This window comes from Culex pipiens, chromosome 1 (genome assembly GCF_016801865.2).
Source record: "Culex pipiens pallens isolate TS chromosome 1, TS_CPP_V2, whole genome shotgun sequence".
Taxonomy (NCBI): Eukaryota; Metazoa; Arthropoda; class Insecta; order Diptera; family Culicidae; genus Culex; species Culex pipiens.
In genome coordinates, this window is record NC_068937.1 from 17,590,853 (window position 1) to 17,735,031 (window position 144,179).

Below are 144,179 nucleotides of genomic sequence, written 5' to 3' on the forward strand. Positions count from 1 at the left end.
GTTTTGCGGCACGACTGTGAGTAGGCGACGCCACTGGTGAGATTACTTGCCTCAAATTGAATACCTTTTTGCTGGGTTGAAGAACAAAATTGTATATTTCTCACGATGTTCTACATAAATCGTTGCAAAAGATGAGACAAACTTTTTGGTTTAAAATAACGAATATCAAATTACGGGCGCTCAAAAGTTTGTGAACTTTTTTTTATAACTTGTTTGTGAACACTAAAAATATTGTTTTCTCTCATATATCAATCAAGTTTGTTAACGGTAAAATTATCGAGGTTCGATAACGATAACGATATCGTTACCGTTATTTCGATAATTCTATCGGCGATAATTTTATGGACAATAGCGGACAATAACTTATTTTTAATATATTTCTAAATTTACTCAATCCAACCAAATTCTGTTGAATTTTAAAGCCCCTCAAAAATATTTTTTTGGTAATATGATAAAATGATATACTAAAAATAAATCAGAAAATACCATATTTTCTCGAACATAACAAAATTTTTATAATTCGCAATATGGGTATCAATCGATTCGCATGCATTTACACTGTTTTAGAATTTATTTTTTGAATGAAATACTCAAATTTTCACAAAATACCGTATTTTTTTAAAAAGTTCTCCAATTTTCATAATTTGCAATATCGGTATCAAACGAAGCGAAATTTGGTTTGCTTTTTAACTTTTATTACAGTTTTTTTTTGTAAATTTTTCAAATTTAAATATTTTTAAAAATTTAGAATTTAGCATTTTACAAAAAAAACTTTAATAAAACTGAAAAAAAGCATACCAAATTTTACTTCGTTAAATACTCATATTGCAAATCATAAAAATTTGAGTATTTTCGAAAATACAGTATTTTGTGATAATACTAATTGAAGTACAAGCATACCAAATTTTGCATCGTTTGATGCTAATATTGATAAGCCGAGCTACCGTGGCCGTGAGATTACAGGTTTCGCCTTGTAAGCGGAAGGTGATGGGTTCAATTCCTGTCTGGCTCGGCAAAGTCAGATCCCTTAAAAGATTAATTCTGCTCACTGGGAATACTGACCGGTAGGGGATGGGTTTCGACTTGCGGCGTACTGGGTTTCTAAACCAGAGGTCGTGAGTTTGATTCTCGTACCGGGATGATGAAGTTATTGTTTTAAAAAAAAGCTAAAAAAAAATAATTAGGCTGGTACAAATGTTATGTAAAGTTTTTGTCAATTTCCTTGAAATTTGGCCCGAAAAATCAGGAGCAAAAAAATGTTTTTTCAAAAAGGTTAAAATTTTCAATGGAAATTCAAATGTTATCTACTGAAATCAATTTGAAATGCATTTAGTATCATTCTGGAGCAACCCGAGAAAAGGGCAGATAAGCATTTTGACAGTTTGAACTATTTTGTTATTCTTACAATTTTAGGTCACTTTTCCTCCAAATTTGAAGTGGGAAACAATAGCTGGTCTCCCCAGCTAGCATTTAACACTATGGGCTTTGTCTAATAATTGCCTACTGCCTGTGAAATTGCAAAATAGTTGCAGCTGTCAAAATGCTTGTGCGCCCTTTTCAAATGTTTCTCCAGAATTGTTTCATGTTTGGGTCGATTCAAAAATTATTTGAAATTTGGTAGAAGTTTTCATGTACAAACATTAGCATTAGCATTTGGCGAAATAATTAAATAATGAAAAAAATAAATTACTTCCTTTTTCTTAATTTACAGTTTTTTCCTAGAACAATCCAGAAAATATAGGAAAATTATACAGCTAAATGTTGGAAGTTATGTTTCTTCTCCGATCACAGCATAACTTTTTACAAAATATTAAAAAAAAACACATTATTTTTTCCAAAAATCATTGGATTAAACTACTTGTTTATATGTGGTGACATGTGTTTTTTAGCTTTGCTGCTAAACCTAAAAGGATTTTTTTTTCAACGGGGAATAAACTTCTGAATAAATCATGTTTTTTTCATAAATATCTCAAATGCTTCCTTATAAAATCAAAGTCAAATTTGCAAACGAAAAAAAAAAAAACATTACATTTCAATCAAGAACAATTTTTAGGTAAAAAGTTTGTTCTCTTGTTTATTTTTGTTATTTTGAAATAAAAAATGTTCAAAGCTGAAAAATAATCGATTCTCAGTTTCTGACATTGCATTGCATAAAAAAAATGCAAAAATAGTTTTTTTCTAAGCGTTTTCCAATTTGCATGCAGTTTCCATTAGACGATAGCTCGGTAACTATTGGTCCGATTTCCATCAACGTTAGAGATGAAAATATTGTTCCGATTAAAAATATTTTATAAATTAAAAATTAAGCCTCACATTTTAAATGAGTTCAAATTTTGTGTTTTGATTTTTAAGGGTGATATTTCAATATTTTTGAAACATTTTTTCTCAAACATTCAAAATAATTAAAAATTACTGAAAAAATATGTTATTAGTTCATCCCTTATTTTGTAGGCCGTTAACTCCGAAGATCTGGCAACCCTGTTGGTTGATTGCAAATTTGCACCTTTAATTTAACCCGATTTTATCAAAACAGGGATGAGATATCGTTTGAATCGGTTAGCACAATACCTTCCCGTTCTTGACAAACTTTTTTTGGAAATATGTTTCCCTGAGTTTGACAACACTGTTTTTGTTTCTTCTTTTGTTATGATTATTAGTTATATAACTAGACCTTACTCTTCAGATAGTAAACTATTTTGAGATTTTTTGTTTGAAAAAAAAAAAGCTAAAGCTAAATATGCTGTATAAACTGATAATATTTTTGGGACTAAAATGTTTTTCGGGATTTCTTAAAAGATTGGAAAAGATTGTCTACACTGCCCAGCATTGTAGAAACGGCTATTTACAGCTCGACATGTTTAAAGTTTATGTCAGTAAACACTTCAGTTTATCAAGTTATGGTAGATGTGAGCTCCTTGAACGCACTGCCATTGAATTGAATTGTAATGAATTTCCTGCCAATAAATACAATTGTAAATTTCGGTATAAATGCTATGGAATCATCTTAAGCAACCACGTTTACCCTTTTGAAAGCAACCATGCGCACCCCCTTTTTTTTAGATACCACCATAGATTATCGTGGGTGCGCATGGTTGCCTAAGATGATTCCATAGCATTTATACCGAAATTTACAATTGTATTTATTGGCAGGGAATTCATTACCATTCATTTCTATCAATTGGAGCGTGTTCAGGGAACTCAAATCTACCATACCTTGAAGAAACTGAAGCGTTTACTGACATCAACTCAAAAAGGTCGAGTTGTTTTATCCATTTTTGTCAAAATTGAGGTTATTGCTATACTGCCCATGATCGCATAAATGTCCCATATGCATTTTCGGCACTTTTGAGTTATTGATGCAGTTTGGTTCAAAATCGTGTGCTCTTTCAAAAGAGCCTATAACATCCAGTACTTTGTTCTAGAAATCAGGAGGAAATCCTGTTTTTTCGTGAAAACTTAACACGTAGCCTTATGTGTGGGACAAACTTGTTTTGCGTTTTTCTCAGCTTGCTGTTTTTGCATATGGGACATTTATGCGAACATGGGCAGTATAAGAGGAGATGTTCCATCCCATTTTATGAAACTTGAATTTCACTAAAATAGCGAAAAACCAAACGACTAATATCCCATTCCCCTTGAAAAATTGCATTGGCAAAGATTTGATGAAGAACACTAAAACGCGTTTTTCTCGGAATACTTGATTTGGCATAATACTAGAATCTTCAACTATGGGCAGTACAGTTGAAACTTGGAGGAAAGTTCCAAACCAAGCATGCTTCGGTGTAGTCACGGGTCTGCAGTTGAACTCGCAATCTCTTGGTCGTCAGTTCGAATTCCAGGGGGAGAAAGCACTTGGTGTAAAAAGAGGTTTGCGGTACTCACCATTTAAGCCTTTGGACGCCTGAATCTGACTAGAAATCTTGCAATAGAGCCCGTCAAGGTACAAAGATTTAGAACGAATGGTTTTTTCGTTTTGATATCCAAGGAACTCTGCCAAAGCATCCGGATAATGTTTCGGAAGAAAAACCAATAAAATCACATTATGTTTCAACAATTTAAAACAAATATAAATTTGTAAATTTGATTTACCAAATAACCATAATGACATTATAGTAAAAATTACATTTTAGCAAATGAATTAATTATGAGTTTTCCTTAATTGCTGGTTATAAATATTAAAGCCACCAAAAGAGATCTTTTTCATAGCCTGACTGCTCATTTCCATGAAAATGTGAAACCCCAAGCAAAAAACGATGCATCACACTGACCAATATTGCGCGCGAAAAGCTCCCCTGAACGTCGTTCTGGGAAGCAATATCAATACAATCGCCCCAGCTCCCAAGGGGAGTGGAAAAATCAAAGTCATCCAACGGGGCGTAAATTTCCACAAACAGTGGCGTGGCTGGCTTGCTGTGGTCAACGTCGATGCTGCTGCGTTTGACGTTTGAGGGAAACTCTTTTTCTTTTTCAAATGTCAAATAAAAACATGGAGACAAAAAAGATTTGGTCTACATTATTTTTTTCAGTGTCACAAAATACGGAATGTCAACAAAAATCTTCCCTCTCTGACAACATCAAACAAAACCTCCGGCGGCAAAACTGGCAACGCTGCTGGCTGCCATGACACCTCCCGAAGGGCAGAAAATAACAACGCGCCTGCTGAGCTGGGTGGGTTGTTGTTTTCATCGCGATGATGGAAGGTGAAAATTCATACCAGCCACTACCGTCGGAGCCTGTGGCACGATGCAGGACGGAACAATTTCCTCACTTGTCACTGGCAGCTTTTGCCTCAGATTTCCATGCAAGCCAGCGTAGAGCAAACAATTAAAAACTGATTGCGAAAGGTTGTGCACGGTGGGAGTGGTTTTGTTATAGAGTGTAAAGATTTTTTTTTTCAATGTGCAGAATTAAATTATTTAGTTTTTTTTATAGCAAAATTGGAGCAAAATTCAGAACCCAGCGTATAAAGCGTCTTTTTTATTATCAATATCATTTGAAAAGAGAACAAGTTTAGTGAAACGTAATTTTTTTTTGTGTATTAAAATATTGATTTCTACTGAAAATTTCATAGAAACGTAAATGTGATATTTTCCTCAATACAAAATAAAATCGAAAGAAACAACAAACAACCAAAATACAAATAAAACACGCTCAACTAAATGTACAATTTTCTTCCATATATATATTTCATCTATACTTCTTAACTCTGATATACATCGTTTTACATAGTTCTGGATCTGTTTTTTTGTTGATTTTCTGGGCGACCTAATTTTCCTCCCTTTTCTTCTTTTGAATGATTCAATTCCTGAACTTTTCCAGGATCCAAATTCCACACTATCTTTCACATCGTCTCATGAGGATTTTTTCGGGGTTTGTTTTTGCTAGGAATATATTTGTTGCTGTGTGTTTGTGTCATACAATTTATGATTTTTGTGTTATATAAGTCTATATCAAATCGATTGATTTATTACCTTGAAAAGTTCAATTCATGTCGAGTATTTTTTGCTCTCTCTCTCTCTCTTTTTCTCTCTCTCTCTCTCTCTCTCAAAAGTATCATCATGCTTTTCCATTGCAAGCTCACTCACCAGGTTGGGAAAGAGTGAATTCTGCACACTACAAATTTCCGCTACAGTTACAGATGCTACGACTACGAACTTTGGTTTGGTTCGGGTTTCAGGTTGAGGATTTTTTTTTCGGGGTAGGGATTACACTCGATATTTTTTGTTTTTGCTGGGAGGGGGAAGTCTATTCCTACCACCAACCGCACCGTCTGGCAAATTGGTAATGCGCTGTATAAAGCATCAGCATCTTCGAACGGATTCTCCATTACACTATAGTTAATTGGGACTTTTTCATCTGATATCGGGGATCGCGCAATTCTCTTACAGACTAGCTTTCGCGAACGCTTGGATGTTGGAACTCTTCGGTTTTGCCCTTAATTCTCTGCTTCTTAGCTAGACGATTCATCTGTTCGCTGCCGATAATATCGTGTTTTCGTGACTGTCTGAAGAGTTTTATACATCTTATTCCTTGTTATGTGATAATTGTTTTTTTCGTCTGCAAAATGTAATTTGATCTGAGTTGTATTTTTTTCAGTTGGGTCCACGTTGTTATTGCATCTCGTTTTCTTACTTCCATTTTTTGTTTGCCAAGTCGAGAATATTAATCAATTGGTTTCTTTTTTCATGTAATTTTTACAAATTTAAAAAAAAAATCTAAAAAGAAGTCAGACTAAAAAAACGAAGCATTACTAACACCTCATAGACAACATCTAGAATTTTGCAATTCTTGTCAAAGTAATTCTTAAAATTTTCACAGAGAATAATTTTGCATCATTAGATTATCTATACGAGGTTCCATACAGTTTTGCGGGCTTGTCATATAAAATTCGTATGTCGAAAATATGTTTCTTCGGAAGGGATTTTCTGATCTATTGATGTCTTGGGAAAAATTGTACGTTGAGATTTGATTTTTTAAATAAAACTAAAAAAGGCATGTTATGGGCTTGAGTAATAAAATTTGAAAAAAATATATTTTTTTGAAATTTATTTTTATTTTTTTAAGGCTAAAAGGAAAAGAACCTTTTTTCGAGGAGCTTATAAAATTTTCTGCAGTTTGCTTTTAAAGACTTTGTTGGATTTCTCATTTTCAAATTTCAACTAATGATATTTCCGAAACCATAAGATCGATTTTTAATGTTAAAAAATTAAACTTTGTTAAACTTTCGAATGTATGACAAACGGTCGAAAGACATAAGGTCGAATGGACAAAAGGTCTAAAGGACTAAAAGTCTATTTTATTTGTGGCCAGAATTAAAAACACGTTTGATGTCGCCATTTTTCCTGAGAATACTTTTACTTATCGCTGCTTTACGTCTTTTTTTGTGAAAAATGTAGAACGAAAATGATTTTTCATCTGACCTTCTGCTTTGATTAAACTTCAAATCGATTAAAATTCCAATTCAGTAAAAGAGTGAAAAAATTCAAAAATGTTATAAAAATTTAAATATAAAATGAAAAAATATAGAAGATAAAAAATATTTAAAAGTACTTTTCATGTTTGAAAGAATGGAACACACACAAAAATGTCACATTATTATTTATGTATTAAAAAAAACATAATTTTCTAAAACATGTTGTTCATTCGACCTTTTGTCCACATTCGCCCTTCTGTCCTTTCGACCTTTTGTCCATTCGACCTTTTGTCCTTTCGACATTCGATAAGACGATTGATCATTCGACCTTTTGTTCATTCGATCTTTTGACCATTCAACCTTTTGTCCATTCTACATACATTGTCTATTCGACCTTTTGTCCGTTCAACCATTTTTTTGACCTTTTTTACTTTTGACAATTTTAAAACAAAAAAAAACTCCTTTGAAGTAAAAACGGATACATATTTTCACTTTGTTTGATACCCATATTGCAAATTTTAAAAATTTGAGTATTTTTTGAAAAAACGGCATTTTTCGTAAATTTTAGTGTTTTCCTAAAAAAATATATTAAAAAGTGAAAAAGCAGGCGGAGCAATTTATGGCCCTCGGGGAGCTGATGATCAAGCACATCTATAATTGATGATTTTTGTCTGTGATCTAGTTTTAAGCTTTCTCTTTATCTATCCTTTTCACATTGCACTTTCTGTAAGTTTTTTGAAAACTTTTTCTTACTCTTTTCTATTCCATAGTTATAAGTAATACTTTTTCGATTGAATTACGGTGTAAAGCACAGCTGAAAGGAACACCAAAACTCTGTTGTGTACCTAAATGAACTCATTGTAACTTGATTATTCACAAATAAAACCAAATTGAATTGAAAAAAAGTGAAAAAGCAAAAAAAAAATCGCTTCGTTTTATACCATTATTTCAAATTATTAAAATTTGAGTAGTTTCGAAAAAATATGGTATTTTGTAAAATTTTTAGTATTTTCCAAAAGAGACTCCAGTCATTGAAATCGAACCCTGGTGACGAGTACGTTAGCAAACTCTGTTTGCTTTTGAACCTTCTTTCGTGTTTGACCTTGAACACTGTTCTTTTTCAAACAGGGTTCGTCGGGTTCGCCGAACAATTGTTTGAACCCGTGTTTAAACATTTGTCTTAAAAAAAAGGGTTCAGCAACACACGAACTTTGTTTTAGCTTTTACAAGTTGCTTTATTAAAATCCATGTCATTTTTCAGACTAAAAAACGTTTTTTGCGCAGAAAACCGTGAAAACCAAACAATTGTTGTCACCAGAGTTCAAACCCAAGTTTGAAACTCCGCGTGAACTTAGGCTTGTGTTCGAACATCCGCACAAAACGGAATCTGAAAAGGGTTGCTGTTTGGACGCGGGTGACAAAATTTTGACAGAAGTTCAAACAATGAACGGTTTGACCAATGACTGAGAGACTCTAATAATTTGAAAATGCATAATAATTTTTGCTTCGTTTGATACCCGTATTTAAAATTATTAAAATTTGAGTAGTTTCAATAAAATATGATATTTTGTGAAAATTTTGGTATTTTCCAAAAAAAACTCTAATAATTTGAAAATGCATAACAAATTTTGTTCGTTTGATACCCATATTGCAAATTTTAAAAATTTCAGTATTTTCGAAAAAATACGGCATTTTGCAAAAAAAAAAATCGGCAATAAAAACTGTACTAAAGTGAAAAGTATGCAAAATTTCGCTTCGTTGATACCCATATTGTAAATTTAGAAAATTTGAGTATTTTCGAAAAAAATACGGTATTTTGTGAAAATTTTAGTTTTCAACAATAAAAACTATAATAAAGTGAAAAGCATACAAAATTTCGCTTTTCTGAATACCCATATTGCAATTATTGAAAATTTTAGTATTTTCGAAAAAATACGGTATTTTGTAAAAAAATGCGTAATTTCGGAAAAATACGATATTTTGAAAAAATTTAGTAATGACAAAAACTATAAAAATGTAAAAAAAAACACAATTTCGTTTCGTTTGATTATGAAAATTTGAGTACTTTCGAAAAAATACGGTATTTTGTGAACAATTTTGAGTATTTATACTTTGAAACTTATTACATTTTCTAAAAATATATTTTAAGTGAATGCATTGAAAATATAAAATTACAAAAATGAGTTATCGTCCATTATCGGCGATAAGATTATCGCCGATAGAATTATTGAAATGACGATATTGATGGATTATCGTTATCGTCCCGAGCCTCGATAATTTTATCTTTAACAACCTTGGATATCAAAGGTAAACAAACAACTGTTTAGCAACGTATAACTGCCCAGCAAGTATTCCAAGTTGACCGCACTAAGTTACGATTTTTTTTCTGCCCAGCTTATATATTTTAAAGAGGCAAGTTTCATCTGAATAAAAAAATCAAAGAAAAGTCGTTTTGCGAAAATGTTAAGAATTACTTTGTTGTCTTATAGATATTAATTTAAAGTCATTTTAAATGTAGTAAAAATACGGTGATTGAACAAGTTATTTTTTAAGAAATTTTTTGAATAACATAAATTACATTTGAAGACATGGCTTTTGCATATTTATAACGAAAACATGTTATACCCATAAAAAAACTGCTACGTAATTTTTGGATGGTTAAATTTCTCAAAGCTCGAAATAATTAATTTTGAGGAAATAAATCTTGAGAAAAGGACCTTTTTACTCTAAATACCAATAAGTAAATTTTGAAAATGTCTTAACAGTTACTTTTCTCTCAATCAAACCCAAACCCAGGAAGCTCCTCCAAACTCAAATCGATTCCAGTCGATCTCTTTTTCTTTCTCAATTGTGTTCCACACTACCAAAAAAAATGTCACCCCCTCTCCTCTTCCTCCTTAAAGCAACCGCTCCAGATCCTCACTCTCGGCGTCGCTCGTGCCCGTCTCCGTGTCCGTGTACTCGTCGTCCCGCCGGTTCCGCCTGCAGCACGGCAACCGGCCATCGTCCTCAAAGTCACTCCAGTGCTCGAACTCCTCCTTGTGGTGCTCGAGCAGCATCAGCGACGGGAACAGACTGTCGCAGCCGCTGCAACTGTAAGAAAGGAAGAAAAAGATGAAATCAAAAAGAAAGCCGAATTAGTCCAGGGGAAACTTTTTGATGAATAATTTAATGACACAAATTACGGTTTCGCTTTAGGATCGTTTTTATTTCTTTTTTTGTTTCGCCTTCAGTTTCAGCGATTTATATCCTTTTTATTTTAAGCCTGTTTTCTACCTAATGTAATCTGTTCAAAGGGATTCGATTGATTTCATCGAGAGGAGAAAAAAAACGATTTCTAACTTATCCCATCTTGCTTCGCGACATCACTTAAGCTTTACCAGAAATGCTATCAATGAATGCTGGAAAGTGCTGAGTAATCCTCCCAGAAGTCATTTGTTTATAATATTGTACATTGTGAAAAAAATATAACAACTTTCAAATTAAATAAAAAAAATGGTCACAAAAATTTAAAAAAAATTGAAACAAAAAATTCTAAAAAAAAAATCAACATTACATTTGATATTTTACAATTATTTTCAAGTTCAATTGAGCTTAGGCTGTTGCAAATATTTTTCAAAGTTTTTGTCTTCTCCCCCTTCAAAACCGGTCCGTAAAATCAGGGGTAAAAAAAAACAAAACAAAAAATTAAACAACTTCAAAAGTTCAATGTATTTTTTAGTAAAATTAGCTGAAAACGATTCAAAATGCATTCTCCTGAATGTTTTTACATGTTTGTGTTAGTTTTGAAATATTTTGTAGATTTAGTGAATTTTCGATGTTTTCCCCCTTAAAACAATATTTTGCATTGAAATGGTGAAATTCTATCGTTATATCAATTTTAATATCGAACTTGCCTGAAAAAGTGTAACATTTTGTCAAAAGTTTATTTTTTTTGCTGAAACTTTATGAGTACTTTTTTTGCGACCAAATAAACCATTTAACAATTTTTTTGTCAAAAAGTCAAAGCACAGAAGGTCGCATGGACAAGATTTAATAGTATTAAAATGTTACAGACATATTTCTGAAATAAGAATCCTTTTTCGAGACAAAATACATAAAATTCTTTAAAACATGTTTGATTTTAGACGTTTTACAAATTTCTCAAAATGACTGCTAACATTTCAAAGATTGTACAAATTTTAAACAACTTAAATTCCACAACTATATTAAAACATTTTTTTGAACGTTTGAAAATTTGTTCTAAAAACTTGATTTGAACTTTTAATCTAAAAATATTTGACTCGTTTCCAAATAAGATATTTTTTGCCACATTTTGCTTTTTGTCATTTTGACCTTTTGTTTTTCAATCTTAGGTTTTTCGACCATTATTTGACATCCCATGAGAATGGTATTTGAATAGATAGATTTTATTTATAACCTTTTTGAAAATCATAAATTTTTAGAGGTTGCAAATCAGTCAAGTTAATTATTTGGTTATTTCAATTGATTACTTGATTAAAAATGGACAACCGGCTAAATTAAAAGTAACTATTTTTGTCTGAATTATTGAATTATTCATAATTACCCTAAACTTTTTCAATGAGATAATATCGATGAGGAAACCCGTCCAGTTTTTTTTCAGATTCCAATTTTAGCAGCTATTCATACAAGAATGGTTTGTAAATATTCGAAAATTTGTATCTTTTGAAGGAATTTTCTGATCAATTTGGTCTCTTTGGAAAAGTTGTATTGATGAGGACTATTCAGATAAAATAGGTACAAGGAAAATGTGCTTATTTAATTTTTTTTAAACAAAAATCCGTATTTTTTATTTTTGAATTTTGTTGATAAGATATGATGAAATTTGGATTTTTTTTTTCATTTTCAAAGGAAAAATTACACATTTTTTCTGACATAAAAGATGTACCCCTTCCCAGATGTAATATAATCATGATTTTTTTTACTGTTTAGGAGACAAAAAATCGTAACTTTTGAAAAACATGTATTTTTCTTGTAAAAATAGAAATTTAAGCTTAAAAAATAAAATTTTAGTTAAGAAATATTATTGACCTAGGTTTTTAAATGAATGAATCATGTTTGCGATCGAAAATTACTTTACTGATTTTTTTTTATGAAGTGCACAGTATTCAAAATATAACCACGTATAATTTAATTTTAACTGAAAAAATCCCATTTTGCGATATTTTTAAATAGTGTCCAAGATTGTCAATTCCATAAAATATTTTTTTCAAATAGTTCCTAAAACTTCCAATTAAATTGCCTAAGAGAAAAAAATAATCAAGAAAGTTGAAGATTTTTAAGTATCATCTAAACATTCCCACATTTTCTAATGCCAATATCGCAGCAACTAATGTTCCTATTTGCAATGTTAAAAAATGAAAAAAATGTGAAATTTCATGATCTTTTCTAAAAAAATATTTTCAAACATTTTGAATCAAGACCAGTGTTGCAAATGAGTGATAGAAAAGCTATCAATTGATTATCTCTGCACCAAAAACATCCGAGAGTATAGCGGCCGTCACTATAGCTCGTGAGATCTCTTCTTGTGTCTCGTGATTCCCAGCGATGTCATTCCTCGACTATGCGCTCTCACCACTGAGTCTCTCAATCTCTCCGAAAACTGCAATGAGAGAACGCGAGATGGCGATTAGGAGCCGACCACGCATGACGTCCCGTTAAACTGCGTTTGCGAAATTGGTTTTGTGGCGGCTTTTGTGGTTAAACGCTGTTGCGGTAGTATGATCGTGGAAGCAGGAATGAGAGAGAAAAGGAAAATGTCAATCGCGAGTGTGTAAACACGAAAACGTGTTCGGCTATGTTCGGCGCTGAGAGTTTCAATAAGGATAGAAGAGCAGTTGTATTTGAGGCATGATTATTCAGGCGGGATAGTTGTAGTTGCTGAGAGTTGATATTTTGATATTTTAACAACCCTGATCAAGACTAATATTTAAAATGGTCTTAATATTGAATGTTTGGACATTTCGAAATGTTTGTCTTGATTCCGAAATTTTCAAAATATGTTTTTCGAATAGATCATAAAATTTCACGAATATTTAATTTTTCAACAAAATGCTAAAATAATTTTAAACAGAAAGAAAAAAAGAAGCATTAAATACATGTGATTTTCGTCTATTATATATATATTTGGGTGAGAAGAATCACCAGGGGTCTAAAATCTATTTATAATCAACTTTTTTAAAAAGGAATAACAGCTTGAAACCATTTTTACAACATCTTAGTGAAAATGGGTTGTAAAATGCATGATCCACGTTTTCAGTTTTTTTTTTGCAATGAATTTATCAATATTCGTTAAACAGGAAATCATTAACATGTTTGCCATTGATATAGTATAATAATAATTTATAAATAAATTTGATAACGATATTTGTTATCAAACCAATAATTGATATTTTTTTAAATTAGCTTTTTTGAAAATTTATTGAGTGCTGAAACAATTGAGTTTTCATTTTTTTATGCAAAACCAATAAAAACGGATGAGTGTGCAAAGTTCATCTTATCTGAACGAAAAAAATACCTTCATGAATTTTTAAGCACTTTCATTTTGAGTTTTAAAAAGTCCAGAAGAATAAAAATGACTTTTCGTAATTAAGTTTTATTTTATTTTAGCGTTCATCATACATTTTTTTTTTCAAATGAATGCAAAGAATTCAGACACCCTAACAGACATTACCAGTTGAAAAAAAAAGAAAAGAAAAAAGACAACCAGCCAACGTCTCTCTTATACTTAATTGATGTCGCAGCATCGAAATCGGATGTTCCACCTCTTTTGTTTTTTTTGTTTGGTCGGTCCAATCCTTTCAGTCGTCTTCATCTGACGACGTGAGACGAACAGTATTTTCCATGTTCAGCAGTTTTTTTTCTTTTCTTATTCCATTAGCGTTTCAATAAGCTCGTTGTTTTATTTGGACTCCGATTCTAGTCACTCTGGTTTTGTGAGTCTGCTGCCTCCAAAGACATGGTGGTTTATTGTAGGGAGAGAAATTCAAAATAAAATAAATGACGAGGTTGGTGAACTTTTCAAACAGGAGAAAAAATACTGAATTTATCGTCAAATGAAAAAAGTGCAAAGAGAGTGGGAAAATGTTTATCAGCAAAGACAGACGCCATAATCAACTTATGATTTGCTTTGTTCAATTGGAAAAAAAATATCTGTTTCGATTGATTCTTCTTACGGGATAATCATCACAGGATGATTGTAAATTCCATCAAATGATTGCTCTTCAAATATTGTCTTATTTTGTTTGGTTTAAAAAATCCGAAATTTTTAGTTGGCTTCACCCACTCTCGCAAAACTTCTTTCATTAGAAATACCGAAACAATTTCAGAACTTGGCAGAAAATTCCGCATGCTCAAAACCCGTCCAACCACATGCAATTTTGTGGTGAGATTTTTTGCATTTTCCTCCGCAGGTTCACTTTTCACCACCCTCTTTTGCATGCAGGAAACGCCAGCAAAATGCTAATCCCACGCCTTTTTCGCTTTTTCCCCCTTCCCCAACCCAGTAAAAAATGTTGCTAAACTGATGTGAGGTGCTGTAGCAGTTGGAACGTGGGAGAGCATAAGCTAACTGCTGGGCTGAGCTGTGCTTCTTCCGGAGAAAGCTTTTCCGGCTTGGGCGAGCTTTTGACTGCAGATGGTTGTGTGGGCTCGAAAAGAGTGGGAGAAGGTATTTCCGGAACCATTTTTGTGAGTTCCGGGGAAATTTGAGTTAAATGTTGCTTCTAATCGACTTTGCGTATTTTGAGATTTGTATGAACAAAAAAAAATCATGCTCAAAGAATTCAAATTTAATCAAAACAAACCGTCTGCTAAAATAGAAAAAAAAAAGATTTATTTAACGGTGCACATCCACCAGAGCTTTTGCTCCAAGATTATTGTTACAGATATTTTAGTATTTTCGAAACTACGGGAACTATCGATATATTTTTTTTATTCAACCCCTTAAGTAATGTCTACTAAGCGATTTACAACAAAATTTACCTATTTTAACAGTCAGATTGTTGCAGGATTGGGTCCGTAAGTTTGTCAATTTAGGAATAAGAAGACAACAACTTCCTTGGTTGCTGTGCACCCTTAAGTTTTAATAAAAGTGTAGAAGATATAAAAGTTTAAGAAACCTATAAATACTGATTTTTCCAGCAGGTTATTGATACACTTATTTGGGACACGCGTGGAACAACGATTTTCACAACATTGAGTTTAAATTAATAAAAAAAATGTTTTTGTAGTATTGTATTTTATTTAGCTGCAATATTTCACAACACAATAATTGGTACATTAATTAAATTTTCACCGTAACATCGTATTTTTAATAGTGCCTGAATAATCATATATTCCAATATCCAAAAAGATGGAAAAATTGCATTTCTTTTGTAAAAATCAAGGTTGTTAACGATAAAATTATCGAGGATCAATAACGATAACGATAATTCTATTGTAATCGTTATTTCGATAATTTTGTCGGCGCTAAACTTATCGACGATAATGGACGATAACGATTTCTAAAATTTACTCGATCCAACTATATCATGTTAAACTTTCAAGCTTTCACTTAGAGTTTATTTGATAATATCTGGAGCAACATTTGAAAAGGGCGTATAAGCATTTTGACAGCTAGAACTTTTTTGCAATTTCAGATACAACAGGTAATTATTTCACAAAAACCGTAGTGTTAAAAGGTAGCCGTGGAGGCCAGCTATTGATGTACATTTCGAGTTTTGTGAAAAAGTTGCCAATTGTATCGGAATTTGCGAAATGGTTCCAGCTGTCAAAATGCTTATCCGCCCTTTTCTCGTGTTGCTCCAGATATGCTTAATTTAAAGTATAAATACGCATTTTTTTTCAGCTGGGTACCGTTATTCCCCAATTCTCAAACATTCATAATTTGCAATATGGGTATCAAACGAAGCGAAATGTTGTATGGATTTTCACTTTGTTTAAGTGTTTTCTTTGTAAAATACAAAATACCATATTCTTCGAAAATACTCGAATTGTCATAATTTGCAAAATGGGCATCAAATGAAGTGAATTTTTGTTATGAATTTCCACTTCAAAATTTTGTAAGTAAAATACTAAAATTACCATAATAACGTATTTTTAACAACATTACTTAAATTTTCATGAATGATACGGTATTTTAAAATATGATATTTTGTGAACGCTTTATTATTTTACAATAAACTCTTATTGGAAATATGAGTATTTTTTCAATATTTGCGCTTTTTGAAAATTTGAGCATTTTACAAAAAACTTATATAAATTGAAAATGCATACAACATTTCGCTTCACTTTATACTCATATTGCAAATTATGATTATTTGAATATTTTCGAAAGGATACGGTATTTTGAGAAAATTTTAGAATTAAAAAAAAAAACTCTGAAACTCAACTTAAAGTGAAAAAGCATACAACATTTTGCTTCGTTTCAATAATGATAACGATTGATTACCGTTACCGAAGATAACTATAAACATTTTCGTTCTCGTCAGACGCTAATGGTATCGTCGATAATTTTATCGATTAACAACCTTGGTAAAAATACTTAAACTTTTAGAAAACTTCAAATTTATTGAAATAACTTGGGTTTGTTTGAATTAAATTATGTTTGCAAAAGAAACTCATTTACTTTTTCAAACTTTTTTACAAGTATTTTATTTTGATTCGGTTTTTTGAAAATAAAGTATAAATGATTCCATTTTTTTTTCAAATTCTGAATTTTATTACAAAATTAAATTTCATTTGAAAAAAAAATCCAAAGCCTTTAAAATTGTATCCTATTTCGTTGTTTTTGACCTAAATTTTTTAAATTTATCAAAATTTCAATTTAGTAAAAAAATTGCACAATTACCTTTAAAAATATTGCAAAATTTTGATTACTCTGACTATTTTTTTTCACCATCTTTTTTGTATTTTCAAATTTCAAAGGAATGTTTCAATCGAAATATCATGGTTTCCTGCAATTTTTTTCTAAACAAGTGCTTTTCAACCATTTTTTTAGCTTTATTGTGGACTTTTGATTTTTGATATGGCTGTTTGAAATCTTTATATTGAAACATCATGAAAATTTCCTGTAGAAGAAACAAACAAATAGTTTGAAGCGATGCATTTTCTTCTGCAACTTATTTGCTAAGAAAGCAGGGTTTCTTGAAAAACATCTTCTTATTACAAATTGTCTATCATCAACATGAGCAAAATATCAATGATTTTTTGAAAATATTTTCATTAAGTCTTCCTTTTTTCCGATCTGTAGTCCCAAAATTCAAAATAAAATAAGTAAAAGATTCAAAGATTTATAATGCATAAATAATCGTAATAAAATGTAATCTTTATAGGATGCAATCGAATTTACATGTTTATGAAGAAAAATATGTTTGGCAAGAAAAATTAGTTTTTTGCCCTATGATTTTTTAAGGAAATTGTGGTAAGTATTGAACAAAAAAATTGAAGAAAAATTGCATTGGCCTTTTTGAATCTTAAAAATTTTCACTTGATTTTTTATTATGAAACATTAAACCAATGCAAATTTTATTTCTAGATTTTGCCCCAGCCTTCCCCAATTCCCCAAAAGTCAAAGATACTATTTGTTTCATAATTTTAAAATTATGCTTGAAGTTCAAAGTTGACTTTGGCTTTAGCTTTAACTTGCCTTAAGGACGAAAATTTCAAATAAAATTACAATTTTTACTAACTCAATCTAACATTTGGCTTTAAGTGAAACAAAATTGATGGTTATTATAAAATTTCAAAGGTTTTTACATTTTTACAAAAAATCAGGAATTTTTGCAAGTCTTTGTTTTACTTAAAAGATTAAATTTTGATTTTGCTTTTTGATTTTGATCGTGGTTACTAGCTCTCCTTCTCTATGTTTTAAATAGTTAGTTTTTAATCATAATTCATTAATACTGAATAAAAATTTTGAAACATTTTACTGAAAATCGTTTCCGAATTGATATTCAGGCGATTTAGATTAGTGTTTTAATAATAGTTTTGTATTTATTTATTGTTTAAAAACTCAAACATCGATAAAAATTATAAAAAAAAACACATACTGCCATTCACTGCATACAATCACAAAAAAATCAGTCATTTTTTATTATTCATTAATAAAAACTAACAAAGGAATCAAAATAACTCTAAATTGTGTTGAAAAAATTGAATTTAAAATATCAATTTTAATAATATTTAAGCAAAAAGTTTCCTGAAATGCTGAGGATTTATTAATGTATTTTAGTTTATAAAGTTTAGCGTTTTTTTTGTGACCAAAACTAACCGTTTGCCAACCAACAAATCTAGGCCACCTCTCGAAATGCAACCCGTGCGCGCGAGCCCGAAATTGAAATCTCAAGAAAGTAACTGCATTCCGGTGCAATTGCAGATTTTGCGGAGCAAGAAAAAAAAAGCATGCAAATTTACGATTGCCACGAACCAAGGTGGAAAAATGGATTTCGTTCGGTTGACCTGGTTTCACCATACACCTGATGTCGTGGAATCGCGAAATTATGGCTAAACTGGGGGGTGATAAATTTTTGTAGCTTTTCGAGGGGGAAAAGGTTTGGATATAAATTTACCGAAAGAGGATGGGTATTATTGGTGCTTTCGAGGGGTGGTTTGAAAAATGTCGGACCCTTATTGGATTTCTAAGGATCGATGGTAGTGGCAATCTTAACTTTTGCTGGTTTGATTGGACAGAATTGTGTTGGAAAGTCAACAGGAAGAAGATTTTCTTCCTGGTGAGTAGTTACAAGGGAAGCCATTAGCCATTAATTGAACAAAGTTATCCTAACCGGAATCAGTAATTACAACAAGGTTTCATGTTACAGATTGCAACAAACCTTGCAAATGCCTTATCTGATGTACTTTGCACAATCTAAATTTGTATTACAGATTGGTCCAAGTAAAATTTGGTACAAAATTAATTAGTTTAGAAAATGTTCTTAATTTTCTTAATTTGAGCAATGAAAATTTTGTGTTTCACAAAAACATTAAATTTTGTTCAAATTTCACGACAATCAATCTTTACATAAAATTGCTACACATGTAAACTAAGCTTTCCACCTAGAAGATCAAGTCAGGCCATAAGCAGATTACAGCAGGGATCGTTTCTCGATTGGGTAAATGAATTTGCCTGGTTGTGGCTTCTGGTTGAAGCGTACAGATTGGTTTACCCGGCCCAGTCTGCCCACAGTCCACACAGGTATTTATTGTTCAGAATTATTTCCGAGAATTGTGTTTTATGTCGAAAGCAGCACCGGCAACAAGTCGGATCAAATGTTGTACCATGCCGATGTGTAGCTTTGTGGGGAGCTTTTCAGAACGTTAAGGAATCTTTAAATTATGATTATGTTTGCTCAAGAAAGATAACACTTCCCGAGCAGACGAAAATAACGTGGGAATAACATTTTTTGTTATTTGAAAATACTAGGTCAATAACATTTTATGTTATTTATAACAAGATTTGTTATTCGCCGTTATGATTTTTTTTGTTATTGGATTGTTATTGTAATAACAGACTAATAACATTTTGCGTTATTCTTCGAACAAATCTTTGTTATTCTTTTTTGTTATTTCAACAACTAATCCGATCATCCCAATAACGGTTGGAGTTATTCTTCCATAACAAAAAATGATATTCCCAAGTTGTTTTGACTTTCAACCAATATCAGTCCAATAACAAATTTGGTTATGATAACATAAACTGTTATTAAACTCTTATGCAAAAATTGATTTTGCAAGAATATTCCATAACATTTTTTGTTATTTTAACATTATTTGTTATTGAAATGGCATGAATTTTGTTATTACCGTCTGCCCGGGTTCTGTTTTTCCTATATTTGGGGTATTTGAGCTGTTAAAATGTAAATCAGGAATTCATTATTTGCCATGTTAATCATTTTGAGGAATTTTAAAGTTTTCTCTTGACCCCTTACAAAATCTATTCGAATTCCAACCTCTTCCCTACCATCTTGATCCACAAAATTGCCCCAGAACGTAACCTTTTTTCGGCGAATATCGTACCCATGGCAGCGCAATGTTATGTAAGTTATGAAATTATTGCCAAAGTTACGGAGCGCGCGAGCTTATGCGTTGGTATGTTTGTGGTTGTGTTTTATGAAAAGCTCCCAGCTGTCATCATCTGGCACGCGCGCGGAAAGCTTCTTAGTGCAAAGCTAGCTGGGGTTATACAATTTGACGTGGGTTGTAATGTAGAGGTGTTTTTCAAGAATATATTTTGTTATGGAAAGTAAACTGTTCAAAATTTAAACGATTTATTTACAAATAGGCTTTCACATGATTCTTTTTTTTAAATTATCACTATGCGTAGTTTTTTTTTTAAATAAAATTGTACTAACCTAAAACAATCCGATGAAAAAAAAAAAACATAAAATGCTCCGTTCGTTGTTATATCCATTGCATTAAGTTATGACGTTTTTTTTTAACAATGTATAAATATCATCGATTTTTTCAGATTTTTGTTAATCGGATTAGGCTAGTACATTTTTTTTAAAGTTTTTGTCTTTCAACTCTGACCGAGGTCGAGGGGAGGGGACAAAAATATCTAATTTTCAAAACTTTTAAGTTAAAATTGTCACAAAATGCTTATCACATTATTACAGGTGCTACTGTCACAAATAAGCAAAATATTAACCCTCTACAACCCAACCTCGCCTTTAAACGGGCTTCAATTTTTCAATCAATTTTTGATCTTTAAAAAGCATTGGAAAGAAGAACTCTTAAAATTTTAGAAAATTAATGGGTTGGAAGTTTTACTTGTTTCATGTGACTTTGACAATGTTTAAAAAAAATATTTTTTTAGGGTTCAACTTTGGCTGTGTTTTTTACTAACATTTCCTATATTTTAAGTAAAAAGAAGTATGCAGTAATTTTTCTAGTGCCCCAGACTATGCCCCAATGCATTTATCTACAATATAAACGATAATGGTGCCATTTTATAGCAGAAAATGTGAGAAACATGCAAAAAATTGAAAAAGTTGCTGTTAAAACATGCAAAAATTAGCAAGGCAAAATGTAATGATAGGAAGTGGCAGATTCGGTTAAATACTATCAAAAACAATCATAAACTGAGCAAGATAAATGCAGATTAAAATACTAAAAATGAAACAACAAAAACATAAAACAAGAGAAGTTAAGTTTTTCGTAGAACAAAAGTTGCTCGAAATGACCTCTTAAACACGGGAAAAATAAAAAATTGAAAAAATAGCGGTGGAGGGTTAATGATTTTATAAAAAACCTTTATTTCCAATAGTTTTACGCCTTTTTCCGATCTGTTGAAATTGTATAAGTAAACATTATGAAATGCATTCAAAACAGTTTACAATCGATTTAATAAGTTTTCCAACGAAAATTTAATTTTTTAGCGACAATTTATTTATGCCCCCTGATTTTTTTTGGGGGAAAACTTGAAAACATTATTCAAAAGTTTGAAAATAATCCACGTTGTTTGAAAACTTGTTTTTTAAACCCACGTTTTAATAACAGTGTAAATTTTTTATAAATTATTTTTAATGTTAAATTCTGAAATGTCTACAAAATATTGAAGTTATTTAAAATATTGGTATTGAACAAATTTTGGCATTGATTTTCTCTAGTCTTCAACATGAATAAATTATGTTTTTTTTTTACTAATACTTTATTTTTAAAGTACTCAGATTTTTATAGTTTGAAATGTAACAACGTGTAACAAAAGATTTTCAATAGATTAGAGTTTACAGTTAAAAAATACTTAAATTTTCACATGATACCGTAATTTTCCTGAAATACTCAAAATTCAAAATTAAAAAAATAAGAAAATCAAATGATGAAAGTTTGAGTATTTAAAAAATACGTTATTTTATGAAAATTCGATAATATTAAACGTGACTCTAATATAGTGATAATCTTCACAAAATTTAGCGTTGTTTGAAACCAATATTGTAAATGATAATTAAAAAAGTATATAAAAAAGCATTTTGTGAATTAATTAGAAATTAAAGGTTTGGAGTACCTACATAGATACAATGTTTTATTAACAACATTTTCAAAAAAAGTTTTCTTCTAAGCTTAAGAAAAAATAATATGTTTGAGATAAATTTTTTTTTGGTTATTATGTATATGTAGCAATTTTTTGTTGAAATATTATGTTGGAATAGTAGAGCATTAGAATGCAAATATTTTGAAACATCATTTTATTTGTTTAATGCATTCTAAAACTTTTGAAAATGCAGACTGCTTGCTTGTTGTTTTTTTTTCAAATTTCTTTTGCATTTGGTTTTTTAGAATGCTTTTACAATTCATCGACAATTTCAAATTTTCTTTTTTTTCAAAAATATTTGGACTGTTCTATAATATTTAACGTTTTATAATTTTCCAGCCTTTTTTAAGTTATTTTGACAAAATTGTGGAAAGTCGAAAGGCTGAAACAATTTTCTAACCTATTATTTTAAGTTATTTTGACAAAAGGGCCGAAAAAGTTTAATTTAAGCTGAACATTTTGTCTCCGTTCCACTAGCGTCAAATGGTACATTCAACAGAGTCTTTTGAACGAATCTGCAAATAATTCTACTTATGTTTCTGAAATACAAATAAATTATTTTAAAAAGTATATAAAAATATGCCTGAATTAAAATAGTCTTTCAAGTATTCAAAGAAATATTCATGTTTAAAAGAAAGATAAAAAAAACTCACAAAAAATCTGAAGCAGAAACCAACTATTTTGAATGATTGAAAAAAAAAGAAATATAACAAAAACAAGAATTTATTATCTATCCATGAAAACTTTTTTGACAGCTGCTCAATTTTTGAACTCTCAAAAATGATAGAATAAAAAATATAAAAGATTAGGGGAAATATGCCCATTTTAATCACTCTAAGCCGTTCGACCAATTCTCATCACTTATGCAGTTTTCCGCTATTAAATCAACATTTTCAGATGTATCAACAATGGAGAGTTGCTTACTCACTTTTATTTGAGCTATTTATTACTTTGGAAAAGCCAAAAATACTTTATAAAAGCTGTAATTCATGTTCAAAGTGCTGATAGGCCGATAATAGAAATAGGCTGAGAAAGGGTATAGTTCCCCTATTTTGAAATAAAGTATAATATGTTTGATACAAAAAGTATAAAAGTATAATTTGTTTGATGCCTTCTGACTTATGTCTTTTGACCTTTTGGTATTCGACTATTTGTCAATATTTTTTTTCGAGTGACACACGATTAAGTAAAACAACCGAATACATTCTTTAATATAATACACAATTGAAAATATGATCTGAATCATCCATCTTGGAGATCGTTAATAACATTTAGGAAACGCTTGTCCTAATGTAAAAACACTTTTGCATGGAATGCCAAAAATTCAGGTGAAAAATTCGAAACTGGCGATAAGTTCTTGAAAAAATGCCCAAATTTGTTTTAAATTGTAAAAAAATATTTGTGTTTGTATTTTTTTCCATCTCGGCTTTGAAAGAACTTTTTTTTTTTTAATTAATTGATTATTTTTTAAATTAATTTGTTAAATCACAGTTTATTTTAAAAATTTAAATTAAATTTTTCAATTTTTTTCTTAACTTAACTTAACCGCTCAACCACTTTCCTTTCTCTTGCTCGCAAAAAAGAAAAATCTTTCCGGGAAAATCCACCACCTTACCCGGACAAAGCGCACACGCAGGCAGTACAAAAAGGGTGACAGAGTAGCATGCTTATATCTGTCCCACCATCGTGTCAACATCCAAAAAAGACTTCCTTTTTTGTCTTCTTCTTAGTTGAGGATCTCCGAGGATCTCCAACGTGGAAAAAAAAAATACTCTGACTTTGTGGCACTCCACAAAAGTCAGTCTGCACGCCAAGGTGTGCTTTCCTTGTGGGGAGGGGGAGAGGGAAAATCGCGCATAACATCACGAATTTTCTTGCGCGAAGAACTTTAAGTTGGTGGGAAATTTGTTGGGGAACAGTTGGACTTAGGAGAATTTCAAAGCAGGATTTTTGAATAAAAAGTAAAAATGTTGATGAGTGAAATGATTTAAAAAAGTAAAAAAAAAATTTAACTTATTTAAATTTTGACCAAAACTAATCCCATTTTATCCCACTATCCAAAAGCGTGTGAAAATGGTTTGCAGAAGTCATCCTCTCCAGGATATCATCGGGGTAAGTTTTTTTTTAAACTCCCTCTAACCCCGTCAGTCTGGTGATGCACCAAAACGAGAACCAAGAAGACGGGGTTTGTGAAATTGAAATACTTTGGGAACTATTTTCATTACGCAGCCCCAGCAGAGAGAGAGAGTGAGATTCGCAAGCATCGCTGAGTTACGTGTCACATAAGATTTCATGATATTGGAGGTGTGCTGAAGTGAAAAAGTGATTAAAAAATTGTGGAGAGAGGGAACAGCTTACGTGGGATCACGTTCTGAGGGTTGGAATTTGAGTTGAGTTCCAGGTGATTTGGAGGAGATTAGAGATCGTCTTTAAAGTGGATTGAAGAATGAGTTGCAAAACGATCAACTTCGCAGCATACAAGACACATTTGTTTAAAAGGATCTTCCGAGTTGAATTGATATGAAGATTTAAAAAAACTTCAAATTTTGTAACATACTGAAGAAATAAACATTTTTACAAACCACCAAATTGATAAAAAAAGTTGCAAATTTATAAAATTTGAAAAAGTTAAATTTTTAAGTAAAATTACATACTAGGGCGTCCAAATTTCCCGGGTTTTGAATTTCCCGGGAAACGGGAAAAATATTTTTGGAATCCCGGGAATTCCCGGGATCCCGGGATTTTTTTTAAACAGTAATAAATTTCAAGTTTTCATAATATTTGTTATGTTTTCAAGCTTAAAATCATAGAATAAGCTCAATCATATAAATTGCTGATAGATTACACTTCAATCTTAACCCTCTACTGCCCAAATTTTTTTTTCGAAATTTTTTATTTTTCTCGTGTTCCGGAGGTCATTTTGAGCAACTTTTGTTCTACGAAAAACTTTACTTCTCTTGTTTTATGTTTTTCTTGTTTTATTTTTAGTATTTTAATTTGCATTTATCTTGTTTAGTTTATGTTTGTTATTGGTAGTAATTGGCCTACTTTTCTACCTCCTATCATTACATTTTGCCTATCTAATTTTTTCATATTTTTACAGTAACTTTTTAAATTTTTTGTATGTTTTTCACATTTTCTGCTTTAAAATGGCACCATTATCATTTCAATCGTAAATAAATGCGTAGAGGAATAGTCTGGGGCACTAGAAAAATTACTGTAAAAAAAAAAGAAATAACAAGCCTAGATTTCAACATTTGGATGAACTTTTTGTGGGACTGTACATTGGTATTTCATGAAAATTTAAAATGTCTTCAAATGAGTTCAAACATTCTAAACGTTAAGAAACACAGGAAAGTTCATTTTAACTGTTTTTCAGATGATTAAACATTAATTTTCATTAAAATTTTGAAGTTTTTCGAAAAAAAATGTTTGCCCCCTGATTATTCAGGTCGATTTTGAAGGGGGAGGGGCGACATAAACATTGAAAATAATTGCAACGGCCTTATAATTTTTTGAAATTATTATCGATTATGAGGTGTTCAACTCTTCATATATTTCCACAACCAAATCTGAATTTTCAGACAAAAATAAGTTTTTTTTTTAATTTCGGGAATTCCCGGGACAAATTTTAAAAAATCCCGGGATTCGGGAATTCCCGGTTTTGGAAAAATCCCGGGAATTTTGTCCCGGGAATTCCCGGGATGGACGCACTAATTACATACAATTTTTTGTTAGTTAACATTGCTTTTTCACATAACAAATAAGCCCATTATAATTTCAATGTTCACAGTAAAAACGTTTTATGTTTGATGTTTGAAAAAAATATGGATGAATTTTACCTTTTTTTTGCATAATTTTACCTTAATTTACACATTAATTAAGGTAAAATTATACAAAAAAGGAAAAATTCATCCATTATTCCATTAACATAAAAGCATAATTTATCAGAAACTGATGAGAATTTCATCACATCCATTTGAATTCAAAATCTAAGTTTTAACGACAGATCAATAATCAATAAAATTGACATAAAAAATGCACTTTTATTTCGAATGATTGCACTCGAATTCTACTTGAAATTTTTAGTTTATTTATTTTTTTCACGATTTGAAAATTTTTGAAGGGACAGCAGAAACTTTGAAAATATTAATGGCCTTATTTTTTTTAATCACTCAAATAAGGCTAGTAAAAATAACTTTTGAAAGATTTTGTTGAGGGAGGCCAACAGGTTTGTTTGGTGAAATTCAATTCTATCATTAGCATATTTATGTCTTGAAATGCCTTAAAACTCAAAAATGAAATGACGCCAAATTATAAAATTAAAAAATCTCAGGTTTATTATTTTCTAATTTGTGATTGTGAGTCGAACTACTAAAAATTTACTAATTTTACTTATTTCCATAAAAAAATATTTTAAATATATGATTATTTTCAATTCATTGTGCCAACATTTTAAATGATGTTTATATAAAATATAAAATAAAATTCATAAAAATAATATTTCGCTTACAAAAATCACTTTCACAAAATACTGAATTGTAACAGAAACCATATATTTTGAAATTAATATTTTTTGTATAATTTACAATTGTGTGTGAGATGACATAAAATTTTGGATTTTCACAACCTTGATTTTTTCTACTCAAATTTCCATAATTTGCAATATAAGGTGCTGTTTGTGGTATAAATAAAATTAAAAAAAAAAATAAACTAAATTGTTTTAACATGTAAATATGTTTATCAATTTTAAATAGATTTTCACAGAACTCTAGTTTTTTTATAATTAGTTTCATAATGCTCTTATTTTCATAAAATATCTTATTTTCATGACAATGCTCGATTAATTAATTAACAATATTCATATTGTTTGAAAAATGCTAAAAGTTAAATGCTAAAAGTTTAATTATATGAAATTATAAGCGATGAAAATTTTATTTATCTCTTTACTTTGGAGCATTTCAAAGTGAAAAAAATAACAAATCTTTTCTTAGAAAAACTATTGAATTATGTGAAAAATTCAGAATTTTATGCCAAAACTTTGTGATCAGGGTTGTTAAAATATCAAAATATCAGCTCTCAGCAACTACAATTATCTCGCATGAATATTCATGCCTCAAATACAACTGCTCTTCTCTCCTCATTGAAACATTCAGCGCCGAACATAGCCGAACACGTTTTCGTGTTAACCCACTCGCGATTGACATTTTTCTTTTCTCTCTCATTCCCGCTTCCACGATCATCCTACCGCAACAGCGTTTAACCACAAAAGCCGCCACAAAACCAATTTCGCAAACGCAGTTTAACGGGACGTCATGCGTGGTCGGCTCCTAATCGCCATCTCGCGTTCTCTCATTGCAGTTTTCGGAGAGATTGAGAGACTCAGCGGTGAGTGCGCATAGTCGAGGAAAAGGGGAAGGGTGATAGAGAGAGAATGACATCGCTGGGAATCACGAGACACAAGAAGAGATCTCACAAGCTATAGTGACGGCCGCTATACTCTCGGATATTTTTGGTGCAGAGATAATCTATTGATAGCTTTTTTATCACTCATTTGCAACACTGTTTGTGATAGTAATTATTTATTCAAAAACTTGGTGACGTTTAATATTTATACAAGGTATATCAAATGATTACAACTTTAGTATTTTAAAAACGAAATTTGTGAATTTATGAGTATGAACAAAAAAAAAATCAACAATTGTGAAAATTCATTCAAATGTTGGTTCGCTCAGTTTGAATGTACAATTGCATAAATTGAATATTGGGGTGTTAATTTTCAAATCCAATATTTTGCGATAATTTCAAAATTTTATGATATTTAAAATATTTTAAATATTACGAAAAAATTACTGTCGTATTTTTTGAAACAATATGTTTTTTATTTGTAATAGTCATAGTTTGTAAAATATTTGCAACGTCTTAAACTGGTTCGTAAATTTATGATTCAGGGTTAAAAATTCTTTAATAGCATAAAAATTCTAATTTTCCCTGCTTTACTGAAATATTGAGAGTTAAATTAAGCAAAAAAGAAATTAAATTGGAAAGGAAAAAATAAAATAAAAAAGGAAATCGCAAATCCCTCTCGACTGACAATGAATTTCCAATTAAGTTCCAAGCGCAAATTGTAATTAAGCTCTCGAAATCGAACAAAACTGCGCCACCTCGGAAACGAAGCAATTTCCCAACTTGTCACTGGCCACGTCCTCATTTCCCCGGAAAAACGAACCAGCACCAAACTATTCGAAAACGAAGCTGCGCTTTTTTTTTCTTCCCAACCGGGCAACAATTAAAAACTAATTGGAAGCTTTGTTGTTTTTTAAGCTGGCGTTAAAAAAGCAGGACGCGCGCTTAATTTCAAGCTGCGGTGAAACGTGACCAAAAGTTTCTCGAACGTTAAAAAAGCTCCAAACAAATTAAGAAAAAACAAAGTCGTTGAAGTTTTCGTCACGTTTCGGGCTTCGAGAAAAACGGGGCATCAGAAACCATTTTTTTGGTGATATTTTTAACGATGAAGGACACCTGCAGATCGATGATCAAATTTTCGTCAAATTCCGGGAAAAGCTACGGAACGTGACTTTCCCGTGAAATACCGCGAGCCTGAAGGGAGAGCAGGAAAATGGGCGTGGTGTTGGAGGATTTGGTTTTGGCATCGGTGCTACTTGAGGAATTTCCATTTCGAAGAATTTCGATCTCAAAAATCCACTCCCCCTCGAAAAACATTTGTACATTTTGATCTGCTGAATCTGTGTTTGAAGTGGTTCAAAGAGTCTAGTGTGTGTGTGTGGATCTCGTCTCTTTGATGGTAAGCAAAGCTCCGCACTCATCTCTTACCACATAAGTTGCGAAATTGAAAAGAGATGTCTGGAATGGAATTGGAAATCTTCCTTGAAGTGGGTTTGGCAAGCTTTGCTTGAGCTTGTAGATTGTGGCTTAGTGGAATTCATCTTCCAACTAGGATAAAAAATGTTTTTTTAAAAATATTTTAGACTTTTCTTATTTTTATAATATTTTTTCCACGACTTTGGATTGATTTTTGATCAAAGTTATAGAAAAAGTTAAACATCCGAATATAAATAAGATTTATTTAAAGGCAGTGTTGCCAAACAGTGGAACTTTTCAGAAAGTGTTCCCAGTTTTTTTTTGTCAATTTGGCAAATTATGTCAATTTTGTCAATTTTGTCAATTTTGTCAATTTTGTCAATTTTGTCAATTTTGTCAATTTTGTCAATTTTGTCAATTTTGTCAATTTTGTCAATTTTGTCAATTTTGTCAATTTTGTCAATTTTGTAATTTTTGTCAATTTTGTCAATTTTGTCAATTTTGTCAATTTTGTAATTTTTGTCATTTTTGTCATTTTTGTAATTTTTGTCATTTTTGTCATGTTTGTCATTTTTGTCATTTTTGTCAATTTTGTCATTTTTGTCATTTTTGTCATTTTTGTCATTTTTGTAATTTTTGTCATTTTTGTCATTTTTGTCATTTTTGTCATTTTAGTATTTTAGTATTTTGGTATTTTAGTATTTTAGTATTTTAGTATTTAAGTATTTTAGTATTTTAGTATTTTAGTATTTGAGTATTTTAGTATTTTAGTATTTTAGTATTTTAGTTTTTTAGTATTTTAGTATTTTAGTATTTTAGTATTTTAGTATTTGAGTATTTTAGTATTTTAGTATTTTAGTATTTTAGTATTTTAGTATTTTAGTATTTTAGTATTTTAGTATTTTAGTATTTTAGTATTTTAGTATTTTAGTATTTTAGTATTTTAGTATTTTAGTATTTTAGTATTTTAGTATTTTAGTATTTTAGTATTTTAGTATTTTAGTATTTTAGTATTTTAGTATTTTAGTATTTTAGTATTTTAGTATTTTAGTATTTTAGTATTTTAGTATTTTAGTATTTTAGTATTTTAGTATTTTAGTATTTTAGTATTTTAGTATTTTAGTATTTTAGTATTTTAGTATTTTAGTATTTTAGTATTTTAGTATTTTAGTATTTTAGTATTTGAGTATTTTAGTATTTTAGTATTTTAGTATTTTAGTATTTTAGTATTTTAGTATTTTAGTATTTTAGTATTTTAGTATTTTAGTATTTTAGTATTTTAGTATTTTAGTATTTTAGTATTTTAGTATTTTAGTATTTTAGTATTTTAGTATTTTAGTATTTTAGTATTTTAGTATTTTAGTATTTTAGTATTTTAGTATTTTAGTATTTTAGTATTTTAGTATTTTAGTATTTTAGTATTTTAGTATTTTAGTATTTTAGTATTTTAGTATTTTAGTATTTTAGTATTTTAGTATTTTAGTATTTTAGTATTTTAGTATTTTAGTATTTTAGTATTTTAGTATTTTAGTATTTTAGTATTTTAGTATTTTAGTATTTTAGTATTTTAGTATTTTAGTATTTTAGTATTTTAGTATTTTAGTATTTTAGTATTTTAGTATTTTAGTATTTTAGTATTTTAGTATTTTAGTATTTTAGTATTTTAGTATTTTAGTATTTTAGTATTTTAGTATTTTAGTATTTTAGTATTTTAGTATTTTAGTATTTTAGTATTTTAGTATTTTAGTATTTTAGTTTTTAAATATTTCAGCATTTTAGTTTTTTTTTGTATTTTTGTATTCGAAGTTTAATTTTACTTTCAGATAGATCTTTTAATTTGTTTTTTCAAACATTTTAATACAGCTTGTCAATTAATGCTTATTTTGTTGATTTTTTTTAAACTGATTTGGGCGACAATTAAAAGTCAAGATTTACACATATTTTCACAAATTTTCAAATATTTTAGCTCATTAGCTCAGCAAATTGGACATCAAATTAATGCACACCCCAAACCAAACAAATCGACCAACTGCCAGTGACTGCAGACTTACGTAACTTACCCAAAATGTCGCTTCTTTTGCTGGTGGGACGCCAGCTGTCGGTGACAGTGGAAGGCCCGGTCGCACACGTTGCAGGTGAGGGACTCATCTGAAAATTAGGAGTAGAAGGAGGGGAAAATGTGTTAATTGCTAACCCAATATTTGCATATCTCGCGAGAATGATGATGGTGCACAGTTTGCATCAATTAAGTGCATCCATCACACATACATTCACACTCACACATACGTTTACAATTCTGAAATAATAATTTAAACCGATGGTGGCGCCATCTGTTGAAAATGAATCGAATTTCGATCGATAATGCCACAGACAATCAGACAAAGCATTTTTTCCGTTTTTGTTTGCGCTAGCACCCACTAGATGTCGCTAGTGCGAAACGTCACTTTTAGGACGCTAATGCGGCTTCCTTCCGAATTTGTCCGCCGATTTTGCCGTACGTGGTATCATGTGTCATGCCGGCGAGGAACGTGATTTATTTCATGCCATTTTCACCTCCCGAAATTGGTTTCCCCGGATGGAATCTAATCGCATTGACTTTGGTTATCTTTATTAGATGTAAGATTACACCGCGTCTCTAGAAAGCGATGAGAGTGATCGATAGCCGAATCATTGGATTATGTACGGCGAAAAGGGATTTCTCTGCAAACTGTCAAATTATTAATTATGGCGGCCATTATGGAGAAAACTAATCGCCATTATGGCAAACTCAAAGCCACAACAAATAATCGAAAAACAAGCACAAAACCCACAACTTTGCATGTTTCCAGTGTTTTCAAACAATAAAGTAAGCACCGCCAGTGTTGCCAGACGCAGGATTTATCGAGAAAAACTTGAAGAAAACTTCGTCATCGAAGCTTGTGCTGCACACTTGATTGACTTTCTCGTTGCCGGTTATTTTGGGGGCACAAGGGGACTTGAACTTTTGCAAGTGGTCCGTGAAATTACGACCGAAATGCTTCGGTTATTGGAAGTTCATGGAGGAGGAGGGGCGCAAAACTTGGAAGGAACATCGCGAGAGCTTTGGAATGATGGAAAGCGGATTATTTTTGGGGTAAAGATGAATAGACGTCAAGTTGATACTTTGGCTGATGTCAGTTATTTCAAATCACTCAAAATTAACAATCAATATTACACAAAAAAAAACAAGTTAAGCGAATAGCATTTTAACAGGTCATTTAACTCATATTGGCAAACTATAGTTTCCAATTTTCACAACTATTTGAACTAGTTTGAAGGGCTTGATTTTAAATTGGTTGTTGTTTTTATATTTTTTAAAATAATTTCTCGATTTAAAAAAAAGTTTTTTTTTTGTAAATTTCTTCCTATGTCTTAAATTTGCTTAATGTTTTTAAAATATTTTTAAAATTTTCAAACATTTCTTAAAGTTTTCTAAATTTTCATAAATTTTTATACAGTTTCGTTCTTACTGGAAATTTCTTAGATGTTTTTTTATTGATTGCATTTTCCTTATTTTTTATAATTTATTTGTAAATTACAGATTTTTTTTATTTCTTGAAATTTCTTCAAATGTCTGTTTTAATTTTTGTTTTTTTTTTATTTCTACAAATTAAATTACCTTTATATAATTTATTTAAAAAGTTTTATATTCCTTTATTTTTTTAAATGTTCGATCAAAATCAAATTGAGAAAAAAAATTATATGATTTTTAATTATTGAAAAAATTAAGACATTTTATCAATACCTTCAAATGCCAATATATATAATAAAATATTTTTAATATTTTTTTCAAATTGATTTATTAAATGTCATTTTAATGAAAAAAAACTAATGTCTTTTATTTTCTTACTATTTAAATTTTCTTCTAAATTTCATCAATTCTTTTTTTTATTTGGTTCACTTTTGTATTTTGTTCAAATTTGCTAATTTTTTGATTTTTTTTGAATCCTAATAAATTTTAAAACGCTGTTTAAATTTGTTAAAAATTGTATATTTGTTTAATTTTGTTCAGATCAGTTTAAAAAAATTTAAATTTGTTTTAAATTAGTTTAAATTAGTTTAAAATATTTTAAAATATTTTAAAATAAGTTTAAATTAGTATAAATTAGTTTAAATTAGTTTAAACTAGTTTAAATTGGTTTAATTAGTTTTAAATTTGTTTAAATTTGTTTTAATTTGCTTAAATTTGTTTAAATTTGTTTAAATTTGTTTAAATTTGTTTAAATTTGTTTAAATTTGTTTAAATTTGTTGAAATTTGTTTAAATTTGTTTAAATTTGTTTAAATTAGTTTAAATTAGTTTAAATTAGTTTAAATTAGTTTAAATTAGTTTAAATTAGTTTAAATTAGTTTAAATTAGTTTAAATTAGTTTAAATTAGTTTAAATTAGTTTAAATTAGTTTAAATTAGTTTAAATTAGTTTAGATTTGTTAAAATTTAATTGAATTTGTTGAAATTTGTTTAATTTTTTTTTAATTTGCTTAAATTTGTTTAAATTTACTTATTTTTTTTATAAAATTGTTTAAATTTGTTTAAATTCGTTTAAATTTGTTTAAATTTGTTTAAATTTGTTTAAATTTGTTTAAATTTGTTTAAATTTGTTTAAATTTGTTTAAATTTGTTTAAATTTGTTTAAATTTGTTTAATTTGTTTAATTTTGTTTAAATTTGTTTAAATTTGTTTAAATTTGTTTAAATTTGTTTAAATTTGTTTAAATTTGTTTAAATTTGTTTAAATTTGTTTTAATTTGTTTAAATTTGTTTAAATTTGTTTAAATTTGTTTAAATTTGTTTAAATTTGTTTAAATTTGCTTAAATTTGTTTAAATTTGTTTAAATTTGTTTAAATTTGTCTAAATTGTTTGAATTTGTTAAAATTTATTTTTATTAATTTTAATTTGTTTAATTCGTTTAAATTTGTTTAAATAAATTATCTTGAATTTGTTGAATTTTTTTTCAATTTGTTCAAATTTGTTTAAATTTCTTAAACTTGTTAAAATTTGTTCAAAGTTGTTCAAATTTGCGACATTTTCATTATTATTTTGAAAAATTCTTTAAACTAAATTATATTTTATGATTTTTGAAATTTCTTTAGCTTTTTTAAATTTTGTTAAATTAATTAAAATACTTTATATCTGTTGTTTTTAAAATATTTTTTTAATCTGGTTTTTTTTTCTGATTTCTTATTTTTTTCCGAAAAATTTAGTTTTTTTGAATGTTTTTAAAATTATTATTTTTTCAGATTTCTTCATAACCACCTTAAAAAAAACTCTCAGCAGTTTCAAGCAATTTCTGTATTTTTTTTTAAATATCCCATAAATTTCTTGAAAAATAATCATTTCCTGATATTTCACAAGCTTCTTAAAACATGTATTAAATATTCCTAAACATAAAAAACTGTCAGAAAAAAAAGTAAGCTACTATCAATAAAAAAATCATCTTTTAAACATCGAAGCAAGATATTTATTTAAAAAACACTTAATTTAATCATAATCATCTCAAATTTTACCAAATACAAAAAATCGTTGCCCGGTTTGATATTTTACCGGACTTGGACTGACTTGATCCTAGCTGTCCCTCCTCGCTCCGCAAAAAAATAACTAAAATTTTATGAAATAAAAAAAATCGATGCCTTAAATTTTGTGACTTATCTTTTGATACTTCTACTTTTTGATACTTATCTTTAAAAAAAATAATATGCTGAATGTGATTAGATTTATAAAAAAAATCAAAGAAAAAAAAAATACAAAAATGACTAAAAAAGTTCCAATAAAATCTAATAGATCGTTTTTTCAAAACTTTTGAACATCTGCCAAAATTTTGCAAAATTTCTAAAAAAATGATATATTTCTACAAATTTCTAAACATTTCTGAAAATTCATGACCATACAAAACAGTTTCTTGTGTTCACAACTCGATTATAAAAATTTCGGCACTGCTAATTGCTTTATTTTAACGAAAATTCGTCTGTTTGTCTGTATTGCCAAAGGCTCTCAACCCAAACAGCGAAAGCATCATTTGATTGGTCTTTCTCGGGAGTTTTCGATGGTAAGTTTTGGGATTGTTTTGGGGCAGAAAGTTCGAGCGAAAGTCACGGCCATAATTTTGAACTTTTGGGTTGCTCTAAGCTTGTGAAGCAGAGATTATTACGGGGTTGATAATCTGAGCAATAAATTATCAAATTGACTTGGCAAGTTGAAAAGGGGAAGTTTCAAAGCAAAAATGTTGAATTTGCTGAAAGTCATCCTAAAATCCTGTCTGAAAAGATTTAATAAAATCATATCAATTTGCCAAAAAAAAAATCCTTTTCAGTTGGCTCCCCTTCTACAACGTTAATCCGCTCCACGTGTCCAACATTGTGACAATCCCTGCCGGAGCAATTGAAATGGATGTCCAATTGAAAAAGTTTCAACACAAAAAAAAACAAATCCCGCTTTCAACTTGAGCCATTTCTGCCCATTTTGTGAGCGCACCTCGCCCTTAAAACCCACTTGAGGAGATAAGCTCGAGCGATAGTTGACAACTTGGCAGTAACAACAACGACAACAGCAAAAAAAACAACAAAATGACAACATCAGCGCACTGACAGCGACTAAAAAAGGGCTTTAGAAATGTGTCCCCCTCGAGGGTCCAATGACACTTTGGGGATGGCCCTCGACTTTTTAATTACAATTGAGCGTGGCACGGTGAAAAAAGTTTCTTGCTTCACTCCTCACTAGTGCCATCTAGTTGTGATTATGCGCAGCTATCGCGCAACTGTCAAACGCTTGGAAATGAGCTGTGGTGAGTTTAAATTTTCTGTGGTGAGTTTCTGATTTGAATTGAACTTTTCAAGAGAAAATTACATATATTAATATTAGTATTGAATTGAATTAGGAATAAACACAAAAAACTTAAAGATTTTTCTCAGTGTTCCCATAAATCCTGTCACGAAAGCCCCCCCACCAAAGGAAATGTTCCCAAATCCGTCAACTGGCAGTGCTGCCACCTGTCGTGCTCATTCTCATTCGCCAACTAGCCCAACAATAGCCACGGGGGAAGGTTTTGTGCCCCGTCACCGGAGTTTAGTATTAAATCGTACAACAACCTTTTGGTACGTTCGTTTGATGGCTAGTGCCACACTGAGTGCCGCACTCAAAGCTGTCAAAGTGTTTCTTTGAAGAAACTCGCGCTAGTTCCGCACGAGTTTCGCCGCCATCTTGGAACTGAAACTCTAGTGCCGCACTCGATATTTTTTCAGTTTCATGCGAGTTCCACGCGCACTGACAAATGACGTTCGATTGAACCAAAACTGACACCGACGAGTGCGGCACTCAGTGCCGCACCGGCTCTTCAAACGAACGTACCATTTGTGTGCGGGACTCACAATAACGGCGATAACACCCAACGAAGCTGATTTTCAATGCCGGGCCTCCCCCTGGAGGGCACTCACGAGGAAAAGCGTTTTCACTCCTTAATCGTCTCACCTTTCACCAAACAACAAAGGACTATTTTTGAAAGAGGGGGAGGAGGGAAAAGGGCGCACCTGGGTGCTGGGAATATGTATGGTTTCATTGTATAGTGGGAAATTGCTTGTGGAGTTTGAACATTTAAAAAAATATTGATCAGTAATTTTTCACAAACCAGCAGACGAAAATCTCACTTGATCAACAATTTAACCGTCAATTTAGATTATTGAAATCGTCACAGCAATTTTGAACTGACAGAAGGAGTTTTATGAAAATTTGCGTTCAGAAACTGTCAAATGAGCTGTGGTGAATTACAAATCGCTGAGGTGAGTTTCCAATTATTGAAATTGACCGTTCAATTTTTTTGTTTGTACTTTGACAACTAGATCGCGCATGTTAGGAGTCACAATATTTTTGAAGATTTTAAAAGCCAACGATTTTCATCAAAATTTAACGCGCTAATTAAGTTCTCTACATAAATTACATGTAAATAGTATATTACAAAAAATTCTCGAGATCTCTTGTTGGCATATCTGGGGAAGCAAATTAAACCAAGAAGACGTTCATGAATGCTTAATTAAGGTGCCAATAATAATAATTTTAAATTGCACTGGCTGGCGTTGTGCACTGGTCGAGCTTTCCACAGACTTAACTTTATGAAGCGGTAAAGTTTCGGGACCGGAACAAACGTTTTCATTAACTTTGGATGCGGAATTGCTAATCACAATCAAATGAAAGGTGGACAATGCTAGGTGAAAGAATGTTGGTTAATTTACAAAGTAATTGCTTTTCTCTGTGGTCATTTAAAATGAACAACTTGATCTGAACTCTGAGTTCTTTAAACATCATCTGGAAAGTTGTGTTTTTGTTTTGATTGTTTTCAAAAAAACAATGGCTCTGAAGCCATTTTTGACCTTATAATTTTCCATACAAATTTGACAGCAATCCATACTAAAATGGTTTGTGAAAACTCAAAAAATCTGTAACTTTTAAAAGAAATGATCGATTCGGTGTCTTCGGCAAAGTTGTAGGTATAAACAAATTATACACGGAAAATGTCACTTTTTGTCACCAAAAATTGATTTCCAAATTAAAACATTTGTTTTTAATTTAACGATTTGTATTATTCTTTTTAATTTTTGACCAAACTATAAAAAATTAAAAAAAAAAACCAAAAAAGGTCAAACAAATTTTCGACTTTATTTTTTATGTAAAATCGATTTTGCAATTAAAGTTTCGCCTAAAGTACTTTAGATGCAACTTTAACGCCGAATCCAAGTTTCAAGGTAATTGTTTAAAAAAAAATCACAATCAATTTTAGAAAAAAGTGCGCTTGTAAAAAAATACACTTTTTAAAAGCTGAGAAAAATACTTCTATTTGCTTTCTAGGCATAATTTGATTTCCTCAGTGTTGCTCAATTGGCCCTCGTTTTTTATCATCGTTATCTCGGAAACAAATGGTCCGATTTTCAATGTAAATAAATTATTTTTTTTTGCGATTTTCAGCTCTTTTCAATAAAAAAAATATATCGAAATTTTATAAACAACAATAACTTTTTGAAAGGCATCAAAACATTAATTTTGTAAAATTTTGCGAACGTTAGGCTAGGAGGTAATTTTTTTAAATAACTTTCATTAAAAAGAGCTGAAAATTGGACAATATTTTAATTTAATTTCCATTCAAATTGGACCATTAGTTTCAGATAAGGTGTCCAATTTTCCCGGGAAACGGGAAAACATATTTTTTTTTTAATCCTGAGAATTTCCAGGATTCCAGGAATTTTGTGAAAATAAAATTAAAACTGGCGTAAAAACTTTTTTTCATTATATTTAAAATGTTTTTAAAGTTTAAAATCCTACAATTACTCAATACCCTTAATTTGTGATAATCTATAATTCAATCGAAACAAGATCAGCAGTTTTTAGATAGCTTAAAAGAAATTAAAAATAGTTTTTTTTGTTCTTCTGTATGCCTTGGTTTTTTAAAAATGAAACCATTTTTTAATCCATTATGATTAAAATAAATTAGCCTGTTATAATAATATATTATAATTTTTTTTATATGACATCTAGTCATGCAAAAAAACTATAAAAAAATCGTTTAAATGTAAAAAAAAGCAATAACTTTGATAAATTTAGAATTTCATGATTTCTTTAAAAAATACTTTACAAATGCAAACTAAAATTTTAACAATTTTCACTAATAAACCAAATTAATGTTGATATATGCCGAATACAAATTTTAATGCTTTAAAATTCTTATCGATTACTATGTAATTGACTATTCATATATTTCCACAACCAAATTTGAATTTCCAGACCAAAATTTTATTTTTTCCATTTTCGGGAATTTTCGGGACAATATTTTAGAAAATCAGCCCTTATTTCCGTGTATATTTTTTTTCGGTGTAGTACTCTTCCATATCTACTACTTTACCGAAAACATCAAATCGATAAAAAAATCCTTCTTAAGATATTTTTTTAATTTTCACATGCAATTTTTGTATGGACTGCTGCTAAATTTGTATAAAAAATGATATGGACACACTGATGATGCAAAATGGCTTCTTTGGTCATATAAAAGCTACCCAAAAAGTTCCAGTCAAATTAATAAATGCAACGAAAAAATCGCCAAAATCGCAAATAATTGCTTAGCTGTGGTGAATTCAAAATTGCTGTGGTGAGTTTTCGGAAAATTCAATTTGACCGTTAATCTGTTGATTGTGGGATTTTAACAGTGATTTATATGTTTTTGTCTTTAGTTTTTTAAGGGTCATTTGTGCCAGTCTCATTTTTTTAAACCACGGCCAGAGTAGAATTACACATATTAGAAAAATGATTTGCAACGTTGCTGAACCACACAAAAAAGTTGATTTTTGGAAGGTTGAAACTTTGGTTGAATTTCACCTCTCTTGTGTAACTTTACTTTTAAAAAATTGTAAAAATGTGAATCTGATTAATATTAATCAAAATTGATGAAATCTTTTTTATTTGACACAATTGAGGTTTTGCAGCGCGACTGCGTTTCAAATGTAGGTGGCGCCAAAATGAGGTTACTTGCCTAAAATCGTATGCCTTTCTGCCGATTAAAGAGCAAAATCGATTATTTCTCATGATTCTTTGCATCAATCTTCATGAAACTGGTTGCAAAAGACGAGAAAAATTTTTTGCTTGAAAATAATGAACATCAATTTTTGGGCGCGCAAAAATTTGTGAACTTTTTCTTTAAAAAACATGTTTTGGAACACGAAAAAATGAGTTTCCCGATATATATCAATGAAATAAATAGTTAAATAGTTGATAACAAGTGTTTAACGTATATTCAACCATTTTTATTGATTTTTGACAGACTTTCTTGCCAAATAGTTCAAATTACTATCTTTTACTAAATTTACAATTTTCTCATAGTAAAATCAAACAAATATTGGAAAGTTATACACCAAACTGTTGGAAATAATTTTTCTCATCCGAATCCGGCATAAGTTTTGTAAAAATGTTGAATCTGAAGGAAAAAACACGTTTTTTCAAAAAATCATAGGTTTACGCTATTTGTTCATAGGTGGCGACATGTGTCTTCTTGCTTTGCTGCAAATTCTCTATATCTGTCATCATTTTCTAATGAATACTACCATCCTTTTTTGTGTAGTGAACAGTTTATGAGAATTTGAGAACATTTCGATGCCTCTGGGATCGCTTATGCTAACTAGATAGAAATCCTAGAAAGCTTAGTACAGGAAAGCACAGATGCATGGATTTGTCTTCGGTGAAGACTCTTCACTTTTGTTTGTTTAATTAAATTTATTAATTCGTATTTATTACACTAAAAGAAATGTTCTGAGTGAAAAGCAAGATTGAATGTTTATTTTCTTTGCTGTTTAATTAACCAAATGGCTTTGTTCCTCTCTTTCTTCAATTATACACCGGAATCATGCGCTGGGTACACAATTTAGGAAATAATTTATCAAACTTTTTCTCGTAAATCATGTTTGTTCCTCTCCGGTATTTTTTTTCACTTCCCAAAACAACCATTACCACCATAAGCATTGAAGCACCAGCTCGTGAAGGAGTGCGCAACGTAATTTCTTCAAAATTTATGTAAATTACACGTCTGCTTTGGCTGGCAGTGCGGCCAGCCAGGTACTTGGAGCAACGCATGAATTTATGTAACATCTCGCGAAGCTGGAACGGTGGAGGTCCTTTAGAAAATGGTGCGCTCTCCGGTATTCACCGCTTCGGGCAAGGAAAATTGCTTCGCTAGGTGATTTAGGTACGAGAGGATAACATTTTTGCTTTTAACACTGCTGAAAAAAGTGTCATTATGGAAGCAGTTTTTTGGGTACGAAATATCATTACAATTCTACACAGCAAAAAATTGTGTCAATTTGGAAGGTGTAATTTTGGAAAGTTGAATATTACCTCATTTATTATGTAATTTTACCTCAATTCAAACTAAAAATGTGACATTACACCAGCTATATTACACATTTTCAGAGGTAAAATTACACATTTTTTCTGACATAAAAGATGTACCCCTTCCCAGATGCAATATTACCATGATTTTTTTTCTGTGTATCAATGTAACAATTGAATAAGATCGCAAAACATTACATTTTGGAATATATTTTTTTCACAACTTTATTTATATCATAATCTAATTAAATTAAAACTTTGGCAACACTGCTTATATTTATAATTTTAGTACATTTTTTCAAATTAATGTTATGAATGTTTTTAACTTGGCTTTCAGAGCAGTATTTTTGTAAATTGTTTGGAATATATTTTAATGACGATTTGTTTTTAGATCTGGCAACATTGCCATTAATGGATCAACAACAATTAAGTTAAAGTAGCTCACGATTGGTTGCGCGCTGACGATTCAATGATCTTTAAATCGAACTCTTGATTGAATTCCAAGCAAACAATCGCCAATAACTCCTCTTTGTTCGTCTAATAGAGTGCGCATAACATTTTTCACGAGCGCATTAACGATTACGTGCCATTTTAACGATCGTTCCGTTGCATCAGTACCATTAATCGCGCACCGCAAAGCAATTCACTCCCACTCAAAGGTGAAGAAGAAAAAACAGCCAAATTTTCCATTAACGACCAGCCACCCCCAAGACTCGTTCGATTTTGTAGGTTAAGTGGAATGTATTGAAAGTAATTTTACGTGATTTACCTGCTTTGAAATTGACAGAAGCAATTTGTTTAGAAAAAGTAAAATCACACAATATTCATGTAAAATTTTACATGAATATTAAGCGACCTTAGACCTTCCGATTTGTTACCCTCCAAAATTTCTCAAAATTCTCAAACATCTTCGTCATCATAGCCATATACCAAAATAGCAACACGGTTTCAACAAACCTCCAACTTTGGCCAACTAAGCGCCGATTAGCGTGTATCTTCTAATTCTCCCATCCTAGTATGCCACATTAGCCTTAGCGCGGCGGTACAAGCGAATCATTACCGCCCTCAGGGCGTTCAGCGCGGTGGAAAATCCTGCCACTTTGCAAAAAGCTCTCGCTCTCGAAAAGAGGCAATCCCGTGTAAAGAAATGCCATTTGGTGACTATAGCAGATTATTAAATTACTCTTTGAGATATGGTAACCGTTTTTTTACTTATAATTCCATTTACTTAAATTGAAATTGGACTAAACTTTTTGTGAACTGTTCACTTTGAGGTAACTGTTTGTCAAATAGTGCTAGGATTATTAAACAACTACAAGATAAATGGTACTAAACCATCTCAAATGGTAGTCATAGCACAGACAAACGGACAAAAATTGTTGAATAGTTTTTATCATTCATTTATCTAGCTGTGAACGGTCGCTACGCTCAAAGTGTTTGACAATGTGATTGAGGTTTTGCAGCGCGACTGTGTTTCAAATGTAGGTGGCGCCAAAATGAGGTTACTTGCCAAAAATCGCATTCCTTTCTGCTGGATTGAAGAACAAAATCGCTTATTTCTCATGATTCCCTGCATCAATCTTAATAAAACTGGTTGCAAAAGACGAGAAAAATTGTTTGCTTTAAAATAATGAACATCAATTTTTGGGCGCGCAAAAATTTGTGACCTTTTTCTTTAAAAAACATGTTTTGGAACACGAAAAAATGAGTTTCCCTGTATATATCAAGGAAATAAACAGTTATATAGTTGATAACAGATGTGTTAACGTATATTCAACAATTTTTATTGATTTTTGACAGACTTTCTTGTCAAATAGTCAAAATTACTATCTTTTTCTAAATTTACAGTTTTCTCATAGAAAAATCAAACAAATATTGGAAAGTTATACACCAAATTGTTGGAAATAATTTTTCTCATCCGAATCCAGCATAAGTTTTATAAAAATGTTGATTATGAAGGAAAAAACACATTTTTTCAAAAAATCATAGGTTTACGCTATTTGTTCATAGGTGGCGACATGTGTCTTTTAGCTTTGCTGCAAATTCTCTATAGAGGATTTGCAGCAAAGCTAAAAGACACATGTCGCCAACTATGAACAAATAGCGTAAACCTATGATTTTTTGAAAAAAAAAAAATGTTTTTTTCCTTCATAATCAACCTTTTTACAAAACGTATGCCGGATTCGGATGAGAAAAATTATTTCCAACAATTTGGTGTACAACTTTCCAATATTTGTTTGATTTTTCTATGAGAAAACTGTAAATTAAGAAAAAGATAGTAATTTTGACTATTTGACAAGAAAGTCTGTCAAAAATAAAAAAAAATTGTTGAATATACGTTAACACATCTGTTACCAACTATAAAACTGTTTATTTTATTGCTTTATACCGGGAACCTCAATTTTTCGTGCTCCAAAACATGTTTTAAGAAAAAGTTCACAAATTTTTGCGCGCCCAAAAATTTATGTTCATTATTTTAAAGCAAAAAAAATTTCTCGTCTTTTGCAACCAGTTTCATTATGATTGATGGATTATTTCATGAGAAATAATCGATTTTGTTCTTCAATCGGGCAGAAAGGCATACGATTTTAGACAAGTAACCTCATTTTGGCGCCACCTACATTTGAAACACAGTCGCGCTGCAAAACCTCAATAGAGAATTTGCAGCAAAGCTTAAAGACACCTATGAACAAATAGCGTAAACCTATATTTTTTGAAAAAAACGTGTTTTTTCCTTCAGATTCAACATTTTTACAAAACTTATGCCGGATTCGGATGAGAAAAATTATTTCCAACAGTTTGGTGTATAAATTAAAAATATTTGTTTGATTTTACTATGAGAAAACTGTAAATTTAGTAAAAGATAGTAATTTGAACTATTTGGCAAGAAAGTCTGTCAAAAATCAATAAAAAATGTTGAATATACGTCAACACACTTGTTATCAACTATTTAACTATTTTTTTATTTTTATATATCGGGAAACTCATTTTTTCGTGTTCCAAAACATGTTTTTTAAAGAAAAAATTCACAAATTTTTGCGCGCCCAAAAATTGATGTTAATTTTTTTCAAGCAAAAAATTTTTCTCGTCTTTTGCAACCAGTTTCATGAAGATTGATGCAGGGAATCATGAGAAATAATCGATTTTGCTCTTTAATCGGCAGAAAGGCATACGATTTTAGGCAAGTAACCTCATTTTGGCGCCACCTACATTTGAAACGCAGTCGTGCTGCAAAACCTCAATTGCGAACAGTTTCATACTACTGTCAAAAGTGTGTAGGTAAGCGGTGGTGAATTTTAAATTGCCGCGGTGAGTTTTCAATCCATTCAAATTAACCGTTAAATTGCTGATTGATGGAAATAGAAGTGACGAAATGGCATAAAGTTCAATAACCATACAATAAATAGTACTCAATTGGTCGCCTCAGTTCTGCCAGAGGGGTCGCGTCAGCACGAATTCTTTCCAGCATCCTTGCTTAGCGTTACATTACTCTGCCCCTCTATGCATGCAACCACTAGCGTGGTACAGCTTAAGTGAGAATCGATAAGAAGATTATTGACAGGAGGTAGGGTAGGTGGATCCATTTTGGATTTGAAATTACAAATTTGAAATAATTGTTTTAAATTTTTTTTAAAATATTTTGAAGAGTTGCAAAAATTTCCAATTTAGTAAAAATCATCAAAATGGAAAATATTACTAAATAAAAAGGTTACATTTTGGTCCATTATTTGCCAGCTTACCCTTATTAGGGAGCCCTTTAAAACGTTCTTCATACAGTTTTATCAGAAAGCGTTCACCCAAGGGTTGATTTTTTTGCTCGTGAGTGAATTGTGTTTTTAAAAACCGTTCGACTCACAAGTGCATTTTGCATTAATGTTGAACGAGAAGTGCCGCATTAATGTGCATCGCTCGTTTCGCGCGTGGTAATTGAAAAACTACTCCACTACTCAGATTATTCATATCGACGATGATGATGATGTCGAGTGGTACTTGCACGCTGAAAGGAGGTTATTTCATCGTAATTAAAATTAAAGGTTAGAGGGTGCTTGAATTGTTTAATCAATTTGAAATCGTATTTTTTACATTTTTTTTATTTTCAATTCTGAAACGAAATTTATCAGAAAAATAAACATGAATAATTAAAGAATTTTATCAAATATGAATCAATTTCTTCTTAGTAGAACTCTTTCTAAGTCAATCAAAGCATTTAAATAAGCTGAGGTGAATACAACATTTTCGTGGTGAGTTTAGGATTATTCAAATTGACCGTTAAATTCCTGATGGATAGATATTGAAATAGGTTAACTTCTGTTTGTCTGTGGTATCAATATTTCGTAAACCACAAAACTAAATTTCTGTTACAAAAATTAAACACCAAAAAAGCACTGAAACAAATCGCCACGTTAAATTCACGCGATAAACGCCACACAATGATCGGATCATAATCATATTTTACAAGAGGAATTTGCGCTCCTAAACTGCCTCCAGCAAACTTCCAAAAAATTATGTCAACCTGATCTGTATTACCACCACACAGATTATGACTCCCGGGCATTATCTGATCCATTACCGACGTGTCAGCATCGGTTTACGACCATCATAAATCTCACTTATGAGCGCGCGAAACAAGTCCACCGTCGTTGTGGTTTTTGTGTTGATCGTCAATGCTAGTACCTTCTACTACCGGGAGCTGCCACAAGTCATTTTTCATTCAAATCACACCCAAGTCTGGTGCGTTCCGTTTCGGGCGGGGGAAAAATCCCACCGGAAAAGTGTATTAGCCAAAATGTTTCTGGGGGAGCGCTTTTTTGGTCGGTGGTTTTGTTGCGATAACTTTATCACCATGTGATGCCAGATTTTTTTGTTGTGGGGGATTTGACGAAAGATAACCCTGAAATATTCGTCTTTTTGAAATCCTAATATTTGTAGGATTTCAAAAAGACGAAAAAAAAATTAATAAATTTGAAAATTCAAATTGTAAAATAAAATTGTAAAATTCAACTGAGAGTAAAATGCTCTCAATGTCACCTTTATTCTCTTAATTCAAATTGAGACCGCTTTACTCTCAACTTGTTTGTGGTTATGTCAATTACCAGTTAATTTTGGACTTAATTATAAAAATGGCTCAAATTTCCATGGAAAATAAAAAAAAAACAGGCACTTCAGGGATAAGGGGTTAACCCCCTCGAATCGTCGTCGACAGTCAGTCAGCCAGTCAGTCACTCACTCAGCCGTTATATTGCCAAATCTGCGAGTGCGGAATTTATGACCAGAAATCCTCATGATTTCGAGCAGTGAGAAGGGGGCGCTTTCGGCGGAATTTTTTCGTTTTTTTTTCTTGTGCACGCCAGACTCTTGTGGGAATTGAAGTTTCCAGCCTGATTGGAGACGACCTTGGATAAGAAGTTTTTGTTATGTCTGTTTGTTGATGTTTGGAAAACTTCTTGACTTTATAAATGTGTATTTTGATGTTTTTTTTAAAATAAATTTTACAGTTTTTTAGTTTAGTCAGTCATTTTTTTGTGACAGAGTTGCCAGAATCATCAAACTAGATTTATTCGGAAACTCAGAATTCCGAAAAAAACGTATTTTTCATTGAAAAAAACACTTAAAAAAGTTTAAAAAATTCTCCCATTTTACGATACTCGACTGTAATTTTTTTTTTTGAACATGTCATTTTATGGGAAATTTAATGTACTTTTCGAATCTACATTGACCCAGAAGGGTCATTTTTTCATTTAAACAAAAATTTTCATTTTAAAATTTCGTGTTTTTTCTAACTTTGCAGGGTTATTTTTTAGAGTGTAACAATATTTTACAAAGTTGTGGAGCAGATAATTACAAAAAAAATATATTTAGACATAAGGGGTTTGCTTATAAACATCACGAGTTATCGCGATTTTACGCAAAAAAGTTTTGAAAAAGTTACTTTTTGCGTTTCTCTTTGTTTTGTCGTCCGTGTCTGTCGCGAGTGACCATGAACGGCCAAGATCGACGACGACCAACTTTTTCTAAACTTTTTTTCGTAAAATCGCAATAACTCGTGATGTTTATAAGCAAACCCCTTATGTCTATATATCAAAATTTTTGTAATTGTCTGCTCTACAACTTTGTAAAACATTGTAACACTCTAAAAACTAACCCTGCCAAGTTAGAAAAAACACTTAATTTAAAAATGAAAAATTTTGTTCTAAATGAAAAAATGACCCTTCTGGGTCAATGTAGACTCGAAAAGTACATTAAATTTCCCATAAAATGACATGTTCCAAAATTTTTTATAGTCAAGTAACGGAAAATGGGAGAATATTTAAAACTTTTTTAGTGTTTTTTTCGATGAAAAATACGTTTTTTCGGAATTCTGAGTACGCCATCAAATCGGGCGTCTAATTTTACATAAAAGTCCCTTTGACACCAAATTTCTATCTCATCACCGTTTCAGGTTGAAAATTATTGAAAAACGCCTCTTTTTTCGCATGTTCAAAAATGGAAGGGGTCGTACCGCCCCTCCGTCACGAGATATCAAAAAACGTGATCAGGGACAAAAGTTACCCCTTAGGACAAAGTTTCACGCAAATCGAAAAGGGGTCGGGGCAACTGCTGTGTGAGTTGGCGGAGAATTACCCATATCTTTTGTCAGGGTTGCCAGTTTTTCAAAAAAAAAGTCTCTCCGGCAAATTGATAAATTTTTATCCAGCAATTCACAGGAAGCCGGTTTTGAAATTCTTTTCAATTAAAAATTTACACTATCCTGTATGGAAAAAAAATCGGAGTTAAGTAGCCTTAAATCATGGCAGAGTTGACAGTTTCTTCTTAAAATTGTGACTTTTCTGAGGGGACTTTGATGATTAGAAGGTCAGTGGCAGTGTTGCCAATGATCATTAATGATTATGTGGGCGAAGATCTTTCGAATGCTTGTTTGAATACTTTGACGATCCGATAGTTATCCAATATCATGTCATAAACAAATTTAAAATCTTACTTACTTAAGTATCCATATTTCTTTACAGGGTTGCCAGGTTATCAAAAAACATAAAATATTTTTAAATTCTTATCTAAAAATGCATGGAAGATTGTTCCGAAACGTATATTAATTATAATCGATTTAATTCCTTTCCTGAAACGATCGAATAATTTTTACTTAAGTAGCCTTATGTGAAGTAAGGGTTGCCAGTTTGAAAAAGTTGTGACTGTTCAAATGACGTTTTTTTTTTATTATCCATTTATGTACAGCAAAGCAGTTCCAAAAGTTTTTTTCATCTAAGTTTATCAGACAATAAACTTTGGTCAAGTATCAATATTTTACAAAAGCCAAATCTTTAACGAGTGAATTTGGGAAGAATCTCCTCTGTGATATTTCAAATGCATGTTTCAAAATTATCCAATATCCTGCCTTAAAAATAAAAAAAATATCCCTTAAGTGGCGACATTTTTAACAAAGTTGCCAGTTTTTCAAATCAATTACTCATCGGAAAAGTTTTAAAAATTTATATCTAACGATGTAAAGTAAGGTGTTACGTCCTGTCATGAAATGTTATATAAATCATACAGAAGTAGCTGTAAAGGTTGCTTGTTCGACAAAGTCTCAACAAAATTTTAAAATTAGCTCTAAGAATATGTAAATTTTTTTTTTTTAATGTGTAGTTTCATATATTCCACACACATTGAGGTAAAACTATATCGAATAAGAGGAAATATAAAGTATAAAGTATAAATATATATCACATCCAAAATTTAAACTTTGTGATTTTATTAACTTATTAACCGGTTTAAAAAAGAAGAAAAACTTATTTAACGATGTATTACATTCAGGGATGCCACATTTTTTTTCAAATGTCTGTAAAAAAGTCTCTGTTTGTCTGTGCATTTGTTAAAAATTCAAATATATCAATTTACAGTCATAGAAATTCATCAGAAATTGCGTTTCTGAGCATTTGAAGACTGACAAAATAAGTTTCGGTTGATATTTTTACAAAATGTGGATTTAATGAAGTTTTTTTTTTAAATCTGGGCACATCAAAAAATGTCTGACACAAGCTCATATGTCTGTGAACCACAGACAAATCTGTGCATCCTTGATTCCATTGCACAGTTAAACAATGTTAAATTTTGGAATGTTTAACATTTGATTCATTGAATATAACCTATTTTTTGAGTAATTTTACCTGAAATAAAAATGTAAAAATTTGAAACTAAATATCGGATTATAAGGGTTGCCGGTTTCTCCAAAATAATGTCTCATCGAAATGTTTTTAATCTGATGTTGATCTTATGTTACAGTTAGACGGACCTGAGAATATGTTGATATTCTAAAACAAATACCTAGTCAAGAAAAAACAATTAAGTTGCCAGTTTGCCAAAATTGTGGGATTACTCCAAAAAGGTCTATTATTTAACTATCGAACCCTTTACAGTATACAGGAATCATAATGTGCCAAAAAATCCCAAAATTCTATACTTAATCTGACAACAGCAGTGTTGCCAAATTTTCATCAAATACCAACAGATTTGTGTTCGAATTCTTCATATAAAAACTAACTTAATCCACCTATGTGGTTGGAGCCTTCCTCACTTATTACCAACAATGGCTGATACGATGGAATTGTACAAAAATTTCATCTATTTTATAGATCCGGAATAAAAAAGTACATAAATATCACTTAAGTGGCCATACCTCGAGACAGGGTTGCCAGATCTTCAATGTTTTGGAGTCGTTGGAAAGGTCTTTTGATAACCTAACCAACGATTGGTGGGATGGTTGATCCGGACATAGTTTACAAACATTTAAGTGAGATCCGGCTTCAAAAAAGTACATAAATGTCACTTAAGTGGCCATATCTCGAGACAGGGTTGCCAGTTCAGGCTCATTGGAAAGGTCTTTTGATAACCTATCCAACGATGGGTCGGATGATGGACCCGGACGTAGTTTACTTACATTTAAGTGAGATCCGGATATATGTGAAAACACATTTTTTAACATAACTTTTGAACTACTTATCGAAACTTCAATCTGTATAAAACTCGATCTATGGGACCCTAAACAAAGTCGAATGCAACAGGTTCGGGTCAAATCGGTTCAGCCAGTGCCGAGAAACATGAGCTAGTTTGTTGGTCACATACATACATACACACACACATACACACACACATACACACACACATACACACAGACATTTGTTCAGTTTTCGATTCTGAGTCGATATGTATACATGAAGGTGGGTCTACGACGTTTTTATACAAAGTTCATTTTTAAAGCAGGATTATAGCCTTACCTCAGTGAGGAAGGCAAAAGATGTTTAAAAAAAAAATCGAAATAACTGATTTGCAATTTTTTCCTACACAACTGTAAATGGCCACAGATTTTCCTTTAAAAAAAATGTAATTTTACATTGGGAACTAGTGAAATTTCCATCAGTTCAGAATTTCACATTCGACACAACATTTTAGGTAAACTTACTCAAAGAAAAAGTAACATTCATTTAACCAAATTTTCCAAAATTAATCATTTTTTAGTGTGTAGAAGCGACATCTTTCGACAGTGTTGAGGGGTTTTCAAAAAATCTGCATTTTTTTACAATTTTTTACATGCCGATAAAAATTAATAAAATCGTTGTGAACATTAACATCAGCAATATAACCTTCCTTAAATTTAATTGCAAATTCCATGATTTCATGACCTTTTCATGTTCATGAAAAAATCGATAAATCCACCCAAAGATGCCAGATTATTTTATGGGAGATTTGCATTTTCTTAAAAATAAATCTGTATTAAATCTGTATCATGTCAAATTCGAAGCCATAGAAGACACTTTTGAATTTTTAACAGCAGATTTAAGCTTTATAATCATATTGAAGCATAACTCAATTACTAAATTGTTGAATTGTTTTGAAATAAAACATTTTAAAAAAATCTGTGTACACAGACTTTTGTGATTTTTGGGATCGAAAAATCTGTAAAATACAAATTTATCTGTATATCTGGCATGGCTGACCTAAATGGCCAGGGTAGTCAATACCTGACTTCCAGTCTGACATTTTTTTAAATCTTCTGATAGTGCTTTTAAAACAAACTTAGGAACAACAAATCCACACTTTTTTACAGTCATATCTGGTACTGAATCTGAATAAAGTGTCGATATCTAACAGAAGTGTTGCCAAATTGAAAAATTCAAATTGTTAAAATTCAAAATGTGCTCAGAGATGACTAACAAATCTAATCTGTAAATTTTATTTCTCACCAAATCGATTCTGAACTAAACAGAAAAATTGCAGCAAACCCTAATCCAGCTTTCATCCCGGATCCCCTGTTTTCAATTCCAACCTTGTTAATTGCAAACTTTGGTTGCGTCCATCCGACTATTCACGTGCGTTCCACGACCGACTCGTCCCACTCGAGAGCTCCACTTTGGTCACGTAACACAAATGGTCGCGGTCAGGCCCCTGGCCGGCGGATGTGGCTCTCACGCTGAGATTTGCACTTGCCAAAAACCGCCACCTCTGATTAAATCACGTTGAATGGAAGTGAAGCTGAATCAATGCAATGAGGAGGTCGGTTTTGGAGGTGAAATTAGAGTACACTTTGAAAGGTAACTAGTGAAATTTTGTGTTTTTAACTAAAATTCATGTTGTCAAATTTGAAGTAAACAATAATTTTGACAGCTTGATCAAAATGGCGTCCAACTGTCAAATTCATCAAAATGGCGACCCCAAACAACACCCCCAAATTGCAAGTCCCACTCACCGTACTCATCCTCGTCCTCCATGGCCATGGCCTGCAGCCGGGAGATGGCCTGCTCCTCCAGCCGCTGCTCCTTGATGGTCGCGTCCAGCTCCAGGTCCGAGTCGGTTTCGTTGCAGTTGGACTGGTTCCGGTTCACGTCCTCCCCACCGCCATAATCTCCCCCCTCCGCATCCTCGTCCTCATCGTCCAGGTCCCGGTCCCGGTACACGACGACACCGCGCCCATTAATCAGCTTTTGGCTCGGGCTGGTCAACGTGGTCGTGGCATTGTTTTGATTTTTCACCAACACATTGTTGTTGTTGTTATTGTTGTTTTTGTGGTTCAGGTTCAGCAGATCGGTGCCGGGACCGCCGCCACCGTCATCGTCGTCCACATCAATCAGATTGTCGTTAAGCTCCGGATCACGTCGCAACGATTGGGCATCGTCGGACTCGACGCTGAGCCGGCCGTAGGCCCGCCGCGGTGGCCGGGAACTGTGTTTGTCTGAAAGAGGAGGAAGGGGAAACATTGAGGTTAGGTTTGCGGCAAGACCGTGAAATAGAGGTTGAAATTCTCCGTCAAAACAACCAAAATGTGTGAAATTTGACGTTTCGTCGCTGTTTGTTTACATTTTTGAAGTACGTTTTCATTGTTTTGACAGATTGTGTTGTTGCCAACCTTTGAAATTGTATTCCCCCTGAACAGATCGTTCGGGGTGAGTGTTAACATCGAAAAGGTGTGAATTTGGGGAAAACGGCCCCGGGAGGGTTGTTTTTTGAGGTCGTACAAAATGGAGCTGGTGGTTCAGAGAGTGTATCGCCATTTGAATGGCAGCAGGAGGAGTTTAACGCCGAGAATGACACATGGATTTGGGTGACTTAATAACGTGGGCTACGTGTCTGGCGGGCCAGGAATGTTGTTGGCGGAAGTGGACCTGGACACAATCGTGGGATTGGTGTCCTCGGGGCACTGATTGTTACACGATGGAAGGAATTATCGAGGTGATTATTACTGATAGTGTGTGAGAATGTGTGTGTGGAAAGCTGTGAATGGTGCTTATGGGGTTATCAGGTTAATTGAACAATGTATATTGATTAATAGACGATATCATATGAATTCCAGATAGATTATCCTAAGTTCGATTATCAGAAGATTTGAATTAGACTTCGGAAAATCAAATCATGAACACAAAAAATGTTTTTCCTTGTTTTTTTCTTTTTATTTTCTTACTTTTAATATCAAATTCTGCGACTCATTTTACTCAAATTTGAAGGATTGTTTGCCTTTTAAATTACCAAATGCATTTTCTCATTATTTCATCACTACCATTTTGGCCGCCATCTTGGATTTAAACAATCTGAATCACTCTTTTTTGTAGTGTACGTAACTACAAAATGAAAAATAAGACAACATAATAAAAAAGACTCTTTAAAAAACTTGTTTCATTTCCTCAAAAAAAAAAGTAAAATTACTCTTTATTTTGTGTAATTACTGTTGTTAAACTTCATAAAAAATCTCTGAAATTTGTATGGACATTTTGTTACGAGGGTGGGGAGGGGGTAAAAAAATCCGTTTTTTGCGTTACGTAATAAAAGAACGCTCCCTTATAAGCTGTTGTGAATTCGAAAATGCCATGATAAATTTCAGATCGTTCAAGTTGACACTATATTTTGCTGATTGATGAAAATTCCAAATTTACACTCTTTTACTATTTAAATGTAAAACTATCATCCAAAAATCTATGCAAAATCGGAAAACGGTTTTGCGAATGGCATCTCAGCAAAAAAGTATATATACACTCAACATCAGAAGTATCCCTCAAAAAGGTACTTTCAATCCTCAAAAAGAATACTATCTATCCTTTTTTTAAGTTCACCAGGCGTCACCCTTTTAAAAGGGTATGTCAAAATCAGTACATTTTCGATACCCTTTTAAAGGGTGACGCAAGTGAACTTGAAAAAAGGATACTTTTTACTTTGAGTGTATGGTGCAAATTTACCACAAAGAAAATGATGTAAATTTACTCACATTTGAGGCGAAATTATTTTGTCAGAGACCGTTTCACATTGTTTTATATTCTATTACCTACCATGATTTTGATAACAGTCTCTTTTTAACAAGAAAATGCTCCGCAAAAAAGGGTTTGCTCAAATATTACGTCCTGAGATTTTCCGGATTCCAAAAATAAAGACTTACTTTTAAATGTTTTGTGAATTTGTCCATTATTTAAAAACAAACTATTCATGATGGAATATTTTTGAGACTATCTCCATTTTTTCAAACATAAAACGAAGTTGACTTTATAGCTGTCGGCCACCATTGCTAGTACCAACCACTAGTGTCTTCCTTTTTATCTACAAGGACTTCGCCGCCCTGGGCTCCTAAGTGTATGAAAGTATGGCACGGAGCGACAGCGCCGAATACCCATATTTACACAAAGAATTTTAGAGCGCCCGCCGCGGGATTCGAACCGTCGACCTCTGGATTGTGAGTCCAGTGCGCGGTCCGATTGATCCACACGGGTGGGTCAGACAATGATGTTAATTTACTCACATTTGAGGCGAAATAATTTTTTCAGAGATCGTTCCGCATTGTTTAATTTTTTTTTTCTTTCTATAAAACATAACTACTATTGTTTCATTTTCGTTTAAACATGGTGTTGACAATGAAGATAAGATTTCTAAAATGTTGTTATTTACTTCATGTAAAATGCGATTTCAAAAAAAAATTATTTTTTAATTTTGTTTAGTAAAAACTTAGATTTTCCGATGATGTGCGACAAAAGGCCGAATGCCAAAAAGGTTGAAAGTGGAAAATGTTAAATTATATTCTATAATGTTTTTGTAAATTTTCTTACATTAAATACATTTATTGAAATATTTATAGATACTCATACTTCTAAAATATTGTTGTAACCTTTTTTTTTTTTCAAACGAAATCCGGATTTTTTGTGAGTTTTTCCATTCTGCCATTGTTAGCAGAAATATCAAACTATTTTTTAGGGTTTTTCTATTCCATAAAAATATTGTTAATTATCTCAATCTTTCATTCATGAGCTAGTTTTTTTCTATGAAAAGGAAAAGTCTGACTTTTAAACATATTTGACAGATTTTGCCTTCCTCACTGAGGTAAGGCTATAATCCTGCTCTAAAAATGAACTTTGTATAAAAACGTCGTAGACCCACCTTCATGTATACATATCGACTCAGAATCGAAAACTGAACAAATGTCTGTGTGTATGTGTGTGTGTGTATGTGTGTGTGTATGTGTGTGTGTGTATGTATGTATGTGACCAACAAACTAGCTCATGTTTCTCGGCACTGACTGAACCGATTTGACCCAAACCTGTTGCATTCGACTTGGTTTAGGGTCCCATAGATCGAGTTTTATACAGATTGAAGTTTCGATAAGTAGTTCAAAAGTTATGTTAAAAAATGTGTTTTCACATATATCCGGATCTCACTTAAATGTATGTAAACTATGTCCGGATCCACTATCCGACCCATCGTTGGTTAGGTTATCAAAAGACCTTTCCAACGAGTCCAAAACATTGAAGATCTGGCAACCCAGTCTCGAGATATTGCCCCCTAAGTGATATTGGTGTACTTTTTGGAAGCCGGATCTCACTGAAATGTATGTAAACTATGTCCAGATCCACTATCCGACCCATCGTTAGTTAGGTTATCAAAAGACCTTTTCAACGAGTCCAAAACATTGAAGATCTGGCAACCCTGTCTCGAGATATGGCCCCTTAAGTGATATTGATGTACTTTTTGGAAGCCGGATCTCACTTAAATGTATGTAAACTATGTCCAGATCCACTATCCAAATTGAAGATCTGGCAACCCTGTCTCGAGATATGGCCACTTAAAGGCCGACATGTAACATTTTGTATTTTGTATTTTTTTTCTATTTTTGAAAACAACCTCTTCTTGATTGTCGAAATATTTTTGTAAGTTTTTTCCATTCTTTCAAACATAAACAGTTCTTTAAAAAAAACAGTCTGACTTTTCACATATATTTTTATATTTTTTTTCATTATTTTAGAAGAAACTATTCATAGTGATTATTTTTTTTCTTAAATCTTTAAAAAAAACCAATTCTTGACCATCCTTAAACAATGTGAGTCTTCCAATTCTTTCAAACATGATCAGTTCTTTCGAAAAAGTTAACCTTCTTAATTTTTTATTCGGAGTTTTCCATTCTTTAAAAGGAACCACTCTTGCTTGTTGTAATATTATTGTGTTTCCATTCTTTCAAACATGAGCAGTTCTTCTAAAGTAATCTAAGCTTATCTAAACATGAGCAGTTCCAAAAAAAAGTCCGACTTCTTAAACATTTTAAGATATTTACTTTAATATAAACTTTAATCTTAAAAAAAACATTGGTGAATATTTTTGTGTGTTTTCTCATTCTTTCAAAAAAGCAGTTCTAGAAAAGCCTGACTTTAAAAAATTGGTAAGTTTTTCCAATTTATTATCAAATAATTCTTGCTTGTTTTATTCTTTTTTGTGGGCTTTTCCATTCTTTCAAACATGATCAGTTCTATTAAATTAAAATTCCTACTTCTATGTTTATTATATTTTTGAAAACAAAATATTCGTCCAATCGACCTTATGTCTCTCGATTTTTATCATACATTAATTTTTCGAATACAAAAAAAATAAATAATTTGCAAGGCATGATTTCAACATTGGAATAAAAAAATGTTTGAAAATACTTTTTGCACCATTCCAAATGTTCTGCAATCATTAGTTTGATATTGAAAAATATTGGCAACGGCCTTGTTTTTTTTAAGAGCTAGCTTTAAAAAAAGTTCTCAATTCTACCTGTAGGTGATCGGGGCCTTCCTTGAAATAATATTTGTTGGCACCGGTGGCTTGTACACAAGACGTGCCCAACTTGCATTCAAGTTTTGGCCTGGCAGAATTCTGACAGGGCAAAGTGACACATTTAAACTTCAAACAGAAACCAAAACAAACATTAGCTAGAGAAAACTAATCCCAGTCAGGTGCAGTTACGAGGTTCTGGATTTAAACTATTAATTGTAAGTTATTTTTGCTTAATTTTGAATTATTTCTAATAAAAATCATTTGCAGTTTGAGCTGCAGTAATGCTGCTCCAAAAATGTAGTTTGGTCTAAATAACGTCCGAACAATATTGTCCTTTCGAAAAAAAAACTTTTCATCGAAGTGTTGCCAGGTACTTACGTTCAATTAGAGACAAAAACTAATTCAACTTAATGTAAAAACCCGATTTAATGAGATAGAGCCTTTCTTACTAAAGAATATAACAATAGTAGAACTTCTTCTTTAAATTCATAACAACGACTTTGTTTATTTATAACGTCAGTACAAAAGAAAGTCTAATGATGAAAGCAAAGTATTATAAATGATATGCTTTCCAAAAGAAATAAAAAACGCAATTTTCACCAAAAGAATATTTGTAATCGTACATATTCTTTATCAAACAAGAGTTTATGACAAACGCGAGCATAGCAAGCTTCCCATGCGTCAGTGACAACGCACACCGCGGCATTGAAAACTTTGAAAACGATATAAACGATGAAAAGCTTAGAAAGCTCCTATTGGAATCCAATGAACCCTGTTAAATAAACTTACGAAATCACGAAAAAATGAAGTCTACATTTAGGCGATTTTAGGAGCGCACGGGAAACAAATTGATTGTAGCCGGATGAATGTCCTATGTCACAAAGGTTTTTGCATAAACATTGGACAGTTATGCAAAAACGGACAGGGCAAAAGAAACCGAAAAGCTACGATATCTTACATGTTGTAGGAAACATCGGTAGACAAGCTACTACAAAACGAGTATAAGTCGAGCCACAAAATATATGCGCCAGCATTCTCGCGCCAGTATTCGAAGCTCAACTTGACAACTTGTCGACTTGGCGACTTGGCGACTTGGCGACGAGGCGTCGAAAATCGATGCAGTGTGATTTTTTGACGATTTTTTCGATGAAGATTCATGCTGAATCGTAATATTTACGAAGATGAAAATGACGTCCAGCCATAAAGTAAAACCTATACCTTTCTTTAGTAAGAAAGGCAAAAAGGCCCGATAGTCATTTTTAATTGGACGTCGAATAGTGTAATATTTTAATTTTAAGTCTCATTATCTTAAAAAGTGTTGCCAGTAAATCTAAAGTTATAGTTCTATGGAAAGGATTTTAGAATAACACTTCAATTGTACGAAAGAGTATGTGTGGAAAGACATTTTCATTAAATTTTAAACATCCAACCTTGTTAAGATCAACAAGTTTCACTTAAATTATCGTATCTCTTGACAGTGTTGCAAGATCATCATCAACATACTATAAATGATTTACAAAAACAATAAATTGATAGTCGGTTTTATTGAAATTGAGAAAAGTTTGACATGATTTTTTTTTTATTTCATTGAAATGGTCATTATTTTGAAACAGTATTGTCTAATATTAAATACTTGTTAAATACTCATTTCAAAGATATTTTGAAAACCTTTAAATCCTGATAACAAAAAACTACCCTTTTGACATTTTTTTACATGTCTTTGAACTGCTTATTTCAAGTTTAAACCGTTTTTTCTGCAATATTTTGAAAAAATATACTTGATTTGTATTCTTTCCATTGAGTTTTAGAAATATGTTGAAATTATTTTTGGTTGATTGAAAATGCCTATTAATTTTTTAATCGGGTATAAAGTTCAATTATGTAAAACAATTTCCAATTTCTTGATAATGAAAATGAATGTTCAAATTGATTTACCTCTTAACACAAACAAATTCAGTTATTCCAAATTAAATCTACAATCTTATCTATTCAAATTCCCTAAACTCATCACAAAAACGAATCACCTTTCCCCTTCTTAACCTCCCCCATCACCCATCTAAAAGTCAGCCCTTCAACCTGGAAACGACCTGGATAAGTATCAGTTCAGAGCGCGTTTCACTAACTGGGTAAATGGCCCCATTCGTTAGCCCGGTGATAGCTAGAGCTATCTTCTCAGAGACATCCCTGGTACTTTTTCTTGTCGTCCCAAAACAGACACTGACGCTGGCTGATTAACAGCTTGTCATTTGGTTTTATGTTGCTACCATTGCTTCTGTTTTTGGCACGAGATTGTTGTTGAACTTTGTTGTACTTTGTGATGGTGACGTTTACTGGCTTGGGATTGCCCCATTATGGTGGGAAGAAAGAAAGTGGTAATCTATTCAATTTATTTTGGAAACAACAATCGTATATACATTCAGGCAAATATTTGAAATTTCAACGCTAGATGGCAGTGTTTGCATTATGATATGGCTAAGATTTCAGATTTTTTTCAATGTACGAAAAATTAGTAATAAATTTTAAGAAATAACACAAAATTGAAAACAAACATTCTGACAGAATTTGAGTGTGTAGTCTACATTTAGGGGTTTCTATCTGTTGACAACAGATGGCAGAGTTTCAAAATCACCGTTCTGACAAGTGTACTGGATTATTTTGAGAATTACAAGGTTTAAAACCATCTACATAGGCCTTCCCTTAACAAAAAAAAAATCCACCGGTTGATTGAGACCGTAAATATCTTTCCAAAACGATCAACCCATGTTGCTTCAAGGATTTTTCGGATGGAGTTATTTGCACCATTTGAGAAAAATCGCACACACATAGAGAGACAAATTTTGCGTATTTACCTGAGCTTGTCGTTTTCACCCCCGATCAGAAAAGCAGAGAACTTCATTAATCCCGGGCCAGCCCCACCTTTCGTGGCTGTGGCCAGGGTGAAGATTTTCCGAAAACCAGGGGGGGGTTGCCGGGTTTTCGGACCATAAATTTTGCCTTTATGGAGAGCACTCTTTTTGGGACCGATGGTTAGTTTTGCTCCAGTCTGATCCGGCTGAGTGATGGGGTTGTGAAGGCTATTCCATGCATAATTCATGGACCGGCAAAGCCGGACCGAGGAAGGCACCAAACAGGACGGAATCGTGGTGCAGAGTTGTGAAGAAATGTTTGTCTTATTTTAAATATTTCTGAATCTTTTGCAAGAGTATGGTAAAAGAAAATAGGTATTTTTGGTTTTTTTTTAATTTCTTCCTTCAAGAATTTCTAAATGTATTGAATAACTATATATTGCCAAATGATTTTATATCAAAAAGTCGATAGAAAAATTGAGCCTTTTTAAAAATTGTTTTTTGTATTGCTTATCCTGCCTGAATCTTTTTGGATGCCTTCCGTATGCCCAAAGGAGCCGTTTTGCATCATCAGTTTGTCCATATCCTTTTACAAAAAAAAAATTGGCAGCTGTCCATACAAGAATGATATGTTAAAATTCAAAAATCTGTTTCCTTTGTTTTTTTTAATGATGCACAAAACAAAGTTGTACGTTGATTATAATTTTTTGCATTTTTTTCAATTGTTAAAAAAACACTATTTTAATTTTCCAATTTTTTTGGGGACATCTTTTCTTTTAAATTACAGTATGACCAAAATATTATTGAAAATATTATATTATTAATTTTGTATGAACAATAAAATTAATAATCAATACGTAATTAAGTGAAATTTCAATTAGGTGCACCGTTTTCAAGTCAAAGCCATTATTTTTAACTGTTTTCGATTTTTTTAAACACGATTTTTCCTAAAAATCATATCTCGGTTAAATATTCTTTTTTGAAATTCCATTGTGAAAAAAAATTTTTGAAATTCCATTGTGAAACTACTAACTTTTCATGTGACGAAACGGCCTACTTTTCTCTACTAAAAACAACAGAATTCAAAATTAATACCTTTCAAAACCAGTGCTGAAAACATCTACTTTTCAACACTGAAATGGGTGCAGAAATGTTGAACTTTTAAGCACTAGAATCAAAAAGTAACATTTTTCATCATTTTTTTTTTGGTTTTGAACGGCGAATTTACTTTAAATACTGATGTTTTTCATAAAATTCCATTTTAAAAGCATTTTTTTTAAATTGCAGAACATTATAAGAAATTTGTTGCAAAACTTGACTTTTCGATTTTTCAGCACTCGTTGTATTATTCAACACGGTAAACCTCGTAGGATAAATGTACGACATATCAGCACTTGTAACAATAAGTAATAATTTTTACGAGATTAACCAAAATCTTCTTTTTGCTACTTGTTGCAGTATTACAATTTTTTTTTTGAATTTTTGGTCGAATTTGAAATCAAAAAGTATTTAAATTATAGTATTTAAATTATCTTTTGATAAAGTGCACCGTTTTCAATGTATGTCTACCCTAGAAATGCTTTTCTTTATAAAAAGTTACTTTTTTAACCTGTTGAAGTCATGGTCGAGCTTGACCACCCAGTCATTATCTTTCCTAAAAATTTGCTCTGGAAGAAAAATAATAATTTCTGATTGTAAACCAAAAAGCGTCTAGATAAGAATATCTCATTTACTATTGGACCGATTTTCGATGTAAATCATGAATCATCCTTTAAATTTTAATTTTCAGATAAAAAAAAATAAACGATTGGAAATTCTATTTAATACCGTTCTGCCCATAATTGAAAATTCGGCTATTATGCCAAATCAAGTATTCCGAGAAAAACGCGTTTTAGTGTTTGTCACAAAATCTCCGTCAAGGCAATTTCCCATAAGAGTGGCATATTAGCCGTTTGGTTTTTCGCATCGGCAGCCAAGTCTAAACATTATTTCAGTGAAATTCAAGGTTCAGAAGATGCGTTGGAACATCCTCTACCACCTGGTGCTAATATCTCGTTTTTGCCAAAAGTGGATATTAGCCGTTTTTTCAATGGTGGGCAGCGCTGTAAATATTTTTCAAAGTTTATGTCGCCCCTCCCATGATTATTGGCCCCAAAAATAAAAGAACAAAAATATTCTTTCAAAAAGGTTCAAAATTTTAATGGAAAAAGAAGTCTAATCTACCTACAACAGTAGAAAATGCATTTCCTAAGTCGATAAAAATATTTAGCATGTTTGGGCTTTTTTAAGTTTTTTTTTCCTAGATATTTTAATTACCTTCATCAGGGGTGAGATTGGGTCGTACAATTTTTTGCTTTTTTTTAAAGACCCAATCTCACCCCTGATGAAGGTAATTAAAATTAATGATTGCTGAACAACTGGGCTGTACATTGCCTTTTAAAACAGTATTTTGTAAGAATCCTGAATTGTTGGCTTCAAATTTCTTTTTTATATTGTTTAGGGAAGAGGGTAACCCTCGAATTTCGCCAAAGTTGAGGGACATAAACTTCAAAAAGTATCAGCAACGGTCTAAATTATGAAAAAAGAAATCAAACACTATTAAAAAAGAAATCATAACTTGGGAAAATAAATTTTTATCACTTTTTTTTGTTTCCGTTATTTGGAGGTAAAATTGATACAAATTGTATTTATATTTTTTGTGACTTATCTATGGCCGAGGTCTAAACTTAAAATTTATTGCACAATATTCGAAGCAAAACTAGCAAAAAATATCACAAAATGCTTTTATTAATCTTTACAGTTAAGCTGCTATCACGAATTTGCAAAATAACAATAAATTTTAGGTTTTTTTTTCCCTATTTTATCATTTTTTATTGATCCCAAAGTACACAGTTTCTAAAATCTTCAACAAGGTTTATTTAAATAAATATGCATAGATAAATGTTATGCAATGCGTTCTAAATAGTTAACAATTGATTTGATAAGTTTATTTTTCCAGTGAACATTTTATATTTATGGCAATAATAAATTTGTTCCCTGATTTTGTGAGGAATTTTTGAAAGGAGGGGGAGACAAAACCTGCAGAAATAATGTTGGCCTAAAGAGAAATAAAAAAATTGGAGACAATAAAAGCAAAATCAAGATTGAACAATTTTCTTTTAAATGTTCTGTGTAATTTTGAAAAATCTCGAAATTTAAAGTGTAAGGGGTTTGCAGTGAATTTTTGAAAAATAATAAATAGCACTTCAATTTATTTTATTTTAGTTTTTTTTTTGCAGCACATTCTAAAAATAATCAGACATTAATAAAACTTCATCAATTTTTCCATCACTGACCATTTCCTAGGCTTCATCCCAAAAACCGGTGGATTGATTGTTTGCTATGCAAGCATTCCTCCAACGTTCAGACGACCAACCCTATCAGGATCAGGAATTTGAGCAACGGCCATCGTCCGTTGTCGGCCGTCGTCTTTTGCTATTGTGTTGTGTTCAGCATTTTCCACAGGTCGTCCTTTTCCTTGTTTTGTGTGTTTCCAGCCTCTGACAGTTTAGAATATGGGTGGTGCCTAGTTCTAGGGGTTTTGCTACGAGATTGAATTGTAAGGGGGCTTTCCTAAGTAAAGAGGTCATTTTGAGAATGTTTTTGTTCACTTGTTACAAAAGGTGGTTGTTAGAGAAAGATCAATTTTTAATTTCACTGAGTACCATGCGTCTCCATTGAAATGTGTACTGTTCTTTTAAGGTTCAATGGAGGCTCCTGGTGCTTTAACTGTGAAAGCTTAACGCGACTTCTTGGAAAAGCTAAAGTTCATTCAACGATGCAATCAATTGATGAAAATTCGTTCCCGGCTAGTTTGTCGTAAAAAAATTTGCCCAAACCACCACCAAATTTACAACTCACCAGCCAGCAATTACTCACACCTGATTGAGCACACCTTCACCGAAATTTATACCAGAAGAAACTTGGTCCAATTTGGGGCTCAACTTTTCCGGATGAGTCTTTAAAGTTTTCTGCTTTCCAGGAAAAGCTCAAAAGCAACCACCATAAATTGCGCTAAAACTTTCACCTTCCCACCACCAACTCTTGAAGATTCTCTGATTTAATGAATTTACGGTCTACTGGTAACGACGTTGAGGTAGCTCGCACACATTTCCCGCCGGGAAAAACACCGAACGGACTTTTGACTAACTGGCGTTGTAGTCGTAAAACTCCACTCCGGGAAACCTGAGAACCTATTATAGAGGGGAGGAAGCTCCATTAATGGACGAAGGAAACTGCATCCTTACAAGTGGGCGCCCCCTCCGAACTTTGGGTTTGAATAATCACGCTGAAGACTGACTTGGCAAGGTTCAGAAGTTTTGCGAAGAAGCACATGTTCTCTCTACACAGCAAAAAATCCGATGGTAAAATCGCATGCAAAAGCATGCACATCACCTTCGTCAAAATAAACTCCTCATATTACACACTGCATGTACAATTTTTGCAAATACAAAAAAAAGTTGCAACCGACGGGATTCAAACCCAGCACCAACAGTAAGGACTGGCGCCTTAGCCCACTCGGCCATCAGACCGATGTAGACTGAAAGGATAAACGCATATATAGGCTTGACATTTCGGTCAAGTATGTTTCCCATACTGATGGGCTACATATTTCAGGGTGTAAAATTACATAAAAATGCATAAAATAAAGCAATATTTATTTTACACCCAGGCCTTTTACACGCAGCTGGATTACTACTTTTTTAGCTGTGAGCTCTCTTCATGGAAGAAAAGTTAGAAATTTACAGTGCAAAGGCTAAACTTTGCTTATGTATAAACTGTACTGAAATGCAGTCTATTTTTTGCACAGTTAAGAAGAGATGTTGTAGATAAAAACATCAATAAAAAAAACCACTAACGCTACATAGTTTATTTTGTTTGTGGTGAATTGAAATGACCAGTGGTGAGTTTGGGATTGTTTAAAATAACCGTTAATTTGGTGACGGTAGATCTATAACGGATTGAAATTAATTAGTTTAATTTATTTTATTTATCTGATTAAGTTATGTTCTCCTACTGATGCACTATGCTTTTTAAGAGCCTTATGCTTTTTCATAATTCAAAGTTCCTTCTAATCGCATGCCGGTACGGATTCGTCTGGTGTTGAATCGCATAATTTGCGTGTTTTTTCCAAAAAAAAAATCATATTTTTTTTTTGCTTGTTGAAAAACGTCTGCGCCACAAATTACTCGCGGGAAAGCAAGTGGGAATGAATTGTTTGTTGTTTCATCGAGCTTTGATTATTCGTGGAATGTTAAACCTGCTCCTGAGAGTGTTTCTGATGGGAATTTTAAAACATGCACGGATAGAAATCTTGTAAGTATATCTGGTAACTCTATGTTTTCGAATTCATAAACATTGAAATGTTTCCAAACTCGTCAACTTTTTTTCCGATTTCGAACAACAGTGTTGTCGATTTTGAAAACATTTACATTGAATTCGAGAAAAATGTTGTCGATTTTGAAAACATTTCAATGTTTATGAATTCGAAAACAGAGTTATCGGATATGCTTACAAGATTTTTTTCCGTGTAGATAGACTTCGATTTGAGTTCATCACCGGGAAATTGCCAACTCACACGAAATTGGAAAAAGTTGCCCCGACCCTCTTCGATTTTGGTGAAACTTTGCTCTAAGGGGAATTTTGGTCCCTGATCACGAAACCGAGGTCAATTTTTCGATACCTTGTGACTTGTGATAACCCAGAAGAGTCGTTTTTTTCATTTAGTTCATAAAATTTCATTTTTAAATTTCAAATTTTGGACATTTGCAGGGGTTTTGTTTAGAGTGTAACAATGTTCTCCAAAGTATAAGAGCAGACAAAAACAAAAATTATGATATATAAACATAAGGGGTTTGTATGTATTTGTCACGTGTTATCAGAATTTTACAATTTTTATTTTTGAAAAAATGCTTAATTTTAAATGCAAATTTTTAAACCCTAAAACTCAAACGCGTACTTTTGAAAGTGTTTTTTTTAAAGTTCAGCCAATTTTGCATAAGAATCACTTTTTATGAATGTGGGGATTTTTTTAAAATAAAAAACAATCTAGATACTGCCGCTCCTCATAAAAATATGTTTTTTTGAAAATAAAAATTGTCTGGTTCTAGCAATGCAAAAGTCACAACAATCTTCCAAAGGTAATTCTTATGCAAGGTTAGCTGAACTTTCTGAAAAAAATACTTTCAAAAGCACACGATTGAATTTTTTGTTAGATTCTGATAATTTGTGAAGAATACAACTTTGTAGAACACTGTCACACTCTATAAAATAACCCTGTAAAATTAAAAAAAAACACGTTATTCTAAAATGATTTTTTGCCTTCCTCACTTTACTGAGGAAAGGCTATAAAATCACTCGAAAAACGAACTTTTTAGTTAGACCTCCTAGACCTACCTTCATTTGTACATATCGACTCAGAATCACCATCTGAGCAAATGTCTGTGTGTTTGGCTGTATGTAGACATGTGTACCAAATCAATGTCACTGGAATATCTTGTCACAGGCTCAACCGATTTTGGCCGGAATCGTTTTAATCGATCCGTCTTAACGTCCCCTAAGTTGCTATTTAAATTCATGCAGTTTGATCATGTATTTAAAAAGTTATGTTAAAAAAACTGTTTCTTATTAAATTAAAATTATGGTAAAAAGGGTGTTTTTTACATGAAACTCTCACATGTTATATATTTTTAGAAAGCATATGAGAAGACCTTTCTTGTGGATTAAGAATTTTCAAGATCTGACTTACCTATCTAAAATTACAAGCAGTTTAAAAAATGGTCTGAATTTACATAACCTCAAATGAACCCGTCTGATCGCCACGAAAAAAGCCTTGTAGAGGGATGCCATTTTCCTAAAAGGCGGTGTCTGTATAATCTTGACAAAAAGTCTGTAGGAAGTCTGTTTTTTTCTCGTCACTTATTTTTATTAGGACCTCTTAGGTGCTGCGATCACGTTAGGGGAGATCCATAAACCATGTGGACACTTTAGGGGATTGTAATCACTCTATAAATGAGAGGAAGGCACCAACCACCTAAAGGTGGATTAAGTTACGTTTTTGTTATAAAAGAACAAAATGACCCTTCTGGGTTATTTCAGATTTAAAAAGTATATTATATTTCCTTTAGAATATCAAGTCTCACGATTTTTGACAGTTGAGTACCGCGAAATGCGAAGCGATTCAAAACTATTTTTTAACTTTTTTTTGATCAAAAATGCTTTTTCTGAACTACGCTATCAAATCGGGCGTCCAATTTTACACTAAAGTCCCTTTGACACTAAATGTCTATCTCTTCACGGTTTTGAGCTACAAATCACTGAAAAACGTGTCTTAGTAAAAATCGAGAAAAATGAAAGGGGTCGTTCCACCCCACCGTCTCGAGATATCGAAAAATTGACCTCAGATTTGTGATCAAGGACCAATATTACGTCCTTTTGAAATGTTAGTCTTGATTAAAAAATATTGAAAATATTGTTTTCGAAAAGATCGAAAATTACGAATGTTTAAAAAAATGTTTAAAATCGGACCATAAGTTGCTAAGATATCGACATTAGAAAATGGTGGGTTGTTTGGGTGAGACTTAGAAAACATCAATCTTCCTGTTTTCAAAACTTTGCATGGCAATATGTCAGCAACTAAGGGTCGACAAAGTTCAAAAAAGCAAAATTTAAAAAAAATTCTCAGCCTTTCAAAAATATTTTTTTTTCAAAATTGGGCAAACATGTGCACTAATTCAAAAAAATGAAAAACTGCTACTATTTTCAAAAAAGTAACCTAAAAATTGCTTTAACTTGAAAACGGTGCACTTTATCAAAATTTCACTAAAGTACTTTTTGATTGCAAATTTAATTTTACATAAAAAAATCAAGTTTAAATTTTTTTGATTTTTTGAAAAAATCAGTATTGATTCAAAAAATCATAACTCGGCCAAAGATTATTTGCACAACCTGGAAATTTCTAAAATGTTGGCAATTTATGTCCCCTAAAACATATAAAAAAATAGTGTTTTTTTGCAAATCAAGTTTTAGTGACAAAAAGTTTAATTAAAAATTATCAATTTTTTTACCGTGTATCTTTTTTTTTCAGTTTAGTCCATATCCATACCTACAACTCTGCCGAAGACACCAAAACGATCAAAAAATTCCATTAAGGGTGCACAGCAACCAAGGAAGTTGTTGTCTTCTTATTCCAAAATTGTCAAACTTACGGACCCAATCCTGCAAGCATCTGAATGTAAAAATAGTCAAGTTTTCTTGTAAATAACTACGAAGACAGTAATTTAGGGGATGAATAAAAAATTATATCGATAGTTCCCGATAGTATTGAAGTTACCAAAATGTCTGTAACAGAAATCTGGGTGCAAAAGCTATGGTTGATGTGTACCGTTAAAAGATACAGACTTTTTAAATTTTCTAACATCTTTTTTGTATGGACAGCTGCCAACTTTGTATGGAAAACTATATGGACAAACTAATGATGCAAAATGGCTTCTTTGGACATAGCGAAGGCACCAAAAAAGTTTCAGCCAGATTAAAAAATACAAAAATTAAAATCAAAAGAGACCGATTTCGTAGAGAATTGCTCAGAAACACTTTAATTTTGGTTTTTTCTACTCCAAATTTTAAGTATTAAAAAAAGTTTAAATGGTTAAAAGTTAAAAGCTACACTGGAGATGTTTACTAAACTGACATAAATTTTGCAACCCTTTGCCATTTTGGTTATGTTCGTGACTTTTTCTGCTAAATTTTTGTTTGGTTTTGGCCAATACCATCAAATAGTAATCCATAATTGAGTCCATTCTTCACCAGCTATTCTTGTCCCTTGCCACGTGATCATATTACAATGGCAAACTTCGCTCCAGCAAACGAAGTAGAGAAATCCATGTCCCGATCCCACGAGCCAAGAGTAAATTTAGCAAATGGTGCAAATAGCTGGGCCAGAGCCAATATGGAAAGGACAGCTGCTCCGTTCGTTTGTTGAGTGACACTGCAGGGCAAAATGTGTCCACCGCTGCCGTGCCGACTGGAGGGAACTCGAGTGCCAATCATTTTGACTTGTTAAGGGGGGCAAGCTTGTAAGAACATGGAGCTGGTTGCACGGAGGGAAATTTTGAACTGTTAAAATACACAAAACCAGTTTCTTTTAAAAGAATTAATAAAGTTGAAAACAATACAAAACAAGTAAAATCATCAAAATTTTCCTCCGTGTTCCCTGTAACCTGCACTAGCTCAGCGTGGTTTCGTAACATGACACACAAATTCTTGGTGCATAATTGAGGCAAACCAGTGTGTCACACCTTACCTCACACTCACACACACTGACAAAGTCTTGACACGAGAGAAGATGAAGGAAATTTACTGTGCGGGGAGATAATGGGGTGAAAGCTGCCCATCACGAGCTGTCACCAGCTGTGCTCGGGTCCAAGTGAGCTTTGATTAATTATAATGCAGTGATAGATTTCGCCACAACACTTTGAACAAAAACAACCACAGCCACGTTCTGGTGTTCATGCGGTATCATGCGATGAAAGTGTTGCTCACGTTCAAAAATAGATCGCACAAATTGCAGTGCCAAAGTTTTAATTGAATTGGTGCACGAGAGACTGGTTCATATTCAGTGTGTATCAGGCCCGTACCCAGGATTCTTCAATGGGGGGTGTTTGCCCCCATAAGGCGTTAGGGGTGTATGTGAGTTAAAGGAAGGGCGTATACAGTCAACAAATGCCTACCAAACAAAAACGTGAAATTTGCTTTATATATTTTAGCAGTAATGCTAAAAAAATATCTAAACATCAATAAGTTCATGAAAATATTGCTATTCTTGCATATATTATTAATGTGATATATGTGATAGAAAATATTGAAATAACGTTATTGAATCCTTGATAGTTTAGATTGTTTTGTTTTCAGTTATTTTTTTTCTCTTCAGTAATTTGTTTTGCCCCTTAGTTTTTCGGGAAAATTTTACAGGAGGGCATTTTTTTATCTATACACAGCTTAAGCCAGATTGGTAACGAACTTGAGCATCTCAAGCCAAATCAATTCAAAATGGAAATCAACTCGTATTATCTATGCGTTTTGGTTTTCGCCGTTTTTTTTTAATTTTTCAAAAATAGTTAGTTTGATTTTAGTTTGAAAAAAAAATTAAGGCGATGTAGAAGTATCTCTTCGATGTTTTCAGCAAAGTTGTTTTTTAAAACTTAAACTATTAGCTCATAAAGTTTTAGGAAAATCAACAAAAAGTTTTCGTACCAAACTTACCAGATTTCTAGCTTTCTTTCAAGCTCAAAGCTGACGAATTTTTTTTTCTTGTCAAATGTAACATACCAACCAACAACTTTTTTTCAATCCTCGTCATATCACACAATAACATTTTTAAACATTTTCGAATCAATCACATTTCAGAGAACAGTTTGTAGATAAAAAAGATAATATTTATCGTAAAAAAAAACATTGATTTGTCCGTACAAGTTCCCATAGAAGTTTGACAGCTGCCCATACAATTGCTTACGAGGCCATTTCACGAAGCGGAACACCAATCGAAATTGACATTGAACATGCCTAAAATTTAGCGGAGCTATTAATCCTATCGAAACATGCAAAATCCCTTCTTTTTGGCACCGCCCCAAAGTTTTACGATTTTCATCTATTTTTTTAAAATAGTTTTCAAATGGCCATGTCTTGGATACAAAAAAGCAAAAATCGACTGCTTTTTTTTAAGAAACGCTGAATTATGTGGCGTCATCAAATTTTTTATTCGAATCAAACTTTACTTGTTAGGGCAAGTTGATATCTCTTGAGAGTTTCAAATTTATAAGCTTAAAGTAGCAGAATTTACCTACATCCATCCCTGCATCATTTATTCTAATTGCTCAAAATGCTGCCATGTTTGATTTTATTCAAAATGATGACGCTGAATTGAATCAGCGTCAAGTTTCTTTTAAAAATTGCAGTCGATTGCAGTGCAGTGCTCTATCATTTTTTTCCAAAATATTTGACCATGTTTTTTTAACTGGCGAAAATCGCAAAATTTTGGGGCAGTGCCAAAAACTAGAAGATTTTTGCATGTTTCGATATGATAAACAGTTTCGCCAAATTTCAGCAGGATCAGAAAAATTAGATTTCGAATTTGTACTTTTTTGTTTCCAATTAGGGAGAAATGGCCCTATATAAAAAAACACTTTGGTGTACATAGTCAAAGTTGGATTTGGATCTGGCCGATAACGGCGCTAAACTTTAGTTTTTTTCTAGGCGTCAACGATCAAAGTTTTTTTTAAATAATTTTTATGAAGGCGTATTAAGCGAGAGTTTAGTTTTTTTTCAAGGCGTCAGCGATCAAAGCTTTTTTATATTTTCTTGAGGGCGTATTTAGTGACAGTTGAATTTTTTTTCAAGCCGTCAACGATCAAAATTTTTTTTAAATAATTTATTGAGGGCAAAAAATCAAACCATCCACATTAACGACCCCCGGGTCTTTTGTGGTCTCTATTGCAAGTTTCTGCTCGAACCTAGGAGTCCGAAGGCTTGAATTGGGAGAGCACCCAAACCTCTTTCTACTCCAAGGAACCTTCCACCCCAGTGTTTGAACTGACGACCTTTGGATTGCGAGTCCAACCGCCGCCAGCGATTCCACCGGAGTAGGCTTGGTTTGGTGTGTTGTTTGTACTTATGGCATGGAGACGACTCCTACACCTGGAATGACTTAACGGCCTAACAACCAAGGCCGGGACCGACATTTTACTTCCTCATCCGATGGAATGTTGGAGCTGATGGGAATCGAACCCAGAATCATCCGCTTACAAAGCGGACAGCGTAACCTTTCGGCGCACTGCTCCGGCGTATTTAGTGAACAAAAAAAATTCAAGGCATCAGCGATCAAAGCATTTTTTAATTTTTTTGGGGGCGTATTTAGTGACAGTTGATTTTTTTTTCAAGCCGTCAACGATCAATGTTTTTTTTTAAATAATTTTTATGAAGGCGTATTAAGCGAGAGTTTAGTTTATATTCAAGGCGTCAGCGATCAAAGCTTTTTTTTATTTTCTTGAAGGCGTATTTAGTGACAGTTGAATTTTTTTTCAAGCCGTCAGCAATCAAAGTTCTTTTTAAATAATTTATTGAGGGCGTATTTAGTGAAAGATTTTTTTTTTTCAGGGCGTCAACGATCAATTTTTTTTTAAATAATTTTTGTGAAGGCGTATTCAGCGAGAGTTAAGTTTTTTTTCAAGGCGTCAGCGATCAAAGCTTTTTTTATATTTTCTTGAGGGCGATTTTAGTGACAGTTGAATTTTTTTCAAGCCGGCAACAATCAAAGTTTTTTTTTTAATATTTTCTTGAGGTCGTATTTAGTGGAAGTTTTTTTGCAAGACGTCTACGATCAAAGTTTTTTTTTAATAATTTCATGAGGGCGTATTAAGTGAAAGATTTTTTTTAAGGCGTCAACGATCAAAGTTTTTTTATATAATTTTTATGAAGGCGTATTAAGCGAGAGTTTAGTTTTTTTCAAGGCGTCAACGAAAGGTTTTTTTATATTTTTTTGAGGGCGTATTTGGCGAAAAAAAAATTTCAAGGCGTCAACGATCAAAGTTTTTTTTAATATTTTCTTGAGGGCGTATTTAGTGGAAGTTTTTTTGCAAGGCGTCAACGATCAAAGTTTTTTTAATAATTTCTTGAGGGCGTATTAAGTGAAAGATTTTTTTTAAGGCGTCAACGATCAAAGTTTTTTTTATATAATTTTTATGAAGGCGTATTAAGCGAGAGTTTAGTTTTTTTCAAGGCGTCAACGAAAGTTTTTTTTTTAAATAATTTATTGAGGGCGTATTTGGCGAAAAAAAAATTTCAATGCGTCAACGATCAAAGTTTTTTTTTAATATTTTCTTGAGGGCGTATTTAGTGGAAGTTTTTTTGCAAGGCGTCATCGATCAAAGTTTTTTTTAATAATTTCTTGAGGGCGTATTTAGTGGAAGTTTTTTTGCAAGGCGTCAACGATCAAAGTTTTTTTTAATAATTTCTTGAGGGCGTATTAAGTGAAAGATTTTTTTTAAGGCGTCAACGATCAAAGTTTTTTTTATATAATTTTTATGAAGGCGTATTAAGCGAGAATTTAGTTTTTTTCAATGCGTCAACGATCAAAGTTTTTTTTAAATATTTTCTTGAGGGCGTATTTAGTAGAAGTTTTTTTTCAATGCGTCAACGATCAAAGTTTTTTTTTTAATAATTTCTTGAGGGCGTATTTAGCGAGAGCGAGAGTTTAGTTTTTTCAAGGCGTCAGCGATCAAAGTTTTTTTTTAAATATTTTTTATGAAGGCGTATTAAGCGAGACTTTAGTTTTTCTCAAGGCGTCAACAATCAAAGTGTTTTTAAATATTTTCTTGAGGGCGTATTTAGTGCAAGTAGAGTTTTTCTCAAGGCGTCAACGATCAAAGTTTTTTATTTTAAATTTTCTTGAGGGCGTATTTAATGAAAGTTGGGTTTTTTCAAGGCGTCAACGATCAGTTTTTTTTTGCAAATATTTTCATGAGGGCGTATTGAGTAAGAGTTTAGTTTTTCTCTTGGCGTCAACGAACATAGTTATTTTAAATATTTTTAAAAGGGCGTATTTTGTGAAAGTGGAGTTTTTTCTTTAGCGTCAAATGTTTTTATGAGGGCGTATTTACTGAGAGTTGAGTTTTCACTTGATGGCGTATCTAGTGAGAGTGAAGTTTTTCTCTGGGTGTCAAATTTTGATAGTCATAAAAAATGGCGGCCCTTCGGGCCGTGTCATAGTCGGGGCGTTAGGGGTGTAAGCCATTTTTTCTCATGGGGGGTGTTGAACACCCATAACACCCCCCTTAGATACGGCCCTGGTGTGTATCTCACGTAGGAAATGAAGTTTGTGCTTTTCGAGCAAGTCGCTGATTTTAGCGGGAATTGGAAATGCCAAACGAAGCCAAATTTGCGGGAAAATTTATATAATGTTGGTGTTTTTAAACTATCAAAAACAAAACTGGTTTTTATTTGATTTTTTATTAACTTTATTGCTCATTTTTTTTTTGCTTGAAAAGGGCAAATAAGCAATTCTCTCAGATTTCGTTCAATCGATTTTTTTTGTATTTTTTAATCCTGCTGAATTAGTTTGTCCATATAATTTCCCATACAAATTTGGCAGCTGTCCATACAAAAATGATGTATGAAAATTCAAAAATCTGTATCTTCTGAAGAAATTTTTTGATCGATTTGGTGTCTTCGGCAAAGTAGTAGGTATGGATATGAACTGCACTGAAAAAAAATGATACACGGTTAAAAAAATGATGGTGTTTTTTTAATTTCACTTTTTGTCACTGAAACTTGATTTGACCATTTTTTAAATTTGTTTTTCATTTTCTGATATGTTTTAGGGGACATCAAACGCCAAAATTTCAGAAATTCACAGAAAATGCAAAAAAACTTTGACCGAGTTATGAATTTTTGAATCAATACGGATTTTTCAACAAATCGAAATATCGGCGCAAAAAAATTTGAACTTCATTTTCTATGTAAAATCGAATTTGCAATCAAAAAGTACTGTAGTGAAATTTTGATAAATTGCACCGTTTTCAAGTTACAACCATGTTTAGGTAACTGTTTTGAAAATAGTTGCAGTTATTCATTTTTTTTAAATTAGTGCCCATGTTTGCCCACCGAAAACAATAATAATATATATAAAACAATAATAACATTTAAAAAGAGCCAAACATGAAATATTACACTTTTTTTTAAATTTTAGTCTTGGGAAAAATATTAATAAAAAGAGTTTTTTTTTGCAAATCAAGTTTAAGTGACAAAAGTGAAATTAAAAATCACCAATTTTTTTAACTTGTTTCTTCTTTTTTCAGTGTAGTACTTATCCATACCCACTGAGAATTTTGGCTCGAGCCTTGACTCAATTCAGGCTCGATCTCGAGCCAGTTCGACTCGTGGCTCGAGCCAAAATTCTCAGTGGGTACCTATAACTTTGCCGAAGACACCAAAACGATCAAAAAATTCCTTCAAAAGTTACAGATTTTTGAATTTTCATGTATCATTTTTGTATGGACAGCTGCCAAATTTGTATAGAAAACAAGCCTTACCTGACAAACTTCGTCTTGTCTTTTTTTCGTTTCTTGACTTTTTTGCGTATTCAGCCTCCTGTGATCAAAATTTGATTTTACGTAAATTATCCCATACAATCTGCAGGTCTTCCGGAATCGGTTCCAGAGTGGCCAAAGTGTCAATTAGTTAGCGTAAGAACCTTCCTTGAGCTTATACGAACTCAACGCAACAAAAAGCACCTCGATCCGACGCTCCGTATTGAACTGATTCGCGTTCGAACAAAACCGTCGAACTTTTTTTTTCTGTATAGAAAATTATATGGACAAACTAATGATGCAAAATTGCTTCTTTGGGCATACCAAAGGCACCAAAAAAAGTTTCAGCCGGGTTAAAACAACCAAAAACAGCGCTTCATATTAAAATAATACCGATCTGATTGTGTTATCTTGGCACGTCCTGAAAATGCATGCAAGTGCGACAACTAGCCAAAGGGATTTTAGGTCAGAAGCAGTTTGACACTTGTGCATGCCCGGCTACCATAAACATTTTAAAAATAAAAAAGTATAAAAATTCCAATTTCCCGTCCCGGGGAAAAAAAAATCCCGGGAATTCGAGAGATTTCCCGAAAAAATATATTATATTATTTTCGAAAATGCAATTTAATGTTCTTATTGAACTTATCAGTAAGCCTAAGAATTTCTTGTCAAGGTTTATTTCAGATGATATTGATTTCTGAAGCATTCACAACTGGGAAAAGATCTTGTTGATTTGTTGGGCATGAGCATGAGCAGCATGAGCATGGTTGACTGCCAATGAGCTGCTACTCCGTTATTGACAGATCAGCTGAAGTTACACAATGAACCAACAGATGAGTAGTGGGAGCTAATCATCCTCACTGTATAACCCATGAAGATCTCTGCTTTAAGTCAATACCGGCGCCCCCCCAAGGAGATGCAGTTCAACAAAGGTAGGAATGTTAGTCCGATAGTTGAAGTTGCAGACTCATCAGACACAGAGTTTGTCGCTCTATACCTGTTGACACCGCATGAGACCGTTGAATCCACAGCATCTCCTTCAAGCATCACGGGAAGTGGGGGAATTGTGTTAGTAGGGGAAGGAAAGGGAAGGTCAGGATTCATCTTGGTAGATGATATGACCAGAAAGTGAAACAATCGTTGCCTTCCGAGCTACGACGCTATGAGAAGGACTTATCAATCGCGTATTTTTTACTTCTTACCGCCGGCGTGCCATCCGAGCAACGATGCTTTGGGAAGGACTTTCATAACGAAATGAATTTTGAATTAACGTATTATTCGGTAAAGTACAATTTAAAATAGATCCGGATTTATTATTGTTAGATGATATGACCAGAAAGTGAAACATAATCGTTGCCTTCGGAGCTACGACGCTATGAGAAGGACTAAATTATATACTCAATCCCGTATTTTTTAGTTCTTACCGTCAACGTGCTATCCGAGCATCGATGCTATGGGAAGGGCTTTCAAAACAAAATGAAATTTTTAGTAACGTATTATTCGTTATCATGTAAACCTCAAATAGTGCTAATACACCGAACTGTTTCAATCGATTTCATGAAGTTCTTCGCGCACGACTTCTTTACAACCAACTTAACCACGAATTTACCCAGTCCGGACCGCAAACAACCGTCTCAAAAACAGAAAGACAATATATACACGACGACGCGAAGCCTTCTATCAATAAATTCAAGAAACTTCACTACTTTCTCGCGGATTCTCACGCGTCGATTCGTCAACTGATCTCCCCCACGAACACCACACGACTCAAAAGATCTTGTTGATTTGTTGGGCAACAAAAATTACGATACTATTTTAATTCAGTAAGATTTTTAAACGAAAATTGTTGTAAAATTTATTTGAAAATTAGTATCTCTTCCCGCCAAGATCAAAATTGATTTTTTTTTACTTTTTTGTTTACCATGACTAAATTTGATGAAAATTGAATTGGTATCATTAAATGTCTCAAAGAGGGTTGTGCAAGAAGAATTAGGTTATTTTGTTTAAAAGAGACAAATTTTAAAGAAATTGTATGTTTTTGGAGCATGGATTCATTTCCAAACACTGGGATTAAAAATTATACCTTTTTCTTAACTAAAGAATATTAAACGATTTTTTTTTGATATTTTGAACGACAGTTTATAAATTTAGAAAACTTACATATATTTTTTTAAGTAGTATTTTTTTCACAAGCAGTCATATAATTCATTTATCCTCACAATTTAAGTTGCTATTCCATACAACTTTGTTGCAAAATAATAATCAGAACTAGTATCAGAACAATTTTTGATAAATTTTAAATATTTGCAACGGCCTAATCAAAAATCAAGGAACAAAAATATATTTTTGAAGATAAACTTTAAAATATAATGAAAAAGGAACAGTTATCTGAAAACAGTTCGAGATGCATTTCTCTGCATTTGAAACGTGATTGAATCAGCAGAAAATTGTGTTGAGTATTTTGTTAAATTTGCAGTACCTCAAAAATATTTTTTTTTCGCCAAAACAATTTTTTTCGTTGAATTTATTTTTTTGAAAACTAATTGTTGTAAAACAACTGAAGTTGTGAATTTTACAATATTTTATGCTAATTGTTTGAACTATGGTAAGTCAATTTTCTTCCTTCATCCCTCTCCCTTGACTTTGTCGGAGGCAAGAAAAAAATAAAAAAATCACCGTTTTATTTCGTAGCCCAAATGATTGAAATGCGATTAAACTAACGATTAAATTTTTATAATTTTGCTTTCAGAAGAATGTTTCACAGAAATTCAATTCAAACTTATGGATTTTCCCGCGCAAACTTACTTCTCGCGACATAATTCAAGGAACATTTACTTTTCCACGAACAATTAAAGCATGATGAAAAACATACAATTCGGCGGAGCTTGCTTTTCCTGCGAATTATTTCTGGTGCAGACTTTTTGAAGCAAAAAAACAAACAAAAAAAAACACGCGAATCGATATTCCATGAAAAAACGGCGTAAATTACGCGCTTCAACAACAAACGCTTCTTGGCAGCTGAAGTTGAGAAACTTTAAAATATGATGAAAGTCGAAACTGTGGATGGATTTCGCTGAATGTTGCAGTTTTTCATCTTCACCTGCAAGTTTTGCGCTTCAAGCTCATGAAGAGCAAAACACTTAATGAAGGAGATTACCTTGAAATTTTTCTTTTTTAGAAAATGTAGCAGTTCAGTGCAGTTTATAGAAAATCAAAGTTTAGTCCCAAACTTTTCTCAAATTTCAAACTTCTAAGGATGCAGTTTCCATGGTCCATTAATGGAGCTACCTCCCCTCTATAATAGGTTCTCAGGTTTCCCGGAGGGAAGTTTTACGACTACAACGCCAGTTAGTCAAAAGTCCGTTCGGTGTTTTTCCCGGCGGGAAATGTGTGCGAGCTACCTCAACGTCGTTACCAGTAGACCGTAAATTCATTAAATCAGAAAATCTTCAAGAGTTGGAGGTTGGGGGGTCGAAAGTTTTAGCGCAATTTATGGTGGTTGCTTTTGAGCATTTCCTGGAAAGCAGAAAACTTTAAAGACTCATCCGGAAAAGTTGAGGCCCCAAATCGGGGCAAGTTTCTTGAGGTATAAATTTCGGCGAAGGTGTGCTCAATCAGGTGCGAGTAATTGCTGGGTTTTCAAGAAATCCATCAACACGAAAAAGAAAATAGACCAACAAATCTTCCCACCATTAAATGTCCCACTTTGTTGCGCAACACTAAATTCTGATCACGCACACTCATCGTTTCCAATACAGGCCTGAACCTCTCCAATTGCTTCCGGTCTTGGTGCGCTTAGCCGAATAAATTTACGAGCATTCATTCACTTCCTAAATCTCATTCAATTCTTCCTCACAGAAAAAAAAACCACGGCAGCATACCAATCAACTTTTTTTTTTCAATCTGGCCTCCAGCCTCCATAAAAATCCCATAAAAGTGGCTGCCAAATAAAAAAGAAGTAAAACGCGCAACACTTTACGAACCTAACCTAGAAATCCCCCCTCAAAATAAATAAGATAATAATACTTCCAATTACAAGCCGGCGTCCGCAACCGGGAAAGTCCAGACCAAAAGGTGCTTAGAAAACTAATTTTGTTGTGCCACACTTGACCGTAGTGTTGTACGCGCGGCTCGCTGAAGTCCTTTTTTTCTGCCGGCTCACCTTTCAAGGAAGGGGGCGCTTCTGGCGGTGCTCCGACGATATTGGCCTGGGAGGTGCAGAAGAGGTCTTTGCGGAATTTGCCGAAGGGAAAGGACGGTCAGGTTCTTCTAGAGAATAATATTGTAGAATTAATTCTCCAGGCTTGAAGGAGGGCAGTGCTGCCAAATTTTTGGAATTTTTATAAACAAAAAATAATTAATTTTGTAACTTTTTAAGAAATATTAAGGTTATTAAAAGAAATTAATCAAAACTGGCAACACTAAATTTCTTGTTTATTGACAATTACTTAAATCAGTGTTGCCAAACAAACAATTTTCACTTTAAATAATCAGAATAGATTTTAATGAAAAAGAACATATTGAAGCCAAATAATTGTTAAAAACTTTCCCCACCCAACTTGATTCTTCAGTTTCCCAACCGGCAGTGTCGCCAGTTGAGCTGAGAGTGGGTTGGAAAAATGTCAGCTGGAGGTTTTCCCCTCCTGCTGGGAATTGCTGACGGTGCTGCTGCTGCATGTAACTGTCGGCAATGTTGGAACATGAAGGCAATTGAAAAACGTTACTTAATCCACCTTTAGGTGGTTGATGCCTTCCTCCCTTTCATACAGTAATTTTGTTTGGAATAGAAATAATTTGATTTGAAAAAAGCTATATCGATATCGATCGCTATGTACAAAATCAGAAAAATAAACTTAATTTTAGGACCCAATCCTAGCTTTACTAAAAAAAACTGTACACTCGACACTCAGCTCAGAAAGCAAACAACCTTACCAAAAATCATGATTTTTTGAGTTCCAAATCCCAATTTTCATACGAATTTTTCAGTTCAACCCAATTAACCATTTTTATGGTTGTAGTACCTGAACGCAAAAAATCGTATGAAAAGTGGGATTTGGAACTCCAAAAATCATGATTTTTGATAAGGGTGAACCCACCGCGAGACTTTTGTAGGGTTCCATTTATGACAACAAGCTAGAGAGTGCCTCGGTATGTCAAAAATGAGTGCCTTTGTGTTTGTTTGGAAGGTGCAAGTGCCATTACACCCTTACCAAAAATCATGATTTTTTGAGTTCCAAATCCCACTTTTCATACGATTTTTTGAGTTCAGGTACTACAACCATAAAAATGGTTATATGGGTTGAACTGAAAAATTCGTATGAAAAGTGGGATTTGGAACTCAAAAAATCATGATTTTTGGTAAGGGTGTAGGTTTTACACCGTGACGTCATTTGACAGCTCGTGTGCGCTGTTTACATGGTCTCCATGTCCATGTAAACAGTGCACTCCTTTCTAACCTCCAAATCGAGTCGGCGTAAAACCTAATGGCCAAAATTTAAGTAATCAAGAAATACGTGCCACCGGATCTACAGAATCTGTCTCGGCGCAGCTGAGACTTGGTGCACGAATCAGTAAAGAGCAACGGATAAAATTGATTAAAGGTTAGTTTTAACTTATTTTTTTGTGATTTGCAGATCGACTGTTCACTATGGGAAAGGCGATTGCGAGTTCGTCATGCAAAATAAAAAATCGATTTGACCAAAGATACAACTAACAAAAGCAGCTGGACATCAACGTCGAAAATATCTCGTGAATTCTTTTCTTGGTTGATGGAATCTTTAGCTGTTTTATGATTTGGACCCCTTCGGTGACCATGTGCGACGGATGATGACCTGGTGCGGGCAGATTCGGCTGGATGCCCTAAGGTCGCCGAACTGGTGATAAGATCGTGCGTAGGCTATGCCGCCTAAAACCCATGGAGCAGTTCAACTGAGTTGTTTGTCTTGAAACGGAAAGATTTAATAAATTTGTAGAAATGTTTGTTTTACTTGTTTATGCAAAAATGTTAAGATGGGCTGCTGACATAAGATCTACTAGTTACACTGGCTGGTTCAGCTGAGCGCCAACGGGACGGTAATGGTCCGGAATTATGCATCACGTCCCTGGCCGTTCCGAGAGCCCCCCGGACAGCAGTAGGTTAGATTTTCGCATGGCCATACAATTTCGGGGCTGCTGTGGGTTGCGTTAACGACAGGCAAATTCAATGAGACCGCAGCTGCTTGTTCTCATCTGTATTTGACACCGTCGACTTGGTCTGTTCTCTGTCAGCCTGTAGCTTGTCCATGCCTCAGCCTGCGTTTGGTCAATCTGCTTAGGTGGTTGATCCAGCTTCAGCCAACAGGACGGAAATGTTCACGCTGTTGCATCACGTTTTTGCTGTTACGAGAGTCTCGAACAGCAGTATGATAGATCTTTGACGTCGCCGAGTTCCGGCCTCGAGAAGGTATACAAATTACACTAGAGTGCCCTAACTTTTGATAGGGGTATCCGATCTTCAATGTTTTGGGCTCATTAGAAAGATCTTTCAATTGTCCAACTAACCACGGGTTGCATAATTGACCCGGCCATCATTTTCATCGATATATTAGAGATTCGGCCTCTAAAATGTGTACAGATGACACTTAATTGCCCATACCTTTTGATAGGGCTATCAGATCTTCAATGTTTTGGGCTTGTTGGAAAGGTCTTTTGATTACCTATCCAACGATGGGTAGCATGATAGATCCGGACAACTTTTTCATCAAAATATTTGAGATCCGGCCTCTGAAATGTGTACAAATGACACTTAAGTGCTCATAACTTTTGATAGGGTTATCAGATCTTCAATGTTTTGGGCTCATTAGAAAGGTCTTTCAAATACCTTTCTAAAAATGTATGATCAGACGGGTTTTCTTACAAAAACCACCCTTTTTACAATCTTTCAAACTTTAGCCAGAATCGTTTTTTTACCATAACTTTTGAAATACTTAACAAAACTTCTTAATAGTTAATATAGGTCTTGTGGGACCCTAAGACGGATCGAATGAGACCAGAATGGCCCAAATCGGTTCAGCCAGTCCGGAGATAATCGAGTGCATTTTTTTCGGTGCACGGACTTACAGACATACACACGCACAGACATTTGCTCAGAATTTGATTCTGAGTCGATAGGTATACGTGAAGGTAGGTCTACGAGGTCGAATTAAGAAGTTCATTTTTCGAGTGATTTTGTAGCCTTTCCTCAAAGGTGAGGAAGGCAAAAAGGCAACCCCCCTCAGCTGAATGTCAAAGCCAAGCTTTGAGCTAATCTACACAGTTATAAAAAGCGTATTTTTTGTCAAAAAATCTTTCAGAAAAATTCTGAATTGCCAAAGTTTACTTCTAATTGAAATGTAAATTTACATGATTTTTTGTGTGATTTCATTTTTATGCAATACAGTCTTCTAGAAGAGGTTAATTGACACTTTTTTACCGTGTACAAACAGGAAAAGAGATTGTCACCGTCCCCCATCTGGTTGGCGGCAGTGTGTGGTATTTCCTGGCGATTAGGCACTGTACCAAGTACAACGTTAAGCGTGCTTGAAGCGGAAGTGGCCACTTGGAAGAAGGGGGGTTCTTGGTGGGAATGGGTTGAATAAGGGGATTAAGTTTTAGTTTGTGATGCATTTTTTTAAATTGAAAATTACAGAACTTTTATAAATTCAGGCAAACATAATTTTGAACGTAAATTTTCCAATAAGCTAATGGCATTTCCAAATAAATTCTGTAGAAATGAGAAAAATCTAAAACATCCTTATTTTCAAGATACTAAAAATATTAAGCTCAAAGATGGGATTTGCTTGCATTCTTCAAGGTGGTATTCCATCACAAGAAACTTTGTAAACGAATTATTTTTCAACCGTGAAAACTTGGTTAACAATAATAAAAAACTACACAATTTTCGCTGTTGAAGAAAACGCATTAAGGTCTATCATTGCGAGAAACTTTTTTTTTCAAAACAAACTCAAGCATTTTTTAAGATTTTCAAAATATTTGCGAATATTTGTGTGAAATTTTTACACAGGAATTTTTAGACCGCTTTAAAGAAAATTGATAAAATATGTCAATAAAAAAGATTTCAAACAAAATTTATTCAAAAGCAGAGTATAAAATTCAAACGTAAATTTTCGTAAGCTTTTGAATTCATTAAAAATATTTAATGGTTTGAGTATTGTCTAGATTGCAAAAAGTGAACTTTAATAGAATTTTACTGTTATTAGTCTTCAAATTTATTTGTTCAAGGAAAGTTGAAGATGTTTTAATTTTGATAGTTTTTAACTAGTTTTACACTGTAGCAATCAGTTTTAATGAACATTTTCTCCAGAACTATAATTTAGGTAGTTCTGTAGTTATAAAACACACTAGATAAAAAAATCACTTTTAAGAACAAACAAACATTTCTTAAAAAGAGTTGAAAGAACATAACAAACCCAAATAAAATAAATAAAAAGATAAAAAAATAATTGGTGAGAAGCTAAAGTCAAATAGACTGAAACGGAAAAAAACGTTCAAAAACCTTTAACAAAAAAAAATATAATCAAAACAAAAATTGTAAAAATGAGGATTCGAAAGAAAAAAAAATAGAAAAATCAAAAGAGAGAAAATTTTGGATAATCAGCAAACAAAAATATAGAATCTTAAATTGAAAAAAAAATGAGGATTCGAAAGAAAAAAAAAATAGAAAAATCAAAAGAGAGAAAATTTTGGATAATCAGCAAACAAAAATATAGAATCTTAAATTGAAAAAAAAAACAAATTAGGAAAAATCAAAATCGCCAAAAAAAATTTGAATAGAAATTCAAAAAGAAAAAAAGAATTGAAAATAGGTAATCGGCTCCCCTCCCACTAACATTTCCACACAAGATCCTCTGTAATTATTCTTAGCATTAAGAACAATGTAATTACAAAAGCCGACTCGGTCCTAATCAGGTCCCAGTACCGAAAAGGACCTGATTAGGAAAAAAAGGATGAAAATAATTTTATGAAAAAAAATACATTGAAATACAAAAACGGAAAACAAAAATTAAATAAACAAGAATTAAAAACAAAAAAATTATAAGCAACTGAAATTTTAAAAACCAAAATTTGAAAAAATATAAATAAAATCAATGAAAAAAAAACAAAACGTTAAAAAAATTAAAAAAAAACCAAAATAAAAAAGAAAAAATAATAAAAACAAAACGAATTACTTTGCAAAACATTACAAAATAAAAAAAAAGAATTAAAATTCAAAACAACCAAACTTAGAAAAAACAAAAATTGAAAAAAAAATTGAAAAAACTAAAATTGAAAAATAAAAATTGAAAAAACAAAAACTGAAAAAACCAAAATTAAAAAAACTAAAATTAAAAAAACTGAAACTGAAAAAACTAAATAGAAAAAACAATAATTGAAAAAACAATAATTGAAAAAACTAAAATTGAAAAAACTAAAAAACTAAAAACGGACAACAAAAATTAAATAAACAAGAATTAAAAAACAAAAAATTGAAAAACAACTGAAATTGTAAAACCAAAATTTGAAAAAATATTAATAAAATCAATGATATTGAAAAAAAAACAAAACGTTAAAAAAATGAAAAAAAAAACAAAAATAAAAAAGAAAAAAAAACATAAATTGAAAACAAAACGAATCACTTTGCAAAAATTTAAAAAAAAAAAGAACTAAAATTCAAAACAACCAAACTTAGAAAAAACAAAAATTGAAAAAAACAAAAATTGAAAAAACTAAAATTGAAAAATAAAAATTGAAAAAACAAAAATTGAAAAAACAAAAATTAAAAAAACTAAAATTAAAAAAACTGAAACTGAAAAATCTAAAATAGAAAAAAACAATAATTGAAAAAACTAAAATTGAAAAAACTAAAAAACTAAAAACGGACAACAAAAATTAAATAAACAAGAATTAAAAAACAAAAAATTGAAAAACAACTGAAATTGGTAAACCAAAATTTGAAAATATATTAATAAAATCAATGATATTGAAAAAAAAACAAAACGTTAAAAAAATTAAAAAAAAAAACATAAATTGAAAACAAAACGAATTACTTTGCAAAACATTACAAAATTTGAAAAAAAGAACTAAAATTCAAAACAACCAAACATAGAAAAAAACAAAAATTGAAAAAAAAAACAAAAATTGAAAAAAAACAAAAATTGAAAAAACTTAAATTGAAAAAACAAAAATTGAAAAAACAAAAATTGAAAAAAACTAAAATTAAAAAAAACTAAAATTAAAAAAAACAGAAACTGAAAAAAATAAAATGAAAAAAACAAAAATTTAAAAAAAACAAAAATTGAAAAAACTAAAATTGAAAAAACTAAAATTGAAAACACTAAAATTGAAAAAGCTAAAATTGAAAAAAACTAAAATTAAAAAAAAACTAGAATTGAATAAATTTAAATTGAAAAATCTTAAATTGAAAAAACAGAAACTGAAAAAAACAAAGATAAGAGAAAACAAAAATTTAAAAAACTAAAATTTAAAAAACTAATATTTTAAAACCTAAAATTTAAAAAACTAAAAGTTACAAAAACTAAAATTTAAAAAACTCAAATTTAAAAAAACTAAGATTTAAAATACTAAATTTGAGAAAACTAAAATTCAAAAAAAAAATTGATAAAACCGAAATTGAAATAACTAAAATTCAAAAATCTTAAATTAAAAAAACAAAGATTGAAAAAACTTTAACTGAAAAAAACAAAAATTAAAAAACAAAAATTAAAAAAACTTATTGACAAAACTAAAATTTTAAAAACCTACAATTTTAATAACTTAAATTTAAAAACTAAAATTAAAAAAAACTTAAATTTCAAAAAGTGCAATTGAAAAAACTAACATTGAAAAAAGCTAAGTTCTAGATTAAATTTCCAAAAAGTCCTATCTGCATAGGAAACACATGACTCATAGGTGGTTTTGAAAATTTAGCATAGAGTTGAAAATAAGCAAATATTGAAAAAAAAACTAGAAATAAAAAAACTAAAATAAAAAGAACCAAGGAATTGAAAAAATATTGCAAAAAAGAAAATATGTTGGATAATTGAAATCTGAAAACGCAAAAAATAAAAATTTGAATGCTTAGTGCTCTCTTTACTTAAATAATCTACTATACTTTTGATCAAATTGCAAAAAATATGACAGAATAATGTAAAAGAGATGATTAAAATAATTGGTACATTCAAATTGACACGGTTTAAAATTATTTTCCTAGTATTGTATTTATTTTATCAAAATTTTTGATAACATTAAAAAAACATCAATGTTACATAAATCTGATAACATGAGTTCAAAAATGTAAGTGAAATTTTGAAATACGAACACGACAATTTAAAAACAAAATTCAGAAATCGAATATCAAATTTGGTCTGACTATGATTTTTTCCTAAATATGTTTATCTGTGCTCCTAGTAAGTCCCACTTCCATTTCAAAATACTACCGCAGCAACTCTATTTCTATCCATAAAACACGTTATCGATCAGTGTGCAATCGCTGGATTCTGTTTGATATTTCCGCCGCTACTAACGATGGGAAATTACAAAATAGTTTGCTCTAGCGCGAAATCGATTCCCTGGGAGTTTCAGCAGCACACGTGTTTGCATACGTGGAAAGATGAAAGGTTACACGAGTTTTAGAGCAAAGTTGTGCGCAGTGAGTTAGGAAATTGGCAATCAACTTCAGGTTTTGGTGCTTCTTCCTGGTGTGATCGTGAATGCATTTTTAACGTTAAATCTATTGGTTCAGAGCTTATCAAGCAGGTTTTTATTACCCGATTCCATTTACTTTTTCTCTAGGAATTATTTATCTTCTCACTCTTGAGTTTCCACTCGCTCGTGGGCGCTTCACACTACCTTTTGATTCACGGTTAAGTATCATTGTCACCTTTTTCAAGATGGTTAAAGTAAGGTTAGAAGAGAATAATTTTTAAATTTAGCAAAAAAAATTGACACTTGTCCTTTTAAGCAAATAATATAGTTTTCAAAACTAACTGTCAAAATTAATTAGATTTTTTTTTTAACCAACCGTTTAATTGGAAACCTTGCCGCTGAAACACATCTGAACGACCATAAATCCGAGAAAAAAAACAGCTCTCTTTTGATCAAGCTCCGATTCTTCCCAGTTACGGCACGAATGCTTTATTGTTCCGGGGATCAACGATGAAATATTCATCGATTTATTTGCCCAGTCAAGCCCCATCCAGGAGGGGGCAAAAGACCACGACAGATTCCCTTCGCAAGTGGGGGCCAAAAACCTTAATTAATGAGCTATCAAATTGCACAAACCGTTGCGTTGGTGGTCTGAGCAGAGTGCGATAAAGATTGAGTCTAGGATTGAGTTGCATGTTGAGAAATTTGAAAAATCAATCTCAATTTGTTTAAAATTAATGTGTTATTTTAGTTCAGTGTTGCACACTGAAAATAGATTTCACCTTAAATTTATGTAATGATCTTGTTTAAGTCTTATTTTTCAAATGTGCACTGAAACAAATCAACACGATTAATTTATGTAACTTGACTAACGATTTTGCTCATAAACCGTAAAATTTCGTTCAATTCTCGTTACATCCCCTTCTCCACAGCAGACTCTCACCTTTCTGCACGTGATAATACGTAATTATCGTGGCGCCGAACGGTCCCGCCAATATTATCGCCGCCTCCCTCCCCCCTGATCGAACTTTGTCGAAGCGTCAAAGGCACTCAACTTTGGGACGAAATGAGCAATAAAAGTGCCTCGCGACGGTGTTTGTGTACTTATTGCCACCCACACAACCACCAGAACGCTCACCTGTCAGGTTGGAAACAAATTTCTTGGAATTTTTTTCGAAGGTTGGAATCTATTATGAATTCAATTTTGTCAACTTAGACAATTTTGACAATTTTGACAATTTTGACAATTTTGACAATTTTGACAATTCTGTCAATTTTGTCAATTTTGTCAATTTTGTCAATTTTGGCAATTTTGGCAATTTTGTCAATTTTGACAATTTTGACAATTTTGACAATTTTGACAATTTTGACAATTTTGGCAATTTTGACAATTTTGACAATTTTGACAATTTTGACAATTTTGACAATTTTGACAATTTTGTCAATTTTGTCAGTTTTGTCAATTTCTTTCATTTTTAATAAATAATCAAAATGGCTTCAACCTTTTCCCATAGAACCATGGCCAACTGTAATCGTTATTGTTTTCCTTTTTTGCCTGAAGAGGGCACTTTAGCTGTTCGATCACCTGTCCTGAGGGTGGAGGGGAAGGTCCCTCACGGTGACTGACGTTGTTAAGGCCCCTGAAGACTGAATTGTTTAACGACGGCGCGGGAAAACGTCAATTTGAGAGTGAGTTTGTTTGTGTGTGTGTGTGCGATTCTTATTGACTTGGCAGAGGTCACTTTGATTGAGGTTCAAGGTTTGGAGCAAGGTCATGTTTTAAAGTTGAGAGGTTAGGAAGATACTTTTAAAGAGGGAAGTTGAATGATTGGAAATTCACCACAGCAGTTTTAATTTCACCACTGCTCATTACATGCGCTTGACAGGTTGCTCTTCTGTTTATCTGTGATTTCAGTTAGCAAAATTAGCAAGAACTCGAACAAATGAATTAATTGGAAAATGCCCTTTTATCTATTTGTGTTAACTTTCCACAGAATGAAAACAACAGCATTAGATTTCCGACTGCAGCCCACAACAGGTTTCCAGGAATAATAACAAACAATTACATCAAACTATTTACAGCACCAATTAATTGCGTCCGATCCGATTGGAAAAAAAAACAAGCGAGCCCGACTGGTCCGATTTCCATGGAATCTCATAATCAGCAACGTGAATCGCAAATCCTGAAATCATCAATTCATTTGCCTCATTAATTTGGTTTTGTGCAATTTTGTAGAAATTCGACACTGATAATTCCGAAAATATTAATTTATTTTAAAGATTTTACAGACTCACTTAAACTTTAAAGATAGTGTAGGAGGAGGAGGGTAGGGTTGAGTTATGTAGAGAAGAGAAGAAAAGATTCGTGTAGACTAGAGAAAAGTCGTGTAGAGTCGTGTAGAGTAGAGTTTAGTCGTCGATTAGAATAGGGTCTTTAGGGTAAAAGCGTTAGACAAAAATCGTGTAGAGTAGTGTAGAGTAGAGTAGAGAAGACATTCACAAAATTCCACCAACTCAATAAATTCAAGAAATCTTAAAAATTCCAAAACATTCAAAAAATTAAAAAAAAACTCAAGAAATTTAAGAAATAAAATAATCAAGAAATTGGCAAAATTCAAGAAAAAAAAAGAAAATTCAAAAAATTCAAGAAATTCAAGAAATTCAAGAAATTCAAGAAATTCAAGAAATTCAAGAAATTCAGGAAATTCAAGAAATTCAAGAAATTCAAGAAATTCAAGAAATTCAAGAAATTCAAGAAATTCAAGAAATTCAAGAAATTCAAGAAATTCAAGAAATTCAAGAAATTCAAGAAATTCAAGAAATTCAAGAAATTCAAGAAATTCAAGAAATTCAAGAAATTCAAGAAATTCAAGAAATTCAAGAAATTCAAGAAATTCAAGAAATTCGAGAAATTCAAGAAATTCAAGAAATTCAAGAAAATCAAGAAATTCAAGAAATTTAAGAAATTCAAGAAATTCAAGAAATTCAAGAAATTCAAGAAATTCAAGAAATTTAAGAAATTCAAGAAATTCAAGTAAATCAAGAAATTTAAGAAATTCAAGAAATTCATGAAATTCAAGAAATTCAAGATATTTAAAAAATTTAAGAAATTTAAGAAATTTAAGAAATTTAAGAAATTTAAGAAATTAAAGAAATTTAAGAAATTCAAGAAATTCAAGAAATTCAAAAAATTCAAGAAATTCAAGAAATTTAAGAAATTCAAGAAATTCAAGAAATTCAAGAAATTCAAGAAATTTAAGAAATTCAAGAAATTCAAGAAATTCAAGAAATTCAAGAAATTCAAGAAATTCAAGAAATTCAAGAAATTCAAGAAATTCAAGAAATTCAAGAAATTCAAGAAATTCAAGAAATTTAAGAAATTCAAGAAATTCAAGAAATTCAAGAAATTCAAGAAATTCAAGAAATTCAAGAAATTCAAGAAATTCAAGAAATTCAAGAAATTCAAGAAATTCAAGAAATTCAAGAAATTCAAGAAATTCAAGAAATTCAAGAAATTCAAGAAATTCAAGAAATTCGAGAAATTCAAGAAATTCAAGAAATTCAAGAAAATCAAGAAATTCAAGAAATTTAAGAAATTCAAGAAATTCAAGAAATTCAAGAAATTCAAGAAATTCAAGAAATTTAAGAAATTCAAGAAATTCAAGAAAATCAAGAAATTTAAGAAATTCAAGAAATTCATGAAATTCAAGAAATTCAAGATATTTAAAAAATTTAAGAAATTTAAGAAATTTAAGAAATTTAAGAAATTTAAGAAATTAAAGAAATTTAAGAAATTCAAGAAATTCAAGAAATTCAAAAAATTCAAGAAATTCAAGAAATTTAAGAAATTCAAGAAATTCAAGAAATTCAAGAAATTCAAGAAATTTAAGAAATTCAAGAAATTCAAGAAATTCAAGAAATTCAAGAAATTCAAGAAATTCAAGAAATTCAAGAAATTCAAGAAATTCAAGAAATTCAAGAAATTTAAGAAATTCAAGAAATTTAAGAAAAACAAGAAATTCAAGAAATTCAAGAAATTCAAGAAATTCAAGAAATTCAAGAAATTCAAGAAATTCAAGAAATTCAAGAAATTCAGGAAATTCAAGAAATTCAAGAAATTCAAGAAATTCAAGAAATTCAAGAAATTCAAGAAATTCAAGAAATTCAAGAAATTCAAGAAATTCAAGAAATTCAAGAAATTCAAGAAATTCAAGAAATTCAAGAAATTCAAGAAATTTAAGAAATTCAAGAAATTCAAGAAATTCAAGAAATTCAAGAAATTCAAGAAATTCAAGAAATTCAAGAAATTCAAGAAATTCAAGAAATTCAAGAAAATCAAGAAATTCAAGAAATTTAAGAAATTCAAGAAATTCAAGAAATTCAAGAAATTCAAGAAATTCAAGAAATTTAAGAAATTCAAGAAATTCAAGAAAATCAAGAAATTTAAGAAATTCAAGAAATTCATGAAATTCAAGAAATTCAAGATATTTAAAAAATTTAAGAAATTTAAGAAATTTAAGAAATTTAAGAAATTTAAGAAATTAAAGAAATTTAAGAAATTCAAGAAATTCAAGAAATTCAAAAAATTCAAGAAATTCAAGAAATTTAAGAAATTCAAGAAATTTAAGAAATTCAAGAAATTCAAGAAATTTAAGAAATTCAAGAAATTCAAGAAATTCAAGAAATTCAAGAAATTCAAGAAATTCAAGAAATTCAAGAAATTCAAGAAATTCAAGAAATTCAAGAAATTTAAGAAATTCAAGAAATTCAAGAAATTCAAGAAATTCAAGAAATTCAAGAAATTTAAGAAATTCAAGAAATTTGTAAAATTCAAGAAATTCAAGAAATTCAAGAAATTCAAGAAATTCAAGAAATTCAAGAAATTCAAGAAATTCAAGAAATTCAAGAAATTCAAGAAATTCAAGAAATTCAAGAAATTCAAAAATTTCAAGAAATTCAAGAAATTCAAGAAATTCAAGAAATTTAAGAAATTCAAGAAATTCAAGAAATTCAAGAAATTCAAGAAATTCAAGAAATTCAAGAAATTCAAGAAATTAAAAAAATCTAGAAAATCAATTGTGTAGAGTTGTGTAGAATTGTGTAGAGTTGTGTAAACTGCCCACCATTGAAAAAACGGCTAATATCCACTTTTGGCAAAAACGAGATATTAGCACCAGGTGGTAGAGGATGTTCGAACGCATCTTCTGAACCTTGAATTTCACTGAAATAATGTTTAGACTTGGCTGCCGATGCGAAAAACCAAACGGCTAATATGCCACTCTTATGGGAAATTGCATTGACGGAGATTTTGTGACAAACACTAAAACGCGTTTTTCTCGGAACACTTGATTTGGCATAATAGCCGAATTTTCAATTATGGGCAGTAAAGTTGTGTAGAGTTATGTAGAGTAAAGTAGGGTTTTGTAGAATTGTGTAGAGTTGTGTAGAGTAGGGTAGAGTAGAATAGAGAAGATTTAAAACAGAAGTGTAAATAACTTTAACGTTTGACTTGACAAATAAAAGGAAATATCTTTCAAATCAAACCCATTTCATCTTTTCCAACAAAAGGAAAAAAATCGATTCCTCCACTCACAAACGATCCAATCAATCTTTGAAGCATTTCATCTTCAAAAAGTTGCTCGAACAAATTGCTCCACACCAACAGCGAAATAAAATACGACCGAAAAAGTCACATGCCAATGACGAACCTTTCGAGAGTCACGTGAAAATTCACTCATTTTCATTCCCATTCACAGGACAAATATGACGGGGCGAGAAAAAAATGGGAAGAAAATTCCCCTATTCTTCAACACGTTCCAGCCAAAGTGTCACACCCATCTTTTTACTTTTTACGCATTTTCTGCACGGGGAGACTCTACCTGAGAAAATTCCATTTCATGCCAATAGATATCGATGATGGAACGGAAATAGGGCGCTGGAACCAGGGAGAAAAGGATGTCATTGACTTTCCTTTTTTTTCGTGTTTAGAACCCACGAAATAAAAGGAACATGTAATGCTGAAGGATGTATTTTTTTCTGGTGGGGCGAATGAATGCTTGAATGGTTACTTTTTATGGAAATGGGACATTATGGGGTATTGAAAGTCGATGGAAATGTTTACGAAGAAGGCAATTCAATTATGATCGTCTTGAGTGATTAAAAAGACTAAAAATCAAATTCATAATATTTAAAAAGTTTTAAAAGTAAATAATTTAAAATTAAGGAACTGTTTTAAAAACCGTTGGCCGGCAGTGAAATTATGAGAAAGTATAGTCTTAAATTTTATGACTTCATCCAGCTACTTCAACTGGAAGTAAAATGTTAAATATTTAGAAAATTTCATTACTCTCAAAGCCTCAACCTTTCCAGCAATTTTCCTCCTCAAAGTCTCCAGCTATTTCAAGAATATCCATAGACTTCCAGCTGCGATCAAGCAAAAAAACAACTCCACAAGAGAGCAACATTCCGCCAGTCTAAAAATATATATCCTCCGCGCCCAGCATCCCAGCACATCCTGCGAAAACATCGCGAGTTTGTACGCTAATCTTGTTTGAATCCAACCACCCACCCTCACTTCGCTGCCTAGCAGCACGAGACTAATGAAATTTTCTAATTTTCTCACGGTTGTTGTTTTTGAATCAAGCCTCCGCTGCTCGAGGGAAACCCTTGGACGTAATTCGAGCAGCGGCGTCTATTATTAGCGAGAGGACCTGCTGCCGTTGCGCTGCTCTTTTGAGCGATGGTCCCGGTCTTCAGTCGGGCCAATTTTGCCCGATGGACACCAAGTCAGGTTTAGAATGGTCCAAAATTTGGTCAAAAATACAAAAAACTTAAAATAGTTCAAATTTTGTCCGATAGAGGTCGTCGTGTCGTGTGTCATCATCAAACTTCCCCTCATGACTTAAGGAACAACTTTGTCGAAGACCGCGAAGCGATCCGACTCAATCCTGGCGAGTTTCAGCCCGTTTAAGGTTTGGTGGGGCAATTTGCTTCGGGGTGAAACGGGTATTCGACAAAACCCAGTTCAAAAGATTTTTTTAAATATTTAAAAGCATATGAATTTGAGCTAACACTTTCAATCAAATCAATAATGATTCAAAATGCAGAACTTTTAAAATTGCGTTGTGAGATCCATTTGACCCCGCAAATAATTACCCCTCAAAAGAAACAACTGGCTGTAACTTTTCTTGGTAAAATCCAATCAAATTGCGGTCTTCGACAAAGTTATTCGAATAATCTTTTCAGAGAAATTTCATATGAGAATTACCTAAAAATAAAATTGCAGTGACCTCTAGCGGAAAAAACAACAATTATAAAAAAATCAACAATTTTCTTTTCCCAAATGAATCATTCTAATGCAACCAATGGCGACCTCTGGCGCGAATTTCTCCCACCAACAGCACTCGGACGTGGTCCCAGTCGTGAAGGACGACAGGACCGACGCGGACTGTCCGCCCTGAATGAGTGAAATTCAATTCGCGTTCATTTGTCGTGCTTGAGCTGAGCGAAATTTGGGCCGTTGGGGTGAGCTGGTCAGTGTTGAACAAAAATTATGTTATTGATTTTTTTTAATAAAATAAAAAAAAGAATTTGTATTAAATCAAAAAAATCTAAAATTTAAAAAAAATAATAATTAAAAAAAATCCAGATATTTCAAAGCGCTTCGAAAATTTTAAAATTCAAAAATTGAAATTATTCAAAAATATTAAATTAAGCAAATAAAAAATAAATTAAATATTTCATAAAATTTTAAAACTTCAAGAATAAAAAAAAGAATTTTAAATAATAAACGATTGAAACTATAATCATAAATATGAAAAATTTGAAAAAAAAATTAAGTTGTTTAAAAACAATTAATTGAAGAAATTCTAAAAATATAATATTCGAATTATTTAACAGAATTAAAAAATTCAATACATTTACCAAACTCAAGAAATTAGAGAAATTCAAGAAATTGAAGAACTTCAACAAATTCAAGAAATTCAAGAAATTCAAGAAATTCAAGAAATTCAAGAAATTCAAGAAATTCAAGAAATTCAAGAAATTCAAGAAATTCAAGAAATTCAAGAAATTCAAGAAATTCAAGAAATTCAAGAAATTCAAGAAATTCAAGAAATTCAAGAAATTCAAGAAATTCAAGAAATTCAAGAAATTCAAGAAATTCAAGAAATTCAAGAAATTCAAGAAATTCAAGAAATTCAAGAAATTCAAGAAATTCAAGAAATTCAAGAAATTCAAGAAATTCAAGAAATTCAAGAAATTTAAGAAATTCAAGAAATTCAAGAAATTCAAGAAATTCAAGAAATTCAAGAAATTCAAGAAATTATAGAAGTTCAAGAAATTTATGAAATTCATGAAATTCAAGAAATTCTAGAAATTCAAGAAATTCAAGAAATTCAACAAATTCAACAAATTCAACAAATTCAACAAATTCAACAAATTCAAGAAATTCAAGAAATTCAAAAAATTCATCAAATTCAACAAATTCAACAAATTCAACAAATTCAGCAAATTCAACAAATTCAACAAATTCAACAAATTCAACAAATTCAGCAAATTCAACAAATTCAACAAATTAAACAAATTCAACAAATTCGACAAATTCAACAAATTCAACAAATTCAACAAATTCAACAAATTCAACAAATTCAACAAATTCCACAAATTCAACAAATTCAAGAAATTCAACAAATTCATCAAATTCAACAAATTCAACAAATTCAACAAATTCAACAAATTCAACAAATTCAACAAATTCAAGAAATTCAAGAAATTCAAGAAATTTAAGAAATTCAAGAAATTCAAGAAATTCAAGAAATTCAAGAAATTCAAGAAATTCAAGAAATTCAAGAAATTCAAGAACTTCAAGAAATTCAAGAAATTCAAGAAATTCAAGAAATTCAAGAAATTCAAGAAATTCAAGAAATTCAAGAAATTCAAGAAATTCAAGAAATTCAAGAAATTCAACAAATTCAACAAATTCAACAAATTCAACAAATTCAACAAATTCAACAAATTCAAGAAATTCAAGAAATTCAACAAATTCAACAAATTCAAGAAATTCAAGAAATTCAAGAAATTCAAGAAATTCAAGAAATTTAAGAAATTCAAGAATCTCAAGAAATTCAAGAAATTCAAGAAATTCAAGAACTTCAAGAAATTCAAGAAATTCAAGAAATTCAAGAAATTCAAGAAATTCTAGAAGTTCAAGAAATTTATGAAATTCATGAAATTCAAGAAATTCTAGAAATTCAAGAAATTCAAGAAATTCAACAAATTCAACAAATTCAACAAATTCAAGAAATTCAAGAAATTCAAGAAATTCAAGAAATTCAAGAAATTCTAGAAATTCAAGAAATTTAAGAAATTCAAGAAATTCATGAAATTCAAGAAATTCTAGAAATTCAAGAAATTCAAGAAATTCAACAAATTCAACAAATTCAACAAATTCAACAAATTCAAGAAATTTAAGAAATTCAAGAAATTCAAGAAATTCAAGAAATTCAAGAAATTCAAGAACTTCAACAAATTCAACAAATTCAACAAATTCAAGAAATTCAAGAAATTCAAAAAATTCATCAAATTCAACAAATTCAACAAATTCAACAAATTCAACAAATTCAACAAATTCAACAAATTCAACAAATTCAACAAATTCAACAAATTCAACAAATTCAACAAATTCAACAAATTCAACAAATTCAACAAATTCAACAAATTCGACAAATTCAACAAATTCAACAAATTCAACAAATTCAACAAATTCCACAAATTCAACAAATTCAAGAAATTCAACAAATTCAACAAATTCAACAAATTCAAGAAATTCAAGAAATTCAAAAATTTCAAGAAATTCAACAAATTCAACAAATTCAACAAATTCAACAAATTCAACAAATTCAACAAATTCAACAAATTCAACAAATTAGACAAATTCAACAAATACAACAAATTCAACAAATTCAACAAATTCAACAAATTCAACAAATTCAACATATTCAACAAATTCAACAAATTCAACAAATTCAACAAATTCAACATATTCAACAAATTCAACAAATTCAACAAATTCAAGAAATTCAACAAATTCAAGAAATTCAAGAAATTTACGAAATTCAACAAATTCAACAAATTCAAGAAATTCAAGAAATTCAAGAAATTCAAGAAATTCAACAAATTCAACAAATTCAAGAAATTCAAGAAATTCAAGAAATTCAAGAAATTCAAGAAATTCAAGAAATTCAAGAAATTCAAGAAATTCAAGAAATTCAAGAAATTCAAGAAATTCAAGAAATTCAAGAAATTCAAGAAATTCAAGAAATTCAAGAAATTCAAGAAATTCAAGAAATTCAAGAAATTCAAGAAATTCAAGAAATTCAAGAAATTCAAAAAAATTCAAGAAATTCAAGAAATTCAGGAAATACAAGAAATTTAAGAAATTCAAGAAATTTAAGAAATTTAATAATTTCAAGAAATTTAAGAAAATTAAGAAATTCAAGAAATTCAAAAAAAATCAAAAAATTGAAGAAATTCACGAAATTTAAGAAATTTAACAAAAATTGAAAACAAATAATTTTAAAAATTATCGTCAAAAATCAAGGTGTACTCAAATATGATCCAAATTACCCCTTTTCCCCCTTCTGTCAAAAGTAAACATCGAAAGGACGAGAAGTCATCCAGCAGTACACCACCGGAAGGTTTCATTTACCGTTTGTTTGAGTTTGCACAGTCAAAGATATCTCTCCTGAGGGGGTTAAAGAGAGGTGGGATGGGAAGACTTTTTCAAGTACACGAATCCGAGATTTACGCGATTGTTGTTTAAGTTTCTGCGAGATTTTGAGTTTACAAAACAACGTGGTCTGGGCGATAAAACATTTCAAGCAGGGGGAAGGTTTTCCACGAAAAGACAGATATTAGGTTTGGTCTACGGCGCTGTTTGTTGATCCATTTGAGGAGGGTTTTCCGGTGATATCAGATTGCTTTTGGGCGAGGTGAAATCCTTCTGTGAAATTTCAGCTCATGGTGTGCAGCTGGGAATTTTCGCAGGTTTAAAGTGTCAATAATATCTTTTTTTGATGTGTTTTAACGGGACATTTTTATGTTTGACCTACAAAAAAACGTAAATCTTTATCTTTAATCTTTCAAACAACAATTTAATGGTCAAATTGGAATAGTTGGAAACTCACAACAGCTATTTCGAATTCACCACAGCTCACCAAGCGTTTGACAGTTGATTGAAAATGTATTCACACTCAGGGCTTGAACTCAGGGAATTGTCATTATTTTCTAAAATGTCTTTATTTAGGTTTGTCTGTGATTTTAGAATTCAAATTGTGGAATTCTAAACCTAGGGGTCCCATTTTTATTGTGAGGGTAGAAGTGGCTTATGTAAGAATTCAATCAAAACCATGTTAAATCAAACCAATCCCTCCTCAAAGGGTAGCCTTTCCATATGATTGAGATGTAAAACTTATTCCTTTTTTCCGGACCAGGACCCGCACAACCCTCTTCCCTCAAATCTGGTCCATGAGCTCCCCGAAATTCTTTTCAAGTGGTTAAATTTTACGGCCAAATGGAAAAATTGCCACTCCCACCACCACCACAACAAACAAGTGCTTGTGTGTTTGTGTGCGTGGGCAGCCAATCTCGTCCTTCCGTGAATGGTTTCCCCGGATTTTATGGACTAGGGAAAAAAGGGATTTCCCACATATATTGTTAGAGATAAACAGACTAACTTCATTTGAAAACCATCAGTTTACAAAAAATACATAATTAGAAACTCACCACAAAGCATTTTGACAGTTGCAGTTCCCGCGTTCACTACTAGAAAGCTCTACCGTCATCGTCTGCTTGTTTGTGGTTTAGCACACACTTCACCCGAAAAAAATCAAAAAATCCCGCTCGAAGGATGTTGTTCGAGCTTTACGCATCACTGGCCGGCGTGACACTTGTCGTTGGCATGATGTTTGCGTTTCCAATTGGGACGATTGCTGACGAATGCGTGGGTGGGCCCTGAACTGTGCTTAATCGATTGGGGCTTGACATGTAAATGTCTATTTGTAGGGTTTTTTTACTTGTTCTTCAATCCGGTTAATCAGAATTGAAGTTGAAGAGTTTTGAAATTGAAAAAGAACAAGGTAAATTTGAAACAGATAAAAAAAACTCATCTTTAAAAAAATACGTTCATAAAATTTTCTTGTGTGTTTTTCGACTTTATCACAGATTTTCTAAATATTATTTGAAGAAATCAGAAAATGTCATAAAGATCCCAACATTAATGTCTTTAAAGCAAAATATTTTCGAAAGAAAATTCTATTTTCTATCTAAAATGAAGCATTGATTCCTTGAGTTGGCATTGGCCAGCTTGAACTCAACTAAAACATTCAAAAAATATGATTTAACCAAATATACTTTTCTTGGACCCTAGATTGACCATTAAATTTGAATTTTTTATGGCATTTGTTCTATGGACAGCTGCCAACTGTATTGAGTAATGTATGGGTCAATAAATTTGGCCAAATGGCTTCTTTGATAATAAAAACCAAAGCTTGAAAATAATATAAATTAATGATCTGGTCAAAACAAAAATTCATAAATATTTAAAATATGTTAAAGTGATTTAATTTGAATGAAACTTGAAATTTGAACTAAATTTAAATAAGAAATCTGAAACAGTTTTTGAGCGTATTGCTTCATAAATCCAAAATGAAATAAATGTTTAATTATAGGACTAACCTTTAGTCAATAAAGCCAATACTTAGTTTATTACATGACCGTAAAATATAGAGGCTACTAAACAAAATAAAGAAATCATTTCAAAAAATAAAAGATATGTATAATTAAGAATCGATTTCACAATTTTTTCAACTTTTTTTTTAATTTAATTTTTTGCTGATTATATGTTTGCCCACTCTTTTTGAGAAATTGTTAGAATTTTAAGAGAAAAATAACAACAACTATGGAAAAGTAATATACAGTCATTTGATCTCTGTTTTACATAATGCTTTTGTTACAAGGATTGTAATTTTTCTTCTTATTTTAGGAATTTTTATTATTATATTCCAATACTCAATGCTTAAATAATGGGTTATGATGTCAGTAACTATGTTTTTTTTTTAGAGATGAAAGAACGAAAACATCCTCGATTTAACTTTCCGAAAAATAATTTGTTTAGAGCAAATTTTCTAAAATCGATTGGAATCAAAATACAAAATGCTTGTATGATTTTTGTTTTATCATGAATTCAAGAATCAACATCAATTTATTACCAATATTTAAGATTTGACTTGGATTAATGTCTAATAAATTGAGTTTTTGCATTTTTTTTGGTAGACCCAACTATCGTAAATAAACCACAAAAAAAATAATGTTGACACTCCGGGCCGAAATCTTTAAATTTAAATGTGAAAATTAACAATCAAAAAACAAATGTATAAACTAATAAGCACGACCAATTAATGACACAAGGTTCGAAGCTTATGTCTCAGAGGTCATGATATGGTTTCTAGTTGACATATTGACCATTGAATCCGAATTTGTTTATTTGTCAAACTTTTGTAGACTACTTACAAAGCTTCTTCACGCTAGATATTATTCCTATTGGAAGATTTCTCCTTAGTTCTAATTTCGACATGCCAAAATTTATTTACTGGGAATTTTCATTATAAAAGCGCATCATTTGATTAAATTGAGTGATTTTCAAATAATTTGTACAACATGCAGATATTCTTAAAAGTTCTGTATGTCTGTTGAGGAATAATCTGGAGACAAATCACATGAGCACATTGAAGAACCGAAAGAACGCCCTTTTGAATAATATTGGCAGGAATCGGCATTAATTTAAATCGCATAAGTCAATATTTATATTTTATTCACAGTTCTTTGAAGGAAACCTGATATTTCAAGGTCTGATTTATTATTGTAACTAAAATTTATTTTATAAAATAACTAGTTGGGGCAATAAATTCAAAAGGCTTTAATTTATTTTATTTAAAAACTTTTAAGGTGGTCAATTTTGATAATATTATTTTTTGCCATTGGTCTCAATCGACTTATGAAAACAGCATCTGCTTTTTTATATTTGTGAAAAATAACAACAGCAGAAAAATACCCATCACAAATATGCATGCTGATAAAAGGAATCTCATCTTTTCAATCCACAAAACGTGCCAATCGTCACAAACCCCACATGTGTCAAACATCCTTTTTTTCCAACGGATTGAGGTCCTTCTTTAAATAACAACAAAAGAGGCACTTTCGATAAAAGAGGCACGTGCAAATTTTCTCAAACCACCATTTCATTGCCCCGATTGAATGCTTCAACTCGCGCGTCGGGGTTTTTCCAAGTAATTACAACCACCATCGTTCCAGGAAGGCTCCTTCGAAGGAAATTGCTTGAGGAAAATTTCGTCTCAGCAGGCCGGGCGGGGGGCTCGTTCAAAGCTGTCACACGAGCTGTCATTTTTGCGTTGCGATGGAGACAGAATCGAGCGTCGCCTCAAACAACTTTTTATTCTTACTTTTGCAACACTTTTCTTGTCTTTGGACTTGATTTAATGTGAACACGACCATGGCGAGCATTTTTCTCTGTTTTATTTCCACCCAGGGGGAAAAACAAACAAAATCTGCGAGCTTTCCAAAGCTAATATTTTGCGCGGGAAAATATTAGCATTTTGTCGCGTCGCAGAAGAGGAGCTGCTCTGTCAGATTTGGCGCGCTGGATGATGATATGGCGGAAAGGAAAACACTGCTGGAGCAAAATGGCGCAGTTACTTTGGTTTTCTTTATTTTGTTTGACGAGGGGGAGAGGGACGAAGAAGACAGTTTTAATTACATTTTCAATTGAATCTTTATTTCTTTGTGATGGTTTTAAATTTTACGTTTTATTATTGATGTAAAATCCTCTTGAAATTGTTCTAATTATTTGTTGTAAATTTCATTAACCATTTCATAATACCTAAACACTAATGATTAACTTCCTGGGGATGTCGTAATTATATCGGGAACGTTAATTATATTCACGTGGAGGACCTCCACCGAGTCCGCCAACACTCGGGTACAGAAGAGATCAATGTGGTTGATGGCAGACGGCAGACGAGGTAAACAGCTCACTAATTAGTTTATTGATTAGCATTGCTTGGTTTGGGGAGTGTGATTTGCACCCCACGTGTATGGGGATTTGCAACGAGAGTGTAAACTGTCGAATCATCATGAGAATTTATGTATGGTTACGAATATGAGTGCAGTTACTTAAATTTGATTAATTATTAAGCACATGAGAAATTCTTCCAGAATTCTAGAAATATTTTTTTTTATTTAGCTCTAAATTTGTGGGGGTCATCCCCATAACCAAAGAAGCTCCATACAATTTTGGAAGGTGTCCATGTGTCTTCGGCAAAGTTGTAGGTTTCAAAGAAGACTATTCAGAGTAAAATGGGTGGTTTTTTTCCGTTTTTCACATTCGAATCTTTCACATAAAGTTTTTTTTTTTGATTTTTTGATTTGGATAAAACATATACAGTCCAGACTCGATTCATCGAAGGCCTCGAAAAAAATTCTTTTTCGTTGTCTTATTTTTGATTGTTGAGTCTCAGTATGACCCCTAAACTACTCTAAAGTGATTAAGAAATTTTAAATTAAAGATGGTGGCCAAAATGGCGGTGATGAAATATTGGAAAAGTGATTTCAAATTGGATGTTAAAAGCAAGAAAATTAAATATTACGAAAAAAAATTGTTTGGTCATGATTCGATTACCTGAAGTCCCATTCAAACCTTCGGATAATCGAGTCTGGACTGCATTAAAAAAATAATTCAAAGCAGTAGGCCTGCCTTTTCAATGGAGGGATGGAGCCCACCGATTTTTATAGTTATGTAACAAACATAACCGGAATGGCGTATGATTACGTAACGATTTAATGTGGGCTTAGGATGTTGGGACACCGACACCGGTCGAGATGCTTGGGTGATTTTCCTCTCGAATTAGGTACTTGACGTTCCCGTTGGGAAACGCAAGCGTTTGAAATCTTACAAGATATTTTTGAGCCTGCGGCCCGGGTTTTTGGGATGAAACCTTCGAGTAAGACATAGTCCTACGTCAAAAGAAATCAATTTCCAAAAGCTTGAGATAGTTCACCATCGTTAAGACAAAATGATTAATTAAATATTTTAATATAAATTGCAAGTGCATTAGCATTACTTCAGCTTGTATTATAAAAAGTGGCAGTAAAATTGAAAGCATAAAAACGTTATTAATTTCAGTCAAACAACATCAATCACAGAAAAAATACTCTGCCACATGACTAGACCCAGACTACGGCCGACATCCAACAATTGTGCTGAACATTATCGACACTTTGTTAATTGGCCACAAACGCCCATAAAATTTGAAACTCAAACCGTGCCAAGTCCCTTAGCGGACGACTACATGTATTTTGTCTGAGACAATTCGTAGAAGTGATGGTAAATTCGTCTTACTGACCTTAGTTTGCCTTTCATTAAAAAAAAAAATTAAAAAATTGATACAACAACAAGTTCTTAAATTGTCTTCAGAAAAAAAATAATTCAAAGTTAAATCTTTCATAAGGACAATTTTGCGATTAACCAGCAACCGATAAAGGAGCTCCTGCCAAGTCATCGCCACGTGGAGATGGGGGTCCCGTGGGAGGGTGTCTCGCTCTCAATTCCAGCATGTCATCCTGGCAGATTTTTGTCGCACCTTCCGACGGTGTCTGACCACAGACTGACCTGACGGTGGGGTGGATATCCTTTGGGACAGGGGACAGAGAAAAAAACCCACACCGTCATTATTGGTGGTGACAGAGCGGTTTCAATTTTGGTATCCGTTTTAGTCTATTCAAAAGAGATTTTGTGGTAATTTTCATGGATGTGAGTCGATGTGGATGGGTGATGATTAGGAAAGATAATTCTACCTACACACAAACCCATGCAAACCACATGAACTTATTGTTCTTTGGAAAAGTCCATGCAACCGGAGAGGATAGGAATCCTTTTGTCCTTCCATTGAACTGGGAAAAGCATGCTTTGGAAGGCATGTCAGAAACGGATTAACTTCATAGAAAAATGATGTTGTGTGAGCACAAGAACAAAGGGCATTTACATTATAATATCAGATCAGAGATCTGTACCTTTTGTACACTCTTCTTTGTTGTTGAATCAAAAATTTAGATAAGATGAAATATTTTGAAAAAAACGCAAAAAAAAATAAATTTTCAGATTCTATAACTATTTTGCTAAATTTTGGGATTTTATTTGCTTTGGTGATCAAGTGAAGTCCGTGTGTGGTAAAAGTAAAATTTTGTGTCACCTTAACCAAGCTTAACCATTTTTCGAAATTTATATTATTTTTTTGAGGAATTCGAATGATTTTTCATCGAATCATAAGATTTTTGCTAGAAATCAAGTGAAAATTTGACAATTTCAAATTACACAAATATCCCAAAGATTACATTTCTCGAGTACAATATCCTCCCAGATTTTTGTCAAGGTTGCCAATTCGATTCAAAAGTCCGAACATGTTCATTTCGGAAAAAACTCCCATTTTTTCACAATAAGGCGCTTTTATTTTTTTTTTCTTCGTCAAACTTAGATATTTGGAAACTAATGATTGTAAAGCAACTAAACCGAAATATAATGCATTTTACAACACTTTTTTCACTCGATTGTAGAAATCGTTGCTTGTCATTTATTTTTTTGTTTTTTTTTATTTGCCTTCACCTTCTACGAACCAACAATTCGATGCCAACATTTCAAAAAGCATCATGTACATACCATCCTTTTTGAGAAAAACGCATTTAAATGTTGGCTATCCATTTTCAATTCCCATTTTAATATAAAAGCAAAATAAGATGTTCTAATGATAACAAACGATGTAAAATGTTGCTTTTATTGATACTTGATCATCCAAATTCAATAAAACATTATTTCCGTAATTTTATTCGAGAAAAACAAACATAACTTCTTTTGAAATCACCAACTCCCCCTCACCCTGCTGTCATTGAGGTGGACGTTTTGTTATGATTCGTTTTTCTTCGCCGAATGTACATGGCGCTTTTTTCATGATGCTTTTTTTTTTCATCACGAGGTTCATGTAGTCTTTTATTTGACAGGTTGACAGGGCTATATAAAAAGGCACTGCTTATGGCAGAGATTTTGTTTATGTTACTTTATTTAAAATCATTATTAAACAGACTTTACTGAAGTAACTGTTGAGTCTCGGGGAGATCTTGGAGGATTAAAACACTTCCGTTTAGGCTGATTTCACATAACCGTAGCTATAAGCTGCAAATTTATTAAAACTTTAGTTCTTGTACAATTTCCCATTAAATATTATCTTACATTTAGTGTAGACCTCCTTAAATGAGAAATCCCGCGAAAGAAACAACAGTTTCGTGTACAGGAAGGTTTCCTGTAGCAAATAACAAATTAAATTCAACTCATAACAATATTGCATGACCTTTTGCATGCTTAGATTTAAGTAGAAAAATAAATCAATGCGTAGTCCTACGTCAACGCCAACGCTGTCGAAGCCATTGCACTTTGCAACTCACGTTTTTCATCTAGTAGTCCGTGCCCGGATTCGTAGTATTCTGCCGCTCCACGGAACTGCTGCTGGACGTTCAGCGCCGCTCACGCGGTTATTCTTGCGGACTTGGCAAGAATCTGGAACCGAACCGACAAACTTGCCGGCCTCGCGCGGCAATCGTCGGCCACTTTTTAGTTTGTGTTGACGTTTTCTCTCGTTCGTATCGCTCGACGAGTGGCAGCTGGCTGCTGTCAGAGAGGGGACGTTCGGGGCTCACTAAACTCCACATTAGACTGCGCCGATTTCTAACAGTAACTTTTGCTCATTTTTGGTGGAGAGGTAGCTTATTAGGAGCTGGGTGCTGAAAAGACAGAATGCGTAACGTGATTTTCGAAAGCTCCCCACTGCTCCCCACTAATACATCTGCACTACAGCTGTAAACATAAACAAAGTAGAAGGCTATGTTCAAGCTCAAGCGTGACATATTTTTTGCTGCTGAAGTGAATTATTATGAAACATTTTGGATCTGTTGATGTTGATGTTTTAGATGAAAAATTAAGTGCTTCGCACTTTTTTCTTCGTAGACTAAACGATGGGCGGCCAAAAGAGGCCTTTTTTGTTTTCCACGTGATGAAAAATTGTGTCAAAAGTGGGTGGAATTTCGTGAATCAGAAGAGCAACCGAATGGATGTTCCGAGATTATGTATCTTTGATGTGTAGTGATAATATCGGAGTATCCAATATTATTTGGAAAGTACTATTGATAGTTATTGATAATTCGTCACTAACATTTAAAAAAGCGTCATAAACATAGATTTTGTAGACACAGCGATTATAAAATTTTAGCGACGAATTATGCCAAACTCGATTTCAAACCTCTTATTAAGATGTTTTGACTTCGAATACCTCAATAGTCATCGATTTTTTTTATTCCTGACTAAATAAATTTTAGATCGATCACAATACTTGCCACTTCTTGGTATAATTATGCGAACAGTAAATTGGTTCCGCTTTGACAGTTCTAAATTGAGGCCGCTTTGCGGACAACTATTCTGCACCCAGATTAGGAGTACTTTCAGAATATGCTACAACCCAGAAAATGTCAAAATGTACATGATGCCTTTTGAAATGTTACCGTCGAATTGTTATTTTGACACTCACCTCAAGTCCAAATCCAGACTTTTTTTTATTAGGTCCTATAAACATATGAAACACAATAGCTTATAGGACCTTTTAAAAAATCTAGAAATAGACTTTATAAAAGAGATAAACTTATGTTTTTAGAGCTCTATAAGTGCCCTTTTTCTATGCATTGTCAGTTGACGTCTAAGACCGTTGAAGATCCATCTCGACTAAAAGTGCCCTTTATACCACTTTGCTGTAAAATTTAACTCTGAAATTTTACGTTCGAAAACTGATTTTTCAAGGTTTGTCCAAATCGACGCCGTCGTGCTAACTTGTCGTACGTCGCTTTTTGACGTTCCGAGAAAAACGCGTTTTAATGTTTGATCTTGAATAAACAAACAATAGAGCACGCAATGTGAACAATAACAAACACGTTTTGTTTGGTTGATTATTCTGTGCATTGTCCCGAAGTTTGGTTGAATTTTGTTACCGGAGTCCCGAAATATAATTGGAAATGTTTACGGTAGTCGGGCTTGTACGTGTGTCAAACGCGTTCTGACCTGAAATCCCTTTGGCCAGTTGTCACACTTACATCAATTTTCAGGCTGTGTCAAGTTAGCACGACAAAATTGAAACTTCTTACCTATGGGTCATTCCACCTGAAGTGTGCAAGAAAAAATGCAAATTTGAAAATTACCATCTCCGATTCTGCTCAAATTTGGCAGAGCTGTTGAGGCTATCAAAACATGCAAAAATTCCGAATTTCATCCAAATCGGACCACCCCCTCCATTTTTGTACCCTCCCAAAAAATCGACTTTTTGGCGATTTTTGAGCGAAACCTCTATCTTCAAACGACGATAACTCAGGAACCACACATCTTAGAGGGTCGGTCTTAGACTCAATTTTGAAGGAAATCGGACGTAGAATCTATTTCCGTGATCAAAATTTAGATTAAAATATTTTTCTACCTGTATTGTGCAATTTAAAACTTTAAATGGCCGTATCTCAAAACAGCCCTATTTATTTTTTAAATTTGACCTCACCATCGTATTCCCCGTCCGATTTTACATAAGAATCACTTATCGACAGAAAGGAATATGTTTCGTTCCAGAGATATCGAATTTTATAGTTTTAAGTATTTGAGATTACCTGTATTTGCTTTATCTGCCGCATCTGCTAGAAGCACTCGGGCGCGCTGATCAATAACTGCTACCTGTGTATTTATTGAAATAAGAATTTTAAATTTCCCAAGCTAATCTGACAAGTCGCAATAGTGCGATCGATAGCAATAAATTAGTGCGAAGTCCAAGTTAGTGGGAATTGCGCAATAATCATTAGCAAATTAGGCAAAAAATGAATGTACACCACTGTAGGAAACTGCTGTATAATCTTAAATTTAAAAAAATAGTATACGGTGAACTTGTGTGCTAGCCCACAGGACAGAGCAAGAACGACACGCAATACAGGGCAGAATGAAATTCCCGCAGTGCTAGCAGGAAATTGCAATTGATCTTGTAAGTAACACGTTAGAAAAAGTTTACGATACATTATCGTGTTAAAAATTATGAATCAGCATGAATAAAACTCTCGTGAAGCATGATTAAGCAAGAGGATTTCTGGAAAGTATAAAACTGAAAAATGTAAGAAAATCACAAAGATTAATCTGATTTATTATCTGATTAAGATCAAATTCAGTTGTGTTGATTTCGACACCGTCCGAACAATAATCTTTTTTTTTGTTTGTCAACCATTTCGAAATCTTGGAAGACGATACAGGTGCTGTCCACATGTATCAGAATTATATGGTTTTGTTTTTGAAATTAAATGTACACAAAATAAAAATCGCTTTAATATGATCAATCTTTCAAATCAGATTTTTTTTTGCAAATAAATATTAAAAGTTCAAATTTTACTTAATATGGTTCAATGACACTGTGATCAGGAAAAACAGTGCATTCAAAATTACCCAATAGATTGTTCAAGGTATTGATTATCTCAAAATCGTATAAAATTATAAAAATAATTCATCTTACAGAACACCAGGTAGTAATTATTGATCAGCACGACTGAGTGCTTCTAGCATATGCGGCGAGTGTAGCTAATTTAGGTAATCTCAAATACTCAAAACTTTAAAATTCGATATCTCTGGAACGAAACATATTCCTTTCTGCCGATAAGTGATTCTTATGTAAAATTGGACGGGGAATACGATGGTGAGGTCAAATTTAAAAAATAAATAGGGCTGTTTTGAGATACGGCCATTTAAAGTTTTCAATTGCGCAATACAGGTAGAAAAATATTTTAATCTAAATTTTGATCACGGAAATGGATTCTACGTCCGATTTCCTTCAAAATTGAGTCTAAGACCGACCCTCTAAGATGTGTGGTTCCTGAGTTATCGTCGTTTGAAGATAGAGGTTTCGCTCAAAAATCGCCAAAAAGTCGATTTTTTGGGAGGGTACAAAAATGGAGGGGGTGGTCCGATTTGGATGAAATTCGGGATTTTTGCATGTTTTGATAGTCTCAACAGCTCTGCCAAATTTGAGCAGAATCGGAGATGGTAATTTTCAAATGCTGTTCCGCTTCAGATGGAATGACCCATATGAAAAGTGACAAAAATCCGCGGAGCTTTTTTGGTTTTTATTGAATATCTCAGAATTGAAATCGAATTTTGGGGATCTGTGAAGGTCAAAAGGTGAGGCATTGTGAGCTGCACAAAATGGCGTTCTTAACTCAATTTGGTCCAAAATGCACGTACGACAAGTTAGCACGACGGCGACGAAAATTTGTCTTCTAAATTTGGTCGTAGAAGGCGCAGTAAAATATTTCTGAAAAGTTATATTTTCAAAAACACCCAAACCATAAGTTTCTCCTTCCCATTTGCAGCAACTCTTCTAAAGATACCAGCTTCAGGACGACCCGTTTTCGGAAAATCTATTATCCACTTAATTTTGCGATCTGAACCACTGTGCAACACACTTATCCTCCAAGTAGACGACACCAGGAATGACCTATTTTGCTATTAAATTTTCAGTATTTTGATAAGTACGGGATTTTGGATTGATCCCCTAAAGTACTGTTTACATGTTTTTGAGATTATTGCAGGATCGGGTCCGTAAGTTTGGCAATTTTGGAAGAAGAAGACAACGTCTTTCTTCATTGTTGTGCATTCTATGTATGTATCTTCAAATTATTATTTACGTGATATATCCAACAAAGAGTTCCAAACTCTGAAAATCATCCTAATCCGTTTGATTAATCCATTTCCCTCTAATCTTTTTCCAACACCTGACGAAAACTTTCTCCCTCCCACCGAGACTATAGTCATCAATCGCACCTTCCAACCTTGAACACCAGACCAGTCTGGTGTAGACCCCTAAAAATAGCCCCAATTTGACTTCTCCGCCAAACACCTCAACTCACCAGCATTCCCACCGGCCCCACTCGAGCCTCCCTTGGCCGCGTAGTTGTTGTTGATGGAGTTGAAAAAGTTGACCGCTCCGGTTCGCCTCAGTATCCAAAACATGCCGCTCAAACTGCTGTTGCTACTTCTCCTTCAACCGGTGTGCTGATATGATGATATGGTTTTGGTCCGGATATCCAGCTGCGACCGCCTCCCCAAATGATTAATACGAGCCCCGGCGGTGGGAAAACTTTCACACCCGTGTCGTTTGGGGGATATATAAATCACCTTTTCGCACGGCTTTTCACGGGTCTTCACGCTAGCGCTTCGCTATTGATTGGAAAATGATTTACACCTTACACACTTTGCACAATTCTTCACGATTCTCAATCACCAACACCAATTTCCGCGCCCTCAAAGGGGGCAATTTCCCACACGACACAAGTTACGTTAGCGATACATAACGCCTCTTCGATTTCTCCGCTTATGCATCGCTAGTGCAACACTTTGCAACACTCCTCCTCTGGGGTTATTAGTGCCACCCAATCAAAGCAAGCCCCGTTTCAATTTCCGGAATGCACCGTCATCCGAATCGTCCCCAAGAACTCGAAACAACCCCGAAACGACGCAGTGTTCCGTCCGTCCGAACCGGTTCGCAGCAGCAGACTGGTCGAGCAGCTGTTTGGGTGCCTACTTTAAGGCGTGCACAGCATACTTGCAGGGGGGGCCGACGCTTCGGCGCCGAGTTCATCCCGAACGAGCACATGATTCGCGAGGGGTTCACCGCGTGAGTTACCTCGCGATGGGAACTCACATTTTGTCGGGTGGGATGATAACAGATGGCCTGCTGCGATGGTGTTTAATAGTTGCCGGCTTCGGGGCGTTAAAACTTTAAGGTTGGAAAGAGTGTCAAGTTCATTCGTTTTGACAGCTGTCAGTGACTTGCTTTGGTGAGGCTCAAAAATCAAAAAACCACCAACCTAACAATGTAAGCACCTTGACTCTAAAAAGGTAGGCTCAGAGGGCAAAAGCGGAATCTTGGAGGGGAAATTGCTGGCTAAATGTTTCATTTGATGCCTGCTCGTGTTCACTATTCCCCGGTCCTGTTGCGGTTGACGATGCACACGGTCGGTCGGTCAGGAAATGGAGTATTTGCATATGATATGGCATCATCATCACGTTACGGATCCGTGGTGGGAGGGAGGGGGAGCTTTGGTCTCCAAGGGGATCCAACCGGGGATCGGATGGCAGTGATATGATGTATAAAATATTACATGAAAATGGTGCAGAGCGTGTCTGTCTGTTTGGTTAGTTTTTGGACCCATTAGCAAAAGGGAAGTCGTTTTGCTGGGAGTGCTTTGGATTTGCTGGAAATTTATATTTTATTTTACTTCAGGCCTGAATGATCTCATAATTTAATAGCAATATGCTTTTTAGCAAACTTAAACTTGAAGCTTTGTCAAGTGGACCATAACAGAACATAATTCTACTTGAATTTGACGAAAATGTGGTCGCTAAACTCGAAATTGACTTGAGCAACAAGATACATAAAAAAAAACTTTTTTACGTGATTCGATTATCTGATGGATTTATGGAGAGATTGGGAATATCTAAATTTGGATAATCGAAACTTCAGGTATTCGCGTCTGGACTCTATTGTATACTATAAAATTTCCCATATTTAAAAAAAACAATGCAATCTGTTTAAATTTTAGATTTGTTTCCTTAAAAAAGGTGCAGGATAGGTATGCTTGAGGATAAAATCGGGATCTAATTGGATTAAGTAATTTATTCAATGTATCCCTATGTTCCATCAGCGAATTCACATCAAACTAGCAGAATCCAGATCAATAGTGCTCTGATTGGACTCACATTTGGCATGGGAGCAGCTTGGCCAAAATAATTAGACCAGTCCTATCTGAAATAGAGTGATTCTAAAAATTACGTTTTCAAACGATTTTCACAAAAACCACTTTGAAATTAAATCATATCTCCAAAACGGCTGAACAAATTCTAATATTTAAATTAATTTTTTATGTCAGTTTTGCCATCAATTTTAATAACGATACGAATATGGATGGGCTCAAAAAATTAAGAGCATGAAAAATTGTAAACCATGCATTTTATTCCTGTAAAATGATTATGATCCTGCGAGATGATAGAGATGATATTTTTATGTTGGGTTTTATTCACGAGATATTTTTTTCAAAAGTTTGAGTCTTTTTCCAATTTGTGATCTTAGAATTTAGAAGATAAAATAGTTGTAGTTTCCAATTTGTTCAATAATTAAAAAAAAAGTTTTAAATGAATCAGTTAAACAATTTACTGGCGGTTGAACAATGAATTATATATTTTTTTGTAATAATTGTTTGCTACCTCCGTGCTAGCTTTGAAAAATCGTTCATGTTTATGTTTCAAACTCCTTTCAATATTATTTTTTTCATAAATGTAAAGCCACTTCAATGAAATAAATGTATTTTCTTTATAAATTTGGCTTGATATAATTTTATAAAAATTGATTTTCTAACTTTTTTTCAGATTTGAGTATTTATTTAAAAAATTATAGATATAAGGTTTTTTTTCTATAAAATGTTTTTTCCCTAAAAGAGCACTAGGCTTGGCCAATCTTAACTTAGTTATATGAACCCTCCCTACAAAGCCTTAGTGATTCAAGTTCTTAGGTTCTCCAAATCTCTGAATTGCAAATATAACATCCTGGAGCATAACTGTTCAATTCTTATCAAACCACCAATTGAGTTGAATTGATTATTTTAAAACATAAACAGAAAGTCTGAAATCAACATATCAGGGGAACTATACCCTTTTTCAGCCTATTTCTATTATCGGCCTATCAGCACTTTGATCATGAATTACAGCTTTCATAAAGTGTTTTTGACTGTTCCAAAATAATAAATAGCTCAAATAAAAGTGAGCAAGCAACTCTACATTGTTGGTACATCTAAAAGTGTTGATTTAATAGCGGAAAACGGCAAAAGTAATGAGAATTGGTCGAACGGCTTAGAGTGATTAAAATGGGTATATTTCCCCTACTAAGATTATGATATTTATGAAACAGTCGTAGGAATCAACGATACATTTATTGCAATCTTTGCACCAAATTCTCCACCTATGCAAATAATATCTGCACACAAAATATTTGCATACTGAAAATCATACCCCTTCTCCCCCCGCTCGCCTAGAGTGGTGCGTGTCTCAACTGAGCTTTGACGCTTTCGACCACTTCAGATCAGTTTCAAACTAGGGTGTGCGTCTTAGATAGCTTTTTTCTGCTGTAGTTTGAGGTGTGCACTTTGTTGGAGAGCTTTTTACAACCTTCACGATTGTTGCAAAATCTCTTAAATCATTGATAACGTGCTTTAAAATAATAAAAGTAAAAAAAAAATTCTCTTTCACATTCAATTGGGTACTAAAATGAAGCTTAGATTGCTGATATTACTGTTTACAGCGATAAAGCTTATTTTCTGAGTACATTGACCCTTTGTACGACCACAAAGAGTTTAAAATGGATTTTTAAATCAATTTTGAAAAATTAACCTCGCGGTCCTCTTGACAGAAAAGCTCCTACTTGACAGCCATAGTTGATCCATCGAAAAAATGTTGTCTTGTCAAATTTTAAAATGAAAAAAAGTGATCAGAATTGGGTTTCAATCGTGTTTTTTACCGTTGTACATAAAAATTGACATAGGACTTTAGTTCCCAATTGTTTCTTTATAACCTTAACAATATTTAAAATTATAAGTGTATCAGGAAAAAAAATTCTTACATCTGAAAGCTCGAAGAAAAATTTAATTTATTTTTTTAAGCTAAGCTAAGATTACTGAATCGCATTCAGTTATTTATTTTACTGAAATGGCAATCCAAAATTTGCTGTATAGGTTGAATCAGCTGAGAAAGCTGTCAATTCTCAGCTGATTCAACCTATACAGCAAATTTTGGATTGCCATTTCAGTAAAATAAATAACTGAACGCGATTCAGTAATCATCGCTTTTGCTGAAATTCGGCAATGAACAAAACCATTGCTGAAAAATCAGAAACTGCATATCTGTCAAACTAAAATTTCAATCCTCATTCAAATGTGCTGTGTTTTTTTTTAAATTTTGCAATGTGATCTTTTGAAACAAAGGTAAGAAAAATGTGAATAACAAATGCATCGATGCTAACCACCAGTTTTTTTTAGGTTTGGAGGATTGATGAAATAAATATATGAATAACAGTACTAGAAACATTTTTGATTGCAAGCAAAATCAAATTTTGATAACTGAAATACCAGCAACGATTGCTAAATCTTCAGCAATTGATCTGTCAAACTGACACAAGAAAATTACGGAATTTACAACAAAATAATTTGACTTTTCTTTTGCCAAAATTTCTTTTTTTTGAAATTTAGTTTACTTAAACTTCGGTAAACTATCTGTCAAAGTGACAAATGTCAGTTAACTGAGAGTTCAATAAAATCTAAATTACTGAATCGTTTAATGAATTTTCAGTAAAACGTTTTTGAATTTCAGTAAAAAAAAATTTGGTGTGAATTCAATTTTAATTTAGTTTAAATATTCTGTAAGATAAAATTACTAAACGCAGCTCAAAGAATCCTTCAAAATGCTGTATGATTCCTACAAAAACAATATTGTTTGTTGGTAAACTATAGAAATTAACTAAGTTGACTTGAAAATATGCTGGGCTTTTTGAAGAAATTGCATTAAAATTTATAATGCTGCGGACACCAACACTGAAAAAAAATATTATTGTTGTAAACTAAGCGTTTTTAAATCCTCTTCATATATTACGTATTACATTCTTTAAATAAAACAAAACGAATTTTTATTGATTATGAAATTTTGAACAAATGAAGGACGCGACATAAAGTTTGTAAAAGTCTAGGTTTCGGATCGCTAACCGTTCAAACACTACTTCGTTCACAACTAGTATCATTTCTTGAAACGCTTTCAAAATGTCACCAGCAGTGCTTACGAAATTTCGACTTTGTTTGTGATAGGTGACAGAACACTCCAATCGTCTTCACCACGACAACCTGATTTTTGCATTCTACTTCCGTTCGTTTCACACACAAACGAATGAGTGCTACGCAAAGTCACTCACACAGTCATTGACTTCCCGCTGGAAAAAAAAATCGCTCGGAGAACGGTCGTTTGACATTCTACCGAGATTCCGATCATCTCTCCAAATGATCGCATTCCAGTGACTTCTGTCACCACGCAGCAGTCACAAGGAAGAGAGAGACAAAAACGAGAGAAAGAGAAAGAGCACGTTGTCTCGTTCGGGCGGCTGCTTGAGTGGTGCTCATTTTTCGATCGTTTCGTCTTCGTGTTTACGTTCATCGACCGTCGCCAAACTATGACGATCATGATTGGCGCTGTGTGTCAGCGATCAAATTTCGTTTTTTTCGCAGTTTCATTCAGTGATAGGTCCCTTTTCAAGCATTGGTCACCAGCATAAAAGTTAACCAAAAAATTAAAAAGAAATCAAAATATCTGTACCAAGTGTATTTTGATACTGTCGAAATCTGGTGGCCACTCTGATGTATTCGTTTTGGTTTCGAGAGGAAACCGGGAAAAACCGGGAATTTGAAAATCGAAATCTGGTGTCCATTCCAAAAATAGTAACATTATAGATATGCGAAAATAGCAGCTCACAACGTTTTCACTTTATGATCAGTTTCTTTTCGGCCGGTACTGCCGATTTCTCCAATCGTCAACTTTAATTTTCGATTAAGCCTGATCTAGAGCTGCACTTTTTCATCTGACACTTTCTCGGCCCGGAGAGTGCATGCTAGAGCGAGCAGAAAGTCGAAAATTTCTGCCTGATTTACAAACAATATTAGAAATAGCGTATTCCAAATCGAAATTTTGACTAACCTTACTCAACCGTGCTAGTGTTCGTTTCGTTTAACGATCTACTGGCCAAGCTGTCACATTGGCGCGACAGTTTCGTTCATAAAGCAAATGTTCAAAAATTGTTGCGTCCGTTTGGCGAAAGCAAGCCATGAGATTTATTTTGCAAAAATGTCATTTTCTAAAACGGCCTCCAAGAAACAACAAATGGCGTCCGAAAGAGGTTCTGGGATAAACCTAGTGAGGAATCGGCCAATTTTGTTTGTGAAAACGTCGTTAGTTTTCTTGAAATTGAATTCACAGAAGCACTGGAGAAGCCTACGTGACCGGTTCTGCAAGGCAGGAACCGCTCAGGAGGATGCAACGTTTACGTCTTGTCGTTACGGTAAGTTGTTGAAAACGAGGAAGTTTTTCATTTTTCGTTAACCTGAACTGAAACGTTATTAGAACATCACGCTCATTAAAATGACGCCGCCGTCAGCGAAACGACTTAAGGCTCGGGGGTCCTCGAAGTTCCAGAAGGTTCGCCCTCGCACGAAAGAAATGACGAAGCGTTCACGGCGGCCTGAAGACTACAAAAACTATCGCCCAATTGTAGACCATCAAACGAAGGTATGTGAAGAACTGTGGGAGATCATCCAGAACCTACAGCAAAGCACCGCTCAATTGGCACTTGTTGAAGCTCACATCCGTGTTAGGGAAGCAATCGTAACAGTCTCATTACAGTCATAAAAAGAAGCCTGGAGGATGGTCCTCATTACACAACACATAAAACAACTGTAATACAACCAAATAAACTCAAACTTTGCGAAAACGCCTGCCAAAGTTTCCAGCTCCTCGGATGGACAATCCGAGACTGCGAGTTGACGTCCAACAACGATTTCCGCGGGTGCGCTAAATTAAATTTCCCGCGAGACTGCCTCTCTAATTAAAAGCAAACGAGGCGTTACGGGAAAAGTTTTTTGAGATATCCCCCCGTCGACGCGTGCTTCATTTTGGGGGATCCTTCTGTTTGGATTTTTTTTTGTTGTTGGGTTGAAAAGATGGATTTTTTGGGTGTGGGCGCCATGTAATGGTCCCTTAAACGGAAGAAGCAATGCCACCGAGCAAAATCTTGAAGAAGTATTTGAAGACCCTCAGTGAAAAGCAGATAACAAGTTTTCAGAACATTAATTTATTTGAAAATTTACCAAAAAAAACGAAGAAACCGATTCTAGGTTCGTGTCTCTGCAATGCTAAATGAATAGGATGGTGGGTGTCTTGACTAAACATCTTGTTTGAACGCTTGAAACGAACTTATTCCCAATAAATTTAGCTAGGACACCAACCAGCAGCCACAACTAACAAACGAGAAGACTTTAAAAAGTTTCGTCTATTCTCAGCTGAAAATTCCTTCTGGCTGGTCACCAATCTGTCACTTGGACTCCCCTCAGAAAAAAAGCCAAGTCTAATCTAGACCCTGCTGCTGGCGTAGCTCATTAATGCCAACAAAGACAACGGTCCCCGTGGTTCGTTAGCCTTTTCCTCCGCCGGCAGCACCATCTGGTGTGCCGTGTAATCGCGTTTCATCGTGGCTTTCTGATTCAGTCACGAAGAAGTAAGCGGTGGCCTTCATCAGCAGCAGAAGGAGGCCGGCTTTAGCTCTCTCTAAAAGTGTTGGCCAATTTAATTAAGCGCCACTAATTCCTGCGGGGAAAGTTTTGCCTGCCACGTGGTCCATCATCAGGACCGGCCTGGCTAATCCGAACCTTTATTACGGTGGAAGATTTCCGGAAGTTTGGCGGATCAAAACGTGCTTGGGAAGTGATGCTGCTTAGAGAGGGAATTACTTGGACGAACTTTTGCTATGATATCTTGCCGGAGTTTTTTTATACTTCAAGTTAGCCAAGACACACACCTTTTAACGATTGTCTTTCAGCACAAACAGACAGAAATCATTGAGCAGTTTCACCATAAAACTACCAATTCCTCAAACAAAAGCACCAACTGATTCAAACATCTTTCAAACGCGTTTAAATTGACAGTGGTGAATATAAAATTTCTGTGGTGAGTTTCCGTTCGTTCGAATTGACCGTTATTCTATTAAAGATTATGGTTTTTTATTATGTGGTTTGTGTCTTGGATAATATTAACATTGAGAACAAAATTAAGACAGAATAACTCAAAAATTTAAATTTGTTTGCTTTGCAAAACCAATTTCATCTCACTTTCAAACATCAACAACCTCGGTCTCCTCCCCCCTCAAGTTAACTCAATATCGTTCAACACGGACAACACGTAGGCGCTGCTGCTGCGGTTTAAGTCAACAGTGGAAAATCTTCATTTAGGTTTGTCCGCAAAGGAAACGCTGCATGAACCCCATCAAAGCTTGCACCACGGGAGAGAGAGCGAAAAAAAAAGCAAGAAAAGTACAAAAAAACAGAAAGGAAAAGCTTGCAGATGCAAATGAAGTCCCGTCCTGACAAACGAGGACTGACAGAAACTGTCTCTCCGGGTGAAGCCCTGCTGCAACGGTGACGGTGGGATTGTCTGGTGGGGTGAATCGGGACAACGGATTTCAAATTATTAAAAGAGATTTGTTGAATAATTTAATTCTATTGTCTCTATTGTCTCTATTGACTCTGTTGTCTCTGTTGTCTCTGTTGTCTCTGTTGTCTCTATTGTCTCTATTGACTCTGTTGTCTCTGTTGTCTCTGTTGTCTCTGTTGTCTCTGTTGTCTCTGTTGTCTATGTTGTCTCTGTTGTCTCTGTTGTCTCTGTTGTCTCTGTTGTCTCTGTTGTCTCTGTTGTCTCTGTTGTCTCTGTTGTCTCTGTTGTCGCTGTTGTCTCTGTTGTCTCTGTTGTCTCTGTTGTCTCTGTTGTCTCTGTTGTCTCTGTTGTCTCTGTTGTCTCTGTTGTCTCTGTTGTCTCTGTTGTCTCTGTTGTCTCTGTTGTCTCTGTTGTCTCTGTTGTCTCTGTTGTCTCTGTTGTCTCTGTTGTCTCTGTTGTCGCTGTTGTCTCTGTTGTCTCTGTTGTCTCTGTTGTCTCTGTTGTCTCTGTTGTCTCTGTTGTCTCTGTTGTCTCTGTTGTCTCTGTTGTCGCTGTTGTCTCTGTTGTCTCTGTTGTCTCTGTTGTCTCTGTTGTCTCTGTTGTCTCTGTTGTCTCTGTTGTCTCTGTTGTCTCTGTTGTCTCTGTTGTCTCTGTTGTCTCTGTTGTCTCTGTTGTCTCTGTTGTCTCTGTTGTCTCTGTTGTCTCTGTTGTCTCTGTTGTCTCTGTTGTCTCTGTTGTCTCTGTTGTCTCTGTTGTCTTTAGTTTTTAGTTTTTAGTTTTTAGTTTTTAGTTTTTAGTTTTTAGTTTTTAGTTTTTAGTTTTTAGTTTTTAGTTTTTAGTTTTTATTTTTTAGTTTTTGGTCAAAATCTCTCCATTTGACGGTTCTTTTCTGTGGTTTGTCCCACAGTGAAAACAGTGGGTGCACCTCTGTCCCCGTGGTGGCTGGTTGCTGCCTGGTGATGACCGCCGACGACCATCTTCACCCGTTACAATCACCGGGAAAACCCCACCCCGTGTTCGAGCAAACTCAGGTCGACTCGTGCTCCGTGTTCTAATGCAATTTTTCCCGGTCAGTAAATAAATTGAAAAATAATCTCTTCGGCACGAGTACTCAACTCACCGATGCTGCACCGGTGATGCTGGGCAACGGGGATTGTCATCTCACTTTGTGGTAAAAAGCATTTTAAACTAGTCGATGGGGAATTTTGAGGAAAAAAATAATCTACTTTGCTTGATGAAGTGCTCTGCAAAGTTTATTTTTTGTAATTAAACATCATCAAGTGCATAAACAACATCGATTTTTCCAGCACCTCAACTTTGATGCAACATTTGATTAAGTGTCACTCCATAATTTAATTAAGATAAATTTTCCATGTCCCCACTTGAATGTCATTACCTCGAGCCTCAACATCTCACTAGAAATTTTCCAGAAATGTTGAAAACCCAGAACTAATATAATTTTCCAAATTGGATTAATTCTGGTGCACTAACCACGACCACCCCACCACGCCCCAAACTTGTGCTGTCCAGGTTGTTCCTCCCCGGGGGCGTATTCAACCCAAATTGTGCATCGGCCTTCTGGAAGACCTCCTCCGCCCTATAGTCCAAGAGTGCATATTATAGCCCAAACCGCATGATAATTGAATTGCATTCCATTCTCGGTTGCCACACTCGGCCTCGGAGCAGGCGGAAGGATGTGAAATGGTATCCCTTGGCTTTGGTAGGGAAAATTGAAAAAAAAAAGTTTTTTGAGAAAAGATGACTTCACATAAGCCGAAATTGAAAACTGACATAAACTATTTAAAAAAAACAAACTTAAAAACTATTAAACAAAAAAATCATATTGGAGACAAAAACTGAGTTCATAATATGAACCACCAAAACCTTAAAAATTACAGAATAACCCAAATGAATTCAAGCTACTGGAAAAATGTCGCAGTCCAACATTTTATGACTTTTCCTCTTTTAAAGGGTCGTATTTATTTATTGACGTACTCTTTTTGACAAATTCAGAATAATTTTTCAAAGTACGAAAAAAAATATGTTAAATTTTCTAAATTGGTTTAGGAAGGGATAATATAATGGATTTGAAACATATAAATCGGTCTTAATTATATTCTCTGGTAAAAGCCCACACTTGAACATTTTTTAAATCTCTTCTGAATTTATTTAAGTTCGCATCTGACTGAGGTTTAATGATTTTTGGCCAACAATTTAAAAATTAGGTGCCATGTGGCATTTTGTGACTAAAAATACAGTTAAAAAAAACAAAAAAAAAATTGTGATTCCCTCGTGAAACAATTAACTTTTTCTGTCTCTCTCGAACGTAAAAAAAACATCATCAAAAAGGGTTGAAAATTACTACTTTTCAGCTCTTAAATGGGTGCTGCAAAGTTTAAGTTTGCAGAAACTGTTTCAAAAAGCATTACTTTTCAATGTTGTATTGATTTGTACAGAGAATTTACTAAACATTCAACTTAAAATTTCATTTAATTTTTGATTTCATTTTTGAATTGCAAAAAATCAGCACTCGTCGTATTTATTTTACAAGATGAAAATAATAAAAAGAACAAGTGTCCGTTTGCCACTTGTTGCAGAAACATAGAATTTAACAAAAAATATAAAAGAATACATTTTTTCAAATTTATCACTGTGATCATGTCTTCAATTTGTATTCATACTTTTGGTTTATTTCTTTTTATTTTCCCTTCCCCTCAACCTTGATAAGGGCTCGAGGACTAAAACATTGAGTAAAGTTTCAAAACATTTAAATCTAATTAATTCTAATCTAATTTCTATTTTTTTTTATTTAGAAAAGCATAAATAATAAATTTCTAAAATTTTCAAAAAACTCTAAACTGAATGCAAACACTTTGCACCATAAAAATGACAATAGTATCTCAATCTTTGAAGAATGAGATGAGCTGTTTGTTTTTTCTCAGAAAAGAAAATCCTGAAAATGACTGGTTGTTTAATAAAAAAAAAATTAAAAAAATAAACTGATAACAATATCAAATTTCAAAATTTTAGGTTGAAACTTAAAACAATATCATTTAAACATTCTAAAATATATATCCTGTTTTGTGCCGATACTCAAATGATGGAATTCATAAGCTGATTCTATATTCGTCTTGTACACTGATAATGAAATAAAAAAAAACGATTAAAAGATAAAACTACTCGTATTTTTTTGTTTGAATTGATTGAATTTAATCGTACATAATAATTCAACGAACACTAAAAATTGAAAACCATTAAATGGAATGAAAAAGCTTTATATTAAAGACTTATTCAAGCTAAAACAAATGCTGAAGATATGAAATTAAAAATAATGATAGTAAACAAATATTACTTTTAATATACAAAACACACAACAACTGCAAACTTGAGAAAAAAAAGTTTGATTTTCATCAAAAAGCACAAAATTTAATCAATAAATAAATAAAATAAGATAATTTAGCGTATTTTTCAAAATAACTTATGTGCTTTGAGTTTTCTATTGAAATAGAACCTTATAAAAAAGTCTGCTACAAATTTTAGTGCAACTGTATAAAAAACGTAAAATAAACAAATTATTTAAATTGTAAAGCCATTCAATTAAATAAAAATAAACTCACTAAAAACATCAATGATAATCTAATCAATCAAAAAAGTAGGATAATTATCGAACCCAAATGACTCAAATGACTTGAGTTTAGTAGTCCATAAGGCTCTGAAAGGCATCATTCTTGATCGGCCATTTGTCGGCCATCTTTTGTTTAGAAAAACATTGAAAGTTTGTTTCAGGATGTATCATCATGTGTGTTGTTTGTAGAAGCGTAGACACCTTCTACGATCTTAAACGCAAATAAATTAATAAATAAATAAAACGAAATGCAAACAAATCTGTTTTTCGATCGGTTAAAATTTGATAATTCACTTCAAGAATGCCTAAGATTGTTCATCTGTCATCTGCCTTTAAATCAGGGGTGCTCAAAGTTTTTGGATGTCGGGCCAAATTTGAAGCTTAAATGAGCTTGCGGGCCAAATGTATAAAATTGGGTTTTTTTTTAAATTAAATAACGTAATTTGAATTTAAAATACCAAAAAATAAATCTATCACATTAAGTTTTTCAAAATTTCTGTAATTTCTTGAGCACGTCTATCAGTTTTGTTGATTTTATTATTTTAGACATTTGAAAAAGGTATTTAATTAATTGTTCTTGTGTTTTCATTGAAATTATAGAGTTCTTTTCTTATATTTTTGGAATTGTGACAAGAACTCTGAACATTTTATGTAGCGGCGTAATTTTATCTTTCAATAAATTGTAATAAATGAAAAATTGTTACGAAAGTATCCTAAAAAATCCAACAAGCTGCAAATATTAAAAAAAAAGTTTTTGTCCCTCGACTCTGGCCATGGTCGAGGAGAGGCAAAAACTTAAAATAAATATCAAAATTTAAATTAAAAGCCAGAATTTCAACATTTCAATGAAAAAATGTTAGAAAATGTTGTACACGCGTACAATTCATTCGTAATCATTATTTTTAAAAATGTATGATTCTACAAATAAAAAAACATTTGAGCGATATAACATTTTTAGTTTTTACTTTTTCAATTCACTAAAATTAAAATTATTTTTGAATAAACTCGAACAGGAATGCATTTTAAATGAATTTAAGCTGACTGCACTTAAATTTCCATTGAAATTTTGCAGTTTTTTGTTTTAATATGTTTTGCTCCTGATTTTTCGAGCCAATTTTGAAGGGTGGTGACAAAAGCTTTGAAACAAATTTGCAACAGCCTTATTCCTCTGCTTTCAACATTTTGTCTACCTTAATCAGATGGTAGTCAATCAGATTCGTTATCTAATTGTCATGCGTTCGAATCCTGTGGTGGAAGGTTTCTAAGTTCAAAGTAAGTTTGAGGCTCAGTTTATAAAAAGGGTCATAATGACTTTCAAATTAATATATAATGCTAATATTTTCACTATTATTACAGTTTTCTACCTAAGTCAAATTTGAAAGTTTAATAAACATTTCTAAAAATGTTTGATGAAAATCTTGATAATATTTTCTTGTATCACACATTAGAACGTGCAAAATTGTTTCAATTCGAAGGATTTTTAGACAACATTTTTGTGTCGTAAAATGGGTTTTATAAAATTGATAAATCATTAGTTTTATATTTGCCAAAACAAAAAAGATAAGCATAAAAAAGTTTCAAATAAACCTTCATTTTGAAAAAGAATAAAATCATTTACAAATGGTCAACGGGCCATTTTACATTATCATTCAAAATGAGTCCGCGGGCCACGTTTGGCCCGCGGGACATACTTTGGTCACCCCTGCTTTAAATTTTTACTACTGGAAAACTATGAAAATTTTATTTGTCTTTTAATGTCGGAACACGAGCAGTTTTTATCAAAACTTTTTGAATTTTTCAATTAATATTGAAATTATTTTTTTATTAAAGAAAATAATACTATTAATTTAAATTGTAATGTAATAGAACATTGAAAATCCAAATTTTGCACCAACATTTCCCCAAAACCTTGTGAGCTCTTTCCTCCGACGCAGTCTTGCTGTCCAGATATGTGTGGCTTGCCCCAAACTCACTAACTCACTCTCTGTTTGGCGTGTGACTTGTGTGTAGACGACGACGCCGAGCGCACCGGAAGTATATTTAAATTTAATTTTTGTGGGATAGTTTCCGGATGGCATACTTTTAATCCGATTTGGCTTACGAGAGAGCGGTGATGAATATGGAAATTTTGTGTCTGCGTTGATGCTTTCGAGTTATTTTCAAGGGGTTTAATTTAAATTTTGAATTACAACACGAACCTTGACTTTCAAAAACTACTCCCACGCAATCCATATTGATTCTCGTCAAATTGCGAACTTTTTCCTCCAAAAGGTCATACACGTACAGACATTCTAAGAACTTTTGCCACGTGCTCGCGATATTACCACCCACTGAATTCAGCGCCATGTTTCGAACGATCAAGTTTTTTAATGAAAATTGATGATGCCATCATATTGCGCGGGGTTTTGGTGCATGCAATCCATGTCATTAGTGGGAAGCGGGAAAATCACGTGAGAATGAGAGGTGAAATTCCATCACCAGAGGTTTGGTGATGACGACGAGGAGGAGGAGATGGCGAAAAGTTTGGATCGTGAAACGATGACAATGCGGCAGTTTGTGCGGAAAACGGTGATGTTTTTAGAGGGTGGATTATATTTCTAAATTTAATCAACATTTACTGACATGAGTGGAGTTGATTATGATTGATGACACATTGATCCCCTTGAAGTGAAAACTTTTGTATCACTTTGAACTACTTCAGAATCTGTAAGCTGTAAAGATGTTGAGGTGTTCTCTTTGAAATTTATAAGTTACAGCAAAAAAAAAATGAAAAAGGATCGTCAAACCGCTGTAACGTCACGGTAGAATGTGTCTTATGGTGAATAATGCTCATGCCAATCCTCAAACTCATCTTCACCTGGCTCAACTCATCATCAGGTGAAGCAATAACCGACAAAGGATCAGATAATGAGCTGCCAGGTTTCGAACTCCAAGTTCCACTCAAGGTGACACGCCACACCCCGAGCAGACGGAAATAACTTGGGAATAACATTTTTTGATATTTGAAAATACGAGGCCAATAACATTATATGTTATTCATAACAAGATTTGTTATTCTTCGGACAAACCTTTGTTATTATTTTTTGTTATTTCAACAACTAATCCGATCATCCTAATAACAGTTGGAGGTATTTTTCCATAACAAAAAATGTTATTCATAAGTTGTTTTGGCTTTCAACCAATATCAGACCAATAACAAATTTTGTTATGATAACATAAACTGCTATTACCCGGGCAGACGGTAATAACAAAATTCATGCCATTTCAATAACAAATACTGTTAAAATAACAGAAAGTGTTATGGAATCTTCTTGAAAAAACCATTTTTGCATAAGGGTTTAATAACAGTTTATGTTATCATAACATTGGTTTGTTATTGGTCTGATATTGGTTGAAAGCCAAAACCACTTTGGAATAACAGGTTTTGTTATGGAAGAATAACGCCAACTGTTATTGGGATGATCGGATTGGCTGTAACAAAAAAATAATAACAAAGATTTGTTCGAAGAATAACTACAAGTTTACAATTACAATAACAATCCAATAACAAAAAATCATAACGACGAATAACAAATCTTATTATAAATAACATAAAAAGTTATTGGCCCAGTATTTTCAAACATCAAAAAATTTTATTCCCAAGTTATTTCCGTCTGCTCGGGTAAACCCTTATGTATAAATGGATTTTTCAAGAAGATTCCATAACACTTTCTGTTATTTTAACAGTATTTGTTATTGAAATGGCATGAATTTTGTCATTTCCGTCTGCCCGGGACCAGTGTCAAGTTCAACACGCGTCGTCGTGACCCTTCGCCCTATCTTTGTTGACCTTTTCTTGGGGACCGTTGTGTGGGTTCAGAGGGCAGGATTGCTTATTATGAGCATTCCAACGCGCCACCGGTTAGCGGTTGACGACCTGTGACTCTGATGAGGACTGGCTTTCCAGACGATAAGGCACGATTTTTGTTCTGGGGTAAACTAACCTCAAAGCAACAAACCATCGTTCCTGGTTGTTTGCCAGTGTCATTGACTTGCAAAATCACACCCCCACCAATTTGCATACATTTCATTGGCTAACGACATCTAATGATGTAAAACTTTCCCGCAAGCATCCATCACCCTCCAAGCTAGCAGGATAATTTTCCCAGCATTTCCATAACGACCTGTTTTACCCCCCTCCTCACCACCTTCCCAGAAAACACGACTTGAAGCTATTTATTGAGGCATACCAACGCGAAACCATAAATGTACAACATCGTCAACTTTCACCCTCCCACACACACGTCTTGGAAAACACGGGGCATTAGGATTATGATCCCGGGGAAATTCCCCGTTCCAATTTGCCTCGGGGCGCATTACCGGATCGGAATATCAAGTAGTGGCGTGGAAAATTATCACACACTGGGGAAATTGGAAAATGTTTTTTTTCTACTTCTTAACCTTTAAGTTACTATTTGAAAAAGTTTTTTGGGTTTCAAGTTGTTTTACAATTAGTATTTTAGTATTTTAGTATTTTAGTATTTTAGTATTTTAGTATTTTAGTATTTTAGTATTTTAGTATTTTAGTATTTTAGTATTTTAGTATTTTAGTATTTTAGTATTTTAGTATTTTAGTATTTTAGTATTTTAGTATTTTAGTATTTTAGTATTTTAGTATTTTAGTATTTTAGTATTTTAGTATTTTAGTATTTTAGTATTTTAGTATTTTAGTATTTTAGTATTTTAGTATTTTAGTATTTTAGTATTTTAGTATTTTAGTATTTTAGTATTTTTGTATTTTAGTATTTTTGTATTTTTGTATTTTTGTATTTTAGTATTTTAGTATTTTAGTATTTTAGTATTTTAGTATTTTAGTATTTTAGTATTTTAGTATTTTAGTATTTTAGTATTTTAGTATTTTAGTATTTTAGTATTTTAGTATTTTAGTATTTTAGTATTTTAGTATTTTAGTATTTTAGTATTTTAGTATTTTAGTATTTTAGTATTTTAGTATTTTAGTATTTTAGTATTTTAGTATTTTAGTATTTTAGTATTTTAGTATTTTAGTATTTTAGTATTTTAGTATTTTAGTATTTTAGTATTTTAGTATTTTAGTATTTTAGTATTTTAGTATTTTAGTATTTTAGTATTTTAGTATTTTAGTATTTTAGTATTTTAGTATTTTAGTATTTTAGTATTTTAGTATTTTAGTATTTTAGTATTTTAGTATTTTAGTATTTTAGTATTTTAGTATTTTAGTATTTTAGTATTTTAGTATTTTAGTATTTTAGTATTTTAGTATTTTAGTATTTAGTATTTTAGTATTTTAGTTTTTTAGTATTTTAGTATTTTAGTATTTTAGTATTTTAGTATTTTTGTATTTTTGTATTTTAGTATTTTAGTATTTTAGTATTTTAGTATTTTAGTATTTTAGTATTTTAGTATTTTAGTATTTTAGTATTTAGTATTTTAGTATTTTAGTTTTTTAGTATTTTAGTATTTTAGTATTTTAGTATTTTAGTATTTTAGTATTTTAGTATTTTAGTATTTTAGTATTTTAGTATTTTAGTATTTTAGTATTTTAGTATTTTAGTATTTTAGTATTTTAGTATTTTAGTATTTTAGTATTTTAGTATTTTAGTATTTTAGTATTTTAGTATTTTAGTATTTTAGTATTTTAGTATTTTAGTATTTTAGTATTTTAGTATTTTAGTATTTTAGTATTTTAGTATTTTAGTATTTTAGTATTTTAGTATTTTAGTATTTTAGTATTTTAGTATTTTAGTATTTTAGTATTTTAGTATTTTAGTATTTTAGTATTTTAGTATTTTAGTATTTTAGTATTTTAGTATTTTAGTATTTTAGTATTTTAGTATTTTAGTATTTTAGTATTTTAGTATTTTAGTATTTTAGTATTTTAGTATTTTAGTATTTTAGTATTTTAGTATTTTAGTATTTTAGTATTTTAGTATTTTAGTATTTTAGTATTTTAGTATTTTAGTATTTTAGTATTTTAGTATTTTAGTATTTTAGTATTTTAGTATTTTAGTATTTTAGTATTTTAGTATTTTAGTATTTTAGTATTTTAGTATTTTAGTATTTTAGTATTTTAGTATTTTAGTATTTTAGTATTTAAGTATTTTAGTTTTTTAGTATTTTAGTATTTTAGTATTTTAGTATTTTAGTATTTTAGTATTTTAGTATTTTAGTATTTTAGTATTTTAGTATTTTAGTATTTTCTTTTTTTTTAATATTTAGTTTTTTTGTCGTATCAAATATTAAAAAATGTCTCTTGAGGGTCTTTTCTGACCGCCTAAAAGGCTCAGTCCTTTTCCCCCCAAGGGACCTCACACCATCCAGCAAACCAATACGACGGTTCTCGATTTCGTCCATGGATTTAAATTGGCACCGGAACTGTGATTTCTTGCCGCTCTTTCCTGGAACCTTGAAGCTTGGGGCGAACCTTCTCCGGTGGTAACTTTCTTGCAAAACGCTTCGACCACGCACGAGAAAAGTTGGTGGCGACGGAACAGCTGTAATTAGGATAAGCTTTATTTGATTGAGCTTAAAATTTAATGCTGGAAACTTTCTAGAGGGGGGGGACGAAATCGGATGTTTGTGGCTTTTGATAAAGTTTTTGTAAAATATCAAGGAACACAGAAAAAAAATGAATTTTGAAATGTTGTAAATTTGGTAGGTTGAATATTACCTCTTTTTTTGAGTAATATAACATAAAAAATGTGTAAAAATGTGAACCTGATGAATATTCATCAAAAACTGATGAGAATTCATCATTTTCTGGGGTAAAATTTATATTTTTTTTGCCATAAAATCTGTCACCATTTCCTGATGAATATTACCATCATTTTTTTTTTCTGTGAATTCAACACAGTAAAAAAATGTGTAATTGTGGAAGGTTTAATTTTAGAAGGTTGAATATTACCTCTTTTATGATGTAATTTTACCTCAATTTAGACTGAAAAAGCGACATTACACCAGAATAGTGGTAAAATTACACATTCTTAGAGGTAAAATTACACATTTTTGTGACATTAAAGATGTACCCCTTCCCAGATGTAATGTTACCATGATAATTATTTTTCTGTGAAGTTCCAACAAATAAATTGTGACATTTCTTCTCAATTCTAAGCAAAAATATTCTGAGAAAAGAATTAGAGCAAAAGTGAAGTAGTTTCTTCAATACTTCCTGATTCAAATCCAAACTTTAAAGCTCACAATTCGAAAAGAGTCCAATTCAATCCAATCAAAAGAACTGCTCGAACTTTTGTTCAACAAACGAGAGCTCGTTTTGGCTTTTTCTGCAAATAACGGGCAGTGTTGCCAGCATGATGTCACTGCTGCTTTCGTCAAACAAGCCACCACAAAAGAGACCCCGCGGCCAAATATCGACGCGCAGCTGAACGTCCAAAAATAGGAAATGGATTGAAGGGCTATAGTTGGGATACTGTTTATTCAATTGCAAAAATAACCCTTCTGGATTGTGGGGAAATGACAGGAGCAAAGTTGCTTGAAAAAAAAACTCAAAACTAAAAATTAAACTCTTGACTCTTGACTCTCGATTCTCGACTCTTGACTCTCAATTCTCGACTCTTGACTCTTGACTCTTGATTCTTGACTCTTGACTCTTGACTCTTGACTCTTGACTCTTGACTCTTGACTCTTGACTCTTGACTCTTGACTCTTGACTCTTGACTCTTGACTCTTGACTCTTGACTCTTGACTCTTGACTCTTGACTCTTGACTCTTGACTTTTGACTTTTGACTCTTGACTCTTGACTCTTGACTCTTGACTCTTGGCTCTTGACTCTTGACTCTTGACTCTTGACTCTTGACTCTTGACTCTTGACTCTTGACTCTTGACTCTTGACTCTTGACTCTTGACTCTTGGCTCTTGACTCTTGACTCTTGACTCTTGACTCTTGACTCTTGACTTTTGACTTTTGACTCTTGACTCTTGACTCTTGACTCTTGACTCTTGACTTTTGACTTTTGACTCTTGACTCTTGACTCTTGACTCTTGACTCTTGACTTTTGACTTTTGACTCTTGACTCTTGACTCTTGACTCTTGACTCTTGACTCTTGACTCTTGACTCTTGACTCTTGACTCTTGACTCTTGACTCTTGACTCTTGACTCTTGACTCTTGACTCTTGACTCTTGACTCTTGACTCTTGACTCTTGACTCTTGACTCTTGACTCTTGACTTTTGACTCTTGACTCTTGACTCTTGACTCTTGACTCTTGACTCTTGACTCTTGACTCTTGACTCTTGACTTTTGACTCTTGACTCTTGACTTTTGACTTTTGACTCTTGACTCTTGACTCTTGACTCTTGACTCTTGACTCTTGACTCTTGACTCTTGACTCTTGACTCTTGACTCTTGACTCTTGACTCTTGACTCTTGACTCTTGACTCTTGACTCTTGACTCTTGACTCTTGACTCTTGACTCTTGACTTTTGACTCTTGACTCTTGACTTTTGACTTTTGACTCTTGACTCTTGACTCTTGACTCTTGACTCTTGACTTTTGACTTTTGACTCTTGACTCTTGACTCTTGACTCTTGACTCTTGACTTTTGACTTTTGACTCTTGACTCTTGACTCTTGACTCTTGACTCTTGACTCTTGACTCTTGACTCTTGACTCTTGACTCTTGACTCTTGACTCTTGACTCTTGACTTTTGACTCTTTACTTTTTACGAGAAATAATTTGTCTGGAATTGATTTTTTTGTCTTTTTGACAATTCAAATTTAAGGCAAGTCCCAAAATTCATTTCCCCCAAAATTACTTCCAATTGTGCACTTTCCAAACTGGAAATCCTCTCGCGGATGAATAGAGACAACACACTGCTGAATGTTTAATCTGCCACCAAAGCCAAAAGCCGGCGTGACTATATCATCATCGGTGGCGGTTTTCCGGAAATCCCACAATAGTGCCGCACAAAAGTGGCCACGATAAGCTTGGTTTCTTTTTTGTGGTGGAAGCAATTTTGCAAGTTGATTAGTTTTGGCGTGTTTTTTTTTTGTCAATTTTGTTTTGGGTTTTGTTCGATTCTAGGTGAATTTGGTGAACTTTCTATTGAAACAGTTTTGGTGAAGTTTAAAATCAATTTTATTAGTTTTTTTAGAATGTAATTTTTTTTCCACAAACCAACTATTTTATTCACACAATGCTCAGCAACTTGTCCAAACAACCGCACCGTCAACGGTTACGATGTAGTTTGACCTACTATCTCCATAGGGAAATTCCGAGCAAATATCACCCCCGCAAGCATCGCTCAAACTGCAAACGTTATTTTATTTTGCTGCGTTCAAATGAGACCAAACCACCTGGAATATCTGTCCCGAGAGCAGCACAACCGACCGTATCTGTCGCAATCTTGTCGTCATGTCCTAACCAAACAAGATATTGCCTGGAACTGTAGTTCAAACATAGCAGGATTTTTTGTAGGGTAAGATGGGTAAGAACCTTACTTTTTCCTACATTTTTGAAAAATTTGCCAACAGATGTCGCTATTTCTCTAACCAAAAAATTACGCCTGAAGGTATGCTTTCTCCACTTCACTTAACCCCCCAAACTGACCTAGACCTCGTCCAAAGATAGTTTCCTTTCGCTTGGTTGCTTATAAATAAAAGTGCACGACTTCACCGTCGTATTTTCCCCTCTTCTTTTCTTTTTTGCCAATCCCCGAAAGATGTCGCTGTAAACAGTGCGACTACAATGTTGACTTGACTGTGGTGGTGCTTTATGCTGCCAGGAACTAAAGGAAAGCAGTTCTACGCCAAAAGTGTTTACGTTCAACGCTAGATAGAAGGTGCTTTTGGCTTACATTTTCCGTTCACAATCGTGTCTCCTAAAATATATCGTTGCTTCCTTGCAAGAGTCAGCTGGCGTCAGGGACGTTGAAGGAATTTCCGTTACAGAATACATTTTGTAAAAAATACAAAAAAAACTAAAATATTGAAATACTAAAATACTAAAATACTAAAATACTAAAATACTAAAATACTAAAAAACTAAAATACTAAAATACTAAAATACTAAGATACTAAAATACTAAAATACTAAAATACTAAAATACTAAAATACTAAAATACTAAAATACTAAAATACTAAAATACTAAAATACTAAAATACTAAAATACTAAAATACTAAAATACTAAAATACTAAAATACTAAAAATACTAAAATACTAAAATACTAAAATACTAAAATACTAAAATACTAAAATACTAAAATACTAAAATACTAAAATACTAAAATACTAAAATACTAAAATACTAAAATACTAAAATACTAAAATACTAAAAAACTAAAATACTAAAATACTAAGATACTAAAATACTAAAATACTAAAATACTAAAATACTAAAATACTAAAATACTAAAATACTAAAATACTAAAATACTAAAATACTAAAATACTAAAATACTAAAATACTAAAATACTAAAATACTAAAATACTAAAATACTAAAATACTAAAATACTAAAATACTAAAATACTAAAATACTAAAATACTAAAATACTAAAATACTAAAATACTAAAATACTAAAATACTAAAATACTAAAATACTAAAATACTAAAATACTAAAATACTAAAATACTAAAATACTAAAATACTAAAATACTAAAATACTAAAATACTAAAATACTAAAATACTAAAATACTAAAATACTAAAATACTAAAATACTAAAATACTAAAATACTAAAATACTAAAATACTAAAATACTAAAATACTAAAATACTAAAATACTAAAATACTAAAATACTAAAATACTAAAATACTAAAATACTAAAATACTAAAATACTAAAATACTAAAATACTAAAATACTAAAATACTAAAATACTAAAATACTAAAATACTAAAATACTAAAATACTAAAATACTAAAATACTAAAATACTAAAATACTAAAATACTAAAATACTAAAATACTAAAATACTAAAATACTAAAATACTAAAATACTAAAATACTAAAATACTAAAATACTAAAATACTAAAATACTAAAATACTAAAATACTAAAATACTAAAATACTAAAATACTAAAATACTAAAATACTAAAATACTAAAATACTAAAATACTAAAATACTAAAATACTAAAATACTAAAATACTAAAATACTAAAATACTAAAATACTAAAATACTAAAATACTAAAATACTAAAATACTAAAATACTAAAATACTAAAATACTAAAATACTAAAATACTAAAATACTAAAATACAAAAATACTAAAATACTAAAAAACTAAAATATTAAAATACTAAAATACTAAAATACTAAAATACTAAAATACTAAAATACTAAAATACTAAAATACTAAAATACTAAAAAACTAAAATACTAAAATACTAAAATACTAAAATACTAAAATACTAAAATACTAAAATACTAAAATACTAAAATACTAAAATATTAAAATACAAAAATTACAAAAATTACAAAAATTACAAAAATTACAAAAATTACAAAAATTACAAAAATTACAAAAATTACAAAAATTACAAAAATTACAAAAATTACAAAAATTACAAAAATTACAAAAATTACAAAAATTACAAAAATTACAAAAATTACAAAAATTACAAAAATTACAAAAATTACAAAAATTACAAAAATTACAAAAATTACAAAAATTACAAAAATACAAAAAAAAGCTTTTTTTTTAAATACCTTGAAACGTCCCTGTCTTTTACGAACTAGATCCAATAACATCCTCAACAGGCGAACCACAACCTTCCCTCCATAGAAAACCAGGTCGGAAATGGATAGATAAATAGGTTAGCTTATCTGAAGTGCCTTTTAACGGTGACGATAAAAGTTTTCTTTCAATCCTCAGCTAACCGCAATTTTTCGGAGAATGTGGTTTGAAATGAAATTAAATACAAGCTCAAAGTGCAGAAAAGTAGAACAAATTGATCTTGTTTCAGGAATTCAGAAAATCTGAATGCCACACAAAAACGCTCCAATTAAGGGTGAAGGGTCTCCCCGAATCTAATGGCAAACCAAATTTATCGAAGGAGAAAAACCATCATCCGATGGTCGAATTGCTGCTCAAACGAAACGAATTTGTGCAATTACGCGCCGTATTGTTCCCTGGACGATGGGCTCCGGCTCCGCTGAGGGGAAATTTGGCGCAGTGATGTGAAATTCTTGACGTTTTTACTTTGTTAAAATTTTGACTTTTTGATTTTTTTTACTTCTCGATGTTTTGACATGTTGACTTTCTGAAGTTATTTACTTTTGAACATTTTTGACTTCTTGGCGTTTTTAACATGTTGACGTTGATGACTTCATCACTTTGTGACTTCTGGCGTTTAAGACTTCTTGATATTTTTGATCTTTTGACGTTTTTGATTTGACTTGATTTCACTTCTTCACTTCTTCACTTCTTCACTTCTTCACTTCTTCACTTCTTCACTTCTTCACTTCTTCACTTCTTCACTTCTTCACTTCTTCACTTCTTAACTTCTTCACTTCTTCCCTCTGAGCAGTTCTCTCAGATTTCGGTCATTCGATTTTTTTTTGTATTTTTTAATCCGACTGAAACTTTTTAAGTGCGTTCGGTATGCCCAAAGAAGCCATTTTGCATCATTAGTTTGTCCATATAATTTTCCATACAAATTTGGCAGCTGTCCATACAAAAATGATATGCGAACATTCAAAATTCAGTATTTAATGAAGGAATTTTTTGATCGATTTGGTGTCTTCGGCAAAGTTGTAGGTATGGATATGGACTACACTGAAAAAAATGATACACGGTAAAAAAATTTTTGGTGATTTTTTATTTAACTTTTTGTCACTAAAACTTGATTTGCAAAAAAAAACACTATTTTTAATTTTTTTTATTTTTTGATATGTTTTAGAGGACATCAAATGCCAACTTTTCAGAAATTTCCAGGTTGTGCAAACAATCTTTGACCGAGTTATGAATTTTTGAATCAAAACTGATTTTTTCAAAAAATCGAGATATTGGTCGCAAAAATTTTCAACTTCAGTTTTCGATGTTAAATCAAATTTGGAATCAAAAAGTACTTTAGTGAAATTTTGATAAAATGCACCGTTTTCAAGTTAAATCCATTTTTAGGTGACTTTTTTGAAAATAATCGCAGTTTTTCAATTTTTAAAATTAGTGCACATGTTTGCCCACTCTTGAAAAAAATATTTTTGAAAAGCTGAGAAAATTCTCTATATTTTGCTTTTTTGAACTTTGTTGATACGACCCTTATTTGCTGAGATATTGCCATGTAAATCTCTTCTTTCCCAGTTCCTGAGGGGAACACCCTTGAAGAGTATCGGGGCCGGCATTTACAAAGCGGATTCAGTGGCAGTTTCATTCTCAACTTAATGTTAACATGTTAAGGTTAATGTTAACATTCCATAGGTCGCCTCCCTAAGGTGTTGTGATAAGGTCCAGTTTGTGACGATACACTACCTTCCCTTTACTAAGCAATCGAATCCAGAAGGGAAAAGATCACCAGTTGTGTTGGTCCGAGCCGGGATTTGAACCCCGATCTGCCGCTTACTAGGCGGGAGCGTTACCACTAGGCTACGTGGCTCGGTCTAGATATTGCCATGCAAAGGTTTAAAAACAGGAAAATTGATGTTTTCCAAGTCTCACTCAAACAACCCACCATTTTCTAATGTCGATATCTCAGCAACTAATGGTTCGATTTACAATGTTAAAATATGAAACATTCGTGAAATTTTTCGATCTTTTCGAAAACAATATTTTCAAAAATTTAAAATCAAGACTAACATTTCAAAAGGGCGTAATATTGAATGTTTGGCCCTTTTGAAATGTTTGTCTTGATTTAAAATTTTTGAAAATCATCAATTTTCCTGTTTTTAAACCTTTGCATGGCAATATCTCAGCAACTGAGGGTCGTATCAACAAAGTTCAAAAAAGCAAAATATAGAGAATTTTCTCAGATTTTCAAAAATATTTTTTTCAAAGTGGGCAAACATGTGCACTAATTTTAAAAATTGAAAAACTGCGACTATTTTCAAAAAAAGTCACCTAAAAATGGATTTAATTTGAAAGCGGTGCACTTTATCAAAATTTCACTTCAGTACTTTTTGATTCTAAATTTGATTTTACATCGAAAAATGAAGTTGAAAATTTTTGCGACCAATATCTCGATTTTTTGAAAAAATCAGTTTTGATTCAAAAATTCATAACTCGGTCAAAGATTGTTTGCACAAGCTGGAGCAAAAAATTTCTTCAAAAGATACAGATTTTTGAATTTTCACATATCATTTTTTTTTAGCTGCCAAATTTGTATGGAAAATTATATGGACAAAGTAATGATGCAAAATGGCTTCTTTGGGCATACCGAAGGCACCAAAAAAGTTTCAGGCGGATTAAAAAATACAAAAATTAAAATTCTAAAAAAAAGACCGATTTCGTAGAGAATTGCTCCTCTTTTAAATTCTTTTTTATTATGATTTTTTTTCGTGAAGTTTTCCCATCCCTGCCCCCATCGACCATCAAAGTCCGTCCAGAATGGAATGTGTTCTCCTTTTCGCTTTCCGTTTTTTTGCTGGTTGATCGAAAAAAAGTTGGAACGTGCAAAGGAAAAATGTCGTTTTGGGGCTTCCACGTTCCAATCCCAAAAGAAGGTGGGGGCAGCTGCTTTATTGATATTCCACTCGATATTGGATGTTTGCGGTTCAAAGATCAACGCAGGGATTCGAAGGCATGGGCGGGTGAATTGTGTGATGTCTTATTGTTGGCGAAACTTCAAACCGAATCACGTGGATGGATGGAAGGCTTGGGTGAATTCAATTTTTCGATGTTTATTTTCAATGGCTTGAACTTGAATTTTTGGTCACAGAGCAAGTCGGTATGAGTTATGATTCAGCTACTTGAGAGTAGCAAAAAATATTGCAGTAACCTTCATTCATCATTGGAGTCGCCTCTTTTGAATAATGCATAATCCAAGATGGAAGTCAAACTGGAGAAAAACTGTCGCTTGACAACGATGCTCTCAGAAAGGAAGGATATTCAATCTGAGCCAGCGACAGAAGTGGTGTCAGCGGAAGTGTGCCAAGATACTGGAAATTTTATTTCCATTTTATCGTCTTTTTGAGTACGTCAAGATGGATAAATGCAAAATTGAATCTGAAGTTTAGCACTAGAAATTTCTTGAAATCGATGCATTTCTGGATTTTTTTTTCGTAGAAAACTAACCTGATAATGCTTTTTAGGCCCAGTGAAAAAATATAATATAACCCAAAAATTACGAACTTCTCGTCACAGTGTCCTGATGCAAACAGTGATCGAGCCATGTTGGCTGACATATCAGGCGGTATGTCAAACAAAACCAGCTAGAAGTCGCCTGACAAAAAACTTTTGCTAGAAAGAGATAGCAAATCTGATGCAAACAAACCCCCAGCTGCCATGTAAACATACTTTTAATGTGTTCGTAAATTTCTGACTAGAAAGCCTTATTCCAAGAAATTATGACCTCATTTTACAAATAAAAACAAATTAAAATGATTTCTTGACATTTTGACTTCTTGACATTTTTTACTTCTTGAATTTATTGACTTCTTGACGTTTTTGACTTCATAAAATAAAAGACTTTATTGACTTTGGCGTTTTTGACTTCATGCTGATTTTGACGTTTTTGACACTTCTTGACGTTTCGGTATATTTGACGTTTTGACATATTTTGACGTTTTTGACTTCCTTTCGTTTAACCTTCTTATAGGTTTTGACATTTTCACGTTTTTGACTTAACCCTCTAAAACCTAACCCCGCCTTTAGACGGGCTTCGATCTGAAAAAATCGCCAAAAATCCATATTTCAACCAATTTTTGATCTTTAAGAGGCATTGGAAAGAAGAACTCTTAAAATTTTAGAAAATTTCAGGGTTGGAAGGGTTATTTATTTTTGTGACTTTGCCAATGTCTTCAAAAAATTATTTTTTCTGGGGTCAACTTTGGCTGTGATTTTTACTAACATTTCCAATATTCTTAGTAGAAATAAGTAAGCAGTTATTTTTGTAGTGTCCCAGACTATGCCTCTACGCATTTTTTGCATTTTAAATGATAATGGTGCAGAAAATGTGAAAAACAAGCAAAAATTTGAAAAAGTGACTGTAAAAATAAGAATAAAACTAAAAAGGCAAAAGGTGATAGGAGGTGTAGAATAGGCCAAATACTATCAAAAATAAACATAAACTAAACAAGATTAATGCTAAATAAAATTAAAAGTTTTTCGTAAAACAAAAATTGCTCAAAATTACCTCCTGAACACGGAACAAACAAAAATTCTCGAACAAAAATTTTTGGGCAGTAGAGGGTTAACTGAAGCACAGAGATTATAGAATTTCGGCTATATGGGAGTCATTGCAATGCATTGGCTATAATCCTATGAAAAATCATCCAAACTTCAAAAAATTATAGTGTTTTGGAATCGGGATGATGTCAGCTATCCATTGCAATTATAATTACATGAAAATTTTCACAAAAATACGTATTTTTCCTGTATTTTGAAAATGCAATTTTCTCGAAACAATACTAAAAATTATTGTTTATGCTATACGAGTATCGAATTATCGGGATTTTTTCATGCATTTCGAAAATAATAACACATTTTTTAAAAAAACTCAAAATTTTCACATAACTACGTATTTTTGAAAAAAAAAATCTTTTTTGCAATACACAGTATGTAAAAAAACTACTTACACCCCTTGAGCACAATGCACATTTTGTGATGAAACATGTAAACAATTCAAAGTTTGACAGAAACCTAGTACTGCGTTTTGTTCAGAAACTCATGCCGAACATTTTGCTACAAAAAGCTCATGAAAAGATGATTTCCATAAAAAGTTATATAACAAATACTATTACAGAAATCAAAAAAGGGGCAAAAAAAGTTTGTAGACCTTTCGAAAAATTTACATAAATATTGTTATTTGTTGACAAATCACCATAAATCCAGTCTCCCAACTCCAAATAGGCATCCTTGACTGATTAAAAAAATAATTTGTATTGAATATAAAGTTTACAAGCTATTTAGTATAAAAGTTTATATAACTCTGGAAATTCTATACAAAACTTATGTAAACTTAATTTCGCTTAGTTAGTTAGTAAATTTTATATTCAATCCAAATTATTATTTTAATCAGTCAAGGATGCCTATTGGAAGTTCGTAGACTGGATTTAAGGTGATTTGTCAAAAAATAACTTTATTTGTGTAATTTTTTTGAATGGTGTACAAACTTTTTTTGCATTTTTTTTATTTTTGTAATAGTATTTGTTATATAACTTTTTATGGAAATCATCATTTCATGAGCATTTTGTAGCAAAATGTTCGGCATGAGTTTCTGAACAAAACGTAGTACTAGGTTTCTGTCAAACTTTAAATTGTTTACATGTTTCATCACAAAATGTGCATAGTGCCCAAGGGGTGTAAATACTTTTTTTACATACTGTAGATATCAAATGATCGGATTTTTTTCATACATGTCGAAAGTGATAACACATATTTGTGAAAATTCTCAAAATTTTCACAAAACTACGTTTTTCCTGAAAAATACTTAAAAGTTCAGTTTTTTACAATATGGGTATCAAATAATCGGAAATTAGGGTAGGCGTGGCTGAATGGTTACGCTGTTCGCTTTGTAAGCGGAAGGTTCTGGGTTCGATTCCCATCTGCTCCTATCGAGAAATTATGGAAAGAAGGAATTATGAACACTTGAATATGAACGAAAAATTCATTAGCTCGCGGCGGGGTTCGATCCCCCGTCCTTTGGGTCAGCAGACAAAATGCTAACCACCACCAGACCATCAAGGCTTAGTTGTCTAGAAGGATTAAGAAAATGCTATAAGAATCCAAGAAACTTGATTGGAATCTGTGTGAACCTAAGAACAGGAAAAATGCAATATTGAATGCAAGTTTAATTCGAGGACACTGCTTGCATAATTGTTAGGCGAATATTGAACTTTCAACACGACCAGAATTCACCACAAAAAAGCTTGGTGAACCGAATTGGTGGAAAGCTTCCAAAAATGAATCCAAGAACAAACGAGAAGAATTAAGGACTATAAATAGATTTGACCGGCCGCATCACTTACCACGGTGAATCCTGGCTTCACACCCATCTTACTAACACCCTCAAACCTCACGTGATACTTTGTCGAAGACGCAGCCGATTTAGCGGTCTTCATCACTCAAGTATCGGACTAAAATTCCTATCCACTTCCCCCGTGTCTTACCACTGGTCGTGGCCGGCGCTGTGATTGGCTAGCATGATAGGGACATTTGAAAGTTGCGAAGTGGTGATGATTGGTTCCTACTCTTCATCTGTGGTCCACGGAGCAACTCTTGGAGGTCCTGGTCAATAACAGAGTAGCAACTACGGGTAGACACCAATGCTATGCTATATGGGTATCAAATTATCAGAAATTTTTCATTCATCAATTAAATTTTCACAAAACTATGTATATTTTTAAGTACTGAAAATTTTAGTTTTTTACAAACAAAAATCCGATTATATGATACCCATTTAATAAAAATTGAAATTTTTAGGTTTTTTATAAGTGCGTAGTTCAGTGTTTTGTGAAAATTTCGAGTGATTTAAAAAAATTATTACTTTTAAAATTTATGAAAAATCCCGATCATTTGATACCCATTGAATAAAAAACATGAATTTTTAATATTTTTTTTCAAAAATACGCCGTTTTGGGAAAATTTAGAGTATTTCACAAAAAATATTATGCCTATCGAAATGTATAAAAAATCCCGATCATTTAATACCAATGTAAAAATAAAACTTTAAATTTTCGCATTTTTCCGAAAATACGTAGTTTTGTGAAGATTTTGAGTATTTCTCAAAACAATATTAATAATATCGAAATGTATGATAAATACTACCCATTTCAGAAAAACTGAAATTTTGATTATTTTTTTCAAAAATACATAGTTTTGTAAAAAAAAATATTTTAGTATTTTCAATAAAATGTGTTATTTGTATTTAGTATTTTTTCGAAAATACGTGTTTTGTGAAAATTTTGAGTACGACTGTAAATAGAAAAAATGTTTTCTTGACACTTTGACTTCTTATCGTTTTTGACTTCTCGAATTAAGGGGAAATATACCCATTTTAAGCCTAATAAGCGGTCGTGTTTGAATGATGCTGGATAATCTGAAGAGTTCCTTGAAATTGACTAAAACCAAGTACACCAACGAGTGGAGCACCTTTTTGTGAACATTTCTGTTTATTTTCACTTTTACTAAAAGTTATTCTATTCCTTTTACAAGCATTAACACAAATTATTTCCCAAATGTATTCTAATCAGACGAGAATGCATTGGGCCACGCCCATTTTACTATTTTCAGCGTAGTTCGTTTTTCTTCTAGCGCTCTTTTGGGTCTGCTTAGTGCTGCCAAAATTGATGAAATTTTAAGCGAACACTCACGAAAAGTAGCACTCCAACAGGCGCTGCTGGTGGTGTTGGTGGCCACCCTTTGTTCTTTATTTGCTTTCGCTTCTCGCTCGGTTTTCCTCAGCCTTCGATTGGAATGGGTCGTCAAAAGACAAACGTCAAACGACTTGGCGCGTTTGTTTTTTTTTTATGGCGCTTGCTAATTATTTTCATGTTTCGAGATTATTTTTCAAGTGAGTGACTAACTAATGTTCAAAAGAACATGTTGCCGGTAGTTGGAAGCAATTTTATATCTTAAGCGCTTTGAAATCGTTAGCGCAAGTGAAAAAAAATTGATGGCGACTTTCGTTAAGCAGTTAACCTCTTATCTTGCGTGTGGATGTGTGTGCCACCAAAATGATGAGAAATAGTCTCGCAAAATATAAATTATGATCAAAAGTGCATTAAATTTGAACTTTTTGGCCAGTAAGTGGCATACATTTGCGTGCTTACTCGAGGCGGTGCTATTGCTGGTAAGTTTATGGCCTAAATAGTATTTTTTGGAGTTTTAATCGAGCATCCAACTTCAACTCCAACTCTATGGTGAAGATAGGTGTTATTGACTAATTGACGTTGCTGACTTCATAAAATATTTGACTTTTTTACTTTTTGGCGTTTTTAACTTCATGCTTATTTTGACGTTTTCGAAACTTCTTGACGTTTTGACTTTTTGTCGTTTTTGACTTCTTGTCGTTTCACCTTCTTTGAGATTTTTGAAGTTTTCTCGTTTTTGACATTTTTTAGACGTTTTTAACATTTTGACGTTCTTTACTTCTTTTATTTCTTGACATTTTCGACATCATTTTTGAGTCACACTTCGAAATCAAAACAACGAAAATTGATTTCTTCAGCAAACTCAATAGAAGTTGAAAAGCCAACAAGGAAAATCACTAAACAAATCCCACAATTTGAAATCAACTCCGTTTTCCATGCCACCACCAGTAGCATTTGCAAAGAAGTCAACAAAAAAGGTCGTCGACAAGTTCATGAAAAAAAAAGAAAGTGCAATTGAAAACTATCGAGAAAGAAAAGTCTCTTCTGGCTGGCTGACTTTGAATGTCTCGCATTTGTCGTTGCTCGGTTGTTTGGCTTTTCCTCGAAGTCAGCTGTTTTTTCCTTAGACGAAGAAATGAAAACAAGAAAAGCAACATTTTCACAAGTTGTGTCGTGAGCTTTCTGGTTGGTGAAAAGCTGCGTGTAGGCGAAAATGTTATAAGTTTGGCAGAATGTTTGAAAATGGAGTAAATTTAGAAAAAAAAAATCGCCTAAAGGTAGGCAACGCTAGTATGAGAAGCGCCTAGAGTTATGCAGCAACCCCTTTCAATACAAAATTTAAAAATAAAATTCTTTCCGTGCAAAAAAGAAGGTTAGTTGGAAAAACAACAACAACAACAACTTTTTCTCTCTTCTCAACACGTCACAAGGACCTGCTTCACTGGTGTCCGCACGAACATTTATCTTGTCGGCTGAGAGAGGGTGTACGAAACGACAAAACTTTTCCGTCCTTCCTTGTCTCTTGGACAACTTTTCCGCATGCGAACGGCAAATCATAATATTGGAAGCTCAATGGGCAAGTTGTTCGAGCAACCCGCCCCCTTCAGGCATTTGCTGTGTATTGAAATTCATGTGACTTTACTTGTGTGCACAGTTACGCTTTTTGTTTTAGTTCTGAAAGTTGTGCTTCTTTAGTGGACTTTTCCTGTACGTTAAGCTTGAAAAGCTTGAAAAGCCTTTTGTTTCGTAAAAAAAACAGAAAAAGACGAAAATTTGCGGTAAATTTTGCGCACTTATTACTTATTCAGTCAGTTCCAAAAACGTTTTTTTTTTTCACGAGAAAGCTTCTTGAGTAAAAAGGGGGGAAAACTTGGAAATAACAAAAAGCTCCAGTTATGAATATGTACGACACGGCTCTTGTCGGTTTTTTTCCTGGCGTGTATTCTGAACACGTTTTACGAGCCGACAGAAAATTACCGAAAATAAACAGGTGAAACTTTTGCGGTCGCGCCAGTTGGTCGCAATTTTTCGCGGTTCTTTATAATGGCGATCATTATGTGTAATATTGCCGGTTATGGCTCTTGAAGATCAAAACGACGCTGAAATTATCAGCAGAATCTCATGTTTAAGGCACAAAGTTTGGCAAAATTTGCAATTATTAATGAAAAACTTTTATGAAAATTTCGTTGTGGCCCATGAAAATTATAAAATTTTGAGTATGTGTAATATTACGGTTTTTCTTTCATTTAAAAAACCCAAATTTTGTAAGAATCCAAACAAAATCCAAATGTAGTGAAAATCTATGCAAAATTTGGAGTTGTTTGTATCTGATGAAATATTGGGCAGATTAAAAAAATACGACTTTTTGTTGAAAATTTAGGTATTACACATTACAATTATTTTGTTTAAAAAAAACGAAATAACAGCAATTCACCACGAATACAGAATGATACGAAAAAAAAGTTGTTTGAATAAATAGACACATATTTTTTTTGTTTGGCCGTTAGGGTGACCTATGCCGTGTTAGGGTGATCCCTAAAATGACCATTTTCATATTTTTCAAAAAGAACAATAACTCCGCCCAATTTCAACGAATTTAGGTTCTCTTGGACGCAAATGAAAGGTGATTGATTAGGCTTTTAGAGAAAAATAATGTGGGGTTTCAAAAATCTAGCCTTATATTTGAAAAGGTCGTATGAAAATATGAAATGCGGTTTTGGAGCAATTTCTGTTTCTAGGAAATATTTACCGGAAAAAGTTACGTGAGTTATTGCGGATTATATAAATAAAATATATTCATATATTCGATGCTAACATTTTAGTCGCTTGGTACATTACAAAATATGTTTTTTGGTTCGAAAAATCAGGGAGCAAAAATAATTTTTTTCAAAAAACTTCAAAATTTTAATGTAAATTTAAGTGCAATCAGCTGAAATCGATTTAAAATGCAATCCCCAGCGTTAAAAATCATTTTAAGCATGTTTGGGTTGATTTAAAAACCTTATTCTCTTAACCTTATTAAAAACAAATGATTGCAAAACAACTGTACTAGTGTAAAATGCATTTTAAAACATTTTTTTTAAAACAAATGTTGAAACAATGGCATGTTATGTCGATTTTTATATTTTTTTACTTGCTAAAAACTAAAATTTTCACAAAATACCGAATTTTTTGAAAATACTCAAATTTTCAATATAGCTTTCAAACGAAGCGAAATTTGGTAAACTTTTTCACTTTTAGAGAGTGTTTCTGGAAAATACTAAAATTTTCACAATTTTAGTACTTTCAACAAAATACGGTATAATTTTCATAAGAGCGAGTTGTGGCGCTTTAACCACGGCAAATAGTGTCCAGGGCATTTGTGGAAATAGAATGTCCCATCCTCGAGGGTCCCGGAGCACCAAAACTTCTTAGCATGGTGGCTTCCAACGATTTATTGCTTAAACAAACAGGAACGTGAGCGGGGGATCCCCACGTTTCTTCCTCCCCTGTAGATTCAGAACTGTATTGCTGTTTGAACATTCGTGTTCAAACTCAATCCAATTCAACGAATCATCTTTGCGGTAAACTTTACGCAGTTGGCCTGGCCGCTTTAACGTTTTGTGATGTTTCAAGGCAATTTATTGCATTGGGGCACTGCAAATGTTAATAATGACAAGAGGATGCTAGGCGTTAATCAACCTAAGGCATTTTCCAGGATGCCCTCGAAAGACTGGCTGCGCTAGGGTTAGATTAGATTAGATTAGATTAGAATACGGTATAATTTTCATAATTTGCAATATGGGTATGAAACG

General features: G+C 32.4%; 1 protein-coding gene across 1 annotated transcript; it reads right to left on the reverse strand.

The window, feature by feature from the left end:
• Positions 1-9,801: 9,801 nt before the first annotated feature.
• LOC120421419 (putative uncharacterized protein DDB_G0274535) lies at positions 9,802-109,568 on the reverse strand. Its single transcript, XM_039584626.2, has 4 exons — positions 108,927-109,568; positions 51,399-51,881; positions 30,848-30,935; positions 9,802-10,006 (listed from the first exon to the last, which is right to left on the reverse strand). Exons 1-4 carry the CDS (start codon positions 109,027-109,029, stop codon positions 9,811-9,813), a joined length of 870 nt encoding a protein of 289 aa, XP_039440560.1. The 5' UTR covers positions 109,030-109,568; the 3' UTR covers positions 9,802-9,810.
• Positions 109,569-144,179: the final 34,611 nt, after the last annotated feature.

Bases quoted from the DNA above. Each gene is read 5' to 3' on its own strand.
- LOC120421419 (XM_039584626.2), bottom strand. From the start codon at position 109,029: ATGTTTTGGATACTGAGGCGAACCGGAGCGGTCAACTTTTTCAACTCC. The intron at 30,936-51,398 runs GTGAGTGGGACT...CCTAATTTTCAG, and splicing joins GGAGGACGAGGATGAGTACG to ATGAGTCCCTCACCTGCAAC. The intron at 10,007-30,847 runs GTAAGTTACGTA...CCTTTCTTACAG, and splicing joins CAAAAGAAGCGACATTTTGG to TTGCAGCGGCTGCGACAGTC.